Raw genomic sequence first — 121,896 nt, forward strand, 5'->3', positions numbered from 1 at the left:
GGGACAAAAAGTCCTACTGGAGAACCTATAACAGGAGACTGCAACATAAGGAAAGTAGGGATAGGACACATCATAAAGGACAAGCCTAGGGAAAGGAGTCCAATGATGAGAAGTAAGTTTGCACTCTTGTAAGAACTGGCCCCCACCCAGTATACTCTGAAGCAAGCATATGCTGGCACTTGGAGGATCCTTGTGGTGGGGGTTAATAAACACAGAGGCCTCATCCACAGTTCTGCTTGTCCCATGCCTAGAAAACATGGGTCTGAGTGCTTCCCCACTTCTCCCATGTTTTCTAGGCATGGGTGCAAGTAGTTTTGCCTCCCCCCCAGCCCCCCTCCTGTTCTTTAGTGATAAAGCAAAACAAAGGAAAATCCACAGAATACCCGGTTGCCATTCGTTCCAAATCAGCACAAAATCACAGGTTTTCCTGGGCTGGGGTGGGGTAAGTCAGGGGAAAATGGAAGCGTGGATAAGCCCAGAGTGAATGCAACAGGGAGTTTTAGGCTCAAACACCAGCACACCAACAGAAAATCACAAAAAGGCTTTGCAAGGTGGAAGCCATAATGCCACAGTAGCATCTGCATGGCTGCTAGGTTGAAAATCATGTCTACTTAGAACATTGAGTTAAATGGGGCTTCGTCCCCCATAAGTGAATAGCACTGATTTCACTGGGGTTCCACAATTATGAATTATGAATGGTCTCATTCAGCCATTGGCCACAATCCTATATAGCGCTAGGCACACTTAAGCCCCCTGTGCGGTGAATTACTGCTCACAAATTCAGTTCAGAGAAAATTAAGAATCATTAACCGTGCTCTAATATTGTACAGGTTTCAATGAGGCTTAATTGCACTAACCTCTGGTTTATGACTTGTGTGTTTAAAAAAATCAAGTTGCGCAATGTACACTTTGATTGGCTTGCACACAAAGCATGTGATCGAAAAGCTCAGAAAGCCTGTGAATGGAAACAGAATACAGCTATCTGTTTGTGTGCTCTTCTTGTAAGACAATGTAAGTCTTCCTGGCAAGGCACAGTGTCGTCGTCCCCCAAAGGTGAAGAAATTGAGAAGTGTAGGTCAAGGTAAGCTTAAAAAGCCGAGGGCTCAAAAGACTCAATAGATGTGCCACAAAATTTATTTATTTTTAGTGTTGGACAGAAGTATTCAGTCCAGGATTGTTGTTTTTTTCAGCACTTTGGGGGATGAGGTGGCTAAAGCCTCTCCAACGGTTGTACTAGTCTGGGGTGGGGGGCAGAGAGAAGTGGTGGAAGTCACACTACTATAGGGTGATAGTTGGAGCTTAAACTTTGATAAGCTAGCAGATGTTTCTTCCTTCTTGTTTTTAATTTTGAGAAAAGTGACCACTCCAAGCAGTTGACTGGCTGCCATTTGCAAATAAGCCAGAATGCCCAATGGAAATGATTTTGAGCAATTGAGATTAAAACACTCTGTAACCATAGCATAACAAGGCCACTTTATGAAATGTTTTATTTTTTATTTTATTTTTAAGAATCTGATTTCTTGCGGTTAGGAAAGTGATGGAAAAGTGCATTGGTAATTGTGGGTTATCCAATGGCTAACTTGCACACAAATCAAGATGAATGCTGGGTAAATGTGCATTGTCATTTAACTGTCTGGCAAAAAAATCTGAACAGATGCTCAGTAAAGCTCAGATATAATCTAACCTCCTTGTAAGCTTTGTGCAAGCAAACCAGGTTGATCACCCTATAAATAAGTCGTCTAGAAGAGCCTGATGTTGTAAAAAAAGAAAAAGAAATGAATCATTATAACAGAGTTGTTTTCTTACGAAGGAAGGGGGGAAACCTTAGCTACCTCATCAAATGTAAATCTACTCACCATTTGAAAATATTGCCACTTTCACCCATCCTCTGAAAGTTACCAATATTATCTCCCCATCTTCATAGAAGTTAGTAATTCTCACAAGGGTGGGTGTGTGCAACCCAGTCAGATGGGTGGGGTACAAATAATAAAATTATTATTTTAAAATTATTATATGAAGGGGGTTCTGCCATTTTTTATACTGCCATTTAGTTATATTCTCAAGGCTATTCATGCACAAAAATAAAAAATTATAATTTAAATGCAAAAAAAGGTAAAAGCCATAAAAATGTAAAAACAGCATAAAACCATCAACAGGATTTAAAAAGCGTCTGAGGAGATTTTTGGGGAAATAAAACAGCCTTTGTGTGGAACTGAAAGAACAACAAAGTAGGTATCATCCAGGTAAACCAGTCTGGGGACAACTTGTGTTGTTAAATAAATATGGAAATATTTGACATACATATATATCTGCCCTATGAAGAATTATATATAACTTTCCAGGCCCTATATGTTTAGCAACGTAAGATGAATCAACAAAGGCTAACAACTATTGTATTTTGCCCATCATGTAAATGTTTCTTTCTGAAAAGCGCTAAAAGCTCTTAAATACTTAGCTTATATTTTAAACTTTGTTATGTAATACTTTGTCAGGCCAACAATATATAGAGCATGGCTCTTAAGTTGTTACCATGAAGATTTACAAAACATAAAGCAGTTAAAATGTAAATACAAATGAAGGCTCAATGGGCAGCAAAATTATCTTAAGACATGCATATTCTGTAGAGCCAGGAAACATGTTTTTATGTTCTGTAAAATTTTGTTGTAGTGATTGCCTCAACTTTCTGGAATTTGATACTTCTGGAGTTCTATTATGTATGTAAAGACAATTGTCTTGTGGCTCTTGATAAACAGAGATTCTTAATTAGCTATATTCCTTTGTTGTCTGGTGATTATCTTTTATCTTCTCTGCTTGAAATTAGAAGACTAATAAGATTTAATTTTTTAAAAGACTCGTGCTTCTCCTAAAAGGAAACCTCCAGTTGAAGGATTTAAATTACCAGACTGCCCTCTAGTGGTAAACCCTTCTGTTTCTTTCTACTACAAGACGACAAAAAGAGTTTTCTATACCATAATCATCACATGAACTACTGAAAAAGCTAAATCTTTTGAAATGTGTTTTTTCTTTCATAATTGCAGAACATACGGTAACTATTAAGGTGCTATGAAAATACACCATAGCTCAAGTTTCTAGAATGACTTAAAGTCCAAAATTAGTTGCACAGAAAAATATATTTTATAGAATCAAATAATAGCAGAGTTGCAAGGGACCACGAGGGCATCTAGTCCAAACCCCTGCAACGCAGGACCTGAGATTAAGAGTCTCATGCTCTACTGACTGAGCTATCTCAGGTGAAAGCTTAGTTACTAACCTTATGCACTGAGTGTTACATCAGAGCTATCTGCAGCCCTAGATGAAAGACCTTTGTGGGGCAGAGGACAGAAGTAGATAGCAACATGGCAGTCCTTATATTAACAAAACTAGAGACTGCACAGAGTGCACTGCTTAAACTAAGTATATTAAGGCGCTCAAATTCATGGAGGATAGAGCCATCATTTGCTACTAGGCATGAGGGCTATGCTAGACCTTCATGGTCAGAGGCAGTGATGCTTCTGAATACCAGTTGCTGGAAACTCCAGGGGGCAGGGAATGCTTTTGTGCTTGTATCTTGCTTGTGGGTTTCTGACAGGAATCTGGTAGGACACTGTGAAAACATGGTGTTCAACTAGATAGGTCATTGGCTTGAACTAGCAGACTCTTCTTAAGTTCCAAAGCCAACAGAATTCCTGCTTTGTTAGCATTCAGCTCGATGATGAGCTCCAGAGAATTCAGAATAATATTCTCCACCATACTTAGTAGAATTACTCTGTTGAGCAGGCTTCTCCAGTGTGAGAAAGCCCATTCCAAGGTAGATTAGTCAACAGTGCTTAGGTCAGGGCTTGCCAATCTCTGCCCAGAGCAACCCTCCCAGCTAAATACTCTGTGCAACCCTCTAACAAGACCCATCTATTTTCTCTCAGTCTTATGTGGCTATTTTTCAATCTTGGTCATACAAATTTGTAGCCCTGTGCATACAGTGGTACCTCGGGTTACATACGCTTCAGGTTACAGACTCCGCTAACCCAGAAATAGTGCTTCAAGTTAAGAACTTTGCTTCAGGATGAGAACAGAAATCGTGCTCCGGCAGCACGGCGGCAGCAGGAGGCCCCATTAGCTAAAGTGGTGCTTCAGGTTAAGCACAGTTTCAGGTTAAGTACGGATCTCCGGAACGAATTAACTACTTAACCTGAGGTACCATTGTAGTATCAAGTACATTTCCTTTCTTTCAGCCACATCCTCTCTTCCCTCCCAGCCCCAGCCCCTTTTGAATATTATACCTAGTACACAAAATCACATTTGGGCAGGAGAACCACACATACCTTAGACAGAACAGCTAGGCCTATGCAGATTGAAGCGCATGCACTATCCTGCTAATGTGCAGAAGCTTGTATTCAGGCCCTCTTGGGCTCTCAGTAAGATGTATGAGCTGGCTTTGATTTTTCCTTGGTCTGCAAGTAAGGGAAAGCAACTGCAGAAGAAACTCCAAGGATCATGCTATTTTGCTACTGGAAAACAAAAGCTAAAAAGCAGAAACAAGACGAAAGGTCCATGAGTAAAGCCAGGCTCTAGCCTATATTGCTAATGTAAAGCTTTTCCTACCATAGGATAACTTTCCACAATTCTAAGCCCATTGCCACCAAATGTGAAGGTTCATGTGCCCAAAACCAGCAAGAAGCTACAAATGAACTCCCTCCCGGATGAAGGGAAATTCAACCAAAATGTAAAACTGAATCTGACAATAAGGAGGAGCACAGTCTGAAACTCAAACCTTCCAGTCCCGAGTGACCTTTCTGGATGAATTATAAACCACTGATTTAATATGTCATCAACTGCCAAGGCTTTTGGGGGGGGGGAGTGGCGGGATATAAATACCTTCCAGGGGTAATTTGTGTGAAATGGAACAGCTTATTAGGTATTCTTTCGTTGAAAAGACATAAACAAGGGTCTCAGCCACATACAAAAAAAAAAATCCCCAGGCAAACTTTATGGTCTGATTTCTCAGAAATACACTGGAAGACTAACAGAAAAGCAAGAAATAGGGCATCTCACAATGCTTTGTTTGCATCAATGAAATACAATACAGGACCACGCCCAGCAAATATTTAACCAGAATGCCACAAACCAGCCCAAAGAGAACATTCATATTCCAAGTATAAATAGATTAAGCATAACACCAAACAAGAGTACAACTCCTTCACGTATCTATCTCTCAACTTTTTTATTGGTTCCAAACATTTAATCCCATGCTTGAGACTTACTTCCAGGTAACTGTGTGTGATCTATCGTTTGACCTACCTTTCTAGTCATCCCTTCCTCTAAGGCAGTGGTTCTCAACATGCGGGTCCCCAGATGTTGTTGGACTACAACTCCCATCATCCCTGAGCTCTGGCCTTGCTAGCTAGAGGTGATGGGAGTTGTAGTTCAACAACATCTGGGGACCCACAGGTTGAGAAAGGCTGCTCTAAGGAACCCACAGAAGCATATTTTCCTCTACAGTAGTTTAGGTCAGAGGTGACTAACCTGTGGCCCAGCGTTTGCCGTTTGACGTGAAACAGGAAATATCAACCTGCTGCTGCCACCGCCAGCACCACCCACCCTGCCACCTCCATTGCTGTTGGAAAAGCAGCACCAGCATCGGTGCTGATCTGAGGTGAGTTCTCACCAATTTCCATTGGCGGAGGAGGTCAAGGCGGGGGTGCTGCCTCAGTAGCTTCCAGTGTCTTAGAACAGCCTTGGAGAGTGAACACAGGGCAAAGCTTCTTCTTTCTTTGGCGATCACTCATAGCCGAGTAAGATTGTCTTCCATGAACACGATTTTAACAGTGAGTCCATGAGTAACTTGCTCCAAAGAGTCGGAAGTGAATCAAGGCATTTTGAACTTCTGCCTAAGCCCTTCTCTCCTAGGCTTGGCCCCTTTCGGACAACTGCAGTCTCTTAAAGGGTCAACTCTCTGGCCTGAAGATGGTGACTTCTCTTGTGCTCCATGACCTCCCGCCTGATGTATTCCTTGCTCTGTCTGACTGATCTTGCCCTCAAAAGTACAGTCAACCTGATTGCTTATGCCCAAAAAGCATTTGGCTGTGAAACTGCCGCTCACTAGTCCACCATTCCATGTAAGAACCTGTTTTATACTTGACAAGCTTTTATGCTGAAAACACTAGCCTTGACAGGCACTGTGTCCACCAAATGGATCACAGTCTACCAGGGCCGTCTTACCCATAGGCACTAGGGGTGCGGGGCACCCAGGCGCCGGGCTCTCAGGGGCACCAGGTTGAGAGTCCGGGGCCCAAGAGTTGAGTCTAGGGAATAGCCTGTCCATTGGTTGGAGCGCCACAGAGGGCTCTTCTGCTGCGGACGGCTCAGCAACGTGTGTTCGGGGGCGACCGAGCCAGCGAGATGCTGAGGCGGCCTGCCTGCTCTGCCCTCTTGTGCACCTGAGACTGGGCAACCTGGGGGGGTCGCCAGGTGGGTGTTTGCACCCCAGCGCCGCATATGCTTCAGACAGCCCTGCAGTCTACCTTTCAATCCAGTGAAACTGAATGTTGAAAGATTCAGGACACAAAGAATTTCTTCATGCAGTGTGTAGTTAAACTATGGAACTCTCTTCCACAGGAGGAAGTGGTGGCCAAAACTTGGATGGCTTTAAAAGAGAATTAGACAAATTCACAGAGAAGGTTATCAATGGCTGCTAGCCATAATGGCTATGCTCTGCCTCCACAGTTGGATACCAATTGCTGGAAATCACAGGAGAGGAGAGTGTTCTTGTGGTCAAATCCTGCTTGCAGGCTTCCCACTGGCATCTGGTTGGCCACTGTGAGAACAGGATTCTGGACCAGATGGTCCATTAGCCTGACCCACCAGTCTCTTATTATGTTCTTACATTCCACATATCCTCTAACCTTGAATAGAACACAGACAGACAGAGATGTGTTTCATGAATTTCAAAAATAGAAGCAGAAGCAGAAAAGCTTTGAGGTTTTGTTTGTTTACTCCCCTTTTTTCTTGTTTTATGGAAATTAACAAGAGCAATTCTCAGATTTATGTTTTCACCAATAGGTGGAGCTAGCTATTCTTCTATCTCCTGCAAAGTAAAATCAGGAAGTTGTGGAAAACCATCAGTTTTCCATATTGTAGAGACATTTATTAGAGAACTTCAGAGCAATAAAATTTCAGAGCAATAAAATACCAGAGCACTAAGGTGAAACAGGAATAGGTAAGTATATGAGGGTTAAGTTGGACAGTGAGCCCTATTCGGAAACCCTCTTTGCAACCCAAGTATTTAATTAAGACTTGCGTGTCAAAATATATTACATTTTAATGAAATTTCACTCATGAACAGACATTTACTGGTAAGCATCTGTCTTCAGCTTTGTTTTTAAATGGAGGCAGATAACAAATCATCAAGACACATTTGTGTAAAAAGACAATATGAATAATATACTTACCATAATTTATGTGCCAAACAAGTATTCACCATTTATGAAACCCAGGGGGGCCTATTGGTAATGTTTCTTTTGAGTGAAATCCAGGTGGCAGATTTATAACTTTCCTGCTTTATTGAAATAGTTTGGTTAGGAAGGAGAGAAAAATGTGTGGCTTTTGTAGCCGAGGAGGAGAATTAATGAGAGCACGAGATATCTTTATACTGCCTGATTTTGTTTCACACTCCCCAGTGGCGTAGCGTGGGGGGGGCGTCCGCACCGGGCGCAACATCTGGGGGTTAGGGTTGGGCGCAAATCCACGGGTTAGGGGGCGCAAATCCACAGGTTAGGGGGCGCAAATTACTTGCCTTGCCCCGGGTGCTGACAACCCACGCTACGCCACTGACACTCCCTATTTCCAAATGAAGTTCCAGGGGCTGCCTTTCAGGGTTTAGTATCTTTTCATTGAGAGAGCATGGAGAGACGGAAGATTTATTTACAAAGAGGATGTGGCAAAGGTCAAGATAAGGAAGCAGCACTGCACACATCCAATTGCCAAATGGCAACTTGCAGAGCACTCTCAAAATGCTCCAGTTAACTCCCACTATAAATATATATATTTATAGAGTACATGACTGGTGCGTAGAGAGGAGGAAGGACTGCTGCAGCAGGCACCACACTTGACCTCACGCATTTCCAGACTGTCATATTCCAGCCAATTCAGGCTGCACATTTAAAACTCACTTGGAGCTCTTGTGAAACACAAACACATTTTCATCCAAACACTGGACTTTTTGAGATAAGGAAAGTGATGGAGAAATGCGTAGGGTCACTCTTGCTTGACACAACTTCATCTAATCTCCCCACAAACAAATCAGGATGGATGCTCATTAAATAGCAGACATCATCTAATCTCTCTGCAGACCAGTCAGGCTGAATGTTCATTAGGCAGGTTGCCTGGAAGCGACCTTACACAAAGTATTAGTGCTGCCCATCTCTTGCATGCTGAAGGTCCCCGGCTCAGTTCCTTCCATCGACAGCTAAAATAGATTCCAGGTCAGAGGTTTGGGACAAGACTAGACAAAAACACCCATCGAGACAAACCATGACTAATCAAATCAGACTGAAAAACCACAAAGCATATTCCGCAATAAATCACAGGAAAGATTGTCTAAGCGTGTTTAAGGATCCACGACTACTGCTCATCTTCCTTACTGTATATGTGTATTCTATATGTGAAAGAGAAATATGGTTTCAATCTTTACCGTTTGCAGTCAAGACAAGAACCTTATTCATGATACTTATCCATTTAATCAAACAACACATGATGCAGGCTATGGTTTTAATAAATAGTTCTGTGCTGGCTTTCTCAAGTCTGAGCCCCTTCTCCCCAAACCAATCTGCCAAAGGGGCTGATAATTCCCCACTTTCTTTTAACAGTAAAGACTAAGGGCTCATACGTAATTCTACTCATCCCATGCCTAGGAAGCACAAGTCGAAGCAAGTTTTCCACTTGTCCTGTGCTTTCTAGGCACAAGTCCCAGTGGTTTTGCCTTTGCTGCTTCCCCCCAGAAAACTTTCTCTTTATCACTAAATTGGAACAAACGGTAATCCACAGAAAATCCTCTTGCTGTTTGTTCCGATTCAGTACTAAACCATAGGTTTTTTCCAGGGGGAAACAGTTGGGGGAACTGAAGTGCGAATGAGCCCTAAGGTATTCGTTTGGAGTCCTGGAAAGGAGAGAGACTTTTCTTGGAATTGTGGGTTAATTTTGTCATATTTTTAATGTCTTTAAGTTAACTCTGCACCAAAAACATGCAAATTTTAAGTCATAATCATCATACTGAAAGTGAATCCTCTAACTCAGTGTTTTTCAACCACTGTTCCGCGGCACACTAGTGTGCCGCAAGATGTTGCCTGGTGTGCCGTGGGAAAAATTGAAAAATTCAAAAGATTTTTTTTTATTAAAAAAAGTCAAATTTTCGCCCGCTACGCGGGCGCCGGACTGTGTCCACCCTATTTTCCATCCGTCCTGGGTGGAGATCAGATCGGATGGGATCAGATGAGAGCGGACAGGTGGTCCGCTCTCATCCGATTCCCCATAGAGAGCAGCGAGGCTCTGACATCTCCCTCTCCGCACACAGTGGTGGTGTGCCTCGTGATTTTTTTCATAAAACAAGTGTGCCTTTGGCCAAAAAAAGGTTGAAAAACACTGCTCTAACTGGACACTGAAAGCAGTACTGTAGTTAAATGTTTGAGGCCAACACTGAAAGCAGTACTGTAGTTAAATGTTTGAGGCCAAGTCTGTATTGATTTCTTGAGAAATCAAAAATCAATAATTTTAGTTGAAATTGGTGGAGTTCATATGATTGGATTCAATTTGCGGATCAAGGAAAATGTTCAGCTCTTCAGACTGTGATTATTAATGTCCATCTTTATTTGCTCTGTTTTGTTTTACACTGCTTTGTAACTGCATAAAATGTTTTTAAATTGTTTAATGGTTAAATTATTTGATACTTGGAGGCAGTAATTTATTCCTCTTATATATTTCTGGCATCATTCTATCAATGGTTGCCTTACCATTTTTAGTACTACAGTACAATCTCATTTATCAAAATGGCCTATTTGAAGCATCAGTTTAGATAAATTCTTTACATAATACGCACTGGATTATTCAAGACAGTGTTCTTCAGCATTGGGCCTCTAGATGCTGTTGGACTACAACTCTCATCTTCCCTAGCCAACTTACCATTGCTTGAGGACTCAAATTGAAGAACAGTGCTGTAAAATTTTGGAACGATTTCACATGTAGCACATTTGTTATAGAGAAGTACTCAACTTAAAAGCACTGCCTTAGCCTGCACACCTAACTGGCTTCTGTGCCTTCTTCACATCTGACAACCCAAGGCAGCAGTGTATTACAGTTTTGCCTGAATTTAATTTTAGCCACTTTCTCATGATACCTATTTGAGTGGTAGCCATGTCTTCCTTTAGGAGGCAAGGGAGAAGCATGCTAAAATGTCTCATCAGGGCAACATATATTCACTGCCTGAAGAAAAATCTGGAATGTTGAACTGGTTTTTCATTGGTAATAGAATCCAAACTGGAGGAATTTCTTACGCCAATATCTCAATGACTTTTATTTAATAGTAAAATATCAATGTGTCTCAATTCCCATCATGTGCAACACCTCCCCGCCACAACCACAGTATCAAGGAGATGGTAAAACATGGGTTTTACATTTAGATTTGAGATTTCCTCTTTACAACTCACAATAATATTTTTTAAATGGAAACTTGCAAAAGCCAACCTTGCTTTCTAAGATATCGCTTACAGTTAAATATTTACTATATTTAGCTTGCAGATGAAAGACCAAGGGTGCAGGAACTACTGTATTCCTTTGGAGTGCAGTGAATGTTTATTACTGACTCTGCTGTCAGTAATAACAAGTTTCTATACACGTCTTCACAAGGAGTTTACTCTTCCGGTGATTGCATTCAGAGGAGGAGAAATCTGAACCACTAACTGGAAGTCCCTGTAATAGCGATCCCGCTTGGAAGGAAGCCTGAACCCATATATTGCATCTCAGCCGGCTCCAACCACCACCACAGATGTCATAGTGGTTTGTCGGTAGAGACAAGGAAGGAAGGAAGGGTTAGGCTATAAAAAGGAAGAAAGTCTGTGAAAAGAATGTCTGAATAAATATGTATGTGGGTGTAGGCTAATACAAGGCAACTGGGATTGAGTTAAATGTAAAGTAGCTTGCATTTCCCCACAGGCTCTCTGCTTCTAACTACTGCTCACACCACCAGTGACTACATTATACCATCAGTGGTTTTATTACATGCCGGCAAGCAGTGCGCTTTCATCGTAAAGGACAAACACATCTGTTCCAAAAGGGCAAGGGGTCACAGTCAGTACTTTGAGCGGAATTCTCTCTCTCTCAACCTTTTACTTTCTTTCAGCTTCTCAGATCATGCTGTGCCCACGCTATTTTACTCTGCTAAGGAATGTCACCAATGTGGGTCACCTTTACAGGTGTACTTTGCCTGTCATGTCATGCTTCTCTTTTCTACAGCAATGGCTGGTGTCCATTAGGACTCGTAGGGCACAAGGCAGGGAGGCCAACAGTGGATGAGTCAGGGACAACGAAAGGAAAAGCCAACTAATTCCAGTTTTGTATTCCTGTACTTATCGCTGCTCCAATTGGAAGAGAACAAATCTCCTCAAAAGGGAAAATACAGGAAATGCCTCACATTCCTTGGTACCGATTGCTTAGCAACCGTGATTAAGTAGCTAAGTTTCCATAGCAACAACAGCATCTCCAAATCAGCCTAATAAGCCTTGGAACACGGGTTCCCAAACTGTGGCCCGCCAACTTCATTCCAGTGGTCCACAACATTTCTGTAAAAATAAAATTAAAGATCATGCAGAACCCAGCACAGTGCATTACAATTGCTACAACCAGCGAAAAAATCTTTATTTGGTCCACCAATAACCTGTTTGGGGACCATTACCTTAGAATGCTGCCTCCATGCTTTGTTTTCTAACTTTCTTTATAAATGTCAATTTTTTATTTTTTATTTAAAGAAAACTAAGAGTCCAGCCCTTCTGCTGTGGGGGTGGGGTAAGTAGGTAGGAGATGAAAGTGAAGATGAACTACAAAGTGTTCAAAGTTCTACCCCAAAATGAACTTAATTGACCTTTAGTTTTTTGATAATTATGAGGACTACTTTCAGATGCATTTCAGAGATTTTTGAACTAGTTCATTCCAAGCACTCTTTTGAATTCCCATGTTAGTTCCAACTCCTTGACCTGAGAGGATAAACGACTTATTATTATTATTATTATTATTATTATTATTATTATTATTCTCTTATCCCCCAAGTGCATTTAGCAGGGGTGTCAGTGGTCTGGCAATCTTCCCCATAAGGTTCCCATGACTTACAGGTACGTTCAAAGCAGCCATTTTAAACACTACCTTGTCTCACTGAATCAAGTGAGGAAGAAGCCAGTAGCCAATGATGTGTAACAAATCTTTAAAGGACTTAAAAACCAAGCACTTGTAACATTTGTCTTGCTGTTGAGAAAAATGCTCTCTCATTTCACTGGTTATATTGCAGACCTAAATGCAGACAGGAATGACAAATGTGGCAGAGAGTACTGTAATTGTCAAACATAACGCAGGTGTCCTTCATAAATGTCAGCTATGTAACAACGGTTCCTAAGAGATTGGAGTTTTACAAACCTGAACATTCTATAAGCATTCATCATTGAAACAGACGAAGTGTCATCCCTATAGGCCAAAACAATGCCAAGCGTTCTCAACCAGACACGTCCAGCCATCCCCAATTCTAAAATGGAAAACAGAATATTTGTTTTTAAATTATCATGGGAAGTCAAAGCAGAGTCCTACAGACTGGTTTGCAGATTTCAGCCAGAACCTCATTCTTTTTCCTCAGCATTTTCCAAAGGAAAAAGTAATAAAATGAACTATTTCAGAGAAGGGAGAAATGCCATGGTTTTCCCTAAGGAAAATTGCTGTCTCTTAGCAAGTTATATTAGGGTTCCGCAGTTGGTAGATAGACCTATGTAGACAGATATTAAAATAAATTGGCCAGTAAAATAGTAATCATGACACATTTTTCTCTTCAGTATAATCTTTCCACATGGAGCCAATTTCTGTTTAGATGAAGAAACAGTAGGAAGTTTTCGGAACAGCAAAATACACTGTGAATAAATGTATTTAATTATCATGGATAGGATTATTCATCAGACTGTTCATGGACTTTTACAATATTCATCAGAGTGCTCTGAAATCAGACACATTTCTGTATGTGAGTAATTTGGCATATAATGCTAGTGGCTGCTATGAGGATAGAGTAAGGTTTGGAAAATTAATATATTCAATTTACAAACGATAATACCAAAGACAAGGTTTCATCTGGTAACCATTTAGCAAGTGAATTATTCATCAATGGAGCTTGATTTGAACTTTAAATGTTCAAGTTTCAACAAACTATCATGCTGTTCTTGTGATCAATCATAGTGGGAGGTATAGTTAGCAAAGTGTCATCTCTCCAGCCTGCAAAAACTTAGATTCTTCAGTTTCTCCAATCTCTGGAGAAAAAGTAGCAGGAAGGTGCTGTACCTGTGTGAGGTTGTCCAATGAGTTTATCCAACCAAGGCTTCCTTTGCCATGGCTTATTTTGAACCCAGCTCAGTAGAACTTACCTCAGAGCCTGTTTGGAATACCGGGGTTCAGTCCTGAGTTGGAACATTGGAACATGTTCTTGGACTCCAACTCCCATCAGCTCCAGCTAGTATGGGCAATGCTCCCAAATAATGGATGCTATAGTCCAGACATGTTCAACCGGTCGACCGCGATCAACAGATGGATCCCTGGGGTGATCCTGGTTGATTGCGGGATTAAATAAAGTGGGCAAGGAATGTCATGGCCCCCGGCGCTCGTCCCTCCGCTGCAGGTATGGCTGGTGATCGATTTTCTGTATACAGTGGTACCTCAGGTTACAGACGCTTCAGGTTACATACGCTTCAGGTTACAGACTCCGCTAACCCAGAAATAGTGCTTCAGGTTAAGAACTTTGCTTCAGGATGAGAACAGAAATCGTGCTCTGGCGGCACGGTGGCAGCAGGAGGCCCCATTAACTAAAGTGGTGCTTCAGGTTAAGAACAGTTTCAGGTTAAGTATGGACCTTCGGAATGAATTAAGTACTTAACCTGAGGTACCACTGTACTCCCCTAAAAGTAGCTTAAGAACACTGACCCCTCCCCAAAAAAGCTCAACAACTCTGGACAACCCAACCCACCCCCCACTCGTCCTCCTTCCAATGACAATGGGTAGATCACTTCCATTTTTTTTATATACTGGGAGTAGATCGCAGTCTCTTGGGAGTTGGGAGTATAGTCCATCAACATATAGTGAGCATCACGTTGATTATCCCTGACCAATTTTTTTTAATCCAACTCCTTTTCTAGTTGACACAGAACAACTATACTCAGTGTTCCACCCTTCTGCCCTCTTCTTTTCCTTTTTTCTTCTACTATTTTTAGTAACTCCACAGAGGCCCAATGCTGTAACAAGATGCTCATCAAATATGAGAAGCCTCTTTTGTCCACAATGTGGGTTTTCAACCACGCAAATGGATGATGCACCTGTTTTTGAAAACATCGAGTTTTTCTTTTATATTTTTTTCTCTTTCATTTTGATTATACCATTGTTCCAGGTCATCTTAATATATCCCTGGTACAATGTTTTGGGAAACACTTGTATCCGAGTAAGTATTCGCCAGTTAATGGTAACCTTTTCCATATGCCACACTCACCACAACCCAAGGTCTTGTTTCTTTAATCAGGTGGCTTATTTCCAATTTTGCAACCCACTGGGTGTTGGGAAATGCCCAGGGGTGCCTGCAAACCCCCGGAACTCCTAGCGTCCTCCGGTATGCGCAACCCTGGAAAAGGCATCTCCCCCATTCTCCAGTGCGCTCAGCGACATAAATCAGATGATCTATGCACACTAATCTTCTAGCTTAACACAGCAAGAAGCGTGAAACATCATAGTCTAATCTACTGTTTATTTACACACTATGTACAGACAAAGGCATAATGGCGTCTGTTCTCTCCAGCTCTCAGAGAACAAACAAAACAAAGCAAAAGCAAAAGTACAGACAACAAAAGAGAGAAGGCTGTCTTCTGTTCCCACAGTCTTCTCAGACAGGCATGTGAATTATACCAATCACAAAATGCAGCATCGGAGGAGTGAAATTGCTAACACTGGGGTGGCAGGGAGACCTGTTTGAAAGAAGACGTTATATGAGAAATCATTAGGTGAGGAAAAGTTTACCTCCCAACTACCTGTACTCCCCTGCAGATGCCGTCCATCCCTGCTTTAATATTTTTAGATGAACACAAATTTGGCAACCCCCTATTTGCCTCATAATTCCACATCACAATTAGACTAATTTGTTTTATTACTTATTGAAACTGTTATCTCCAAGCAGCGTTATCCAATAGGCATGTGCAGTGCTTAAAAGACTGAGTACACTGCTCCTGCTGACAGAACAGACATCCCAGGTTTGTACATATCATCATGGTCCTAAACCACAGTTTGGCATGTTGCTCTTGTAGAACTCAACAGAGAGGAGGCCGAGGACAAAGCTAGAGTTAGATGGCTCTGACTGTCATTGCCTCTTGCTCCACCTACTGTTTGGGTCCTCCCTGCCCTCTGCCCCACCAGTGGGGATGGGTGGGAGATGTAAGACCCGCTGCAAAAGAGCCAAAATCTCAGCCTCCCCCCTGAACTGCCCCCTAACAACTTCCCTGCCTAAAACTGCAAAAACAAAGGATTGTCCCAAAAAAAAGATAGACCACAATACATCATTGGTAGACTAGTTTTGCTTGTGCAGACCACATATATATGAACAAATACATATTTGGTACTAGTGTGTGGTTTATCTGATATACATAGTAGCGATCTACTTTCTCTGCCCATGAGAGAAATATTACCAGATGTTTTACATTTAAGAAACTGTTTTAGAAAAACTGAACTCTTTTTAGGGCTCGTCAATACTTCCATTCACCCCACTGCTTTCCCCCAGGAAAACCCATGGTTTAGCACCCATGGCAATTGGGTTTTTCACGGATTGCTGTTTGTTCTGATTTAGCACAAAAGAGCGGGTTTTCCATGGGAAAGTTGTGGGACGAAGGCAAAACCACTCAGACCCTTGCCTAGAAAGTATGGGGCAAGTGGAAAATTGCCTGGATGCATGCTTTCTAGCCCTTATAGATTCTGTTTTACCGAAACCTCACCCTATATAGGTTTTGTTGGAAAATCCATCTAAAAATATTGCACAAATTTGGGTTGGTAGGCTCTCCAGTCTTGGGAAATCCAAAATATACCCTTTTCCCAGATTCATACTCACAATTCATACTAGAGAGAGAGAGAGAGAGAGAGAGAGAGAGAGAGAGAGAGAGACGCCTCCCTTTCCCTGGTCTCTGCCACACTGCAGTGCCCTGAAAAAAATTGCACCTGCCATCCATCTTTGAGTTCTGCAGCTATTTAAAGCACAGGAGTTTACTGAGGGTCAGGCGCTGGCAGTGTCAATGTATATAGGTAGCTGCACCAAGTGAAATGCAGAAGGAGGTAGGAGTCTTCTTTGTGTTAACATCCATGAATCTCTCTTCTTCATCATTCAATATCTGACAATGAGGATAAATCCAGAGAGGTATGGGGTAGTGACTTGTGTGTACGAAATATTTTAGAATGTGTGTATACTTGTGTTATTATAATCCATGTTATTGAAAGTTTGATTTGATGAGGAAGAGGAACCTAGTAGAACAGAGGGATGTGGGTACAGGAAGAGGTGGATACAGAAAACTGTTTTATTTTTTCTGTTCATGCAAAAGTTGTCAAGTATCTGCTGAAAGCTTTAATAAGATAACAAACAAACAAAATTGTGCTTGGAAGTATACTACGTGCTGTACATTACTTAAAATTCACATGTCGGCCCACATGATCACAATCCCTCTTATTTCCATGTTCACACAATGGAGGATATACAAGCAATTGGTTCTGTGGAACTGGAGGAAGGCGAGAATTAACATGGGAATGCAACCTTTGGATTGCACCCAGGAGCTGAAGCATCAACGACAGCAGAGGAAGTAGCAGCGGCAGCCACTAATCCTGCTCTAACGCCACAGCAGCTTGTCATTCCAGTGGATCTGCTAATGGAGCTACAAACTGCCTGTGTCTCTCAGGAAACCACACATGGAAATGTCCCAGCGAGTCTGGAGGAGGTAAGATACTGACCCCCAAATACAAAGTAAATTTCATCAGTTATGTTCCTGAAGGTTCAGGTGTTTCGTATTATGATAGGTGAGAATTAAATGGAGGGTGGGGAGAGAATGGTAATGTAAATTTTAAATCAGATGGTTTGTTTTGTTTCATGTACCCATGCATGTTCATGGATACATTATACAAATCAAGTGTCTGGAAATCAAATAGCTTTCTAATTCAGAATTCCCAACGGAAATAGTAACAGAGCCCTGCAAACAGAATAGCTATGTGCCTCATTTGGACTTAAACATTGCTGTTTTTCTTTCTTTACAACCTTTATATCATTTGGTTGCATAATGACATTTTCAAAGCAAATGAATATCACAGTCTATTTTAATCTTATCTGAGTACGTAAAAACACCAAGGGTGGCATAACATTTGCAAAACATTCTATAACATTGGCAAAACATTTCAGCTTTGGGATTCTGAGCAGTTCAGGCAGCCAGAAGTCCAGATTTAAAAAAAAGAAGACAACTGTCTTGGTATTTGGAGTTGTTGTTGTCATCACCCAGAAAAAGCCACTGGCTATTACAACTCAATGAAAGTAAGGTAGTTGTCAAGAATGAAATGACTTGCTGTCAGGATGACTGCTAGGTACTTAAAGGATTCTGGGCAGAGACTCACAACACACATTTGCATTGAAATATAGCATGCCCCTAGGAAAATTAATATGTTTCTCATTAGCACTGCACTTTGCTGCCCACCCAGCCATGTTAAAACAAATTTTAAGGGGGAAAGGGAAGGGGCAGCAGATCAGAGGACCCTGTGCTACCCACTAACGATGTCTTTGTTTGCCCTCATGGTTTGAACAGCTTTGGATATCATACTGCATAGCTTCATTTGAGCCAGGGTTCACCCAGGTTCAAATAATTATTATAGGGCCAGGTGTCATATATAAGTGCCTTTATACATCTGCATGTATAAATGAGGAGCAAGCAGATCTCCAGGAGGCAGGGGCTTATCCAGGTCTTGCTCCCTTGTTGACCTTGCCTGTGGTTGGACAACAACTGGGAATACCCCACTACTGAAGCCTGACCCCTTATAAGAGAACCCAGTTCTTTAGGACAATGTGACAATTTGTAGTAACCTTCCCCATCCTGGGGCCTCCAGGTGTGTTAGGTGCTGCGCTTAGCAGAGGCTGGTGGGAATTGTAGTCCCTAACATCTGGAGAGCACCAGGTTGGGTGAGGCAGAACTGAAGGAGCACAAAGAGAATCAGGATGGAGCAAGCCAGATGCTAGAGAGCTGGAAATAAAGCAAAGCAGGAACTGGGGAGGGGGAAGGAGGGAAGCTGGAGCCTAACAGGCTTGGCTAGAATTTCTCAACTGCTTGTAAACATGTAGCCCAATAGGATGTGTTTCATAAAGCAGATGGCTCTTTGCATTAATATTAAGCCTTAATGTGCTAATTCAAGGTTCTCAGAAACCCTAGACACAAGTCACCTTTCTTTTAACTTCCTCTTGACCCTTTCTCTTGCATGCTTCCTTTAGTTATCCTCTTTTACAAACAAACTTTGTTTTCCCTTGATTCGTGTCCAAAAATATTCTGGTTTTGATCTTTGTCAGCAACAAGCAGTCATCCATGCACTCACACACTCACCCCTGTGTTATCTTTTCCATTTTTCTTGGGTTCCCTTATATCCATTGCACTGTTCTGTGATCAAATAGCTGCACAGAACTCAGGACTCAAAACCACATGTGGTTCCTGCCAAGATGGCATTCAAGCCTGGGTTGGCATTTGCATACCCTCCAACATTTCTCCAATGAAAATAGGACATCCTAAGGAAAAGCAGGACATTCTGGGATCAAATCAGAAACCAGGATGGCTTCTCTAAATGAGGGAAGTCCCTGGAAAATAGGGAGACTTGGGTGGTCTGCATTTGTTGGGGCTCATAGTCATCAGTGCCTAGAACAGCAGGGGGAAAGGAATGTTACTAAACCTAAACACATTTATTTAAAACCAAGCTGTACCAAATTCAGTGGTATTCATTCATTCGCTAGCCTAGACCCAGTTTAAAGTGCATGCATCATGCATAATCTGTGTGAGAAACATTTTCAGAATCTGGCCATAAGATGGGCACTTCCTGCATTTTATGGCCTCCCTCATGGTGAACTCCCTGTCCGGTTAGTATATGGGATTTTTTACAGAGCCTGGTGCCATGCCATCAGGTTCAGTGGGTTCCTGCCTACCAGCCTCAGGTTCAGGGCTCCCCTGATTACCGGCATAAGGCTGAGATCCAGGTACCCAGACTGGTTCCTAAGCAATTGACAAATTGGCTCTGATGGTGTCCTGGTCACTGCTGGACTATGGAATCATAACACTCTGGTTGTTTCGGTTGTAAGTGCTTAGGCTTACTTACAAGCTGAGTTACATTAGGGTGTGGGAAGGAAGGGATTGTGTCAAAGATTCCACAGGAAAAGTGGACTTTATGGAGGTGAGAGAGGTAGCATTCACAGGTGTTTGGGGGTGTGATTCCAACCTATGAGGCAACAAGGTAGAAAGGGTGGAGGCTTTTAAGGGAACAGGGGATCTCCAGATGGCAGAGGGTGGTGGGGCCTTAATTCTTTGAAGGGTAAAAGCAAACCCCCTCCAGCAGTGACCCAGCTCAAATGAGCTACCCCTGCTTCCCTCTGACTAAAAAGATGCTCAGGAGCATATCAAAGAGTCCCTGCAGTGTCCTCCAGCTCCTCAACTGAACAAAAGCTCTGAGCCTCTTCTTATAAACTAAAAAAGCCTGTCTAAACTAGATTATACTCTTCTGGGCACGAAGGGGCCATATATTCCCCTTTCTCATCTCTAAATACAGTGGTACTGACGCTTCAGGTTACAGACTCCGCTAACCCAGAAATAGTACTTCAGGTTAAGAACTTTGCCTCAGGATGAGAACAGCAGGAGGCCCCATTAGCTAAAGTGGTACCTCAGATTAAGAACAGTTTCAGGTTAAGAACGAATTAAGTTCTTAACCCGAGGGACCACTGTACTCATGATGGCCAGTGAAAGCCCACCATCATAATACTTCACACACAAAAACCAAGGATTGACTTTAAAGTGAGTAAATTTGTGGTGGTTTTCACGTTTTTCATCATCACAATCCTCTCCCATCCCACAGAAATACCACAGAAATAGAGGACCTTTCTGTTCTTGCGTTTAGCAAAGACTGCTGTGAAATACATAGAAGGTCAGCTTTAAAACAGGTAGCTCAAGCCACAGCGCTTCATGACAATAGTAGAAAAACAGTCCTTCTGCTTAGAATCCCCTTTATACTTGGAATCATTGTTCTTTGCACACAAAAACAATCAACTGGTTGGGGCTATTAAAAAGTGCTTAGGAATAGGCACTTTCAGCCAAATAGTCTGAAAGCATTACAGCTGTCAGGATTTGGAGGTGGGGGCAGGGGTGTATTTGACAGGAAATAAAGCTTATGTTGATTTTTTTTGGTAAGGTCTAAGAAGAGGCTGAGTGACTGTGCTGAGAATATGAATAGGCAAAGTGGAAGAAAATCCCTCCATTTTCAAAGGAAAAACATAGTGATTATATTTCATTATAATGGCTGTACAAGCATAAACTAAGCCATATATTAGTAACAGAGCTGAGCTGTCTTCTCAAGGACTGGGAGAAAGGAGTGTGCTGTAACAGGGAGATTAATCACTGGCAAATATTAAGAGATTATGAGGAGAGATTAAAAGATTAAAGGGAAAGACGAAAGGAACCTAAATCTATATATTGTGTCCAGATGACAATATAAGGGGGGGAATGGTTTTCTGTGCACATAAATCACCTGGCTGTACAAAGTAAGAAGTATTAACTATACATGATTGTATTAAGGACTGTTAAATGGAAATATAAGGAGTCATCATTCATTTATATGTCTGAATGGAGTTTGAACCATGACTAGCCCATTGAGCTCAATGCTGGAAGGTATCATTAGCACCTCTTCTGTTGACTTTGCAAACTTATTTAAAAGGCAGCATGGTTGAGGGTCCCAACTGCAAATGTGAGCTCACCAGTGGTAAGAACATCTTTTAATCTGGGGAGATTGTCCAGTAGGAGGTCAGAGATAGTCCTTACCTTTCTCCATGTTCAGGAGAAGATCTAGCAGTCTCCTAACATTAGTCTGAGCCACAGAAGCTTTCAGATTCTCCAAAACGACTTCAGACACAAGACTGGATCCCTCCCTAAACTGGGTGAGGGAAAGGATCAGTGTTCAGCACTGATCATGGCTGTCTACTAATGGTGGTCAAAATTTGTATATATTTGGACATGGAAATTAAGAAGGAAAAGCATGTGAGAAACCTTTTCATATAACCATTCATCACATAAAAATGTCAGCCCCAAAAGCAGTCTTTTATATTCACCCTAAGGCAGTCTTTACATGCAATTTCCTATTGGGTTTAACCTTCAGGTTAACATATCATGAACATCACATGTACCTATCTATGTGCAATTAGCATACACATGCCAATTTAGCTGTGTATACACCCATTGGGACACCATAGTTGATCAATAGCTTCCGGACATGTGTTATTGAATAGATATGTGTCAAAATAGCCACATGTTTTCTTATCACACATGGCATAGTGTAGAAATACAGAAGTGTTATCCATGCACCTGTGCAGCTCCTTGCCATTTGGGGGTTGCCCTTCCTAGTGGACTGTGCAATACAGTCCATCCAATTGCTACATTTTCAAATAGTGTTTTTTTGAAAACCTCACAATATTGCAATGCTGCTCATTCCTTGCTGTCATGGAGTCTATGAAAACACATGGGTGGGAGCCTCAGGCTCAGGAGCCAAATGCTGCTGTGAGTACTTCCTTCCCCATCCCCTGCTTGCCCCTGTGTGTCCCAGTCACTCGCTGAGATCCTTTTCCTCCTCCCTGTTGTCCTGCCAGCTCCTGACACTTTTATACATTGACTGAACTGTGGTGCAGTAAGCTCCACCTCCACAGAGAAGCTGGCTTTTAGAGGACCTTGCCTTATACTGCAGTCAGTTTCCTGTAGGGCTGAGGAGACAAAAGTACCCTGGAAGACTCCTCCTCTGACTCAAAGTAAGGTGGCAAGGCTGTGTTCTCAAGTGAGGAGAGCCTTGAAGATGGTCCTGGCAGCTCTTCCCTCACTGAAGGTTATCCTTCTCTGAGTCCATTGCACAGCGCAGGGTCTCTGAGTCATGACAGAAGAGTTTAAACCTCCCCACCTTACCACACCTCACTGTTATGTCATCAGGAGGAAATACTTCATTAGTGCCATTTTTCATTTTTTTTTTTTTTAAGTTTCTAGTTCTTAAGGCATTGACGATATGCATGAAAGTTTGTGCTGCAGTCTCAGGATCCATAAGGATGTCTTACTAAGGTTTTCAGTGATGGGTGTTAAGGTTCCAGGCCCCTTCATGGCTTTATTTATACTAGAGCTTACTGCTTGTGTAACAGCAGCACTGGACACAACACAATTGCTGTGTGATTGAGATACTGTGACCATTATCATATTTGTCATTGTGTTTTATTTTCAGATCATGGAAGTTTAGCTCTCCTGGTGAATCAAAGGTGGCCGTCCTTTTCTTTTACAGCTGCACATTTCTGTGGGGTTACCCAACTTACCTGTTTTGGGTAAGGCAATCATGGTCTTGTTCAAAATACGGCTCTTCCTTGTGCCCGTTGTATAGAATAATAGTGAAAAGGGAAAGAGTTGCTTTCCATGAAAGCCTTGGTCTCATATGGCAATTAGCCCCACATACACCAATGCTCTCTATTTAAGGGACTGCATTTTCCCTACAAGAAAGGTAGTAAAATAAAGACTCTAATCATTATATAGCTATGGATATAGATAAAGATATAGTTGTATAATTTGTTGAATCAGAATTAGAATTCAATCCTGCAAAGGCTTATTCTTATATCTCATGATGGAGCAAACTATTTTGGTAATGCCGTTGACCTCCTGCTTTCAGACTGGAGAAATATATTAGTAGTAGCATGCTAAGAATTGCATTAGGATGGCCACTTACACATAGAGGAAATGCATCACACACATAATGCATCAAGATGAAAGAGGGCACAGATACGCACATCTTATGCAAATGACAGTTTTTATGTATAGATGCAAATTTAGAAATAATTGCTGTAAGTTAAATAGAAATGCATCTCACTATAAATGGGAATATTGTGAATATTGTGATCAGGCGATCTTGATCAGTCTGCTGCCCAGCTTCTAACTGCTGATGGACAACTACAAGCCACCTCCCTTGGCTCTCCTTTTTATGTTTCTTTCTTTAAACTGAACTTGGATTTGGCAGCACCACAAACAGAGGACTAGCCTCTGTAAAATAGGACACCTTGCCAACCTAGATTATATAAAATATCATTGTAATATGGAGTTGGAAGAAGATAAATTGGTACCGATATAATCCAGGGCTACCAGTATTTCTGGAAAATAAAGGTAAGAATTGATATACCAGTACACTCTGATCCTGAAACTGTTATTAAGAACAAATTTCTGTGGAATTACATCCAAGCAACTGCTCTTAACAGTATGATAATGATGCAGTTGATTCATGGTGTGCATCACATCAATGATGAATAATAATGTACAAATGGTTATTTCAAGCCAATATATGTCTATTATTACTTGGCCAAGATCCCAGATACTAGGCAATTCCCCTTGGTTTACAGAGAAGAAAGGAACAGACAAAAAGAAATCCTGAAAAGAGTTTATCTCAACTGACTCCATGAAATGCAGCCAATATTAGAAAGTTTATGGTACTTGTTATCTAGTGTGATATCAAACTGTTGCATTCCATTAATATGCTTTTATTTAAATAAATTATATACATGCCATATCATATGGATATCTGTATTTCACTGACCTGAGAAGGTAGAAGGTTCTGCATTTTCTGGACTTTAATCTATACAATACAGTACAAATATAATACATTATTCTGTTTATATTCCCTGTTGCTCTTTTTATGGGAGGGAGCTGGCTGGAACTTTTCCCAAAGCTTTAGTGTGCAATCCTTGGCTCAGTTTAAGTCAAAGGCACTTCTGTCATTGACTTCATTGGATCATTGGATCAGGATTGCATCTTTAATTCCTTAATCTGAACATAATTCTTCAGTCAGCTGGCGGGCGTATTATGGAACAAATGGTAGTATTTTATCTGTGCAGAGCAAAATTGCCAAGCTAAATTGAAAACAAAGATCAGAAATATATTCTAGAACAGTACTTAGCTGTAATTTATTAGCATCTTTCACTTTATTATATTTCATGAAATGAGAAACGGGAATATCTTTGCATTTAAGTGAATAGATGACTACAGTTGTCACAAGATCAATTTTCAGAGCGGCTTTTACAACCTCTAGGCTTTGATACCTACATTTACAAAATGATCATATTTTCATGAGAAGTGAAGTTTTAAAACATTTTCTATCCAAGGCAAGGGAAAAAAGAAAAGCAGGAATTCAACAGTAACCTCCCCTTTGTTTGCTTCTCCTCCAACAGTGGTTTCTCTGCCTAATGATTCAAAACATCTCTGCAAGATGCCTTTCCCTTCACTGTCATTCACGTTATGCATCTCCATAGCTCATTATTGTGGCTATGTATAATTAAACTGACTTTCTGGCATGGCCATACTTCTGGTCCTTACTGTTTAAAGATCTCCACTTCTCTTCTCAACTAAGCAATTGCCTGATTAACATTATTTGAAATCCCAAGATGCTTTTACACTCAGTTTGTAATGATGCCTAAGCAACGATTCATGTAGAAACATGGGAGCCAGTTCCTTGTGTCTGGACCTCATGTTGCTGTGGCAATATCTGTAGAAGGAATAACGTGGAACAGATGGGTTACTTATCAGTGGACAATACTGTCCTGGCAAGGAAATATATAATTTGCCCAACCCGTATGGTTCTTTCCTAAAGACTTTAATGGAAAATCTACATGTAAACAGCTCACCCATAGAATCATAGAACTGTAGAGTCGGAAGGGACTCTGGGGATCATGTAGTCCAACCCCCTGCAATGCAGGAAAATATGCAATTCCGTAGCATATAAATTGTCACTTTGTCATTTGGAAAACTGATGTGTAGACTAAGCCTTCATTTTGAGGGTGTCTGTATCTCCTATCTACAGGCTCAATGTCAGGAGTTGGCATAGTTGAGCAGCTGCTGGATTCTCTGACCTAGCAAAAGGCCCATTGCAAAGCACCACTCCAAGCACCTCCATCTTTGTTAGGCCATCTGCATATATTTAGACACAAAGCTCCATCATTTAACAACAACAACAACAACAATTTATTAGTTTTCCCCAGAAGCTAACAGACAGCCAATATGAATCAGGTGCAAGTTACCTCATGCCCTCAAACCCTCACACTGCTTATTTCTCAGAAGCCTGGTGACACAGGAAAACCCACAGCAGGTTTCTTGCCTGTGGCCCACAGAAACCTGAAACTTGGTCACGCCAAGTTGGCTTCCCTTCTTACACATCTCCTTGTGTTATCTCTTCTCAATAAGCTTGCCTACTGTTAGCTCCTTCTGCTTCCTCATACTGCTTGCCTATAATATTCTGTGTCTCTTTTACCTCTCATGTTGAGAAATCTCTCAAGAACTGCTCCTCCAGTTCCATCCAATTCTCGTTTCTGTATCCCCAGTTATGGATTTGTCAGTCCCTAACTGTTGAAGGCCACCTTGAGTAGTACATGGACACTAGAAGAGTGGGATAGATAGCATAGATAGCAGAGAGGTTGGGGAAAGAGAGAGAGATTTCATGTAAACAGTATACATACATAGGCAGCCAGAGGTCAAGTATATGACTGGTGCTTTTGTACAATGATTTGCATGATGTTTCAGTTTGTGTGCCAGTGTATCAGATTAGTTTTGTGTATCAAAGTGTTAAGACATTTGTCTATTTTCATTGCACAGATTATGCCGTTATCTTTTAATACCCTGTGGAACGCCCATGCTACCTTCCTCCTTGGGAATGCTCTGATGTGGTTCCTCTTCTTAAAAGCTTCTATGATGAACCCGGGTTTGCTTCCTCAACACACTGATGAATATTACCAGGCCATCAGACAGGTATTTCTCTCGTACACCTTTGCATATGCAACCATCTCTCACACATTAGTAATAATTCTGTTGCTGAATTGAAAGCACCCTTCTTTTGTCATCATTTTTTATACATGCCTAAATGTTGAAGATAAGAAAATTCAATTAATGCAGGCAGCTAGCAAAGAAAGGCTTCAGCACTTCTGCACACATATCTGGAAGAAAGTCCCATTGACTTAACTTCTGAGTAGACAAGTATAGAATTGTGCTGTTTTGATGACTGATTCTGTTTTCCACTAAGAAGTCATGTTTTATAATATGATCATGGGACATCCCGATAGTATAAAACAATGCAACTACATGAGAATATGAACCATTCCCAATATATAATATGGATTGAATCTTCCTGCCACACTTGCCATCCTCGCCTGTCACACCTGTGTGGTGCGCCACACCCTTTGAGAACCACTGTATTACATGCTTCCTGCTTTGGAAGGGAGAAATTGCACTTTTTGCTGATGCATTTACCATGGAGATGGGTAAACTCATGCAAGTCCACCTAAACATAAAGCATGAACAGCAGCTGAATCACCTGGTTGTCTGAAATGATGCTATTGTCCAAAGCACATATACAAAAGCATTAGGTTAGTTGGTGTGACATTACCATATATGAGAGAGTGCTGGAGGGGAAATAGTTAAATAGGTTGCACAGACAGGACCCAGGGGGGTGGAGTCAGTGGGTTTATAAAACCAGTTCTGGGATGAGTTCGTTGGGAGTTGTGGGTGGGTAGTTGGTTGGATTTCGTGGGTTGGCTGGTTGGGAAAGGCAGTTGGTAACAGAGAGACAGTTAGGGCCGTGGGTTCTTGAGTGTGGGGAGGTAGAAGAGAGATAGAGAGAGGAAAATAAGACTAAGAAAGTAAAGAACAACAACGTTTGGAATGCTGTAAAAGTTTTGTTTGTGTCTGAAATAAAATACACTCTTCTTTATTAATTGAAAAGCTGACTGAGACTGAAGTGATTTTACCAGGGAGGACCTGGTTGGTGGCAGCGGATTAGTGGTGTATGGGTCAATAGTCTGTGTGACGACCGGGGGCTCTGTACAAACGCCACAATTGGTTCTTAGATTCTGCCATTGCATTTTAGATTCCATCCTGGATGTCTTCTTCTTTCTATGGTGGATTATCTTAATTATTGGGAAGAGGGCAAAATCCTGTTGCCTATACTATGTCATGTGTGCCACCTTGTGAAACCTCTTCGAGCTAAACATTGTTATATCATCAATCGTTGTGTGTCTGGCTTTGATCATTATTGTCCTTTTATCTACAACAGCGTGGGATACAGGAACAGGTAAGGTAAAGGTAAAGGGACCCCTGACCAGTACAGATGTGCAAAATATGTGCAAAAGAGATTTTTCCTGTAGCATTTAAGATAGCCTTCCACAACCCATTAGCTTTCAGATGTGTCATCAGTTCCAGCCAGCATTGCCAGCAAGGTGATGGGAGTTGTGAGCCACAACAGCTGGAGGGCAAGAGGTTTGGGAAAGATTGTTCAAGATATTTTTGCTCGTCTACTTTATAAGTCTTTAGTAACTAAGCGTTCTCCCCCCCCCTTTTCACAACACCGTCAGATGTTGCACTGTTGATATCTTTCATCAGAAACATTAACATGTGACACAATAAGTCTTTGGATCACCACTGTATCTATCAGCCATCTGTGGCCCTACAATCAGCAGGTGGACCCTGTTGGTGTCACCCCACTTGGGGTATACCCAGCTGGTGGTGACTTGTGTCAGGGCCTTCTCAGTAGTGGCTCCCCATTTGTGAAATGCCCTTTCTAGTGAGCTGCATCAGCCTCCCTCCTTACAAACTTTTTAAGGGAAAAAATAATTTTTAAAAAAATACTTATTGATACCTAGAAAAGTTTTGATGGTTGAAAGTTCTGTCCCTGATACTGTACCACTGAAATTACTGTATTAGTTTAAGGGTAGATTATTACTTTCAGGAGTTTTAAACTGGTTTTTAGAAAGTTGTTCTTAACTGTTTTTTAGAATTTTTAATTGTGTTATTTGGAGCAGGGTGGGAGATATACATTTAATTAATTAATTGATAAATAAGTCATAAACTTATTTATTTGGCAAAGCCAAAAATGTGGTACACAAAACAGATTTAAACTGAGAAAATGGTTGTGGCTCCTTCCTCCACCCCATGAAACAATGGGGGAATTGATTTTCTGTAAAGGGGAAAATGGTCAATGCCATACTTAGAAATCCAAGACCAGGTATTTAGTGCAGAAGACATGACAATTAAGCTCATGTAAAACCCACTGAAGACCAGTTGATGGCCTATATTATCAATTGCTTGCTTTGCTGTTCATTTTTAATCATATACGCATCCAAGTCACACAGGAGACATTTCCTCAGAAATAAGGTGCTCATAGAAGGCACTACCACAGTTATTTCCCCACATCATCTTTTAAGGGCATATTTATGAAAGGTGAGGGACGCGGGTGGCGCTGTGGGTTAAACCACAGAGCCTAGGACTTGCCAATTAGAAAGGTCAGCGGTTCGAATCCCCGTGACGGGGTGAGCTCCCGTTCCTCGGTCCCTGCTCCTGCCCACCTAGCAGTTTGAAAGCACGTCAAAGTGCAAGTAGATAAATAGGTACCGCTCCGGCGGGAAGGTAAATGGCGTTTCCATGTGCTGCTCTGGTTCGCCAGAAGCGGCTTAGTCATGCTGGCCACATGACCCGGAAGCTGTACGCCAGCTCCCTCGGCCAGAAAAGCGAGATGAGCGCCGCAACCCCAGAGTCGGTCACGACTGGACCTAATGGTTAGAGGTCCCTTTACCTTTACCTTTTTATGAAAGGTGACCTTGAGCACACTCTGCTACCATTTGAGGTTCTTTTCTGACAGATTTTGTTTTTAATGTGATCCGACTTCATTTAAAAAAAGTGGTGACACAGCAGGAGCCAAGGACTAAATTCACAGAGTAATCAGTACCTCCAGTAAAGAGTACTATAAAGAGAGTGCAGTTTTGGTTAGCTTCTGCTTCCAGACTGCCCACGGACATCTGGTTGGCCACTGTGAGAATAGGAAGCTGGTTTAGATGGGTCATTGGCTTCATCCTATGGTCTTATGAATTAAATCACCACATCAGCTGCATATGAGAGAGGTTGTTCTAGATACTGACTGAACTTTGCAAAGGCTTTGTTAGCTTTTTACATAGTAGAAGCATTGCTTTGTTTCTGTTTTGCTTCATTCTAGGCCCTATTTTGTAGGATTCCTCACTACTATGTGTCTGAACTCTGTGGTTGGAATATATCTATGCTGGAATTGGTTTAATGTAATGGGACGTAGTATTTTCATCGGGATCGGATTTCTCTTTCTTTCCGTCATTGCCACAACATCAGCAATGATGACTTCACTGTGTGTATGTATTGTCTTGAATGCATATTTTTTATTAGCAGGCTTTGGGGAGATGACAAAAATGCCTTTGGCATTATAGCTAGCTATAAGATCAGTCAATAGTTTTTATTAAAAGGATTTTAAAAAATAAAGTAAAAAACGGCAACATTTTAAGGGGTCACCTTTTGTCATCACGGCATCGAAGTAGAGGACTCATAGGAGCAGAAATGTTTGCTTTTTAATGACAAATTGGGGGGAGGGGTCTTTGGGGGCCAGCTATGAGCTGCTGGCTAGCCACTGCTGCCCTCAGAGATGGCAGGGGTAGGATTTTCCCACATAGTAAAAAATGAAGCAAAGGCACTGACTCTCTGAGACAGCACTCGTTCTTATCCCAGACCGCATATTGACAAGTCAAAGGGAAAAGACTGTGTGAACCTGAAACATGTCACAGACAGCATGGTCAGTAGTCAGGAATGATGAGAGCTGTAGCCCAGGGATATCTGGAGGCCCAAGTGGTCCCGATCTCCTGCTTTCAGGTTTCTGCATTCTGCCTGAGGCAATCATTTTAGTATTTCGTAGTATTTAGATGCTGGAGTTGCATATTAAAGCTCACCAGCTTTGTTACATAAAGGGCAATCTTCTCTCCCTCAGCTATTCACACAGGATGCTGATGTTAGAAAGATTGTTGCCTAAAAGAGGGACGGCAATAAGTTACGAAAAGCCAGATGAGGTTAATGTGTGTTATATATAGTACTGTAGAGTGGGAACAGCAGCTCAGTTTAGATAGAACTGTTAATGCCCTCTAGTGTCTCTTTATTGAAAGCCAGAGAGAAAGAGAAGGTTTACACAAATAGGATGCTAAGTAACTGCACTATTTTCGACTGGCTGATTTCAAGTGGGATCATACTGAAAACAAAACAATAGCATGCTTGATGGGAAATACATTTAATTTGCAAGGGAGTACGTTGTATCCATTCCCTTTGGATATACGGGCTTTTACTGTTCTGGTATCTGCATATAAGCATATATTAACTTTGTAACATGTACTGAAGAATAATTTATGTTTTGATATACCACCTGCATAAATAATACAGCTGGCAACAGAAATGATTAAATTGTATGCTTGTATTATTTCTGTTTGGGAGTTTCTACTACCCAATGACAGGATAGTCTGATATCATGGGATGAACTCTCATAAGAAGAATCATTAACTAAGATTACGGGCAGCAGAATATTTGGTAGTTAACTTACGCTACTATTTGTTCCTTATGGTTCTTGCTTCCTTGAACATGGAAAGCTGCCATATACGAGTCAGACCAGTGACTCTCAGCATCTCCACTAGTTGTGATCCACTTGGCTGGATCTTGAATTCTGGACTTCCACATGCAAAGGACTTATTCTGCCACTGAGCTAGGGCCTTTCCCAGTGGTCCATTAGGGTGAATGGGGCACTGCCCTACCAAGCTCAGTCTGCCCTTGACCAGCCTGCTTTTCTTACTTCCACCCAGCCCAGGTTTGTGGCACTGCCTGACAGTGGCCTCCTCCTTAGTTTCAGTGCTGCTCTTGTATACCCTCCAACATTTCTCTGATGAAAATAGGAATGTCCTATTTCATCACCATAACAACAATAATTTTTATTTATACCCTGTCCATCTGACTGGGCTTCCCCAGACATTCTGGGCATCTTCCAACATTCCCTACACAGGGTTGCCTTGAGATGTATTCTAAATATTGTATAGATAGGTAGCCGTGTTGGTCTGCCATAGTCAAAATAAAAAAATTCCTTCCAGTAGCATCTTAAAGACCAACTAAGTTAGTTCTTGGTATGAGCTTTCGTGTGCATGCACACTTCTTCAGATACACTGAAACAGAAGTTGCCAGATCCTTCTATATAGTGAGAAGGTGTATATAGTGAGAATATTGTATAGTTACTTATCTCCTTGGCTCAGGGGGTCACATAACTCCATCCCCTCCAACATTTCTCTGATGAAAATAGGGACATCCTAAGGAAAAGCGGGACATTCTGAGATCAAGTCAGAAACCAGGATGCCTTCTTTAAATCTGTCCCTGGAACTGTCCCTGGAAAAGAGTCTGCTCTTGTAGAACTGCGGAGGGAGGAGGATGGGGACAAAACTAGAATTAGATGGTTCTGGCTATCATTGGCTCTGGCACCACCTGCTGCTGGTCTTCCTACCAGTCCAAATAGGCACTAATAACCACTGCTGGCCTTTCTCCAAACAGCCGGTCACAAAACTGATGGTAGAGTTAGCAGAGATAAAACCAAGACCTTCTAGATTTGTATCCTGCTGCCCAGTATGATAAGCAACTTTTCTTGGGCTGCTACTATACCAACAGGAAAAGGACAAATACATTTTGTTTATGTTTGAATACATCACCCACAGTCATAAGAACTGAAATGTAGAGATGATTCCAACAGACTAGACTAGGAATGGGGATTCTGTGGCCCTCCAGCTACTGCTGAAATACAACTCCCACCATTCCTGACCATTAACCATGCTGGCTGGAGCTGATGGGATTTGGGAGTCCAACAGCATCTGGAGGGCCACAAGTAGTAGTAGACTGCACAGAGGGAGGGCGGCACCACTTATGTGACCTCCCTCTGCCCAAGTTGCTGCTGTATACCAGGGTGGAGGGGCAACAGAGTGGTGAGGTTGACCAGGTACAAGCACATCAGTAGTAAATCTGGTGGTCCTACCACTATGTTTGCACTGTGTTGGCCTCGCCTTCCCCACCCCCTTCCCTCTTCCCCCTTCTCTGTTCCAGTGTGCAGCCGTGACTCAGCTGGAGGAAAGTCAGGTAAGTGCCATCCACTACCAGCCACAGGTTTCCCACTGCTGGGTTAGACCATAGTTTCCTGTGAACTGAATTTAGAGCTTTGGCTGCTATTGTGATCCTGCCTGACACTCTCACTTGTCTACTTTTGATAGATGATTTACTGTTTTTCTAGTGTCCCAAACTGGCTTCTGCAGAACTTGTCAGACTGTCCCTGTATCTATTGCTGGGACATTTAGCCTAGTCCATATTTAAGTATAGCTTTGCTCTGCTTTCTCAGTTCAGTGACCATTGAAATAATCTATATTGTTTCTTGGTGTATACACAACCTTTCTGCCAAGAACTCTTCTTGAAAGTAAACTAACAACTGTTATATGTGTTGGTAAACTCAAATTCTTCAGCTGCTATCCTTTCTCCATTACACCAAAACACCCAAGAGTCTATTGCCTCTGGTCTCCACAGTTTAATTGCAGGTGTTACATACAAGTCAGACATTTATTATAATGATGAATTATTTCACAAAGTTCAGCTGGTCAGCTTGTAGTGTAATGAATCTTAGTTGCAGTACGGTGTCCTCTGCTGCAACAGCAGCAGTGCAAACAGTTTATATGTAAAGCTGAAAGTCAACTCTATGTGTTTCACTTCTAAAGGTTTATATGGCGGCAGTCAACTTAACTACTGCAGAATGTCTCAAAACAACGAAGTATGCATATCTCCTGGACCATCAAGGGAAGTTCTTCAACCCATTTGATAGAGGAATTATACTAAACTTTATGGAATTCCTTCACATCATCAAGCCTCTAACAGAGGAGGAACTGAAAAAAGCAGATCTGACTTTGGTATAAAGACTATAGAAGAGTCATGTACTCTATAATATACATCACTTTATCAGTAAAACTGGCGGCATGTAGTGCATGGTTTTGAGTATGGCCTCTCCCTAGGGAAAAGAAATGTCTTGACAGAAACCTTTGCACGTGTATGGAATATGACAGACCTTTGAACATGTACAGATTGTGAATATATGTATGGAGTAAACTTTCTCCTTAAGTGCAGGATATGACCTTAAGCACAGCACAGCAACACATTTATTGGTTCATTTTAAAAATTGCATATTTCAGTCATTGTTCCCACCCACCCACAATTCAAGAGAAAGGGCGATAAATTATCATTGTACAATACACATTTCATTTTCAAACACTATTAATCTCTGTGCACATTTCATTCTGCCTTATTCAGTATTAAATATTTGCATAGCCTATTATCCATTCTGAGATGCTGATGGAGTTACAACAAAGCTAACATAGGATATAAAATTTCCCCAGCAGTTCTTAACTCAAAATCTAAATACTGTATTACACTGCAGTTTTGTATTTCTATTCAACACTAGATGGTGCTGGCTTACTTTTTTTTACTATGAAGCTGACTTAGAATGTCTTAATAGAGTAAATGTTCAAACACAACAGAACTGGGTGAATTTCAAGTTCAGATTTTGCACTTTTGCACCCTTCCCCCTTATGCTGGCAGGCATGCTGTTATATCCTGCAGAAATGTAATAAAATAGCACCCCGTTGCGGACTCTGTGACTTAGTGACCCTAAGCCTGCGTGTTCAAGACTCAACAAATATAATTCTTCTCGGTGTCAAAGGTTAAAAGATTTGCAAGAAATATTTGTGAGGGTTCGTTTTCACTTGCTTGAAGCTTTCTTCTATTTCATTCCAATGAACTTTTCTGTAGCTGGGGGATATATAAACATATGCATAAAAAAATAAAAAGCACTTTTCCTCCTTCAGTCTGTTCACCATGTTATTTTAGATTGGTCTTCTTTGTTCTGGATTTTATATTCTGTACATATTTCTCAGACATTTCAGCGATTTCCACCTGGGCACTGCTTCTGACAACCGAATCCCAGCTATGACCAGGAAATTCCAGACCTATGGCAACCCTATTTTAACATGGTATCTTGCGTAAAAACATTTCAAATCATATTCAGTTAACATGCTGGATGTGGGCAGAGGCTTTTCCCTTGGCCTACAAACACATAAAGGTAAAGGTAAAGGTTCCCCTGACCATTAGGTCTAGTTGCAGACAACTCTGGAGTTGCGCGCTCATCTCACTCTATAGGCCGAGGGAGCTGGCGTTTGTCTGCGGACAGCTTCCGGGTCATGTGGCCAGCATGACTAAGCCACTTCTGGCAAAACCAGATCAGCGCACAGAAACACTGTTTACCTTCCCGCCAAAGTGGTACCTATTTATCTACTTGCACTTTGACATGCTTTCGAACTGCTAGGTGGGCAGGAGCCGGGACCAAACCATGGGAGCTCACCCCGTCACGGGGATTCAAACTGCCGACCTTCCAATCAGCAAGCCCTGGGCTCTGTGGTTTAGACCACAGCGCCACCCGCATATACATATACGCCTGTAAAAAGCTATAAACAAAAGAGACAGCTCCCTGCCCCATGGAGCTGACAACCTGGACAGTGGGAGAAGATGAGAGAGAAGGGAAGGAGACACAGGAGCAACAAATAATACAGAGTAGAAGAAGTCAGAAAATCACAGGCCATGAGGGAAGAATGCTTAGCTCCAAGCTTACATGCCTTGGCCACTGTAAAAATAGGGTTTCGCTGAAAAGATACAGTGTGAGGAGGGATTTAAAGGAAGACAGATACATACCATCATATTTGCTCTTGGACAGTGTCCCAGGCCCACTGGGCAACAAAAGAGATTGGACTCATATAACTCTGGGGAAATTGTACAGGCACAGACCCATTTATTTATTTATTTATTTATTTATTTATTTATTTATTTATTTATTTATTTATTTCACTTTTTAAACCACCATTTCTCCAAGCTGGATCCCAGGCTAGTTAACAAAATGCTGTTTAAAACATGACAATTGCAAGATGCCACCAATAAAACATGATTTAAATAAAACCTCCATCAAAATTTGAGGTAAACATTATTGCATACTATGAAATCAGCAGCATTCAGTAATTGTGCTAGGACCCCGAGCAGTCAATTTCCTCCTTTCTTTTATGCTGTCTCCATTATTTTAACATAAACAGCTTTTGGTGAAGCTATTTCTGGTTTTTAATGAAACTGCTCTTGAGCAATATTTAAGTTTGGTCTTTTGTAAGAGAGTACTCAATTTTGGTGTCTACAGGAAACATCTGTGATACAGATCTGTGGGAAAAGGTACTGGCAAACTTCTTCTAATCCTTCTCAACCATAGCAAATCCCTTAAGTTTGTTTTTTATTGTGAGCCCTGAGACGTTGCCAAGTGGAGTGGCAGGCTGAGACACATGAGGTGGGGGAACAAGGGGATGACATGGTGGTGATCAGAGACAGGGAAATAAAGGCTGGAGGAGGCAGGTACTCCCTTCTCCCAGGATACGGCTGCTCTGGATGGGAAAGCAGGTCTCCCATTTCCCCTCTTCCATCCCAGAGAGGGAAGCAATAGAATCCAGGATAGGGGATCATTCAACCGCTAGGGGTGGAGGAAGCAGAATCAGGACAGGAGACACAGCCTGGTCACCCAGGACCCAGCAACACTCCCATTGCTGGGGACAGATTCATCCTCCCTGATGTAGTGAGCATCTACATGCTCAACAATCTTGCAAGGCACAATTGTCTTGCAAGTAAGCTTGCCTTGCCTTTCTTTAAAAGCTTGGTGGACAGGTGGGCAAACCCGTTAGGACAACTCTGTTGCTTCAGCACAGTTCTGAACTCCTTCCCCAAGTCTCCATAAACTTGAACTGCTTGTTCTAGCCCAGATAGTCTTGACTTTCCTGTCATCTAGCCTGAGCCTAAAGGCTGCTGTGACCCACTACCTGTTGCTGAGCTACATTGCCTTAGTAAAAATCTCATGTTGCTCTCAATTAAGAGCCTATTTGGTAATGACTGGAGTCAGATGGGTTTTAGCAGTTGAGAGTTGGTATATGTGGCTCTGCCATTAGGCACAGGGAGGTCGCTGCCCCAAACAGCTGGTTTTGGGTTTCATGGAAGGGCAGCAAATTGTTAGATATTTAATTATGTTGTATTTTTACTGTCAGGGAGGGCAAGAGGTGCTTGTGGGATTTTCTGCCTTAGGTGGCAAAATAATTTGATCAATGTTGGGTCCTATGCACCCAAATTTGTTTTGTTTTGCCATGTTTTATTTTGTTTTGTTGTTTTGTTTTGGAGGGGAAGTACCATTTGCTATTCCAACTCAGGTAGTAAACTATCTTGAGCCAGCCTTGAATATATTTGGGTACCTCCACCTGACCCTGAAAGTATCTTCAAACCTTTCTCATATCACACATCTGCATCTGCAAATAAAAGTCAGCTTCGGATAAGCTTGCTTTTTACCTGGTCTCAACAGAGACATTGGATTCTTATCTCATTATACATGACTAGCCATTTTTCACCTTCTCACCCCTTGCCTTTTCCTGTAAGACCTATTGCAGTCGTTAAGAGTCGTCAACAGGCTCATCTCAGCTATCTGCCAAACACCCATTCCCACCACCCTTCTGAGTAATACCCCTCCCCACCTTCTCACTATATAGAAGGATCTGGCAACTTCTGTTTCAGTGTATCTGAAGAAGTGTGCATGCACACGAAAGCTCATACCAAGAACTAACTTAGTTGGTCTTTAAGGTGCTACTGGAAGGAATTTTTTTATTTTTTCTTCGGATAGAAAACAGACATGACCCTTTTGCAGTCAAATTTACCAGAACAGAATTCACATTCACACTACAGAGACAACAAAGGTTTTAAATGTCATGTGTGAAAACCTCTTAGCAGCAAATGTGATGACCATCAGCCATTCTGGTGGTGGCTGGTGGGAAATGTTGTCCCACAACATCTGGAGGACAGCACACTGACTATTCCTGTCTTAGACCTTATATCATTATAGACGTTCTGGAGAAGATGATGAGGCCATGGCAAAGAAAATGTTATGAGTCATTTCTTCTCAAATATGCATTGGTGTTTTGATAGCAAAATGGTGGCCTGCTGCAAGGTAAATCTACAAAGCAAGAATCTACAAAATTATTCCATTTTCAAGTGGTTGATTGGGGTTTTAAAGCATTTGTAAATGGAATATATTTATGGCTTGCTTTTTAACCAATAATAATAGAGATACAAAGTTAGCATGATCAGATGTGTTGGCTGAATTCTAGCCACGTCTATTCCAAAGTAAGTCTTACTGAGTTAAAAGTATTTCACCTGCTTAAACAGCCAATATTGTGTGACTGTTTTATGAGTGATTCTCTAAATAAAAATGTTTCAGGTTGTAGACTCTCTGGGAGAAATTAAGCAGAGGTCCTGCTGTTTCTTACCGGCTGAGTGCTCTAATTGCAACTTGAGCCAATTTCACATGTTTGAGTATTGCAGTTGCAAGCATTGCAAAGTCAATACTCTTTTCTAAGAAATATGTGTTGATGGGTTAAATTAATTTTATTTCTGTAACTAAAACATAAAAAGAAACATTGTCAGTTAACATTAACAATAAAAACACTCATATGATCTTGATTTAAGCATGTAAATTAATATAGGAAATCCATATGTAATAATCAGTATTCAAACTAGATTGATGATTGTAAGCTATACGTTCAAACATAGAACATATCTTTGTGGGGTTTGTCTAATACATTAATTAAGGAATTTATTAAGGTTAACAGAGCAACTTTACACACACACACACGCACGCACACAAGCAAATTACATTCAATAGAAAGGATGGGTTGTAATTTTACAAAAGAACAGCAACAGTCAAAACAGCAGATGTTGTTATTGTTTAGTCGTTCAGTCGTGTCCGACACTTCGTGACCCCATGGACCAGAGAACACTTCTGTCCTCCACCGCCTCCCGCAGCCTAGTCAAACCCATGCCGGTAGCCTCGAGAACACTATCCAACCATCTCGTCCTCTGTCGTCCCATATTAAAAACAGCAGATAAAGCTGCATAAATCTAATTCCATCCAAATTAAGAAGTTATTAAAAGGCCTGGGACATTAAAAAGGTTTATTATGACACTGAAAACTAAGTAGGTACTAGGTGCTATTTTCTGGAAAGAGTAGTCTACTGCTAAGAAGGCCCTGGCTGTTCTCCCTTCCTACCTGCCTCTCCTCAAATGGTGGGGTCACCTAGAGGAGACAGACTGAATATACAGGTATGTTGATGTGGAGGCAAGACATTATCTAGTGAGTTTATTCCAACCCATTCAAGACTTTAAAAGTGAGCATCAGAACAAGAGATAGTCCACTGCTCAGGGAAGATTGAATCACACACACATGCAAATGGTGGGACAAATTTCAGCACCCCCTGCTGTTGCCATTAGGCTGTCAGTGGCATTACTACAGCTGATGAGGCTTTCTTGGGTAGTGCTGGTGCTGATGGGAGCTCTAGGTCCACATGGTGCGCAAGTCCTGCCTGGTATCATTAACATGAGTGCCAGCCAGCTGATATGCTTGGTTCATGGGCTCTGCTTGGCTGCACTATCACCTGTCTGTCCTTTACTGATCTGATCACAAATATGCTCCACTCTTTCTGTTGTAAAAGTATGCAATGATGAAATATTTGCAGAAGGAATGCCTACCAGATGGGCAGGGTAGAAATAAATTATTATTATTATTATTATTATTATTATTATTATTATTAATTACCTCAGTTGGTCAAAGTGAACGGATGGGGACAGGGTAAGGGGCAGATCCACAGCATGGAGAAAAAGGGAATTAGATAAGGTCAACCTAGAATACACTGCCATTGTATGCAAGTACTTTACCCCTTGAGTTAATTCATACGGCACCATACCCTCAAAAAGAAATACCCTAGCTTGTGGAAACTTTCTACTAATCTCATTATCTCTGGTATGTAAAAACACACCCTCTTACACTTAAGCAAACTCCTCTTATTTCACCTATATGAGGTGAAGTACTGGACGCGGGTGGCGCTGTGGTCTAAACTACAGAGCCTAGGGCTTGCCGATCGGAAGGTTGGCGGTTTGAATCCCCACAGCGGGGTGAGCTCCCGTTGCTCGGTCCCAGCTCCTGCCAACCTAGCAGTTCGAAAGCATGTCAAAGTGCAAGTATATAAATAGGTACCACTCCAGCGGGAAGGTAAACAGCGTTTCCGTGCGCTGCTCTGCTTTCGCCAAAAGTGGCTTAGTCATGCTGGCCACATGACCCGGAAAAACTGTCTGCAGACAAACATCAGCTCCCTTGGCCAGTAAAGCAAGATGAGCACCACAACCCCAGTGTCGTTCATGACTGGACTTAACTGCCAGGGGTCCTTTACCTTTACCTTTTTACTAACTGTACAAAATTTTATGGTGTATTTCCATGTTGCTTCCTGAAATGACCTGCAGTCATTTTTCTCCAGTGGCATTTGCAGCTGTTTCCTGAATCTGAGGTTAACTGGAGTGTGTTTAATAATTGTTGATTTATTATTATTATTTTATTTTGGTGCCTACAAAGACACCTAAGGCTGTGTGCCGGGGGTTTTAATGTGAACAAATTCTCAACAGTCGTATTCCCCCAACCCTGTGTGTATCAAGAGAAGTCCAGTTGTCAGCTGTTTCACAATCAGGCACAAAGGACGGGGTAATGTTAATTTTATATGATATTTCTTACCCTTTTCCTCTCAGAAATCAGATACCCATCTCAACAAATGTACATTTGGTACTGAATAAAAATACAGTAAAGAGTGAAGGCTCCCCCCCCAAAAAAAAAATAATAATAAATATCCTGGGAAATATAGTTTGCTAAGCTATTGTTTGTATCATTTCCCAGGGTGGTTAATCATTCCCTCTTCCCAGGAAACTGGGAATTTTAGCTCCGGAAGAGGAATAGGGATTCTCTTCCTAACAACTCTGAGCACCTTTAACAAACTACAGTTTCCAGGATTCTTTGGAGGAAGTAATGTCTGTTTAAAGTAGTACGATGCTGCTTCAAGTGTATAGCACAGATGGCAGCTATATTTTCACTATGGAGTAAATCAATTTCGCTTAAACCACTTGTAATGCTGTTTTCTGTGTTGCATGAACACCCTTCAGAAACAAAGCACACAAATATCACAAGAGAGCTCATATTTTTGTCATCCTGAGATTAAGCACGTTTATTCAGAACCAAGTGTGTGTCACTGAGCTCTATGGGACTGACGCCCGGCTAAGTTCACATAAAATTGAAGCTTTTTCGTGTCTCGATTTTAAAATGGCACGAGCCCTGCCTAATTTTCAGAGTTTGAGGGGACTCTAAGACCCAGGAGAATAAGAGAGGAGGAGGAGGGAGGGCGGACAGGCGTCCCACCTGCTCTGCTAAAGTAGAGCAGCAAACCGCGAAGTTTCATCTGCAGAAGTAGTTTGCTGTTGCAACGGAGGTTAGGGCTCTCTCCCGCTTGCAGCTGGCCATGGGAAGAAGGTGGGGAAGTGAGATCTTCGAAGGAGGTGGAGATCGCCGGGTGCTACAGACGCCAGAGATTGGGAAGTAAGTTGCTTCCAACTCCCGGACGCAAAGGGCTGCTAGCAGCTTGGTAGGTTTCGACGACCCATCTCTCCTTCTCTGCGCTGTTTACCTTGTCTGGAGTCGAGGAGCGGTTTTGCAAGATTGTGCATGAATCCCGATGGACTCTGCAAACGAGGCTTTGCACCCCGGCAATGAGGAGGAAAAGGCGCCGTCTCTTTCCGCAGCATGTTCCGCGTTAGCAAGCGCAGAATCCCCAGACCTGTCACCAGGAACCTGGAGGATCTGGATTCCGTTCAGAGCATCCTGCTGCACAGGTGAGTGCGAACCATTGTGGACTAAGGGAAAGTGCCGGTATGGGGAGCCAGGAGCCCTCCAGATGTTGCTGAACTCAAGCTCCCATCTGCCCAAGCCAGCATGGCCAATGGTCGCAGGCATGGCCAAACTTGGCCCTCCAGATGTTTTGGGACTACCATCCCTATATCCCTGACCACCGGTCCTGTTAGCTAGGGATGATGGGGGTTGTACAGTAGTCCCAAAACAGCTGGAGGGCCAAGTTTGGCCATGCCTGCCTCAAGGGTGAGGAGAGCTTGGAGTTCAACAACATCTGGAGTGCACACTGATTCCCCATCCTTAGTTAATGCTTCCCTTTGGAATGTGATATGTGTTACAATCTTTTCTCTCCCCTCTGATGATGATAATAATAATTTATACCCTGCCCATCTGGCTGGGTTTCCCTAGCCACTCTGAGTGGCTTCCAACAAAACATTAAAAACATGATCAAACATTACAAACTTCCCTAAATAGGGTTGCCTTCACTTTCTTTCCTACACACAGCTGTTGTTACATGCATCACACACACCCTCATACCCCCCTTTCTAATTATTTTATTTTCTCCCATCGTTTCCATGTGGAAAATGCTCAGTGTCATAATTCTGCATATAGCAGAGGAGTCTGTGATATATTATAAGGTGCATCCTCAGTTCTCATAGGGCACTGGCCAGGTCTGATAGGCCTTAACATTGCCCTTATGCCTGTCAACACATTGCATATTATAATGTGAGACACACAAATACTTGTGACTATGGTAGTGATCTTTATTAAGATACATATAGTACTTAAAATTGTTGCCTTAGATGAAGTCCCCCCCCCCATACACACCCTTTCTGAGAAAGTTGGAGAAAGTGTGATGATTACTCTAAATCAACATTATGGGGTGCTTAATTGCAAGTGAATGATGTAACTATTTTAATGCATGGATTTAGTTTTTATATCCTTTGAGTTTAAATGTTTTGTGTCTATATCAACCTATTTTTCAGCAGCTAGACATCTGTAAGACTGAATGGTCATATATATCTTTATTTTACTTACTGAGAAAGCATCATTTAACAGACTATTAATTCTTCTGAAGGTAAACATAGTTGACTCTTTTTGGAGAGAGAGGAACTGTTTTCTTTTCCTCCATCTACTTCATACACAAAATTAAACATTGTAAAAATAGTTATCCATCCTTCACACTTTATTGGTGTAATGTTGCTGTAGGTCATAGGTAGTCAACATGGTCCCATGTTACTAGACTGCATCTCCCAGAATCTTTGGCCAGTCTGTTCAATGGTCAAGAGTGATTGTAACATCTGGAGGGCACCACGTTGTCTACCTCTTCTGTAGCCTCAGTAAATAAAATTTCTGTGACAAGGATAATTGCTTCTTTCCCACAGTTTAGTTTTTCTGAAGTATAGTACACTATATCAAATGCAGAAACAAAAGATAAGTGGGAGTAGTATTCACTCTGTTGATTAAGGTATGCACATCACTTTGTCTCCCTGACTGAGATGGCAAATGGTAGTGTTGTAATAACCTGCCTTTAATTCCTAGTCTAGACGGAACAGAAAATAACAACAAAAAAGACTTTAAAATACTGCAGGACATCTCCAGTGAGCTTTACTTACAGACTGTGCAATAAAGAAATCATCCCTTGCTGTTTTCATATAACTTAATTTATAGACCCTGGTGCTGGACATACTGCTGAGGAGCAGACGGTAGCCTCTGTGTAACAGGAGACTTAATGTTGCTTATACAAGTAGCAGTTCAGCATGGCTACTGCTATTGCTTAACATAACCACAAGAAATTAAAGCCAAGAATGGCAGTTGTTAAAATTACACGTTGTTTCTCCATTTCTTCACTGATGAGTCACAATCTACATTTACTCCTTTTGAGATTTCTCCAAGAAACTGACGATTGGAACACTCTTTTTAATGTTTAGAAAATAAAGTGTGCTTTCTTCTTAGAAATGTGCTTAGTTCAAAAGAGGGACTTATTTCTAAGTAAGTATAGGTGTAGGCTGTAAGCCCCAACTATAGCACACAGGAGAGGAACGTGATAAATATTTACTAGTCAAAACATTGGCTGTGCATCTCTAGTACAAAAAAAATGAGAATGGCACCTAAAATGAAAAACTGAAATGGCACTCAGTGACTGCTACGTGCTAGCAGTTTTTGGAAGAACTACCTGCATGACAGGCAATTCCTCTATAAATTGCTGACAAATATCATCTGACTGCATATCATATACATCTCTCCTCATTGAAGTTATGCTTGGCTCTTCCTCTGCTTTCAAGCTGGAGAAGAAACATTTCCTACTCCTCATCCAGACCTATGAAGTGCCTCAGATAAGAATGCAACTGAAAGGTTTCCAAGACTTGCAGCCTTAAGAGTTCAGTACTAGGCATGTTTGACCAGAGAGTTAAATGGCACTTACGTTCTAGTGAACACAACCGTGAACTCACTTACTAGGGAGTAAGCCCACTGAACGCATTGGAATTGGCACTTGAATAAACGTGCGTAGGATTGAGCTGTAAGGCAATGATACATAGCACCTTCTACCTAGGAATAAGTCCCACTGAATTTACACGTGAGCAAGGATTTGCACGTGCGCAGGATTGCGCTGCAAGGCTCCCAAACCCAATTTATCTAAGAGGGGGGAAACCCTCTTAGGGTTGAACCCAGTTGAATTAATTTGTCAGTACATTGCGTCGCAAGGCTACAGTCCTCGCACCTTACCTGGGAGCAGGTAAAGTGCGAGGGCTGTAGCCTTGCGACGCAATCTACTGACAAATGACCTGGGAGCAGGTACAGTGGGCTGTACCTGGCCCACTGAACCGAGTGGGCCTTAGATCATTAGGCAGGGCGACGAATGAAAAGGGTATATAAAAGAGAACGTTTCCTGTTAACATCCAGAGCGGAGCAGCTCTTTGCAACGAGGAGAGTTTGAGCTCAGGGAGCTTCCTAGGTTGCCATGGTTTCCGCAGCCTGCGCCAATCGGCGAGCCGCTTGTGGGTCACGTGCTGTGCCACGGGCTTCCGGAGTTCGGTGTCATGGCGGCGGGCTGCTGCAGATCTTCCTGAGGGGAAGCTTCCTCCGGACTCCATGGACAAAGCGTCGCCGTTGCCCTTTGAGGTTCCTCGAGAACCGCAGCAGCCTGAGGAATGCGAAGGCCGACTCTCGCCTGGCAGCGGAAGCTTCTGCTCTGCGTCTCTGTCCAGCGGCTCCGAGTAAGGAAGAGAAGGGGGTGGACGCAGCCTTTCTCAACCTGTGGGTCCCCAGATGTTGAACTACAACTCCCATCACCCCTAGCTAGCAAGGCCAGAGCTCAGGGATGATGGGAGTTGTAGTCCAACAACATCTGGGGGCCCACAAGTTGAGAACCGCTGGAGGGGGCGCTGTGCAACTGGGGCCTCCTGCTGCTGCTATTCCAGCGTTTTCTGTTTCTTACTTCCAAATGTTGGGATTTAGGCGGTTTTTTTATTTTAAAAAATCTGTCCATATGTTATTCTTTTCCACTCCGAAAATATCGAGATTTCTTCCACCCCAACCTCAATCATCGCATCAGATAATAGAATTGTGGAGTTGGAAGGACTCACCATGGTCTTCTAGTCCAACCCCATGCAAGGCAGGAATCTTTGGCCCAGCTTGGGACTTGAACCCACAACCCTAAGATTAAGATCCTCATGCTCTGCTGACTGAGCTTTTCCAAACTGTAGAACTAGGATCTTTGATGATGGATGGATATACCATTTGGACACTCTTCATGCCTCCTAGTGCTATGTACACACTGTACATTTAAAGCATTTTACTTCCCCCAGAGAATCCTGGGAACTGTCTCTATTTCAGTCTCTATATCAAACTTTATTTTGGCCAGCGTAAGATAAAACATACAGATAAACTGAACACATAAGACTTAAAACAGATAAGGGATAAAAACGAAAAACGAATAATTAAAATGTAATTATACCATACATAACTTAAAAAGATAAAAACAAGGACAAACGGTTAAAAGCGACCATAAGGGAAGGAATGTAAAGGAGCAACTGGGAACTGTAGTTTACCCACCACAAAGCCACAATTCCCAGCACCCTTAACAAACTGCAGTTCCCACAAATTGATTTTTGGAAAAAATAAAAATATGGTGTAATATGAACTATATTGGAATGGGAAAGATGGGAATTCCTCACCTTTGTTTATTCTTGGCTAGGCTTACTGAAAAGAGGGCTGCTGATTGTTCAGTTGCCCTGGGCAAGAAATTCAGATATTCCTCCCTTTGGGGTGTAAGAATAAAATGTAAGTCTTCACTCACTAGCCCTGTTTTTGCTTTTGTTCTACCCAGTTGTAGCATCTGTGGTTTACATGCCCTCTCTCTGTTCATCTTCAGCCTCAAGCCCTTCAGCAGCTAGGTAATCGGGGTGCTGTTATTTCATAGAAGTATAGATATTTGTGACTCTTTAAATTTTATATTTCAGAATCTACGGAACTCCTTGCTACTTTAGAATTCTTCAGTATATCCCTTTTTTGCTGCCACCAATTACTTCAGATTGCTTTTAAATCCATCTAATAGCTTGGTATCATAGGCTTAAGCGTGAGATTGATACTGACACTGGAAATAGGATGAACTATTAACTAAGATAATTTATCAAATGAATATTTTGTATGTAAGGGAATACTGATATTTACATTGGGGTCATTCTTGTATTGGACAATTTCTAAGGACTCAAGAGCCACTATTGCTGACACCAGCTTCTAAGTGGTTTTACCACAAGCTAAATTCCCTCAACCTTCACCTCAGCCAAATTTACTCAGTTGGGTCTCGATACTAGGTACAATCTGCTTCTTACTCCAAAGCTTCTCCAGTTGTACTTCTAATTGCTTGGACCGTTTAGCTGGTTTTAAAAACCCACTTGTGCAACCTTATTTTGGTAAAAATATTTGGATAGAACTTCTGATCGAAACCAGAGATGAATACAGCTCTCTGCTGTCCCCTTTAACATTCTCTGTTTTTTACCTAAACCTCCCTCCTCATCTGACTCCCATCACAGACCGTTTCACTGTCAAGAACCTCTAGCCTACTGGAGTCTATTTTTCCAAGACCAATCACAATGAATTTACCTGATCCAGACCCTGTCTATAGATACCTTCTCTCCACTTTCAGAACCTGTTACTAAGCAGCTACCACTGAACAGGTTTGCCAACATAGCAGCACAAGGCCTTGAACTCTGGCATCAACAGAGGTCAAAGAAATATTAAAGCACAAAACACAGACTACCAGACATACACACAGTATTTCTATACACACAGCTATCCTTATGCTGCAAAGCAGTTTTTGCACCTCATCCAGACAAGTACTAGTAATGCTTGCAATGTTAGCAGCCTCTCCTGGGTTAAAGCATGGTGATTTATTTGTATTCAACCTGTAAAGTGTCTGAGACAGGAAGAGTAGGAAAGTGCAACAGGAAACTTTTTTAGCCATTGTGCTCTTCTTTCTTTCTGCACCTTTGGCCCACAAACCATTTTCCCCATCACAATTCATATAAATTCAATCTCCCTTTATTTGCCTTCCCATGTCAAGTCTTAATGCATACAGCTCTTCCAGCAGCAGTGCTAGACCCCAGGGTTTTTAGCATGTAGAGTGTATAACAGAAGTCTGGCTTTCTCAGAAGCAATGTGCACATTTAAATAGTGCTATTACCTTCCAACCTGTTCCTTCTCTCAATCACGTAGAAAAACCCTTTCTTTGTCTTGTGATTTTTTCCATTCAGAGTAGGATTTTAATTGCTGTCAGGTCCCTCTCATCCTTTCCTGGTAATCTGACATGCTCTTGCTCTTAAAAATAGAAAAGCATCCTAATGCATCTGAAGTTTTCTATCTGGTTTTAGTGACAGAACACAGATTATAAGCTCTTAAATTCCAGTACCTCTTTATTGGTAACATTTTAAACCACATAATTTGTACAGATGTTTTATTTGCTGACTCTTAATAAAATCAAACGAGTCGTAGGATAATGCAATAAGTTGTAGGTTGCAAGGAAATATGAAACTTGATTTTGTGCTCAGATCAGTACCATATACCACTAACTATGTCAAAATCAGAAATGTAAGACTTGGAAGGGAGCTGGTAGAATAGGCCTTGGTTTACAGTACGGTTCTAACCATGTCTGCTGAAAATTGGCTTATTGAATTTCCTGGGATTTACTCCCAGTTAAATGGGGTTGGGATTGCAGCCTTAATTTCCTAATTATGTACAAATCATAGAGTTGTATTCAACTAACCCATACTCAGTCATGATTTCAATGGATCTGTGCTGCGTATGAGTTATTTGGATATAACCCTTAATTTGCAAGTCTGCACACACACAAAAAAAATGCAGGACCTAATATGAACTAGAAGCTCTTTTGAGAAGTTTATTCAAATTTGACCATAAAGGCTGCCTCCACCATTTTCTTGAAATCATAGTATAAATCTGTTGGGATCAAACAGACCCCCTGGTCATAGTATGCTATTGTTAGACCTGTCTGAGTAGTGTCTGTCTGACAACAAAATGTTCTTGCCAGATGGCTATATTGTACCCACCAACCTACCCCTGCTCCATCTTGATCACTTTCCATGTTGACAAGTGATCAGTTTCGGTACTTTAGATAGGCACCCATTCAACTTAATTGGGTAAGCCATGAGTAGCAACATTTTAAGAACGGTATGGTAACCCTGCTGTGTCCCATGAAGCAAGCACATAGTAAGAGAGACAGTTCTGTAGTACTGATTGAAGAAAGTGGGAATGGTGTCCAATCATTAGGGAGAAAAAGATCAGTCCATGAAGGAGCACAAGCAGAAAGATCCTGTGTTGGTGTGATGCAGTGTTAGCAAATAGCTGGGCAGGTTAGTGTTTTGCTTCATAGCTATTTTATAGTGGACTGTAGACATAGGGAGACAACTGAAGGTCAGAGTGTCAGTAACATTCTTTCTGAAATAATGGGGTTAAGAGTGATGGAGTTGTATACTCCATCTCACACCCACATATCTGGCCACATCCTGCTAAACCATGGGCTCGTCCACTCCCTTCTCTATTTGCTGGGGAAATGACTTTTGGTTTCCTTTAAACATGGCTGCTTGTTGAGTCTGAAATGAGGGTGATAATTTTAACACTAACATAGTCAGTTTTAAAACAAGCCAATGTCAAACCATCGTTTCTGAAGCTGGCTTGTTGAAAATAAGCATTGGATAAACCACGATCACCAGTTGTATGTATTTAAAGGAAGTCAAAAGTAAAAATTTCCAAGTCTTTGTTCTAGCCACACAGGATATAAGAGGGGGCAATGAACAAGCCCAAGGCTTCCTGCAGTTCATAAATACTGTACTAAACCATTATTTAGCATTACATGCAAACTGTGCCACTGTAATTCAATTGCAGGGAATCTGCATTAGTATTTCTAAATTGCTTAACTAATAAAAAACATGTTTAAAAACGCAAAAGTAGCTTTCTTGGTTTGCTTTTATCAGTCTGAAGTGTCAAATGAGGAACATTTTTAGATGTAACAACAAAAAATTTCTCTAATGTAGGCCAGCAATATAGTTTTAATTTGCATGCTGCTCATAATGCCCAGCAAATACTTTTCTTTCTATGTGCTTAGACTGAACTGGAGATGGGGCAGGTTGCCTTGTCCTTTTAATCAAAATGAGACCTCTCACTTGTAAATGTATGGTTGCTTATTGAGGCATGGGTGTGAAAAGAATGCTTCAATAATGTTGGTTTCTATGATAGATGCTTTCACCGCATCTGAATAGTAGGTCTCTGTTGAATGCAGCTGCTTTAGACTGAGGTCTGTGGTTCATCCCATCCCCCTCCTTGTAAGTACTTTTATGTTACTAGCTCCAGAGGGCTGCAAAATTAAGCACATTGTAAGTCATTCTGTCTTCACTGTCATTCTAATACTGCCCTTGTCTTTCACAGTGACCTTGAACCTGAATGGTTAGATAGCGTACAGAAAAATGGAGAATTATTCTATCTAGAGCTGAGTGAAGATGAGGAAGAAACTCTCCTTCCGGACACCTCTCTGGATATGCCTGTGGTGAACCGTGTCAGGTTTTGTGAAAATGAAGCTGAGGTTATTCGTGAGCGATCTCAAAAAGATAGAAAGAGTGAACGCAGACTGGAAAAGTTCACTAAAATATTGAAATATAAAAGGTTTTTATCAAAACATTCTAGTAAGAAGATGTCAAGTGACAAGTGCGATGTTCGTGCCTCTGGCCCAGCATCCATACTGAAACACCCTTCTGGTCAGAGGGTGGAGGATGTCGCCCAGCAATGGTACAAAGATGTCTGCCTTTATGTAAATCCGAAGAGGCTATCAAATGCTGAGAGAGGAGAGCAGTTCAAGCTTCTGGAATCATTAATAGGGATTATCCATCAATCTCCATGGAGAAAAACTGAAAAACATAATCACAGTATTGAATCTAGAAGTGCCAATGAAGAGAAACTTGTAGTACACGGTTTGATACCAGGAAGCTCAGCAATAAAGTCTGGTCACATCTTGATTGGTAAGTGTCACAATTTATGCATTTCTGGCCATGCAACCCAGTATTGTGGGAGGTGAAAGGGTTACTTATTTCAGTCCAAGTGACAACTTTTTAATTGGTTGGCATGGTCGTAGTCTTGCCATGGATCGAGGAATCTCTGCTCTCTTTTGACAATAGACTTGTCCCTGCAGCATGTGCAGGCAGCAACCATGTTGTGCAAGAGTTCCGTTACTGGCCCCCATGTGCATCGGCAGAGCAGGCATAAGCGCACTCTGAACTGCCCTCTTCCAGGTCTAAAAGGACCTGCGTGTCGGCAATCACGTGTCAACTGGGCACACCTAAAATGGTTGTTGCCTGTATAGTAATACAGTAAGTATGGGGGGCGGGGGCGGTCACAGTTTGAATATTTTTCCTAATTTCAATGTAAAACATCTCCAATAGAATACCTCTCTGGGTTCCAATATTATTTTTCTTCCCTGAGCAAGCATGTTGTGGTAGCTTTAAAGCACACATACTCATCCAGTAAACACTGTTCCTTTAAAAAGAATTACATGCAAACACGCACAATGTTAAGATTTCCTTTTGTGTACGTATCCTTTTAATTCCTTGAATGGCACTTCTGCTTTTGGTTATACTGGTATTATGTAATACCTAATCTCATTAATGTTAGCAGAAATTAAATCCATTATGAATGCTACTGAGTGATTATGAACTTTACATTTATGGAAGGTTCATTTAGGCATATGACAACTTGGGAAAATGGCAATGAAGAATTAAAACTTTTTTCCCCCCAAAAGCATATTAGTATTGAACAAAAGCATATTTGCAGTATCCCAAGCTATCAACTGCTATTTTATATTATGATCTGTTTTTCTTTCTATCATACTTCAGTCCTTTGGCTTTGAAGTGGTAAGTGAGCTGCATCTTCTGCCAACTCATATCCAGATATATAATTTCCTTATAAAGTACTTTAAAATTATAGATGTGCAGTGAACACTGGGTACTTTTAGATCTAAATGTGGCATACAGCAAAATGTGTATGTTACAAATTTTGTTATAGTTGGCTGAAATAACTTGTAATTAAGCACAAATACATTGCTTTTTAGTCAAATATCTTGATCAAATTTTGCTTTTTTGGCAAAAGAAATATGTTAGTGTAGTGGATTTAGAACTAGAAAAGTTTTTAACGAACAGTACATCTTGCTTTTAAAATGAACACTTAGCTTTAATTTTAAGACACTGATGTGATCACAAAGTTTTATAAAAACAAGCAAACATACAAAACCCCCACTTACTTTGAAACTTTAAATTCTCTACCATGTTGTTCCAGGAGTAAGTCAGGATAGGACCTGAGTGGAATCCAAAAACGGAAGTAGGCATGGATACGTAGGAGAAAATCATGCAACCAGATGGTGTTTTGTTTTGTGTGTTTCCACAGCAGTTTTAACTGCCAAAGAAACAAGCTGTTTGTTAAACTGGACAGCAGAGGCTATAGCGGAAATATATGTACATCTTAAAATTAAGGTGATATGATGCTGTATGCCCAGGCTTCCTCAACTTTGGTCCTCCAGGTGTTTTGAGACTACAGTTCCCATCATCCCTAACCACTGGTACTGCTAGCTAGGGATCATGGGAGTTGTAGGCCAAAAACATCTGGAGGCTGAGGTTGAGGAAGCCTGCTGTATGCCTCTGTGCTAAAACTCTTAAAAGAACACCAATCCTGCCTGGCCAGCAGCAGGACAGATACCCTTGTAATGATACAGGGTCCATAATAAAATAGTTATGAACATAATGAAACTTGGTCTGCTATGGGTAAAGAGTTAGCCTGGAGCAGTAATCTAGCATAGTGTTTGTTGGGAAATGGCAACACTTCATTACATTTGCCATCTCGCTAGCTGGGGTTCTGCCAATAAATCCTTTCGTTTTATTTGTAACCTGAATTATTCATTTTCTTTATTCTTGTTTCTTTCCTCCCTTATCTGAACGGTAGGTTAAACTATATTTCCTGGCCTTAATGCAGCTAACATTAGTTGTGGTTGTGTTCTGCTGAAAGCAACGGGACTTACTCAGAACTAACCTTAGCTGGGTCAGGGCCTACATCATCCTCATTTATTGCCTCCGTACAGCTTTCTAAGATGGGCTAGGCAAGGCTTTCTCAAGACTATCCAGTGAACCTCGTGGAAGTCATTCCCTAACCACAATGTGACATTGACTAATTACAACATTGATACATGGAAATCCTTGTATTTGTTTAGCCATCTTTAGTAAGAATATTTGGTAGCTATCATCATAACTGGTAAGATTTGTTAGCATATAAAGTAGCACTGTAGAATTCATGTCAACCAACATCTAAACGGTTTTTTATTATAGAATTGCTTTACCTCAAATGTGCCCACTTGGCTGCTTCAGTCTGTGGGTTGCCACACAGTAGTTCCACACTTACAAGAAATCATTCTTTTAGTGTAGCAGCACCTACAGTGTATTCTTTTTGGTGCTGGCTTAAAACATTTTTGTTTAGGCCAGCATATCCAAACATATTGATGTTGAAATGTTTTCAGTTTCTTTGCTGTTGATTTTAATTGTTTTTGAATGTTTCCAATTACTTGTTTTTATTTATAATTTTAATATTTATCATTAAGCACTTAGAGTTTTTGATACTATCAAGCAGTGTATTCGTTTTGTTAAATAAATACAAATAAATAAATTTTGAGAAGACCGCTATTTAAGACAGCTGTCTGAAATTTGCATGGCATATTTCTGTTGTGCACCTTATATATGAATCTATTTCTGTACCTTATTAAGGTGCCCTTTTACTTAAGTAAGAAAAACAATGGCCTGCAATTATAAGCCTTAAAATTCTTGAGCTTGGCATATATGGGCTACCTGATGAGGTCCATGAAAGTGCCAATTTTCAAACTGATCTGATTTTTTAAAAATGCCACAGGTGCAGCTGATTTTAAAGTACTGAAAATTGATATTTTGTTCTCCCTTTCTCTGATTTTTGAATATGTGTGTCACCCCCCCCCCTGTTTTTAAGAAAACTATTGAGGTTCTTTATTCAGGCTTTATTTGTGATCTAAAAACAGCAGTTTTAAATCATTGCCGATACAGTGTGAAGTGGATAAATATTCTTGCTTGCCCATCTTCCTTTAAATGAGCTTATGCTAGTACAGGCATATACTTTGGCTAACTTCTAAAGCATACCAAGGAATTCTAAACTCATTTTTTCACTTTTTGTTTATTGCCTGCCATCCAACCTTTTCCCCCCCATTAATTTTTCTGTATTCCAAGTAAGACACCTGGCATATTAACCAGGTGGGTAAAGAGGCTTGGAGCTACAAGAGCCTTAACAAGAGGCGAGATTGTGAGTTTTCAGTGAAAATTGGCATCCCTTACAACTTCTGTCATCATGACATTTTTGAGCAGCTTACTCCTGCAATGCATTATTATGAAGGAATTGCCTAAAGAAAAGGTAATAACGGTGATACTCTGGTGGCTAGATTTTAGGTATTCAGTTTCTATCCAGCCACAATGGAAAATTTTAATGTTACAGCTGCAGGAACAAAATAAATAAAAATGGAATCCCACAGCTGAGTACAGGAAACTTTATTTCCGTATTTTTTCCTCTCTAGTTTTTGAGATATTAGTTTGATTGATTAGTGGTAATTTCTCTTCAGGGAATCTTTTTTGGGTGGGGAGGTGCTGTGGGCAGGGATAACAATTTAGGTTAGTGGTAACAAAATTGACATGGTTCACGCTGATGAACCATGGTTTGTCTGGCATAGAAGCCAACCAGAGATGTAAGAGAGGAGATCCCACACAGTCAGAAGGCTTTTTCCAAAAGAAAGTTTAGAAAAGCAAGATGATGTCATATTGGCCACTTGGCACTGATACTCACTATTGAACTCACTATATAAAGCATTTTTATCCTGCTCATCAGCCAAAAATTATTCCTAGAGCGGGTTACAAATTTCATTAATAATAATAATTTATTATTTATACCCCACCATTCTGGCTGGATTTCCCCAGCCACTCTGGGCAGCTCCCAACAGAATTAACGATAATAATAATTTAAAAAATGATAAAACATCAGACATTTAAAAACTTCCCTAAACAGGGCTGATTAGACTCAGATTTATAGTCTAAAAAGACATGGCAGTAAAGGGAAACGGTTTGGAGGAGATGAGTGGGGAAAACAAACTCAAACTTAAAAGTTTTTTTCAGTTGTAATGGCTGACTAAAATGGAAAATTTTCAAGGAAAGGCTCAAGAAGTTGCTGGTCTTTCTACAGATCAGGTGAAGAGATTCTGCAGTCCCAACCCTCTTTCCCTCCTATATTAGCCTTTGGCTAATGAAATAATCTATTGCCTTTTAAACTGTGGGGTGGTGTTCTGTTTATGGTGGTGTAGAAATTTTATCATCATCATCGTCTAATGGAATGGCTGCTGATGAGGGAGATGCCTGACAGAGCTAATCTTCCAGCAAACCCAGGGAGACACTCTACAATCCCATCTCTCTCCCTTCCAGCGTGTTTTTTTGGGAGGGCCAGGCTGTCTGATTTGAATTTAGTAGAAATAGATGTGTGCCAGCTGGGCAAATAGAGAAATGCAAAACTTGCTTGATTCTGAGAAACCTAGAATTGGTACGTTCAAACATGGCAGTGCTCTTCCTTCTCAGTTGTGTTAGCACACATACTATTCTGAAGAATTCCTCTGTTGCTTCCAGTGATGACTGTGTAATTAGATTAGGAATGTGATTGACAGATGAATTCAAGAGTCAGTCAGACTTCTATATAAACTTCTGCTAAGCAGGCAGAATAAGAAAATGTTATTTGAGGGGAACCGGAAGTTGTTGTTTTTTACACTGGGCCTTCCAAGAATTACTTTACATTGGGGTGGGAAACCTTCGGCCTGTGGACCAAATTAACCCTCAGTGTTCAGTAGTAGCTTAACCAATTCTTAACAGAAAAACTTCTGTGCCACACTTTCTTATCAAAAAATATGTTCTTTTCTTGTTCTGCTTGCCTGCTGCTATTTTAATCTTATTTTTTTTTTGTTTCAACTTTCAGGAGATGTTCTTGTCGCAGTAAATGATGTTGATGTAAACTCTGAAAATATAGAAAGGGTTTTGTCTTGCATTCCTGGTCCTATGCAGGTATACTATTCTCAGTTTTTTAATTTAAAAAAATTAATGTTTTAAGAAAAACATACAAACTTGAAGTCTGCGTTTTTACATGTAATTTATACAAGTACATTTCTCTATAAAATGCAGCCTCCCCTCAAAATATATCCCTTTGTTTCGGAGTGTGGGGGAGGGAGAAGCATGTAATTCCACCCCAAGGGCAAAGTCATACTTGGAATAGACCATTGAAATCAATAGACATAAATCCATTGATTTCAATCTGTCTAACTAACATTGAATATCACCCCTTGTCTTTTGACCTTGAATAAGAGATGGTATTGTGCCTGAACTTGTTAGTTAAAACTAATGTTAAACATTGGGTGGTATCCAATGAGAATCTAGTTCACTGGCTGCTTTTAGCTAGACTCAGAGTTGCTGTAGTTACTGCAGTATGCTGGCATTTGAACAGGAATAGGCAATTTTGTTTAGTGAATTCCCTGTCCATTTATTAGTAGAGCATTGATTTGCATGTTACTCAAACATTCCAGATAAAACCTTTCATAGCAGATGGCTGCAATGAATTAAATGCTTCCTGCATTTCTAAAGCTATTGGATAGTATTCAATAGAAAGATTTTATTGCTTCTCACATAAGTTTCCCAAAATGCTGTATTATATTTCACTTGTTCCTCATGTATTGAACAAGCTGAGCCAAAAGAGAAGCAGGATCACTGAAAGCAAACCTCTGGAGAACTTTAACTTGGATGCTTTGCAATTGAAATTAATTCTTATACTGTAGCAGAAATTGACTATTTTTCAGGCTAATGCTAAAAACTTCTGAATAAGCCAAACACTTGTACTGTATTGTGAAACCTGCTCACTGTCACACTTTGGGATTAAGTTCAAAAGCAGTTTAAAGAACGAGTCTTCACCTAGCAGGTACAAGCTGTTAAAATATTTTAACTCTTACAATAGGTGAAGCTTACATTTGAAACAACATTCTTTGAGTCAAAAGATGCATCCCAACAAAGATGTAAGCAGACGCAATCCTCCATGAATAACCTGCTCAAAGTGTTGTGGAGAGACCATTACAATGACCCACAGTTTTCTATCCAAAGTATACCACATATTATTATGTACCTCTCACTCAAACTGGATTCTGATACATCTAAGGATGAGGTATGTATTCTTAACATAAAGAATTTTGAAACCCATTACTAATTCTGAACTACAGTAGTAGCAATAAAGAAATATAATACTCAGAACCGTGTGTGAATTTCTGCTGCGGTTTTTTTTAAAATAGCAACTTTCTAGTCTTTAGTGCTGTGAAAAAATGTTTTAAAATGTTTTAGCAGGGGCAACTGATTCCTTGTACCCAGAAAAACTGCTGAAGGAAATTAATCTGCAAGGAAATCACTGTTGCAGCTAGTTTTAATCTTGTCTTGCACTATTAATATGAATCTTACAGGCCATTGTTTCAGCTTGGTTTACCTGAGCTTGCTTCATCTTTATATGATGTGTGTGCCTTAACAGAGCAAGTGCTGCCCACACCACTAGAATTTTAGTGCTCATCTAAACCAAGGACTCGGGCTTCATAAGCTCTTTCTGGTATGCAAATTCTGAAGTTTTCATAAGATAGCTCCCGATTTAATACCATGAATTTGAATGAGTTCCATAGAGGCTACGGTTTTTTGTTTACCACAGAGCGGCAGACTATTATCTCCTTTCCCTGAGAAAAGACACTCTTCAACAAAGGGTGCTTTTTTAGAGTCCAGTTCTTGGAGGCTCTTTCAGCTGCACAGTTCTGTGTCAAGAATTCCATTCAGTGCTCTCATAATGCCCAAGCTCTCTTGATTGGAGGAAAAGTACATTACATTAGAAACAACCAAAATTAAAATGTAATTTATTTACTGTCAAACTAGTTAATAGAATGCTGCTCTGTTTAGAAAAAAAACACTGCGTTTACAACTACAATTTCTTTTCTTTTATTAAGTCCATTATCCCTGGCTTTTGTACCCATTAAACCCCCAAGACTCCTTTCAGTTTGTTTTGAAGATGCCTAATCTGGTGCAGCAATACGTGATAGACCTTACCAACACTTAATACTTAGAAGCGAAGCTGCTGCTAAGTTCTTTGTTTTGCATTTTCTTTTCTTTCCCTCGGAAAGAGTATAGATATTTCATAGATGAACCTTGTAAAAGTATTTTTGTTCATTAAAAGGGAATAAGGTTTTTCCCTCCGTTTTGTGCATTGCGATAAAAAAAACAAGCCCATCCCCCCCCCCCCTTGTTGAGACAGATTGATGCATAATAATATCCTTGTTAGTTGGGCATTTTAAAGACAGATAATTAAACTCAATGAAAGTGGCACAGACTTGCCAGTTCTCTCAGTTGTTAGATTGAAGGTCCTTTTTAATAGTTTGAAAAGAAAAATTTCCCAACAGGGGTTTTGGTACTGCCTAGAAAGAAAAAGGGAAAGAGCCTCCAGGACACAGTTAAATTAGTTAAGAATTATAATTAAGGTTGCGATTCTAAATGAGCTTACTGGGACACAGTGGGACTAACTTCCAAGGAAATATGCCTAAGATTGACTTTTAAATCTGAAATCTGAATCTTGAGTCTTGTTTTAAAAGGTTTTGATAATTATGCAATGGTATCCTGAAACAGGTGACATCATATTTCAGTTTATTTCAGACTAGCGTTGAATATCACCCACAAAATTAAGCATTACAACTCATAGATACAGAAATTGTAACAAAATAGAACTATCTATTGATAGTATATGCTTTCCACAAATATATTTTAAAAGCAACATTACCTGCAGCTTTTCATGTAGGAGATGGGGGGGGGGAGAGAGACTGCTAAAACCTGCTAAAATATAATTAATCAATAATCCTTTCTTAACTGATACACAAACTGACATTTTTTGGCAGCAAGAAATTCTTTACCAATATCCCATATCAGAAGCTTCCCAAAAAATGAAAAGTGTAAGAGGAATATTTCTTACGCTGTGTGACATACTGGAAAACATGACAGGAACACATATAATCAGGTCAGAGTCCTTTATTTCCTTCCTTTTTCTCTCCTTTGCCTTGTGGGCACAAATTTTATAGATATACTAGTTTTACATCAGTAATGTTTAACTGTCTCATATAAATTATGCTGCTTGTGGAATTTGCAAATAAAGAAATAATAAAACATTGACTGAAAAAATAAATCATATAACTTTGTAGCCAAAAACATCCACATTACCAATCAGGAAAAAGAAATTTGAATTGTTATTGGTGATGATAGAGTTCACCCCCCTCTATTCAACCTTCCCCCTAATTATAAGCTCAAAATCACAGAATTAACCATTTTACTATGTAGCCACTATGGTCAGCTAATCAGAGTTATGGGGCAAGGTATTCTAGCCTATATATTTCTGTATAAGCTGCTTTTATGATAAATTGTTCCCTTGTGTGCTGATGTTTTGTAGTTCATCAATGTTTTTATGTGGAAAACTGATCCATGTCGCTTACTGGAAGGAATCGGATAATCTCCTTGTAATTGGCCTTCCAGCTGAAAGGTAAATTTGTGAGATATTTTTTCTAAGTGACATTTTTAAACGGTGGTGGTGGTGGTAATGTCTAAAATAAGCCACTAGCTCCTCTTATATTGTTGCTGGATAATGTAGATCGTTTCTGACATTATGTAACAGCTGGTAATCCTAAATTCAGAACTAGCATTCAGTTACTTTCAGTGACACTTAGTTTCAACTGATTAACTTTTCCTGGATTGTGCTCATTTTGTCATTCAGCTGTATCTGTATTCATTGTATTATGTTAGCACAATTCTTAGAGGAGTTGTTTTGGTTTTACAGTGTCCCTCTCTCTCAGCTAAGGAACATGATTGCAGATGTTGTCCGGACTTTGAAATTTATGTATGGCTCTCTGGACAGGTAAAATACTCCTAAGTATACTCTGTTTTGTAATTACTAATCCTTTTGCAAATTTGGGATTTGGATATGATGTTGTGTTGCTTGAAACTTGATTTCAGGAGAATTTTCATTTGGATCACAAATCCTTGTCCCTTTATTTGCAAACTTGCAGTTCCAAATTGATTTGCCTTGAAGCAGCATACTGAGAAACTCAATTCCAAAGCTTTATTGTGTACAGAACTAGCTGGGCAGTGTAATTTATGTCTTTCTTTGACATAATTTGCTAAAGGTTATCCTACTTCATTTCTCAGTGACAGAATGAATTTTGTGTTCTGAGCATCATAACTTACTCATATTTCACATTACTTTCCAGATGCCACTTAATAATCATAATCATAATCATAAACTGGAATGAAAGACATTCCATGCTTGTTTAAATTCTTGCATATGCCCTGTGACATTGTACTTTCTTTGAACAGTATGTCCCCATTCCATAGCTCAAACTTCATTTGAATGTTTCACTATGTGGCCTAGGGAGATCCTCTTAGAGAAACACAAGCCCCAAAGTTGTTTGGATACTGTAACCATAGAAAAGGTGCTGCAGGGGGTGAGGCCAAAGGGATGTACATTTTTCATATTTTGGCTAGTAAAAATCACCTGCTTCTGGGCTTGAGGATTATATTTTCAACCAGGAGCTCTTCCAAGCCTAACTCCCTCCTACCCTAGGCAGGTATCATAGTTGCACAAAACTTGTATGGTTCTTTGGATCACAGTCAATGTCTAAAACATTGTAAAGTATGTTCCCCAGTAAAATTTTAGAAAACATTTTATTCATTTCTTATATTTGAACTATTAATATACCTCTTAATTGTCAAACTTCCTTAAGTGGTATTTTTTCCTATTAAACATTATGTGTCATTGTCTTCAAAGATTTAATTTTAGTTGTAATTTAAGTGTTTTACATGAAGGCTAAAATAATGTGTGTGAAATGCTGAAATGTGCAGAACTGAAATTTCCTCCAGTTCCTTTCCTTTTTATACCATTTAAATCTCATGCTCTAAACAGCATAGTTAATGGTTTGCCATTAATGCCCCAATCCCATCCACTTTTCTCCTTGCTGTATATTATATATCTAAGTTAGAGTTTTAACTGTGAATTATCATGAAATGCAAACAACGCTATTGAAGTTCAAATATCATGAAAGGGGAAATTATGGTTTGCTGTCTTGTGCTTCCTTCTGCCTTCCAGAAAGTTAAGTCAAATTGTGGTATCCTGCCATAAAACAATTTCTGCTGTGCACACAGGTTATGGAAGGACATTTCTTGTTCTAAATTTTGCTTTATGTTTGTTCAGTGCTTTTTGTCACGTAGGAAATGTTTCTCGGTTGGATCACTTTTTCAACCTGTTCTTCCAGCAAGCCCTTCACCCTGCCAGACTCAGCTCATGTACCAGTCCTAGTTCTCAACACTATGATAACTGCAGTGCATTGCTTTTGTACAACTTTCCAGGAGTGCGGTGGTTGTGCCTTCCACAAGAAATTAAGGTAACCCTGATCACAGGTTTTAGAGAATTATTAATAGTTGAGAACCCAGGGTTGAAGAACCCAAGGTGCATAGAGAAATCTTCACATATTACACATATTATAAGACACAACTCTTGCCTAAAACGGTGTGTTCTCACTCTCAGGCTCAAATTGAGTGGGGTGTAAGAGGGGGCATGTGCCTTCGACAGATGATTAGGGGAGTGGCAGAACAGCAAACCCACAGCATGGGAGATAAGAGGAGAGAGGCGCAACAGCTGAAGCACAAGCTCATTCATTCCTTATGGTCCAGCCAGGTTCTGCTTATTATAAGATGTGGGTCATTGTCCACCCACCTTCTCTAATAAGCACAACCCAGCCAGAATGTAAGGGATCACTCACTGAGCATGTACACCTTTCTCTTGCACAACTCATCAGCTTAACTCCTCCTCTTTTACATTCCTGCTGCACCAGCAGGAACGTAAAGGAGAAGTCAGGCCCTGATGTGGTGTGCCTGACAGTTTTGCTTATTAGAAGAGGTAGGTGGCCATGGAAAGGCCTGCCCCCTCACCCACCCCAGGAAGAGGAAGGTAAGAATCCGGAACATGAACGTAAGGCTTCCTTTTTGCAGCAGCAGGGGAGGGAGAAAGGCTCCTGCTGCTGCCACTGAGAGAAGGAACCCTGCATAGGACACAAACGGGAGAAATACTTTGTCCCTCTCATGGTGTGCCCCACCCCCAGCAACCAAGAGAAGGAAGTTCATGAAGCCTTGCTTCTCTCAGTGCCAAGCAGGGGGGCACAAACCTGCATAAGAGGGAATGGCAGGGCAGACTTTTGCCCACTTCAGCAAAACTTTTAGATCAGGCACACTTCATTCTCACAACCTAGCGTAGTGTATGTATGAATTTCAGTAGTAAATCCGAGATTTAAAGGGCAGCTCTAAAGAAATGTGTAGCTCAAAAGATATTTGGGCTTGTATTTCTGAATACTTAGCCCTGTGAAGTGAATGCACTAATAATTATTTAAAAGGTCACTATGCGCAACTCAGTTCCCATAATATTGTCTGTTAAAAGCATAACCCTTCTCTAGTTTTTGGAGTGATAAAATTGTAGTGCGAAGTTTTATATTTTTGATAGATTCAGTTAAAAGAGTAATTTTGCCATAAAAGTTACTTATCCCATTATTAAGTGGAAGGCTAACAGCAGTTTCAAAACGAGGAAAAAAAACCCACAGAGAAAAATTGATTGCCTACATGGGACAGGAAGTGTTTTCAGTTGGAGATTAGGAAGAACAGAGAAACTAACTATTTGAACACCAACTGTGTAGCTGGCAATTCTGGCAGCACTGGTTTAAACCTAATTTTTCTCACTAGGATATCTTGTTCGCATACTCTGCAGGAAGTGCTTTCTTACAAATTAAGCTCTTTTCACTGTGGAACATATTTTTGGCTGGTACCTTATGGAATGATTATGAAGATCTATAAATAAAAGGTTTTCTTAATGAAACTTACTGTAACGCACTAGATCCTGAAGTGTGCAAGTTTAACACTTCTTGGGTGAAACAATGGTAATGTGTGAGAATGTTTTGGAAAATTTCCATAGAGACAAAAACTAAATCCTGAGTGAAAAACATTTTTTCTAATAACTCAGCTGGATACTAAAGCTTTGCCAGATTTCAAGGGAACTTCATGCCTTGTTTTAATCCATGAAAATAGTGAGATTGGCATGTCTATTATATTAAACAGTGGGTTTAGGAGACTGAGAGAGAATATTTTTCTTTCATTTCTGAAGGGGGAAGTATGCAACCACTGGGTGCTTTTCTTTTGACCCTGATTATAGCATTCTACAAGAGTTTGGAACCTGATTTTGCTCTGGTTCTGAAATGCCATATGCATCTGTTGGTGACTCTGTGTACTGTGTACTATTGTCTCAGTACTGAGAGATGCCTAGGAGGCTTCGTCATTATTTGGAATAAATTTAATGTTTTCATTTGCTAATGTTTTTCAGGTAGAAATTGATACAGCTCTGAGTGAGTTGGAGGCGGCAGACTTTGCAGAACTAGTAAGGAACCTTTTTTTTTTTTACACACACTCGTTAGCTCTTTCAGGGCCACAGTCAGGGGCACTGCTGGAAGCCCACTGAAACCCCTGTCACAGCAGGAAGACACTGCCTGAGATCTGCAGCCCCATGGCCTAGCTCATGGGTAGGCAAACTAAGGCTCAGGGGCCAGATCCAGCCCAGTCGCCTTCTCAATCCGGCCCGCGGACAGTCCAGGAATCAGCGTGTTTTTAAATAATAATAATAATAATAATAATAATAATAATAATATGTGTAGAATGTGTCCTTTTATTTAAAATGCATCTCTGGGTTATTTGTGGGGCATAGGTATTTGTTCATTCCCCCCCCCCACACAATATAGTCCGGCCCCCCACAAGGTCTGAGGGACAGTGGACTGGCCCCCTGCTGAAAACGTTTGCTGACCCCTGGCCTAGCTGTTCCTTCTTGCGGCTTTCTTTCTCTGACTCAGAAGGGGAGGATCAGCCACCTCCCATTTGTTCCCTTTCCTCTGGGCCCCAACCTGACTTCAAGGTAGAGAGAAAAGCAGGGAAGCAATGGCTTCTGCTTTTCCTTACTGTCATTGCCTTTGAGAGAGCGTGAAATGCAAGGGCAGCCAGAGCCAGTGCTTGCTTGTCTCTCCCTCTGGACATCAATGAGATTTGGTGACAACTAGCCAATATTGGATCCACTGAGGGAAGGTGGGGCAAGGCTCTGTAGTAGGAGGCAGTGAAATATAACTATCTATGTTTACTTATCTGTAAGCCATTATAAACAGGAAAAAAAGAAAATATAATTTTAAAAACTGAGGATTATTACAACTATCTGTTGTACAATGGTTGCTGCAGAATACATTACTAGTAAACAGTATTTGCCTGTGCTACATATACTGTCAGAAGCTGTGTGTACATGCTGTAATCATTGTGATACATTCTTTTGAGCTCTAGACATATTTTATTATTTCTGTCTAATAATAAAGTATTGCAGTTTCTCCAGGAAACTTTAAAACTTGCTTCAGGGAACTTGAATGTGCCAAAAAGTGATCGAGTTATTCTGAAGTAAATGTAATATGCGATTAATACTCATTTTAATTAAAGCAGTTCTGATTTAGTAAACTGTAAATATGTACATCTGAGGCATAAAGAAAACAGTTATTCTAGCTCTTTCACTCACTTTCTCCCCTTGTGGCTTTTATTCTAAACATGATTTCACAAGTTTTCAAGCAATACTACGTATACATATGAAAGGCTATGCTGTTTTGCTGTTTGTGCTGGAAGAAGTCCCTCTGGTGGCAAGAGCTGCAAATTAGAAAGCAAAAGAACTCTGTTCTGACAAAGATAGCTTTTGAAAATGAATCTAAATTGATTGATTATATTGGTTATAATCAGCTTGACAAAATAACTGGTAATTTTGTGACAAATTAGAACTTCTAGAAAGAAGTTTCAAACTTCTTCAGTGTCTATGTATCACTACTGGAAGACATCTGTTGGCCATTTAAAGAAATTATCATGAGGAATTAAAGTACAGTGTTGTATAATGCTCAAATTGCTTACCTTGGATCAGCTGAAATCTGAAATGGTGCCTTAATTGTTTTGTTTTACAGTCGGAAGATTACTATGACATGAGACGACAGTATACAATTTTGGGCTCATGTCTCTTCTACAAGGTAAGACATTGAACCCTTACCAATATAGAGTCCCTGGGATTCTTTGTTGGGAATCATGTGCTTTGAATGTATGGTATGCAATGCAGCCTAAGTCCACGGAAGTGGGAATAATTCGGTATGAAAAGGCAAAACTTTATACTAGACCTCCAAGTCTCAGAGTTTTTATGAATCAATGGCTTCATCTTTTCAAAGTTCACCTTTGCAGCCTTTGAGGTTAGAGGTTTTGTCTTTAAATATATTGAAAGCTGGGTTTCTTGGGAATCCAGTGGATTCATTGCTTGGTTACAGGCAATGTGGCAACATTCCCTGGTTGCTATGATTTCTTTCGCAAATAAAACCAAACCCTTGCAGCCAGAAAACTCTTTGAATAAAGAAACTGGTTATATATTATATCTTGAATCTGTGCTGTCTCTTTGTTTTTAATTCAGGGATATTTAATTAGTAATCACTTGCCAAAGGAGGATTTAATTGATATTGCATTGTATAGCAGGCATTATTGCCTCTTGCCCTTGGCAGCAGAACAGCGCATTGGTCAGTTGGTAATATGGCGAGAAGTGTTTCCACAACATCATCTTCAGGCATGTGAAGCATCTTCTGAAGGGTATGAAGAACCCAGAGCAAGATACTTTTTACTCATAGTTGGTCTGGTAAGTTTTGTGGGGGGGTTGGTACATTTGCAGCTGTTTTTCTGTTAAAATGCATGCTCTAATGAGCATGTGCTAAAGTTCCATATATGTCATTTATGAGCATTTCCTTTCTGCTCAAGTTATTTCAAATATATTTTGTGTCAGGTCAACAAAGGAGGTCCTGCTTCAAGTAACCCACAGCACATGCACACATACTGACATGATGCAATACCCACTCAGTTGCAGTACTATACCACTAGAAAAGTTTGGTTGCCACTATCCCTGTCATTGTAAATCAGGTTATTTTTTTATTTCTGATAGTTGCTTTGCTCTCTGATTTGAGTTCTGAGATTTTGACTCTTGCTTGTTCTGGCTTTTCTGTATTCTTTTGAATGTCACAGGCATTGAAAAATGGCATCCCACTAACAAACATATTCTTCCCTTTTTCTTTCAGAGGCACTTTATGTTGAGTGTCTTGTTGGAAGCAGGAGGTTGTGCTTCCAAGGCCATTGGAAATCCGGGGCCAGATTGCATATATGTGGATCAGGTCAAAGCAACTATCCTTCAGTTGGATGGAATAGATCTCAGCATAGATGAGAGTTTGGAATCACCCTCCACTCCACTGCTATCCTGTGTAGATTGGTTCCTCCCTGCATCGCGGGACAAACTGGAAAGCTTGACCAGCTTGTCTTTTCTCAACAAACTGCAGTACACAGCAGGCACTCCCGCAAGTAAAAAAGTGCCATTTAGTGATTCTTCCTTAAGGACGCGTAAGCCTAGTCCCTTAAGAAATAGTGGGATGCCTGACAATGATAGCAACAGCCCTGAAGCAGGAAGTGGGAACCTTAATACAAATCCTGTGCAACTGAAAGGTCCTGGACGACTTGATGGAAGTAATAGTCTGTTTACGGTAATGCTCTTTCTTTCCCTAAATAATTTCTTAAAATTATGTTTCCCACATAGTAATGTGTTGGCACAAACAGCGAAAGCAAGCTGAAGGAGTACTTCCTGAGTGTAAGGGGAGGATGTGGTTCATGTCCATGATGTAGCTTCTCAGTCTTACTTCCTTTGGGTTAACTCCTAAATTATTTTCCATCCATAAGCACAGCTTGGAGAAGTGAGAGTTGCCAAAAATGAGTTATGTATATGGGTGTGCCATGTATTCTAATGGGAAGGTTTTTGTCATAGTTGTATAACCCTGTTTCAAGGGTGCTTTGCATGCCGTCATTGTGAGATGAAGTTACCAAAGTGTTCCTCTCTCTTGCCAGTATTCAATAAATACTCAGCTGAGTTCCTTTTTCTTTCACATGGCTTCCCCCCAGCACCTATCCTACAAAGGTTTTTCCACACTACTTAACCAAAAGTATGTGTAAAATAATGCACATTTGGTAGTACAGTACTTCTAAATTCCAAACTAAACAACAAGAATCAAGCATGAAATTTTAATTCTGATAGGCATCAAATCAGTTTAGTCTGATCCGCATAATTTATTAAAACTGCATAATACGTATTTGTGCTAAAAGCTCTGAGTTGTATGCAACTAAATTATACTTAGACGCTTTGAAATCTGTGAACACACATTAGTATTGTCCATTATTTCTTTGGGTTTACTCAAAGTATGACTTCATTGGCTACAACCGTCCACCTCTCCAATAAAGAGCACAAAACAGTTTGTAACAGAAGGTTTGTTCAAGTTGGTTTTGAAAAACAATTACAGTTTTGAAAATAACCGTAAATCTTTCAAAAATAATGTAGCATGTCACTTGATAGCTCAGCATAGGATCAGAAAGCATGTGAATTGCTGAACTAGCTTAATATTTTTAATTACAGCCTTGGTACTTGTATGTTAAAATCTGAATCACACACCTACTGTGAGCTTTTAATTCTGCTTGTTTTTCAGATCGCCAAAAAGAAAAATATTCTTCCAAATCCTTTTAATTTAGGAACCCTCAAAAAGAACCTTACAGATAAGGAAGCTGAACTGTATCATGTTATGAAGTAAGGTGTTACTAACTTTTGTTCTTTAGCTTCTGGCTACATTAATATTTTGTGTGTGGATGTATGCAAATAAAAAAATAAGGCTGGTGTGCCAGTTATTAGACTGCCTATTGGAAAGTGGTCAGTTTCTGAAGCTGTGAATGTCCTTGTGTGGCTGGTAGCCCATCTTTATAACTACATTAAGGTGTACAGCTGTTGGCTAGCCAGTGTGCTATGCGAGTGTACACACTTTTCCTTAGAATGAATTGCCACTAACCATGCACCTCCACACAGGAAACTTCCCCATGATTTCTTCACCTTCCCCACTTAAGCTATGTGGGGCAGCAGGAAGAGCTCTTTTTCTAGGCTTTCCTTGGGAATCTGGTATGAAAACACAAGCTTTTCACTAGTGTGCATATTTTTTTTGTGTGCAAACCATTGCAGTATTTCATTACATTTGTTTAGGATTGAATCTGACCAAAAAAAGGGCCACACAAAATGTTTGTTAATTGTTACTAGTACAGGTTTCTTACTGTTGTTGCACATTTCTTATAAACTCTTGCTTTAAATAACTTAACTGTTTGACTAATCCTTTTGAGCTAGGCCCAGTTCCCTGTACTTTTGCTGGGGCAACTTTTTATGCTTGGTGTGGGAGATTGTGAAGAGTGGATCTTGCTGTCATCTCATACTTGGGCATGGGCCATAATGGACTATACTTAGGAGTGGCCTTGCTGAGAAGTAAGAGGGACTTTGAGGGTCTGGACACAAAGGTCGACCCAACATTAATAATGACAAGTAGAATAAACAGCTGATTTCATCTGCTGTCTTAAGCCACTCTTCCTCCACGGACAATCCAACCAAAAAGTTGGTTGTTTCTACTGTCAGCAGGTAGACTATCAGCAAAATTGGAGTTTCCCTGCTTAATTTGACCAAATTCCTTGAAACTGTAAGGAATAAAATTGTGACCCAGCTACAGGTTGGTTCAAATGCCAAATCCTACAAAAAAAATCTAACTTAATTTCAGCTAAACAGAATAGCTTGGAATCTTAAGAGAAGTCACCAGCTTCTTAGGACAGAACATACATGACTATTTCAATAAAGCACTATCTATGTTCACAATTAATATAGAAACAAGCCACGCCCTAGGAAAATTTCTTACTATGTTGCAGCTGATGGGTTTGCTTTGCACAGTAGGATTTGTGTTCTTAATTGTAAAAAGGTGATGGTTGATTAACTATTTTCTTTTGCTTTTGAAGGTTGACATCTGGTCCTGAAAACACTCTCTTCCACTATATTTCTCTAGAAACAATGCATGGAATTTTTATCACTCCAACACATGCTGAAGTCGCACAGCTGAGTGGAACTATCCATCCCCAGCTCATCAAGAATTTCCATCGCTGTTGCCTTTCCATCCGTTCCATTTTTCAACAAACTATGACAAGTGAAGTATGCATCATTATCGTTAATTATGGGGAAACTCTTTTGTTCCTAAGAAGGGACTACCTAGCTACTCACAAGTAAGCCCTACTGAATTCAATGGGACTTTCTCCCAGATAAGTGAGTATAGGATTGCAGCATAACTCTTTTCTCTTAAAATGGGGATAAATTCACTTTTTAAAATAAATTTAACTTTTTAACTGCGTTACTATGACAAAATTAACTGTTTATTAATGAAATATGATCTCAATTTAAATAATGGTAGAGCCAGACTTTGTGGAGTTTATAAAGTCTGTACTTCCAAGTAATTCACTCTGTCTCATTCAGATATGACAACAAACCATGGTTTCTTTTTACAATAATGAGCTGTAGCAAGTATTGGGCTTACACACACCTTTCTACAGTTCATAAGTACAAGGAGAGGATGGAAAGAAGAGAGGGGAGCACTAAGTTTGGAGCATGCTATGGCATGTCCTTTTATCAAAAAAACTATGGTATTTGTGTTAGGTTGAGACACAGAATTTAAGCTCCCTGGAAAGATTGATTCTACCATTCATGAAATCAAGAGAGGATTTGGTTATTGTGGTCTGATGTTACACCTGAACCAGGCTGCTGCATTGTCAACTTTCTTTAATCAGGACTGCTTTAGCACAATGGTCAGTACTATGTATGAAAATTATATCTGTTTTACTATATGTATTTTTAATCTCAAATTTGATGCATGTGATTATGTCAAAAATAGACATGTGCTTACATAATGTTTTAATGTAACACAGATAAAACCTTTTTTGATATAAGCTGAGGGCCGAACAAAGTGGATAAAATGTGATTTAAGTGAATTCTTTCAAATGCTAACTTTAGTAAGAAAATCCAACTGAGAAGTATATTTAATGATCATCTTCTTCAGTATATACATTTCCTTAGCTGTGGCACCATGCCTAGTTTTATTCTTTATGTCTGCAGCAAAGTTGCTTTGGAAGCAAACATTCAACTTCGAAGAGAAATCAGAGTAATGTTATATCTCCTGAGTCTGAAAATTTCTTTTCAATTCTAGCTGTAGCTATTTCTTGGTTCATACATCACATTAAACCAGTTTAAAACAAATTATGATTTAATGTGAAGACACATTGTGCTGATGCATGTTGCTGAAATGTTCTGCACTGCCAGGAAACAAGCCAGAATCTGGATTTTTGTACTGTCTGAATCCAGCATGGTCGGGCTTTTTTTCAGCCAGAACTTGCCAGAACTCAGTTCCGGCACTTCTCAAGTAGGTGCCATTGCCATTATAAGAGAACAGGGAAGTGGTAATGGTGGGTTCTGGCACCTCTTTTTATAGAAAAATAGTGCTGAGTGTGGTTGCTCTCTTCAATCCATGAACAGTAACCAAGGTTTGTTCTTGTCTTACTGCTTATAGTTTGTTTGGAGAGAAATGAACAATGAGCCCATGTTCAGACAGCACAAAAAGCCAGACTCTGGTTTGTTTCCTGACACTGCAAAATTAGCACTTTTCAGGAGTGTGCACCAAGTACACTGTATGGTCACATTAACCCTTAGTTAAAAACAAACTATGGTTGAATTTGATGTGTGACTTCAGCCAGTGTGGACAGCTATTTATCAAAAGGTGTAAAAACGTCCTTAGTCATAACATTTCAGAAAATATTTGATCTATGTTTTATCACAAACAGTGAAAGCAAGGTTCCTATTCCTTGCTCATAATGCTAATTCAAATTTCATTGCCCATTTACTTTCTTGTTTTTCATTACAGACTAAAAAGACTGCAGGTAATAGAAGTTCAGACCGCAAAAAAGCAAATTCTGGCCTACATCAAGTGAAAGAACATGGGGTGTTGTTTGAATGTTCTCCTGACAACTGGACGGACCAAAAGAAACCTCCACCAACTGTAATGTACTGGGTTGTGGGGTGAGTGAGCAATAATACCCTTTTTTCTGTTTTATGGACTGCCCAAATCCTCAAAACTTCTGTTTTCCAAAGTTTGTAATTCAGCATCTTTTACATGGGTGGTCTTAGTCACTTCCCTAATGCAGCTATCTATTTTTAACTTTTGTACCACAAAGGATGAAAACGTAGCAGAGGATCAATTCAGTGTGCATAAATATACCTAGCAAAGAACATTTTGAAAGCTCAGCACGTACTGCTGTATAGTTATTCCATTTTTAGTTCTTTATTAAACCCTTACAAAAGTACGGACTGTTTTTAGAATAGCCTAAAGATCTTGTTCTGACACAAAGTGTTTTTTGTGTTGTTTTTTTTACAGGAGACTCTTCATAGATCCCAAGCCTCGGGAGTTTTATGTCTGTTTTCATGACTCAGTTACAGAGGTTGCTGTTGAACTGGCTTTTAAGCTATCTTTTGGCTTAGCTCTGTAAATTTGTTTAGCTATACATCATAAACCTTCCAACACACTTAAGGCACACAAATAAGAATTAAATTATGGTTTTGTCCTGGATGCTCTTTGAAGTCTTCCTCTAGAATAAACTCGATGAATAACTTTTCAAATGTTTATAATAATACATGGATGTCCTCAACAGTATTCTGAGTTGACTGACTTTTCAAATTACTTGTTTAAAAAAAAACTAAGCAAGTGGTGATTTTCTCTTTACTGCCTTGCAACAAATTTTGCACATAAGCACTGTGATCAAGAAGGGTCTGTATATGTGAACCATATGTAGATCTGTATTCTCAGAGCTGAGTTTCTTTCTTGCAAGGTTTAAAAGCTCAAAGCATGTTATACTTTCCTCAGGTTAAAAATGCAGTTGGGCAGGGGCAGCGATCTGTGGGGCACTTTGTGAAAATGAACAGCCGTATAGAACTGTTTCACACACACACTTCTGGACTTCAACTAAGGGAGTGTAATGTTTAATATATTACATAGGGTACAGAATTCTAAACATGCTATGGAATGTATTAAAGATCAGTGGGGGTGGAAAAAAACCCCTGAACGTTTTCTGATTTTTATCTTACACAGGGGGCGGGGGGGGAGGGTTGAGAGGAAAAAGACTACCTTACATTAAAGGGCTATAATATTTTATACAGTAAATGATGTTATGTATAATTATGTGAATGAATAAGCATTACTTGTTATAAAGTAACATTGCCCTTATTGCAGATGCTCTGCGGCAAACATCAGAAGGAAATAACCATTTTGTTTTCAAAAACTTTGTATAAACTTTTTTATTTTATTTTTTTACAATAAAGACATATTTGCAGAACGTGATCTCATGTATTTTTATATTCTCTCATGGGACTGTATACAACATTTCACAAGCAGCAGGCAGGTCACACAACCAGCATTTCCACTTCCCCATAAGCTCCCTATATGCACAAAAGCCTCTGCAGAGGGTTAAGGGCATCTACTTAATTGTGAGCTGATATTATGGGGCTGGCAGAAGACTCTTGCACCATTCACACAAGATTCCCACTTACTGCATTCATTCTTAATGTTTACTAATTATTGCATAACTTCATTGGAAACATCACTTCTCTTACTGTAGAAATATCTCCTAGGCCAGGGATGGGGAACCTGTGGCCTTTTAAAACATACTGGATTATCATTCCCATTAGCCCCACTCATAACCAACAATTGGGGATGATGGGAACTCTAGGCTGAGGTTCCCCCATCTTTGCCTCAGGTACAGTGGTGCCTCGCAAGACGAAAAGAATCCGTTCTGTGATTCTCTTCGTCTAGCGGTTTTTTCATCTTGCGAAGCAAGCCCATTGACGGATTAGCGCTAATTAGCGCTATTAGCGTCTTTTAGCGGATTATCAGCTTATCGGATCAGCTGATAAGCGCCTTAGCGGCTTAGAAAAGGGGGGGAGGGAAAAAAACCCGCAGGAACTTGCAAGACATTTTTGTCTTGCGAAGCAAGCCCATAGGAGATTCGTTTTGCGAAGCACCTCCAAAACGGAAAACCCTTTCGTCTAGCGAGTTTTCCGTCTTGCGAGGCATTCATCTTGTGGGGCACCACTGTAATCTTAACAGCTTTGTGAGTTGCTTGGTCATAATTCTCCAAAATAATAAAAATAAAGCCCCTATGGCCTCTTAACTTTTGTACCACTAAATTTTGGACATTAAATTATTGTTGCATAACTCCAGAACCCACAACACTGCTGAAAGCCTCTTCTAAGAAATGCAACAAGAAATGCTGGATTAAATGGGAATTGACTGAGTCAGGCCCTAGAGTAACGACGGAGCCGCCTTTAAAAGCCAATCTGAAATATTTTAGTCCTAAAATGCATTCCACGAGCCCTCGTGGGATATCTTGCCAGCCAAACTTTTGTTTTTTTGCTCGGCAGACAGAGCTTGAACACCTGTTAACCTTTGGTTGGAGAAACTGCGTTCGGATGAGCCCATCATTGTGATTCAGGCAATGTCCCTTGCTTTGCTGGTTTCTAGGCCCTTGCTAGCAGAGGTTCCTATTCCTTGCTCATAATGCTAGGCCCTTGCTAACCTCCAAGTCCAGGAGGCCCAGAAGCTTCTTGGAGAAGGGATGCCCAGGAAGAGAGGCTCTCGTGATTGGGCGATGCCGGGTCATGTGGCTTGAGAATGCATGCTTCTGATCCGGTTGGGGGAGGGGGACTCCATTGGCTCTTCCTGAGCAGTGGCAGTTAGAAGTGTTGCCTGGTGCTGGGGGATGCCACTTGGGGCTTCCATTTCCACCCAAACCCCTGTGCCCACCCAGTCGACAACATGCTGGCTGCAGAGGGGCAGCAGTTTTTCGACCCTGTCTCTTTCGGGAAAGACCTCATGATAGGCGGGGTGGCGGCAGCTGTCTCCAAGACGGCAGTAGCGCCCATTGAGCGCGTGAAACTGCTGCTGCAGGTCCAGGCCTCGTCCAAGCAGATCCGGGCTGACCAACAGTACAAAGGCATGGTAGACTGTTTTGTGCGCATCCCTCGGGAGCAAGGTACGTCTTCCCCAACGAATAGGCCCTCCTCGAAGGGTTGGCGTGGTGTGAGAGCCACAAACGTTTGCCCCTTGTTTAAATCGTGCCTCAACTGTGAACAAAATAAGCGGCAATTCTGTTGTGCCAAGCCCCCTCACCAGCTGCAATAAGAGGCTAATAATTCTGGCCTACCTTTTGAGGTGGTTGTAAAGATTGTGGGAAAATGTGCTATTAAGTTCTCTGAATACCTAGCACAAAACAAATACTTATTACTAATACTCTGAATTTTGTGTGTGTGTGTGTGTGTGTGTGTTTCGTTTCTCCAAGGCAATATTGCAGCTTTTACATTTTTCCAATCTTTCCTTAAGGGCTGTGTGCTTCCAATGAGGCCTCACTTCCATATTCCTATATTGTTTTCATTCTGACCAAACAGTTGCACACTCCAGAGTACATAGCGCATAATATCCTTTTAACGTCCTTTCTCCCCATTGTACAACTCCCATCACCTTCCTGGCTGCTTCCACTGTGCCAGGTTTCCCTAATTCATACTGACCTATCTACACATGCAAAATTAATACAACATGCTCACATTTCAGCTAACAGGGAATATATTCACCCAGCAAGCAAGGATTTCTTCTGTAATATATACTCCTACTTCTCTAACCAACAGAAATACAAGACTCCCACTGCACCACACGTGCAGCCTGATCCTAGATATGTCTGCTTGGAGCTAAGCCCCACTGAGTTCAGTGGGACTTACTCCCAGGTCATTGCGTAGGATAGAAACTTAATTTGACTTCCTGGAATAATAGTTGAAGATCTCATAGGTGGTTATCTTTCTCCAAATAATTGTTATAACATTGTACACTAACCTGTGCCATGTATTTTTGTGCAGCTACTCTATTTATGCTGAATTCTAAAGGTGTTTTGTACGAAGGTTTATATTTTTAAATTACGATTGTCAGTGTAAGCAGTTCTTTATGTTTATGGATTCCACTACAGTGCTGATTTGATTAGGAAAGTAGCAAATCTAAAACTACAAGTCCACTAAACAACTAGTTCCAAGTACCTCCATATACCTTTAATTCAATAGGCATGGGATCTGTTTCCTTGCTATGTGTATATAGCGTTAATGTGCACTAAATCTGTAGTTTAGCGTGTCTTCAGTGTCTGTTTTACCAGCAAAATATTTAGCCTGGCTTATTTGGAGCCCACATCATGAAACAAAGATTCTGAGCATTTTAGCTGCAGTTCTAAACCACTTTTATTAAGAAATGTTTTACTGAACTCCGCAGGACATACCAGACCAATCTGTGTAGAACTAGACTGCTAGTGTTTGTGTAGTAAGGTGAAATAGGACAATACAAATGTGTTATCCCTAAATGTGAAGTGAGCTTTTGGACCTAGTAAAGGAATATGTATCTTGAAGATATTTCAAAACAATTGGCAGTTCTTACCATGGCTTGATGACTCTCAAACTGTGATACCTTTGTGCATTTAACTTGAAACATTTGGTTCCCGTTTTAGAGTTATTTTACATGATAGAAGATGTTCTTCTGAGAAGGAATGCCTTCGTTGTCTTCATTTAAACACTACAAATTGAAGGTTGTCATATTAAATGTTGGGCGCAAGCTAAAATTTGTTCTATAAGCTGAATGAAATATGGATTACCAACTGCTCAGACTTTTATTTTCCATGTCATTCAGTTACATAACTTTAATAAAATATGAACACAAAAATGAACATAATTATCTCATAATTATCTACTATTCTTCATCAAATGTTGAAAGTATGCCCTTCATTTATGGTCTGCCAAGCTACTGAATAAAACAGGAAACATGCCCTGCTTGCTCTTATTAGCAAAAACATTAGTTTTCACTTTTTTCATAACTATCTTTTGCACTCCTGTCTTGACAGCCACTGGTCTTGGAAGCAATACAGTACTTTCCTTATCACTTTAAATTTAAATATTTGGTCCTGCAGGTATAAGCCCTCTCCTTACAACTTGTACTCAACTGCAGTGGTCACAACAGTAAAGATCTTTCATCGTACTGAATGTTTACAGAAGCCTTGTATTCCATCAGAATATATAGAGTGCCCATTACTGATTGCCATTATTTACCTTGGTGCCTGCAGATGCAACACTTTTCCATCCTTTGACTACGTTTTGTCTTGAACAGATCTTACTTGCATGTTAAACTCATTTTCCACTGATCTAAACTCATCCTGTAAAATTGCCCTCTTTGACTTAACCAAGATTCTCAGATCTTTCCAATAATTCTTCCTCCCTCCTTCCCCCCTTCCAGTTAACTGGTGCCCACAAGCTTTCGTATTGTTTGGCTTCATGCTCCTTTTCAGCTCTCTTTACATTCCTGCAGTGAGACCTTGGCTTCTGGGGTCCTCAACATTTCCATTTGTCCCTTTGTTCGACTTTTCCTGTTCTCAAATGCTGCTCTTTTTATGTGGTATTTCCTCTTGAAATACATATGTAGTTTAATTCAAGTCTGCCTATCTCCCTTTCTTTTGCCTCTTCAGATCTTCCTCAAAGCCTAGTTTTGCCTTCACTTTCCCCAGCTCTCAGCAAAACTCTTCCTCCAAAATAATTCCTTTTGTTGATCTAGTTTTCACTTAGTAAGGCACTAATACACTGCATCACCTGAGTCTTAGCAAGATCACCTGAGCCTGAAGAGCACAGTGGTCAGAATGTCTAAAATAATTTTGGTTTGGCTAATTCTGGTTATTTAAAATTTATGCATGTATGCCTCCAATGTACTGCAAAACCAAGTCCACCACTCCTTATTAAAATGGGTTTAGCACCCCCTCTGGTGGTGAAAACATAACCTAAAAAACATCAGTACAGTACAGTACTATTTTACTAAGACTAGGTTGTATATTTGATGGCGATAAAACATACAGATTTAGCATGCTTTACCATCACATCTGTGGCGCTGTGGGTTAAACCACAGAGCCTAGGACTTGCCAATCAGAAGGTCAGCGGTTCGAATCCCTGCGACGGGGTGAGCTCCCGTTGCTCGGTCCCAGCTCCTGCCGACCTAGCAGTTCGAAAGCATGTCAAAGTGCAAGTAGATAGATAGGTACCGCTCCAGCAGGAAGGTAAATGGCATTTCCGTGCGCTGCTCTGGCTCGGCAGAAGTGGCTTAGTCATGCTGGCCACATGACCCAGAAACTCTACGCCGGCTCCCTTGGCCAATAAAAGCAAGATGAGCACCGCAACCCCAGAGTCGGCCATGACTGGACCTAATGGTCAGGGGTCCCTTTACCTATACCTTTACCTTACCATCACAGTGTGCTTTCTATTTCCTGCTGTTTATTTGCTAACTCTGGCTCTTTAAAGGATTAATAGCATCCAGCTTACTGCTATCGATGATCTGAGCTTCCGTTTTTTCCAGGGTTTGCATCTCTCTCTGCTTTTTAAAAAATCAGTACTGAGACAGTTGTACATAATTATAGGGGAGCTAGATTTGAGGTGAAAGAATTGGATGACCACTGCACATTGAACTCTTTATGGATTCACTTATATTCACTTATTCCACAAGTACCATTTCAAACATATTAAGTCCAAGTTCAGTACACATAAACATGTAGTTATACAACAGAAACAATTTAAGATCATGTCACCTGTACATTTTTTAATCTTCTGTCTGTAGGATTTGCCAGCTTCTGGCGTGGCAATCTTGCCAATGTTATCCGGTACTTCCCAACTCAAGCCCTAAACTTCGCTTTTAAGGACAAATACAAGCAGATTTTCATGGCTGGAGTGGATAAAGATAAACAGGTAAATGTGGTCTAACATTTTGTTTATTGCTGATGTGTCCAAAACCATTTTGCTTGGTCCAAACATGAAGAAATTGGGATATCCTTTTGAATTATTAATAGTATACAGTACATTTCAATAGGTGGCGTATAAAAGAGGCATTGGGATTTGTATTTAAGAAAAAAAGCTAACGAATATGAGTAATTGCATGAACAATATTCATGCCCACCATATGTGACAAGTGGGACTTGTAATAAAATGTTCAGGGTTACTGCCAACTCTTTTCCAGGATACTTCATTCCTGCTCTCCTCCCTACAAGTAGGCCAGTGCCCCAAAGTTACTGTGCATGCTCAGTCCTCACTGGGATATTTTGGGGCTACATCTTAGAGTTTTTACTGTGATTTTTGCTGTTGTACTTCTGCAAACCTTGGAGTTCACTGAAGCCTGCTGATACCTCCTCTTGTTTGTGAATGGTGCTATTTGAGCAATGCAAGTCTGTACTCTGAAGAATGAGCTTATTGGTGTAGGATGTTCCTACTTGAAGCTCAGTATCATGCTATTTACAAAGACATTCTTTATCTGAATTAGGCCTTAAAAAAAAAAAAGTCCAGCTGGTACTTTAAGCCAAAATGAAAAAAGCAATTGCTCTTAGTAAGTGGAGCAAGCAACCCTCTCACTTCTTCCTGGAGCTCTCCAAACCTGTTCGACTTGACCAGTTGCATGGTATGCAGAGGCGTAAATCAGCAGTTTGGAAATGGTTTTTTGTTAATAGCACTGATGGTACTGACTGTTCCCCAGCTATGCTTTTTTGATCTGTAAAGGTAGATACATGTATTTTCAAAGGACACCATCAGAGTGCAGAGCTGCTTCCTTCGAAAGGAATACTGAAAAGGCAGTCTTTAAGGGCAGGTTTACACATCACTGTGGTTCATCACTCTGTGACTGCAGCACAACATGAAAATTTGTGCATGTGAAAGTGCCATTGCAAATCAAGCTCTATAAGTATATATTCGGGGGGAAAGAAAAACCAGTGGAAACAGTTCACACATTCAGCAACAGGACTAGTTCAGATATTTGTTTGGGCTGCTGTCCCCTCCCCCCAAAAAACCTACTCATGCACAGTAATGTGTGAGGCCGTGATTTCAACATCAAAGTAAAGTGTGAGGTGACATTGTACTTTACACAGAATTTTTAGGCACTGTTGCAGCTGTGGAAATTACCGCTGTCTGTTTCTGATTCATATCGTTCCCATGTGCGTGGGAGTATTTCTTATGGAGCAAAATAAATGTGTGAATTGATCCCAAGTGACGGGGATTTTGTGAATCAGCTTAAAGAAGGGACCCAACCCCACTTGATCCGCTTCCCTGGCTATGCCTCCCCATTTGCGATAGATACTTTAAACTGAGGTTTGGTAGGAACCTCAAGGTTTGCGACTTGGAGAGGCAGTCCAGGAGTGCTCTGCCGGGAGTTACGTAGGATCAAGGGGGGTTCACACAGGCACCCTAAGGGCGCCCTCCATTTGATGTGGAGAGCGGTCATTGTGAATCAGTTTGAGAAGGGGGATCGAACAACATACAATCACCTCAGCAACACAAAAAGGCTGTTATAGGCCATATAATATACTATACAGTGGTACCTCGGGTTACATACGCTTCAGGTTACATACGCTTCAGGTTACAGACTCTGCTAACCCAGAAATAGTGCTTCAGGTGAAGAACTTTGCTTCAGGATGAGAACAGAAATCGTGCTCCGGCGGCGCGGCAGCAGCAGGAGACCCCATTAGCTAAAGTGGTGCTTCAGATTAAGAACAGTTTCAGGTTAAGTATGGACCTCTGGAACGAATTAAGTACTTAACCCGAGGTACCACTGTATATGTATTTTGGGGACATCTTTTATTGCTATGTAATCTTTGTTTGATATTGTCATGGGATTTTTAAGGGCTTTTTTCTAACAAGCTGGTTCATTTTCTTTCCTCCCAGTGCCTTCTGCATTGCCAGAAACTTACTGTCTAAAGCACCTGGTACTATTTCATGCTTAATGACCATTTACAAATACTCTGCATTTGGATTTAATACCTTGCATTGCATGCTCATTTTCTGTCAGTATTCATATGTAAGCCATTTCAGTTTTAAAGCTCTTACTCTGAAAGAACATGAAATACATCTTGACATACTTTGTGATATAAATGCTCCAAAGAGTAAAAGTCTTTTTGATTTTTTTATATTATCACACTGATATTTTCAAATAAATAGTTTCAACAATGTGTGTCTTGAATATTGAAGTTCCCATCTAGCTTAAGTTAGTTGTGTAATAACTCCTATTGAAACTGTAAAGTTCTAAATGCCAGTACCAAAAGATTCTGGGTCATATTTAACTAAGTTAAGGGTAAAGGTAAAGGTACCCCTGCCTGTACGGGCCAGTCTTGACAGACTCTAGGGTTGTGCGCCCATCTCACTTAAGAGGCCGGGGGCCAGCGCTGTCCGGAGACACTTCCAGGTCACGTGGCCAGCGTGACTAAGCGGCATCTGGTGAGCCAGCGCAGCACACGGAACGCTGTTTACCTTCCCGCTGGTAAGCGGTCCCTATTTATCTACTTGCACCCGAGGGTGCTTTCGAACTGCTAGGTGGGCAGGAGCTGGGACCGAATGACGGGAGCTCACCCCACCGCGGGGATTCGAACCGCCGACCTTTCGATCGGCAAGCCCTAGGCGCTGAGGCTTTTACCCACAGCGCCACCCGCGTCCCCCCAAGTTAAGGGTAGACCTGTTTAAATTAGGCCCATTAATTTTAATAGGTCTACTCTGATAAAACTCAGTTGACTACCACTCAACCTTCCCCCAGAATGTAAACAAAAAAAATCTTCTACTTCAAAACACAGCCTTAACCTAGTTATTAAAAAATAACTTGTGGCACCATAAATACTAAATATTCTATTATGGCAGAAGCCTTTATGGACCACAGTCTACTTCATCAGATGAATGAAGTGTTATCCTGAGTTATGTATGTGTGTATAAATAGATACACACACACATGGGGAAGGGGAGAAGGTAAACAATGTGGTCACAGGTAAATGAAATGCAGTAAATACAGTGACAGTGATAATTGCATAATTTAATCTGGTCATTCATACAACAGTTGAGGGTAACACAGACATCCTGGCTTTGGTAAGCCAATTATCATGAGTGTAATAATTAAAAAACAACAACTTTGTCCTGCTTCAAACTACAGGTTTGAGACTACACTGAACCTCTTGATGAATTATAATTCACTGGTTTCATCTTTCTGCCTCCCTTTGAAGTTCCTTGGTTACTCAATTTTCATGGCACAATTTGTGTTGGGATGGATTTTGGGAAAGAGCCTCAGGTTGTCTAAAATTTGTTTTACACACAAGCCAAGTTTTGCTACCAAGTCTTGAGTTTGGTGCGCCCTTTGCAACGCAAGTTGTGGATTTTTCTCATGGGAATTTGCAAGAGGAAACTCCATCTTGAATTCCCTCAACTAAAATATTGCCGTCAAATCTAAGTTCCATAGAACACTGTTGATTTATTCAAGCGTCGCCATTGGGAATGCAAAAAACCCCAGTTATTTCAGGCTTGTGTCATCGCACCATTGCTTCAGGTATTTGTAATAAAATAAAATAAAATGGAGGATTGTTACAAGCCCTGTTTTTGAACTCAGCAGTTTTTCCTTTTCAGTTCGGGAGGTGGTTTGTTTCTAATCTGGCTTCTGGTGGAGCAGCTGGAGCAACTTCATTGTGTGTGGTATATCCATTAGACTTTGCACGGACCCGGTTAGGTGCTGACATTGGAAAAGGTAAGAGCTTCATCTTCATATTTTAAGGGTTGTGTGCTGAGACTGGCAGTTTGTGTTTCTGCCTTCTTTGTGGTGGTGCCCCAGTTTATGGAGCTTCCTTCCTAGAAATAGGCATTTGTTCCCTCCATTAACATCATTTTGATGTAACCTGGGGGGGGGGGGGGTTCAACCCAACTGTTTAGTATGTGATGGGTAGTAGATTTTCAGCAGCTGTATTTATTTTGAAAAATATGTTTTCCATGATGTTTTACCTGTTGTTATGGCTCCTTATATGGCTCCCTAGGCTCCTTTGGGAAGAAGGACAGGATAAATAAAAGAATTAATAGTAATAGTTCCCCTGTTCATTGTGGGTAATTCTTAGAGCTAAAGTGCTCCCCTAGTTATGTTATTTCCTCTTTCATTTTAGGTATGGAAGAGCGACAGTTCAAAGGCCTTGCTGACTGTATTGGTAAAATTGCAAAAAAAGATGGCATTACCGGCCTATATCAAGGATTTGGTGTTTCAGTACAGGGGATCATTGTATATCGGGCATCCTATTTTGGATGTTATGACACCATAAAAGTAAGTTTTCTGATCAAACTCACCCTTTCCCATTAAAAAAAAGGATTATTTGTCACCTTTATTATGGATGCATTTTACAGTATTTATCCTATCAGCTAAGATATTATTAATCCTATTGCAGAAACAGCTAAGACTTAAAAATAAAAAGACATGCCCAATTTGGTTTGTATTCCTTTAGTTTGTTATTATTTTATAAATTTAATAAATCTACTGCATGATCCGGAGGAGCTCTGTGGTTACCTAATGGTTGATGATAACACTTGTTTTAAAGCTAATTATTTCTACACATTTATTCGTCCCAATTTACTAATTGGTTCCTGAAGCCCAAAGGTCTGATGCAATATGATGCTCCTTTGCGCACAATGGCTGCCCTGTTGATTTAAAATGAGAAAGCAAGTTGACTGTTAAATTGGGCAGCCCTTACAATCAAGATCTCGGTGTATTCATTGGACGTGGGGATGCTCATATGTATAGCTAAAACATTTATACTATTTAGTTAATTAATGTGCCTCACAGATGAATCCTGTGCATTTTTATTTAGAAGTAAATCTCTTGTGATTTCCTGCTACAGAAACTGCTTTTAAGCTCTAAGGGATGATAACCAGGCTCCTGGACAGTCTCGTTCGGACTGCGAGAGATCTTGCAGGAGCCTCCCAGAGCCCACTTGAGACTTTCCCAAAGCCCAGTAAGCAAGCCTGAGAGCTTACTTTAACTTTTAATTTGTGTGATATCAGCTGGCCAGCTGCGAAGCGTGTAAAGCTGCAATCGCACAAGTTAAATGTGCTTAAGTTGCAATCTTAATATATGTTATTTGCCCCCTCCCCCCCCAAAAAAAAATCATTTGGCTTGTTTGCCATGTGTAAAGTGTAAAACAAAAGGAGAAAAGAATATGTTTCCAACTACACTGACCATGTAAAATAATCCATTCAAAATACAATGCACTTAGGGAATTCTGAAGCAATATAATGATTTGACAGCATCTGTTTTTTCCATTTAGATTCTCAAGATACCCCAGTGAATTCTTATTTCTCTTTTCTCTTCTTAGGGAATGTTGCCAAATCCAAAAGAAACACCATTTCTCGTATCTTTTGCAATAGCTCAAGCTGTGACTGTATTTTCTGGCATACTGTCATACCCCTTTGACACTGTCAGAAGACGCATGATGATGCAGGTAAACAACATATACTTGCTAGTGTCTATGCACAGGAGGCCTATCTAGAAGGGTAGAGTCCTGGGGGGAATTCTAGGAGGGGAAATATACGGTAAAAAAATTTCAAAGCTACACTCTTCTCCTGTCCCCCACTGACATCCTTCAATTTGCATTTGCAGAGGCTCCTGCAGCCATTTTTATCAATCAGCTAATTGCACAGCATAGCATATCACATATAACAAGTGCTATCACCAGGTCCCTCTCAGGTGGGGGGGGGAGAATTTCCCTGGGTATGTGGACCCTACATTCGGACCCTACATTTTGACCACAGATTTGTGTGGTTGCCCAGCTGGCTAGTCAGAAACACGTATTTGGCTGTTGATGTGCTGAGCAAACCAGGTGATTATGCTTTTTCATGGTTTAATTTCGAAGCAGCAGTGTGTGTCTCTGTGTTTATTTTTATTCTTCTCCTGTTGCTGGTAAGGGGGCAGTAACCATCTTGTTGTCACCCTGTGGTGCAAAGAATGCAAGCTCTGTCGTGTGCTTTCTTGAAGGTCTGTGTATTTCAGCAATGTGGGTCTGCCTGACAGCTGTTTTATTTGCAAAAAGAGAAACAACTTATGTAATTTTATGTAATCTTCCTTCTGGATTTTTTCCCCCAACATTAGAGACTTTTGAAAAGGATGTATGCCAATTTGGAAGCAAGAGAAATTAATTTTTTATATCTTACAGATTTATATGGAATACTATTTGACTGTCTCAATATAAATATCTATCTTAAAAAATAGATTAAGAAAATTAGATTCTCCAGTGTAAACATTTTGACGCAAACACATTTTTTTAAATATCTATTAAAAAAAACCATACTACCAACTTTGGGGAAATCTAAACACTTCTAGATTGGTACTTGTTGATGTTGGTGATGGGGGTGGGGAACCATGTGAAGTTCAGCGAAAAGGCAGTGAAGAACAATGTTCCAAAAATATGCTTCAGACATTATCCAAGAATCAGCATGCTTCAAAACACCCTGAGGAATGACATGACCTTGTTTAACTCTGAAGCTTAAAAGAAACATCACAAGAAGATCACAGACTTGCTAAATTTAGCTGCAGAGAACTACATCAGAGAAGCATTTACTCATTAAGGTTCTTATATTGAAACAGAGATAAAATTAGTGAGAGGTGTTTCTAGACTTATAATTACAAAAATGCCTAATACTATATATCAGACCCTAGACTGAAAATTATAAAAATACCAAATGCCAGATTAGACCCTTGCCACATAGTAAGCATGTACATTTTCCAATCATCTGTCTTTGTTTAAAATTATTTTAACACAGAGTGGAGAGGCTGAACGTCAGTACAAAGGAACCATTGACTGCTTTTTCAAGATATACAACCAGGAAGGATTAAATGCCTTTTTTCGGGGAGCCTTTTCAAATGTACTTCGTGGGACAGGCGGTGCCTTGGTGTTGGTCCTTTATGACAAAATTAAGGAGTTTCTTAATATTGATCCATCAATAGGCCGATCATCTGACTAAAGTCACTGATAATAGTCACCTGTCCCTACTGTTAAAAATGTCATTCATTATTATATGATGAGTACTGTAAGAACAATCAAAAGTTTTGCATGGGTCTGCTAATCATTTACACTAATGATTTGAAGGCAGCTAAAGCATGATTTGTTTCCTGTCATAAAGAGTTGCATTTACTTGTTTTTGTGTGTGTGCATTCCTTCCAAATGCCTAGCTTTCGTTTTTTCACTTGTATTTGTTGTGTCACTCATTTTCACTACCAAGTCAAAACCAAGGTTGCTGCTATTTTCATCTGACAATTGGGCAACTTATAGTGACAAAACCCTGTTGAGTTCATGAATGAGCTGAGGTTGGAACCCAGATTTCCATGAGGAAAGGGCAGCACCAGTCACTAGAGAGCATTGGGGAACATGCAGCCCTCCAGATGTCCAAATTTTCTTCAGCCCAAACCAGCATGGCCAATGATCAGAGATAATAGGAGTTGTAGTCCCACAACATCTGGAGGGCCACAGATTCCCTATCCATGCACCAGATTTTAGATTTTTTTAAATTAGTGCAGTCAGAAATGAGGTGCTTTTCCTGACAAGACACACATCCGTCTGTTTTTATGAGGCAGTTTAATATCCACAGCCATCAAGGTAGCAGAGCTCTTGCAAAAGTTCTAATTTTCAAATCTTTAACTCCACACTAATCCTTTCCAAGTTAATAGAATTGCTCTGGTGTAAATTACAGAAATGTGGAGGAAAGCAAATGGCTATGAATAGATGTAGCTTATGGTACTTACTAGACAGCTTGCTTGCATACGTATTTATAGCACTTCTATCCGGCCTTTTGCCAAATAGCCTTAAGGCGGCTAACAATGTGAAGTAGTAAAATGCAATAAACATAACAACAAGAGATAGCTAACTAAAACAGCAGATAAAACAATAGAGAGGGTAATTAGAAACTCAGATAAAGACAACATAAACAGAAGTGAGAATAAACTATGAGTCATTAAAGGCACAAAGAACATGACAAACTTCATCTGACACTTAAAAGATTACAAAGAAGGTGCCAGGAAGATATGCCTGAGAAGGGAGTTGCCACATGCCAACTGTGGTTGGGCCCCCAAAAGAAGGGCCTTAGAAAAAGATCTGTCTGGTTCATGTGGAAGAAGACCGTCCTTTAGATATCCCTGCCATGGAGTATAAAGAGCAAAAACAGCACTTTGAATTGAGCCCATAAACAAGCAAAGTGGGAGCCAGTGAAAAATATATTTACTGAAGTGATGTATCCTTAGCAGTTAGCTTCGGTAAATAGTCTAGAGATGGCATTCTGCACCAGTTGAAGCTTCCATGGTGCTTTTCAGAGGCAGCTTTAAAAGTGGTGCGGTACAGTATTGTGACCCGGGTGTTACCAGTCTGAGAAGGACAGGCCAGAGAATACCTTAGAGAACATGCCTTGAAGAATTTGAGAAAAAGTTGAAAGCTACTATCACTTAGTCATGCCCAAGAAAACGACATTGATTTGCCCAGCTTGACATGTAACCCTCACAGACCTTGGGGATATACAAAACAACATTTGACCATTAAGTCAATGTGAAATCAAGGCTGGTTAGGTTCCCACTCCTTCACCAAATCAAATGTAAAAAAGCACTCAGGGTTGCCAGCTGAATGGCTGACTTCCACCACCTTGAAATAGAAAATTAAGGCAGAAAAAAAATCTGCGTCTCATTCAACAGATGGTGGGAGTGTGTTAATTCTTATACTACTAGCCAACAAGCTTGCAGGAGAATCCTTTCCCCTGGTATATTCCTTTCACGCTTGCAGAATAAACCTGTGGCGATAACAGATGCTCAGTTGGCAGCACCCTGAAAGCGTGTTTCAGAGAGGACAAAACTACAGTTGTTTCAGTATGCCACATTTCCATATGCCTACTTTCAGAGGAAGCCCAAAAGAGGTCTTGGAAGATGGGGTTTAGGTGATGGCACTCTCATTCCTCCTGGAAATAATGGGTCATTATTTCCTGTTCCATCGTTTAGAAAACCACAAGGTTCTTTGACATGGAAGGTGGTAGAACTGCAGAAGAATCTAGCAGAGCAGAGGTTCTCAAAGTTTCTACCCTCCAGGACACACTTGAGAGGCGTGGAAATTGCTGGAACCCACTAAGTCACAAAATGGCAAGGAAAGGGTGGAGCCAAATACTGTTGGGTAGAGGAGGAGTTTGGCATAAGCAGCAGTTATGGACATCAAATTCTGTTGATAATTAATCCCTTTTTGTAAATTGCTAATTTTGGCAAAGTTTCATAACTAATTTTTCCTGAGGCCAAAAATGGGCATTAGCCCTGACTGTAGTGTGACATGCTCATTTTAGGGACACCTTACTCATCTAATGGCTCTATCTGGACAGAGTTTTTTATTCTGCATCCCCTATGCCTTTCAAAAGTATTTTTACTCATCTATAATTTCTTTCCCCCTTTTCTTTTCACTCTCAGTTTGTACCTTATTTCTCCACACCCAGACTGTCAATTCCTTTAATCTCTCTGTCCTTCCTCCTATAGCAGCTTTACATTATTAACAATTGTATGCACTCATTATTTCCTTTAGCACATCCTATGGCCCTTTCCCTTCAGAGGAAGGAAGCACCTGCCTTCACCCCTCCCAAATTCACCAACAACCTTTGCTCAGCGTGTGGGGAGTTGCTGGTGCTGGCTTCAGTTCAACCCAAAACTATGGCATGGCCAGAGGGCTGGTTGAGTGTGTGAGGAGGCACTGGGTAGGCTATGGAATGAGGATCTGTTGTGGGCCCTGGTCCACCATTTAAGAATCTGGACGCCCAGATTCCCTTTCCCTCCATCTCCTCTGAAAACGCCCCCCCCCCTCAACCTTTGTGAACCTTGGAAAGTATTTCTTACATTTTTTTAAATCTCATGTAAACCATAACAGTTCAACCTTTATAGGACGTTGGAGGAGAGAAGGAACCACAAAATATGAAAGCAGCGGTAATACGTTGATGCAATAGCATGACCACCATTAAGGGCAAAAGGTCCAGAAATTCTACAGGATGGTTACCATGGCAACACTCCCAAAGCCTACTTGTTTTGCTTGGGAATGAATTGTATATGAGCGTACAAGGTGTTATGTTCAGTGGTTTGTTTTTCATAAGCACTGCTACTCAGTTGTGACTCTTAAGGGAGGCATAATGTTTGGAACTGAATATGCTGGTAAAATGATTTACAGCCTGCTGCACAGGGATGAGGTTGCAAGGCACATTATATCTATAGTCTTCCCTAGTGAAGCCCTCAGAAAGGCAGCTTTTCTCACAGAATAGGCTGTATTTGTCAAGAGATGAGAACATTTGCTTTTCTATGCAGTTCTAGGGCAGCCTTTAAAGGCGCTTTCTCATTAACAGTGTAGATTTTCCTACTTTAGAAGAGGAGAACGCAATTTCATTTGCTTGTGCATGTATAACATTGTATTGGTAACTTTTTAAAAAGTGTATGTATAAATGTAAATGTTGTTGGCATCCGTATGTCTCGAGAGACAATGGAGTGCACCTCCAGCCGTGAAATCAAACCTCTGTGTTAGCAGTACCAAAGTAACCTTGAGGTGCAAGCCTGGGCAGTGTGTATGGAGGCCCTGGGATGCCAAGACAATAAGACCCCCATCTTGGCCTCACTGATGTGGTTTAAAGGAAAGCAGAGCAATACATTTGGCACCAGCTGGGCTGCAGGAGTTGCCAGAAGATGACATAGAAGGCGCCATCCAACAGTCTTAGGGACTTCACTCCAATTTAGCGTTTTCTTCTCCTGGAAATATTCTGCAAGGCAGCAGAGGTTTAGGATCAGAGTTTTCCTTCTCTTAGATGGGCTACCCTGCCAGGTTAATGAACCCCATCTGTCCCTCACTTCTCTCTGCAGCACAGGCAGAAACTGTCTTTATTGGACCCACTGTTGGTCTCATCTGCTCAATCTGCTGGAGATTGCCGCATGCAAAGGGAAGCTCCTAATTTTTCCAGGGTTTAAGACCCATCGTCTACCCTCCATTGGTTTAGCCAGCCAATCTAAGCCATTCTCAGGGTGTGGCGACTGTCGCACACTGACGGCTTCTAGGAGCCACTGCTGAGAGCTGAATGCAGGGTGGAGACCAAAGGTGGACAAATTATCCCAGATGTGTCTCCCACCAGAGGTACTACCCCTCCTTTAACATCCCATGTACCCCATGTGTAAATACACAATTACAGTAGTGCCCCGGGTTACAGACGCTTCAGGTTACAGACTCTGCTAACCCAGGAATAGTACCTCGGGTTAAGAACTTTGCTTCAGGATGAGAACAGAAATTGCACGGTGGCAGCGGGAGGCCCCATTAGCTAAAGTGGTACCTCAGGTTAAGAACAGTTTCAGGTTAAGAACGGACTTCCAGAACGAATTAAATTCTTAATCCGAGGTACCACTGTAGTATATATGACCAAGCAATCTGTATTTCCAGGACTGTCCTGGGAAAATCGGGACACTTGGAGGGTATGTGACCAGCCTGCACAGTTCATGGGCAGGAAGTGCCTGATGGAGCTGGGATGAAATTAACTCTGCTTCACAGCTCTCCCACTGAGGAAGTTTGATGGAATGGCTGCCCTAGATAACAGCTGAAGGGGAAGAAGCCTGATGGTGCTGGCCTATGTCTATAGTGAAACAGTGGTATTTCACTATAGACTATAAAAAGAGGGGGTTGGATCAAGGAAACCAATAGGAAGAAAAACTGATACTTGGATAATTCTTCATGACTCCTCCCATTGAGATTAACTAGAAACTCTCAAGCAGGCAGGACCTGCTTACCAGTACACTTCCAGTTAGGACTGGAAAGGACATTTGCTAAAATGAGACTTGTGACTAAACATGACAGAAATACCTTTGTCATGGATAAGAGCATTAAGTGCTGCATTGAACCTCCATTTTCATTCAGTTTCCACCTGATTATGAAGAAGCAATGCCTCAACTGTTGTAAAAAGAGTTCTGGTCTGTGAGCAACCTGGTGCAACAATTATTATCACCAAAAATGTATCCAGAAACTGACAAATACAAGTTAGATACCCAGCTACCTATGATGGTCCCTAAAGCAATGCTTTTGGGGAAACTATCAGCATCATGTAGCTGCCCCTCCCAACATGACATTTTGTGGTGAGCTTAGCCTCCTTATTCCCTTCCTGGCACTTCTCATACACATCTACAAATCTGTAAACACTGCATTTTAATTTTATTCAGTGCAACAACACTTAGAGGCCACTTTAGTTCACTGACATATGTATCAGAAAAGGGAAAATAATGATTTAATGATGAAAATATAGTGACTACTCCTTTAATCGCCTCTTGATTTCAGGCCTGATCATTCAGTATTCGGTTTGCAATGCAGTGCAGGTAACTGCTACAAGATAGTACTGGAAGTAAAACCTGTTCCTTTGATGCAGAGGGCATGTTTTACAGAAATCCCTCTGACACATGCCCTGACTAGTAATCTCTGCTTTGCTAGATCACCGGGTGTGGAAATTTCTTTTCTCTCTCTCTCTCTCTAGTTTACATTTTTAATTGTTTTCTTCACAATAGATTTCTATGACATAGTTACTTGTGACATACTCTGGATGACACAAGAGCATTTGAGTAATGCAGATTGTTCTGAGACCACATTGGATTCTGGGTCTTCAAGACTCTTCAAGTGCTCTAGAGTGTCACTACCCTAGGCACTCTTTGAGCATAATAGTAAATTAAAATGGCAGCTCCACTTCCAGGTCCCTCTTTGAGTGTTGCTGCACCACCACTGCCAGGTGCACCACCCTGCCCCCATGACAAAGGGTGCCTGGGGTGTGCTGATGTCACACACGGCACACCCCATGGCATGCATGTGCTGCTGAGTAGAAGTTGGGGGGCAGCCCCTTCACTGAAAATTTGTGGGTGCCTGGGCCCCAACAGCCCCGCATAGATGGCGCCTATGACCATTCCCAAGTGAGCCTGAGATGGCCCACCAGCGTAAGAGAGGGCCCAGCAGAGTGCATTTGCCCAGACCTCCAAAAAATGCCGTTATTTTTAGTCAGAGTTGGCAGAGCTGGGCTAGATTGCCCAATAGTCTGACTCAATAGAATGCAGCTTCATTACATTCACATACTGTAATTGTCGGCACTGTGCGAAGGGCAGGTATTTTTTTTAATAAAGTAAATTAAATACATAGTCCATCAGTTACAAAAGGGAGTAGGGTTTGTGTGTGCATAGAGCAATTTCCAGAAACATACTTTTTTGTGATTCTGGCCTGAATAGCTGTAAAAGGGGCAAGAGCTTGTCTGGTCCTGCTGTCAGGAAAAGACCATGCTGTGATTAATCAAGGCATGTGAGGGGAACCTTTGGCCCTCCAGATGGTGTTGAACTACAACCCCCATATGTCCCCAATGGCCAGGGATGATGGAAGTTGTGGTTCAGTAACATCTGGAGGGCCAAAGGTTCCCCATACCTGAATTAGGGAAACCATAATAAGCAAATACTTCTGCTGCTATGACAGCAGTGAACCTTGAACATTCCTTATTCCGATTCCTTTGGCTGCTTACCTAACAGTGTGGAAGATTCTAAAGGGTGTGGAATCAATAGAACAAAACTGCCCTCAACCTCTAAGTGATGTGGGATTCAGGTCTCCTTGATCAGAAGAGTGCTATGCAAAGTCCTGAAGTAATAACATATAGACAAGGAAGGTGATGACTGAAATAAAACTACAGCTGAAATACCTTTCTGGTTTGCCCATTGTAAAGGTTATTTCCCCCCACCTGCAAAGGGAGTCTAGTTCATGAGGCAGTGATACACTGTGTGTGTCAGAATGTTACCATGTTTCATGTCACAATGGTATGACATCTTCCCCAAAACACAACACAGAAGTTTTTGATAAGATCTATAAGATTTCTGTGCGATCTCTGCTGCTAATGTATTGAGGATGGGGGTTGAGTGTGAACAAACAAGACATGAATTGATTGGATAATCTTCTATTGATTTTTATTATTGTCCAATTAATTTTTACTATCAGCCAGGTGTCTTTTTATAACAAAACATTTGTATAGCCTCTTATCATTGGAATTTAGTTTTCATTAATATCTAGCAGTGCTGGTGCATGTAGTGAGTTCAGGTTACATGTATAAATGAACTCATCACTGAGAATCAGGGCATTGTGCTTTTTCTGTAGTGCGAAGATGTTCGTTTTTATTCCGTTCTTCTTAAAATACATTGTTGGCCCTTTTTTTAAAAAGTGATTTTATTGTAAATATGCAGCAAAATACATAACAATAAAAAACAGTAATAAAAACGTATTTCCCCTTCCCCCTTTCTTGTATTACCTTTTTATTGAAATACAGATACTTCCTTCCATTGCCTTGCAACATATCTATGCTGTTTAATAATGGGAAAACCCTTTCATGTCTTCAGATTTGAAACATGAAGAATAATAGTTAACACCCACATGAAATAAGATCTGCTTAGCTATGTCAATCTGTGTAATTACAGAAAATGATAAGTTAATAAGCAATCATGGTTTAATCAAATAATGACTCATTGAGCTTCAAATCCTCAAGTTGTCCTGTTGAAATTTCCAGGACTACTCTGGGGTGGAGACTTACAATCATAGGGTGTGACCACATTCCCATTTACTGTGGCTCCAGTGCACTCACAACACCGGATTTTTAAGCTGGGTTCACATGATGTTGGACCCAATCCATCTGTATCCTGTAGCTTTTGGAGAAATGCTCCTATTCCATACGCGTTTTCCTCAAACGAGCTTCAGTGTGATTTGAAAATGGAAGCCACAATTGGTGTGAACAGTTCAGGATACGTGCACACAAATAATGGCACATGCTCAAACGAAAGCTTCACTGACGGGTGTTCAGAGCAGGAAAAGCAATAATTGGGTGAAGACACACCCAGCCAGCTGTGGTGTGAACAGAAGAAGAAGGAAGTAAATTGAAAGCGCAGCAGTGGGAAACAACCTCATACTGTTTCAAGCAGAACTGAATATAAAAAAGAAGTCCAGGAAGCTGGATTGGATATAAGGGCAATAGTGGGGCAGCATCCCACCCAACCTAACAAACCAACCTCCACTGTCATCCCCTGACAAGGGAGAGTGGGGGGGGGGGACCAGCTCCCCCCCATCCACAAAAAATATTGAAAAGCATTGAAAGTACAGTGGTACCTCAGGTTAAGTACTTACTTCATTCTGGAGTTCCGTACTTAACCTGAAACTGTTCTTAACCTGAATCACCACTTTAGCTAATGGGGCCTCCCACTGCTGCTGCGTCGTAGAAGCACAATTTCTGTTCTCATCCTGAAGCAAAGTTCTTAACTTGAAGCACTATTTCTGGGTTAGCAGAGTCTGTAACTTGAAGCGTATGTAACCTGAAGCGTATGTAACCCAAGGTACCACTGTATTCAATTAACTGAGGTTCTACCCCCCAACCAAAGCCTGCCCCCCCATAATGTCCTATTTTGGGGGGTATATTTACCCATGATTTCTCAAAAAAAGCTCAATAACCTTGGAATCCTAGCTCTGCCCATGTTCTCTGAAGTGAACTTTTTTCACTAGAAACCTCATCCGTGCCACTCCATAAATGTTTCTGGTCAGAGTAAATTGTACGCCAAAGGCTTCACACCATAATGTATACTTTGCATAGCAACTGCCACCTCCACCCCGTCGTCCCACTAACAACCATATTTTCCCAAGATGCAAAACTTAATTATTACTATTGTATAAGTAATATATATATTGGACAATAGGAACACTTAATATCTGTTTGCTTATGCAATACGATTGAGTTATAGTGTTTCTCTTAATTTTTTCCCCCTTTTACTATTATTTGCTCATCAGGCGCCTGGGAGCCCCATTTCAATAATTAACCAATCTCTCTCTGTGGATTTTCAATTCGTTGCTTAATTTATTTCTGAATAAGAATATCTAGGCTGCTGGGCCGGCCTCTGTCATGTTAGGCCACTCCCAGAAATACTTTTTCCAAAGTCACATGTTCCTGCCGCGCGACCAAACCACCTTAGCAGCAGCAGCAGTACTGACATCTGGCCGCAAGATGGCGACCGAGGCCACCGCCCCCCCCTCCCCGCGCGCGCTCTCTCTCTCTGCTGCTCACCTTGCCCCCTTTCCAGATCTTTCTCGAACTCGGGGAGGCTTGTCGGAGAGCCTGTGCGGAAAGAGCCGAATGCCGCAGCCGGAGTTTCGCGGCGTCCCCGCTTGGCGGCCTCTGGCGCGCGTGGGCGCGCGTGCGCAGAGGCGAGGAAGTGCCGGTTGGTGGCTGTTGCTCCGCAGTGAGTGAGCGAGCGAGCGAGGAACCGCGTCGCAGCAACAGCCGCAGCCGACAGCAGCGCCCGCCCGACGAGGCACCGCCGCCACAGCAGCGGGCAAGCGGGGGGAGGAAGAAAGGGGACCACACCCGGCGCAGCCATGTCTGTGGTGGGCATCGACCTGGGCTTCCAGAACTGCTACATCGCGGTGGCGAGGAGCGGCGGCATCGAGACCATCGCCAACGAATACAGCGACCGCTGCACCCCGTGAGTAACCGGCCTTCTCGCCGCCGCCGCCGGCCTCCCAACCGTCATTTGGTCTTAGGCCCCGAGAAGGAAAGCGGCCCCCCTCCAACTACCGCTCCCGGCACGCTCTCCCCCCCCCCCCCGCCGCAAATAACTACCGGCTTCCTCACCTTACGCAGCAACTACCGGCCGTCTCTACACCGCATAATGAGCTTCGAATGAGAAACGGCCGGGCGCCGGTGTCTCTCCTCTCTCTCCTTCAGCCGCTGCCGGGCGCCTCCATTTTCATTCATGTACCCCTTGCTCTCTTCGCCGCACCCCCGTCCTTTTAATTTTTCCCCTCTCCTCCCACCTCCCAAGGATTGATTGCATTCATCTCGCTTAAATGGGTGACGCTCCGCACCCCCCGATTCTCCGCAAGAGAACGGTCTGGGGGTTGTTGCTTCTTTTAACCTCCCTCGGAAATTAATCACTATGATGACAGGTCTGGATCTCCTTCAGCCTTTAAGGGCTTGGAACCCACTTTTAGCCTCAACCCATAAGGGGGGCTGTGGACCCTCTTCCTACTTACTGTTTTAGAAACCGTGCTTATATCTTTTCTTGGAGGGGGGGGGGTGTCTTTTGCCACCTCATCGTCCTTATGAATTTTACTTCTCTTTGAAAATAAACCCCCCTCTCCATTTTTTTTAATGGTAGAAGTATTGGTGTGCAACTCGAGTCTTAGATCACAACCCTGTGTCTTGCAGGTTACAGCATCAAATAATCCCGAGGGAATTATTTCGTGCATTACTCAGTGTTCTGTTCTTTTCGTGAGCTCTTCACTATACGACTTAATTAAGTTTGCAGGGGGGGGGGGATAAAGCATTTTCCAACTTGGTAAATAACCCCAGATGGTTGGACAGTGTTCTCGAAGCTACCAGCATGAGTTTGACCAAGCTGCGGGAGGCAGTGGAAGACAGGAGTGCCTGGCATGCTCTGGTCCATGGGGCCGCAAAGAGTCAGACACGACTAAACGACAACAAAAATAACCCCAAGGTTTCAATGTTGACACAATCTTTCCAGAAGCTTGAAAGGTGGCTTTAAAGTTTACATGAACAAAATAAAATACTCAGTTTAGGGGTAATTCTGATTGCAGCAATGTGCAACATTTACAGTCCACCCTCTGAATTCACCATATTGGAGTTGTGTGGATAAAAAGGAAAGGCAGGATAGAAGGGATAAAAGTTGACGCAGCTCTTCTTCTCTTTTTACACCCCACACCCTTCTGTCTGACCTGTTACTACTTGTTCAGTTGCCTCACCTGGATGTAGGGCATGGAAGGTGATGTCAGTGAATAGTTGGTGTGCTGTACGTATAATAACAGAGTATGCAAGAGTAGGTGGAGATTCCTCATTCTCCCTTGTTTCCATGGGTTACAGCGAGAAGTGGTAAATGAGCAGTATCTCTGTTATTCTAGCACAAACTAGGGATTCACATAACAAAAAGCAGGGGATCTGTAATTGCTGGCTTTCTGTCTCTTTGAAAAGCAAGCTTATTGCTAGGAAAGCTTATAACTATTCATTAATCACTTAAATATAGCATAAATGTAGTGAGGATGTGAAAACATGATTATAGGAAAGGTTAGAATGTTCATGCAAGAACTTTTTTGTTGGATCAGACCATAAGTTCAGTATTTGAACGCTCACAGCCAGGTCACAAAGATATTTCTTTTCAGCATTTTGCTTCTTTGAGATACTGCCTCTGAAACAGATGGGATGGGATTGGAAGAATGGGAAAGCAAAAGTAATAAGGGATGGACATGAGTAAAAGCAGTTATATTAGGGTCCTGTTTGCAAACAGTGCTAAATTATAGTTTAGCAATTACTGGGGAGAACCTTGGCTTGCAGGCCCTGGGTTTATGCACCCCAAACCCTTCTCGCTCTTCCTTCACGGCTGTTGTTGAAGCATACTAGGACCATAAATCATTGTTTGCTCCTGAATTGTTAAAAAAACTAAAATTTAACTGAATCCGTTTGTTTTAAAATGCCCGTCAATTCCAGTCTCTTGGTGGTGTCTGTTCTGGAGAAGTAGGGAGCATGTGAGCCCAGCGTTTGCTCAGGCTTGTTTTCATAGTGCTAAACTATTGTTTAGCATTGCATCTATACCTAGACCTCATTGCTGTTGAGGATAAAAGCTAAAGGTTAAGGAATAGCTTTACTTTTTAATAAGTGTATTACATGGCTACTACAAAGGTTTCACAGAAAATTTACCATAATTTTTTAATGACGATTACAAGAAATAATGTATGTGGACAAATGCTGAAGAGTCTTCTGTCCCTCATCCCATCGAATACTTTTCTGTGAACTGCCCTGAGACCTCTGAGTATAGGGTGGTATATAAATTCAATAAATAATAATAATGAGGTAGCTTAGTTATCAGATGAAAAACAAAAGAACCTGTGGCAAGTCTAGTCCAGCATTCCATTCTTGCAGTGATTCCCATCAACTGGTATTCAGGGGTATACTGCTTCTGGCAGTGAAAGTAGAAAACCATCATGGCTAGCAGCCATTGATAGCCATATCTTCCATGAATTTGTCTGGTTTTCTTTTAAAGCCATCCAACTTGGTGGTCATCACTACTTCTTGGAGGAGCATATTCCATACTTTAGTTATGAGTTCTGTGAATAATTTATTCTTCCTTTAGTCTGTCTTAAATCCTTCAACATTCACCTTCATTGGATTACCCATCGCTTCTGATGTTAATGAAAGAGGGAGAAAAACCTTTCTTTCTCCACTTCCTCCACACCATGCATAATTTTATAAACTTCTATCATGTCTCCTCTTAGCTTTTCTCTAAACTTGGTGTTGTTTAGTCATGTCCGACTCTTCGTGATCCCATGGACCTGAGCACGCCAGGCACTCCTGTCTTCCACTGCCTCTTGCAGTTTGGTTCTCTAAACTAAAAAGCCCCAAATATTGTAATATTTCCTCACTGGGAAGTTGATGTATTCCCTTGATCAATTTGGTTGCCCTTTTCTGACCCTTTTCCATTTCCACAGTAGCTTTGGTAGCTCTCCTACCACCCTAAGGGTCAGTTGCTGCCAGTTCAGACCCCATGAATGCATATGTGAAATTCATTTATTTTTGCCCCAGTGTGCATCACTTTACAATTGTGTACATTGGCCTGCATTTGCTGTTTTACTGCCCATTAATTCAGTTTGGAGAGATCCTTTTGGAGCTCTTCTCAGTCCTTTTTTGTTTTAATCTCCCTGAACAATTTAGTCAGCAAACCTGACTACCACACTACTCTATCTCTAAATAATTCATGAACAAGTTAAAAAAACACAGGTCTCAATACAGATTCTTGGGGAATGACACTTTCTACATTCCTTCATTGGCAGAGCTGTCCATTTATTCCCATTCTTTGCTTCCTTCTTAACCAATACCCACTCTTCAAACTTTTGTATGTAAAGGACTTGCTAGATGCAGCTATTCAAGGCTGTTGGAATTCTAGCCAAGGAAAGCACCAAAATAAGTTTTACTGTTGGAACCATTAAAGGAACAGATCTCTCATGCTATGAAGTTTCCAAGCTCTCCTAAATAGCTCTTGTAAAATCATAATTTAAACTTAACAGTGTAAGTACCATGGTAGGAAGCTCATGATCTGGGTTGCCCTAGTAGAATGGGAGAACCCAGCTCCTGGAGGTAAAATTTAGCCAATCTCTGTTTATATCCTAAGAATCCTAGTCCACTAAATTGATAATACAAAATGAGCTTCCATAATCTTGGGAAACATGCCTGATCAAAAGATAATTGAAGTGGGATATTCCTAAGCTAACTCAAAATGCCATGTTTTCTATTTCGAGCCTTATACAGTTCATTGAGGTTAAAGAAGCCCAAAATTTTCTGATTTGTATTAGACCTGATGATGTAGTCTAGCTCCTGGAGAACATACAGATATCGGTATTCTGCATCTCGACCTTAGGTTTCCTAAAATTTAGCACTTTGGCCTTTTCATAGTTATACAAACATTCAAGGAGCTACTCTAAAGAAGAAAGTCCCGAATGATGTATCGGATCTTTTTAGTATAAGGCTGGTTTTGGATGTTTAGGTTTTATGGCTTCATTCTTGTTGTGACACTTGGAATTACAGAAGTAAGGTACTGTTTGCAATTGCTGTTTTGAAGCTGCATTGGAAGGCTTGGTAGTGCTGAAAACTGGGAATGCTCTTCACAAGAAAGTAACCCTGTAAAAATCTGCTCCTAAAACTCCCTATCATTTGAGGATTTGAAAATTGTGAAGGAGGATGATTACCTGCACAAATAATCAATGCATGTAAAATGAAGTTGCTGTGGATTGATGCAATGCATCCCATGGTGCAGTAAATCCAGTGAACAAAAAAAACTGTAATAAACAAGATATTTGTAATTTCCGAGTCATTTGAATGCTTTGGGAGGAAGGGTGGGATAGAAATATAATAAATGAAAATAATAAACAATGATTTCAGGACCTCATTTGCACCAACTTTAAAGTGGTCAAGGGTTTTAAAAACCCTTATTATGAATCTTACAATGATCATACATGTAGGATAAGAATAATGACTTCTGCTCTTTAGGCTGATAAGGAGCTGTAAATTAACTAGGCATGAATTGATTAGGAAGTGCTTAAAAGGCAGTACTGGGGCATATATATCTGAGACTATAATTATTCTTAGTAATGGGCAGCAACTCTATGATTCTATGATTCTATGATTCTAAGAAAACAATAACTGGAAAATAATATGTACAAGTTATTTATTTATTTTAATTTAAATCATGCCATGCAATATGCAAGCAAAATGTACTGTGGGCAAAGACTGTCTCTAATTTCCTATCCCACATTGCTGAAAAATTACTGTCTGCAATTAAAACAAGAATTAGCTTTGGGTCGCACACCAGGGGGTATCCATGTTCTTGCCTATGAAGTGCAACTGTGCCTCTTTGAAAAAATGGAGGGTGGTGCATCACTCCATGTGGAAAAAATGAAAAAAGGCTAAGGCTGGCATTAGTCAGTCTTGGACATATACTTACTTTTCTGGCTGAAGAAAGTCAATATATACAACAGAACTGAGGCAGTCGTTAACTAACATTATACTATCAGGCAAATGTGTACTTTAAACTAACAGTATTACCCAGTTCCTTTGTTTGTGACATCTCCAAAGGAGCTGTGTTTTTTTTAGAAAAATATGTAAATTTGACAATCTTACTAGAATGCATTACATAGAATTCTCCATATGTTAGCTCACCAATTTCTGAGATAGATTCTTGAGATTAAGACCATCTGTCCTTTTAAGGATGGATGAATAAAGCAAGTTGGCTGAATTTGAATACATGTGGAGAGTGTCAAGATGATAGTTCAAGGTTCTGCTTTGCAAATTATGCTAATGGTTGAGTTTTTGAGATGCAGGTGTGAGTTCAGTCTGTTTGTGTGATTGCTATTTTTTCTAGTACCACAGTGGTTTACTTGCATGGTTTTGCTACTAAGATAACTAATGACACAACTTTAATCGTGTGTGATGGAAAGAAAGTCCGCTTGTTTCAGAAATAAGTCTCCCCAACTGCCTGTTTATTCTTTTCTGGACTCATTTGAAAATTGAATATCTTTTATATTTCAGAGCTTGTATATCACTAGGAGCTAAAGCCCGGACTATTGGAAATGCAGCAAAGAGCCAGGTAAACGTTAAATTATTAGTACTTTAGTGAAAGCTGTTGTCATTCCAAGCAGCAGTTCTTGATTCTTATGAGAATTTATAAACATTAGAAATTAGTAATGGCAATGTTATACTTCAACAGATTATCACAAATATTAAGAATACATTGCATGGGTTCAAAAAACTGCATGGGAGAGCATTTGATGATCCATTTATAAAAGCTGAAAGAGCCAAACTGCCCTATGAGCTTCAGAAGTTGCCTAATGGGAGTGTTGGAGTAAAGGTGAGTGTTCCAGCCCGTCTTGCAATATTTAAACTGTTAATATTTATGGTGCTTTGTGCATCCTATCAAATGATCCCTTCAGTTTGACTTGCCAGATTGTTTAATGCCAAAACAGGGCAGTGTTGATGATTTGATGAGATAGATCTGAATAATTGCAGAAGGTATAACGGAGATACTGAATCTGCTCACATAAACCTGTCTGTGCATCTTTGGAGGCACTCCTCAAATGGGAGATGAGGCAGATGGCAACTGGAAGAGGGCCTTTCTGATGGTTGTGTGGCAGCAAAGAAAGACCATTTTTTTGCCCTTTTCCCTTTTCCATATCATTATTCTAAAGTAATCTTATCTGTGGTTTTTGTTCTTTTGTTTTATTTATTTAAAATGTTCTCTGTGTGTGTGAACACTAAGTGAATATATCTGTAACACTGTAAGTCAGAATTCCCATATTGTGATTGGTTGTAGATTCCTGTTCAGTGTACATTTAGTCTCATCTGCCTAATGAATGTAACTTCATGACATGTTAGTTGCATGCATGATTTACCTTTGGTATGCATACAAAATATCTTGAGTGGATATCTGATACATCCATGGGGCATTTTATATTGTAGTTCAGAGGTCTATTAAATGTTATGGCAATATTTTGGAAGATTGTGTTAAACATTTATTGGAAACACATTATGATAAAATGTAACACTTCTGGGGCACTGTGTGCTTTAATGGATACTGTTTTCCTTTTGTTGCAGGTACGATACTTGGATGAGGAGAGACCGTTTGCAATCGAACAGGTTACAGGCATGCTCTTGGTTAAGCTTAAAGATACGTCAGAAAGTGCACTTAAGAAACCTGTAGCAGATTGTGTAATTTCAGTAAGTTGGCATTTTATGACTTTAATATGCTTAACATCAGTTGTGTGGTATTCTATTGGGGAATATCAAAATGAAACCTGTTGCTTAAAAAGAAACATAAATATGCTAAGATGGTTATGCTTTGCAGAATATTTACCATAATTTCTCTTGAGTTTTTCCAGCTTGGTAACACTTATAGAAATGTGAGCAACAGAAGTCCTTTCATTTACTGTTGTACCCAGTGCTGTAAAATCTTTTCAAAGACAGGCTTCAGGTAAAGTTGAAGGTTGACCTACTTAGTTTTACTGTGTTCTCTATGAATAAGGATGCAAGAGGGAGAGACTAGCTCGGTGGTAAGTCACATGTTGCAGTCTTGGAAACCTTGGGCAGCCTGAGTAGCTAATACTTAGCTTGGTAGACAGACAGGTCTGGTTCACACACAATGATAAGCCATGGTTTGGTTAACCAGTGTGATTTGTTTGAATATGTGAGCCCAGCCCAGCAGACTAACTATGGTTTCTTTTCTGTCAACAAACCATACTGTGAAGCCATTGGGTTTTTTCCCTCTTAGTTTTAGAACCATGGCTTGTTTTGAGAATGATGAACCCAGCAGCCTTGCTTAAACTTTGGGGTTTTTTAACCATTCCACACCAGATGCTCTCTGATAAAAGGGCTCAAGGCAAGAACAGCTAGAAAACAAGTCAAGCTTTGGAGAAACAAGCTGTTGCTTGTTTGCTCATCTGCAAGATGATTCCTGGGTAAATAAATTGTGGCTTAGCATTAAGTGTAAATGAAGCCAATATCTGACATGGTGCAAGGCTGCTTCCTCTTTTCATTGGGAAAGGAGTCCAGGTTCAGGGAGTCAAGTTAACCAGCCTTTGATATAGAAGAAGCATCAAAATGCATGGACAAGAAGTAGTTTTAGTGGGACAGATTGATAGAAGCTGTACTTTTTTGTTTAGTAAATTGGTAACCACTAGAATCAAGTATTTCGTGCAGCTTTGGATAAAAAGTAAGAAATCTGAATTCAACCAGAAACCAAGCTTTTAGAATCTGACTGGAAGCATGCATTTTGGTATGTGTACATGATATTACCTACCATAATATACCACTTCTGCAAATATCACTATTAGATTACAACACTCTTGCCACTTTGTGTTATATTTCACTAGAAAGAACGTAAAGGAATGTATAGGCTAACATTAAAGGCTTGATTTTGTTGTTGTTGTCAAATGAGCCTCACCAACTGGGAAAACAACCAACAACACTCCTGTAGATGTTCTCAGTGATCAAGCTGGGATGTAAGGGTTCAGGCAGTCCCTGAGCTACTCTGGACCTAATTTGTAAATTAATACAATAACCTTGAACTTGGCTTGGTAGTAATTTTTATTTTGAATCTAGATTCCGTTTGAACAGAAATATTAAAGAAACAAACTTGAATCCTTTAATAAATTTCCATGCATAGTCATAACATAACACCAGTATGAGACCATCAAAAAGACTTCTATCCAGCACTTTGCTGCCATTACTCTCTTCTCTTGTCACTCCTTCTGTGACTCTCTTTCTTAAGTCCTTACTTTTTCTGCCCATTCCATGTCCCTTCTATCAAAGCCCTTCACATCCTTGTCCATCCCCCTATATTTCTCCATTCTAATATCCTGATGCACCTCTGACTGTCTTCTTTACTCTTTAAGCTCCATTGCCCTCTGTGGTCCAAAGGACTCTTCCTTCCTCAGCTCTTTATACCTTGAACTGCTTCCCAAACACCTCAGTTAAGCTACCTTGAAATTCAAAATCCATATTTCATTAGGCTTTTGGCACACACCAAATGTCCCTATAACCTAAACCTGAGTATATGCAACTGAAATAAATGGATATTCTTTCCCTATGTACACCTATTGTCTTGTCCTTCTTTTGTCTCCCTTGTGCTGGACTATGGATAAGTTTTTCAGGATAAGGACCAGTCTTCCTGTACTTACTAATGCTGAAAACCTAAAAACTGTAGTGATTTCAGCATTTCTACTTAATTGGAATGTGAATTGAACTATTTAAGTACTATGCATTAATAGACTTACGGTATATCTTATTAAATGGAGTATTTTTGAGTTTTACAGTGCAATAAGATGTTTGGAATATGCCTTGTGTGAAATTCATTAGCAAAAAAGGAATGCAGTGAAACTAATAAAACATTTTTTCAACAGATCCCAAGTTTCTTTACTGATGCTGAAAGAAGGTCAGTAATGGCAGCTGCGCAAGTAGCAGGTTTAAACTGCCTGAGGTTAATGAATGAAACTACAGCAGGTAAACATGTGGCTTTGATTATTACTATATAGTATATAGCTTAGTTTAGAATCAAATTTACATTGAGTGTCAAGATGTAAACCAGAGCAATTGCTGAAATGGTGCACTATATCATGACCCCCTAGGGCAGCCTGTTTACAAGTAAACTACTCTATAGTAGAGGTGGGAGATTAAGGCAATGTATATGCAAATCCATCATAGTTTTTAATCTTACTCTCAGATGTCTCATTTAACTCCTTTCGCGTTTTTAATCAAAACATTTTGAAGATGAATGCAGTGGTGCCCCGCAAGACGAAATTAATTCGTTCCGCAATTTTTGTCGTCTAACGAATTTTTCGTCTTGCGAAGCACGAAATCCCATAGGAATGCATTGAAAATCAATTAATGCGTTCCTATGGTCAAAAAAAGTCCAAACAAAGCCAAATTTGGTACAATAACAGTTTATTAACTGCTCTTTAAAGTCACACATACTGTAAAGAGCAGTTCGAAAATTTAAGGGAAAATAAATTAACTTTATAAACAAAACATGTCTTTGTTTTTAGTCAAAGAAAAAAAGTCGCGAGACGTTTTCGTCTTGCGAAGCAAGCCCATAGGGGAAATTCGTCTTGCGAGGCAAATCGCGAACGGAAAAACCTTTCGTCTAGCGAGTTTTTTTTCTTGCGAGGCATTCGTCTTGCGGGGCACCACTGTGTTTAAAAAGTCACTTCTTCATGATGGCTTTTAATTTGGCAGTATCCAAAATGCCACTTAAATACATGTACTTTTGGATAGATCTTGATACACAAAACTTTCTAAGTTGTTACAGTTCCCATCATAAAGCTATTGATGACACATTCAGTCTGTTTTAATAATAATAGCTAGACAAAATTGCTTATCATGTGTGGATTCTGGCTTCAGTGGTTACCTAGCCTTTTGATTCCAGCAGGACATTGGAATATAGGAGCATACACTGAATTGTTTGCTCTTTCTGCCTTTGCATGTTTTAAATCAAGTGCAAAACACCATAATTGCATAATTCAGACACTGATTGTATTTAGATATAAAATGGTTTGGATCTTATCCATTGCTGTTGTTCTGCTAGCACAACAGATACCTGCTTGCACAATGAAGCTTTCCCCTCCTCTGTCCAGAGGCTTGGTGGACCCTCCAGATAAGATTTTGAGGGTATGCTGGGAGCAGGAAACAGAACTCCACACAAATAACACTGAATATAGTCCCTTTTTCTGTTAGAGAAGATAATAGATTCTAATGCAAGTAAAGCAGACTTCTTGGAAGAGCCTGAAAATATATAATGCCTTTTTAGTTTTTTCATGATTCTATAATGTATTTCATAATAGTATTCTAATGCTACTTAAGTTTCACAAAAATTATTCTTTATTATCTGGCAGTTGCACTGGCCTATGGAATTTATAAACAGGATCTACCAACCCCAGAGGAGAGACCAAGGAATGTGGTTTTTGTTGATATGGGACACTCTGCATACCAAATTTCTGTTTGTGCTTTTAACAAAGGAAAATTAAAGGTAAAATATTGAACTGACATGTGATTCAGAAAAGTAAAGAAGCGTAGGAAATTATCATAGTTACCAGTAATTCATATTCTATAATGGGCTGCTGTAAATCAGTGTCTGGTACTATGACCATTCTTTTAGATCAGGCAATCCTTTCTGAAATGCATATAAAGAAACATGATTTTGCCTACTACTTCATCCTCACCTAGTTTTTTTTGTTATTGTAGCATGACAATAACAAAAACTTCTTTTCTGAAGGAGGCTGTATAACATTTTTTCCAAAATCCTGTCCTTAGTACCAGTGCATCAGGATATAAACCATCTACCCATCCTCATATTACTTTGTGGTAGTCAAAACATGTCCATCCCCCCTTATTCAGGTGCAAATGTTGGTTTTGAATCCTATCATACCACATTGGCAGGGGCAGGGAGGGAAAGGAAAGCCATAAACTTTGCCAACACTTGCTCAGACTCCGAACACTGCTGACATGTGACTCCCAACAGATTACCCACATAGGAATGCAGCCCTAGATTAAAATACTATTACCACCCTGCTTTAGAGGGTTGGCATTTCACTCTTTATGTAGCTAAATAAGTTGTCCCTAGCTTATAAATAGTTAAGTGTATTAGTAAACATTTTAGACATTAAAATGCTTGTATTTCCCATTAGAGTAACAAGCATCTTCAAAACGTCTTAGAAAATAAGTGAGCCAAAGGCAGTTTGAAATGTCAATATATTGGGCAAAATCCAGCATAATGCAAGTCAACTTTCACTTATGTGACAGGACTTCTTTCCTGTTCCCTCACACCCTCCTTAAATTTTAGGAATGCACAGGAGGCTACAGGGACAGGGAAAAGGTGAAGTCCCATTGCACAAACCATAAGTCTATTCCATAACCACACAGAGACACCATTTATCTCTTATTACTGCAGCATTTTGGCAGAGGATGGTGAAGCCACAAAGAGATTCATACATGTTTGATCCAACTTTCATGAAGGCAGCAGAAGCTGAAATATCAGCTATCTGTTTCTTTATCCATGGAGACCAACTGTTTGGTTTAAGAGGTTTAGAAGCAAATGGGTGAGCTCCCATTGCTCGGTCCCAGATCCTTTAATCTCTGCCATCTTTGCAAAACAGTTAACATTTTTTGGATTGCTACTAAAAGATGTTTATAGTAAGCATTGCATTAAACTTACTGCACGATATTAACTTCCTGGGAGGCATAAACTTAACATGTTTGGCACCTCCTAAAATATTTATTCAACTGGGTCTTTGCTGGTCATTGAGCCCAAGCCTTTGAGAATTGTCTGGCTACTGTGGTTCTTGCTGTTTTTACTGTATGTATTAGCTTTTAATGGACTGTTTTTATTGTATTGGTATTTACGATCTGTATCCAATGCTGCAGCTCCAGTTGTGCAACAGACTGCTCTGTAACAGAACTTCCTCTCCTGTACTTTCCATCCCTACCCTACAATCAGAACCAGCTCCAGAGGGTTGGGGGACCCTTTGGAGCAGATTTGGGGTTGCACAGAGGGAATAGAAGTCACATGGTGCAAGAAGAACTTCACTCACACAGCATTTGATGCAACTCATGTGTTTTAAACTGCCCTAAAGGGTGGTGGACAGTATTAAAAAGTGTTAAATAACTTCCTTTCCTTACTGCCATTATGCTGCATCTTTAACTTCACAGGTACTGGCTGCTACATTTGACCCATTTTTGGGTGGTAGAAACTTTGATGAGGCTTTGGTAGATTACTTCTGCGAAGAGTTCAGATCAAAGTATAAACTAAATGTGAAGGACAATCCTCGAGCACTGCTGCGTCTGTATCAGGAATGTGAAAAACTGAAGAAGCTTATGAGTGCCAATGCCTCTGATCTTCCCATGAACATAGAATGCTTCATGAATGACATTGATGTCTCTAGTAAGATGAACAGGTATTGTGTTCAGTTTTCTATAAGGCTTAAATAAAATTAGTCATTTTCGTCCATAATACTTAATGGATTCCTCCCTTTTAAACAGGGCTCAGTTTGAACAGTTGTGTGCATCACTTCTGGCCAGAGTAGAACCTCCTTTGAGAGCAGTGATGGAACAAGCAAGTAAGTGAAAATTGCTTCAGCTTATTATGAATACCTGTCTTCTGCTTATCTTCAAGCTAAAGTTCTTGTTTGCTAGTCTGACCAGTATTTATTATTACATTATTTTTAAAATTTATATACCACTAGAATGTTCCTGGCATTGGACAATCAGAACAGATTAGGGATTCTGCTGAATTACCTCCCACCTCGCTGCCCAGCAGTCTCCCTGCCTAAGCTGACAGCTGATTTCGGAGGTGATGTTGAAGACCCCCAGATTTCTGATTTTGGGGGACTTCAACATCCATGCCAAGCTGACTGACTGGGGTGGCTCAGGACTTCATGGCTGCCATGATGACAATGGGGCTGTCCCAACATGTCACTGGCCCAACACATGTGAGGTGATGGGAGAGTTAGGGGCAAACATTGTGGGACAAGGTTTGTCAAAGGGATGGGAGGTTGAAGGGGTTTGGATTAGATGTAAAGGGAGGGGATGGCAGTGTGGGGTAGGTAGACTGGGTTGGCAAGCAATGTGAGCAGCAGTGGCAATCCCTAATAAAGAAATATTTGCCACAGTCATGGCGTGGAATCCCAGTTATAACAGCAAAAGGGACACATCGTTCCTCTCCCTAAGTACTTTCCCCCCAGGCACAGAGTTCCAGTATAAAAACTGCAGTATCTTCTCCTCTAACTATGGAAGCAAGTTGTCTGCTTATGTGTCTACTAGAACTGCAGCGTGAAGATATTTACAGTATAGAAATAGTAGGTGGAGCAACTCGAATTCCAGCAGTGAAGGAGCAGATTAGTAAATTTTTCTGCAAGGAGATAAGTACCACACTTAATGCTGATGAAGCTGTTGCAAGAGGCTGTGCGTTGCAGGTATGTTTACTTAACAATATTTCATTAGCAATAATACTTAATATTTCTGGGATTGGTAATTTGACCTCAATGAGACATGCTATAATTATAGTGGGATTTGGACCAGGCCATCATAGTGAAAATTGCAAGGCACTGGTATAATGCCATATTTTAATTGTTCACACTATTTTTTTGTAGTAATTTCCATTTTGAGTATACTTTTTATTGGGGAAGAGAGTTGCCATTCTTTCTCTTGTTCTTTTCATATCCTTTTTGTGCTGGTGGCTAGTGTAACAGGTCTTCATGAAAATCATTACTTTATGAAATTAAATGTATGTGGCTGGTCATAAAGCCAGACACAAAGCAAATATGTAATAATCACAAGACTTAGTGATATTTTATCTTTTTTCCTAGTGTGCAATTCTTTCTCCAGCATTTAAAGTCCGTGAGTTTTCCATCACAGATGTTGTTCCGTACTCAATTACTCTGAGGTGGCAGTCATCTTATGAGGAGGGGACAGGGTAAGAATTTGAACAACGTTCCAAATCGATAGTGTGTCAAAGGGTCAGTAAATAGATGAGTTAGATTTGCTATTTGTAATACAGTGAAATGTCTAAAAATGTGCATTGGATGTAAGCAAAGCAGAGATACACAATCACTTTGACATAGACATTCCCATGAAGAGCTTTTCTTTCTTCCTGTTTTGCTTGATAACATGGTCTTGTGTCCTTTCATAGTAAGCTAGATAATTAACACATGGTGGAAAACATATGTGTGACCTATGCTATACAGATAACTAGGGATCTTTTTAACCTCCAGCTCTCTAGGGAAGGAAACTAGGACAGGAGCACATCATGCAGATTCATTTGCGATGTTCACCTTGGCAAGCATTCCTCTCTCATGTAGGGTGAGCACCTCTGAAACTCATGATGACATAAAGAGCCATCCCCTGCCTTTATTCTTATGAGATGTACTCATAGTGGGGAACAGGAGTGCAAGGAAATACAGCCATGCTGGGCATCAGAGGTGCTTGGAGCACCCCTGAAGCTTAGCATCACTGGGAAGAGAGCACCCAAGACTTTGGAGATGTACCACAAGCATCTCCAATTCTCAGTATGATACCTGAGATGAGATCCTGCACCTCCTAGGTAAAGTTAGTAGTGACAACAAATTTTGGGCAGCTACCAAGGATTTTCTTATAACATCTGCTCCTCTTTCTTTCCACAAACTCTCTTAATATTACAGGAGAACTGGGAAAAGGATATAGTTGAATTATAGATTCTTTAAGTTTGAGTCAACACATGCAAATAAAAATGCCTGCAAATAAAAATACCTGCACCTCTGAAACTCATGAATGAAACTCTGAAATGCCTGGTGTTTTATTGTTGTTGTAACTTGTATGGTGTACAAACTTTCGTATGGTGTATAAAGATTATTTTATTTTTTGTAGTGAATGTGAAGTGTTCTGCAAAAACCACGCTGCTCCATTCTCAAAAGTTATTACTTTCCACAAGAAGGAGCCTTTTGAGCTGGAAGCATTTTACACCCATCCACATGACATTCCTTATCCTGATACAAGAATAGGTAACATTTTCTTTACTTCTTGAGCATGGCATTACAGTATGTTCTAACTTTGGCATTACAGTATGTTCTAACCATTGTTTCAAAAACTCAAATACTGGTGTAACAAAATTAAGAAATGGTTAGTCTCAGAATCAGTCTTTGAATCCGCTCACGTCACGTACAACTTTGTCCTTGAATATATTTAATGTTTAGCTTTTCTGCTTCATTTACTTAAGACTGTATTTCTCTCCCTTTGAATCCAGACCTCTGTATTTAAAGAACTACGTAACAATCCTCATTCCCAGGGGAGCTTTGGATTTCAGGTTTTTGAACAGTGTCTCGCCTGTAGTGTTTTTTGAACAGTGTCTTGCCAGGCTTGCATTGCAAGTCTGTTGGATAAATTTTCAAAACCAGTTTGATACGGCAAGAAGTACCTGCCATTTAAAAGTTAAAAGTAAAAGATTCCATGGGTTGGCTCTGAGTGAACCCAAAGTTGCTCTTTGGATTCCAAGCTCAGTAGTGTTTCAATAGATAATTTAAACAACTTGTACTGCAAAATTTTAGCAATACTTAGCTGAGGAATGATAGCTGCGAGTTTACAGTGGGCAGAGGGAAATAACATGAATATAGTAGTTGTTAAAAGGGACGCAGGTGGCGCTGTGATCTAAACCACTGAGCCTCTTGGGCTTGTCAATCAGAAGGTCGGCGGTTCGAATCCCCACGACAGGGTGAGCTCCCATTGCTCGGTCCCAGCTCCTGCCAACCTAGCAGTTCGAAAGCACACCAAAAAGTGCAAGTAGATAAATAGGTACCGCTCTGGCGGGAAGGTAAACGGCGTTTCCATGCGCTGCTCTGGTTTTGGTGTTCCATTGCGCCAAAAGCAGCTTAGTCATGCTGGCCACATGACCCGGAAAAACTGTCTGCGGAAAACGCCGGCTCTTTCGGCCTGTAAAGCGAGATGAGCACCGCAACCCCAGAGTCGTCTGCGACTGGACTTAACTGTCAGGGGTCCTTTACCTTTTTTTAGTAGTTGTCAAAGTATAGGCACAACACTGTCAATTGCAAGGCAGAAGCCACTTAAAGTACAGTTTGGCCTCCATTGACTGCTTCCATTCAGTATTAATATGTTCTGGCTTGGCTGTGTAAGACAGTGGAGTGGCACATCCTTACGGCCATCATGCCAGACAGCTGTTTCCCTCCTTTCTTGTAATTTTGCTGGTAGAGGTTCTAATTTGCTTCTGGGCCATTTTGACTTCTCCCTGTATCTGTAGGTGTTCTGTTTCTCTGGCATATCTTCCTTGCTTTATTTCCTTTTTCCTAGCAACCATTGGGTATTCCATCTGGGATGAAGCTACAATTGGGAGCTGAAACAATTTTTCTTACCTACATGGGTTCATTGCTTTTAGATTAAACAATCATAGTGGTACCTTGATATTATTTTAAATTAAAGCTTTTCTTTTCTACAATATAGTTGCATAAGTTTAGAAGGTCAGTTCCTGTCAGGAGTATGTGATGACTGACTCATTTGTCTCAGGGCACAGTAACAGACAGTACTTCGTGGTCTTTTTGTATGCCTAGGCAGATCAACATTTGAGATCTTAGGAGCTTACCAGGAAGGCAGGGACTTATGCAGCTCTGTGCATGTGCCCTGAAGGCTAGGACAGGCCTCTGCATAGCTCAGGAAGTTTCCAAATGTTGATATGTGCAGAAACAGAACCAATACATACAGAGCCAGAACCCATTTCAAGAGCAAAAGTCCTCTAGCTTGAGTCAGATGTCACTCGGTGTGTTTATAATCCCACAGTAATTTAATTAGATAGTGAGCGCTGGCAAAATAGATCTTCTGGTTCGAGTTTGTAGAATATTGGAATGTTAAATAGCGTACATCACATTACAATGCACATTGTTGGTGAGTCCACTCTGTCTACTGTGCCATCTTCTTTTCAGCTGTAGATTTGTTTCAAAAGTTTATCTTGTCCTTGTTGGGGACAGAAGCAATATAGGTGCCTCTGATCAGAGGCAGCCTTCATAAAACATCTTTATGAATAAGTTGTAATCTAGGAGTTGCTAGTTGCTAACATTTACTTTTTAAAAATGTGTAAATAAATCTAAGTAATCATGAGGTAACTAAATGAATTTGGGCTTAGCACAAAAAAACCAAGTCTACAAGCCAATGTCCAATGTCTGCTTTGTATTGTTCAGGTCATTTTGTTATTCAGAACGTTGGACCCCAACATGATGGTGACAATTCAAAAGTGAAAGTGAAAGTTCGAGTTAATGTCCATGGAATCTTCAGTGTGGCTAATGCATCTGTGATAGAGAAGCAACATGCAGAAGGTGATCCAAGCGATGTTGCTATGGACACAGAATTGCCTTGCAAGAATCCAAGCAAAGAGGAGCTGGTATGTTAAACTATGAAATCCTCTCACAACTACAAGTAGAACATAATTTTTACTAAAACTTTATTTTTTAATGATCTACTGAAAAATCTACTAGCTTAAGTATCCCCTTATTCTGGAAGTTTTTAAACATTTTCCTAAAACAAATTATTACTGAAGGTGAGCAGTTGATGCTTGTGTTTGTCTGTCTTTGAGGCATACAAGTAACCTGAATATCTGCTAAACCTGGTTTTTAAAATTTAAAATGTCCTGAATACTAAGTAGAAAAATGCTTTTCTCAATAAAAAGTAGCCATTTTTAATGTCTAAGTCTTGTTTTCTGTGGTGTACCAACTAATTATCTTCTGTTTCTACTATGATGCATATCAGCAATTAGCTTTCATAATTGAGGATGACTTCCTTGACTCTGAGGATGAGGTTTGTTTATATATGTAGCATTCAGTTTGCTTTAAGATAGCAAAGATATTTTTCCCTCAGTTTGTTCCTTTTCTGAGAAAAGTGGGACATAAATGAAAGAAATCTTTTCAGAAAAGGAAGTTCTTAAGTACTTGGCAATAGCTATGCATTTTGGAATTAAAATACTACCAGTCTTGGTTTTAATATTGTGATATTTACATCTTAATACTCTATAAGATAATTCAATGTCTTTAGCAAAAATTACTTCTCATCTAGTGGTTGGTTAACTGCTTCAAAACTAATTATTAAATGAAGCATGCTATTGATGCCAGTGTAGACACTCAAAACTAGTAAACGGTATAAAAATACGTGTCTAAATTTCTTATTTACCGAAATCTCATATACAGGATGAATGCTCTGCTATCCCTGAGTTCTTATGCTTCTGTATCCCTCTGTGATTCCTTGTTGTATTAGTTTGCTAGGTTTGGGGCCTATACCGTAGGTTCTTTCCACCATCTGTTTCTTGCTGTACTCCTGCTTACCACTATAGCTGAGTTTAAATCTTCCCATTTTTCTACTCATCTTTTTATTTTTGTAAGCTAGAGGAAGTCCCCAGTTGCAATGCTGTTTTTTCCTATATTATATTTTTGGGCTTTGATATATTGTGACAGTGTATGTCAAAAAAATCAGATTACTGTCACTAATGTTGTATTTATAAGATAGATAGGCATTTGGCAGAGCAGTTTAAACCTTTACACTGGCGTTGGAGAGGAGAAAGAGGTTGGATTGGGTGAAGGTGCCAAATGGCCAGGCAGAAACCAGCAGAAAGCCCTGAAATGGGAGGGGACTGAGTTGGCCTGGGATTCATTGGTTTCCAGGCTGGTTCCACTCCTGTCATGTGGCTGCATCAGGCTCAATCCAGACCAGATTGCCTCATCATCTCAAGGTTTATACAGAGATCTACCTGTCCCCTTCTTCTGTCACATCCAGCAATGTGGATGCAGTGGTGGCCCTTCTAGTTGGTATGTTAAACCCCACTGAGCAGCGAGCAAAATCTAATAGAATATGGAAGGATTCAGGACCCATGGTTCTGAAAAGTTTTGTCTTCATTTGGGGTTAATCAACTCCATCCTCTTGTCTTCTTTCATTTGTTTTCCAGTATTGTGGGAGTAATCTAACTGCCACCATTTGGAATTTCATGATCTAGAATATGTTTTCCTTGCCTTTATCATGTTGAAGCAAACAAGGCTTGAGAAGCCTTAAACATTATGCTAAGAGTAATAGTTACGTACTTCAAGTAAACAAGCACTAGTTAAGTAAAGTGCTTTTTTTACTGATACATCTTGTCCGATTGCACAAAGCTGCTATGTAGATGACTAGAGTACACCTTCCTGTAAAGTTTAGTGTGGAGGTAAAACTTTTCTTTTTTATAGGCTAAAATGCAGGTTGATCAAGATGATGGCAATCACAAGAACCAACATGAGCAGCATAATCAAGGCGACGAGGAAGTTGATCATATAAGCTGTGAAGGAAAGGTCAGTATGAAATAGCAAAGATAAGTTTGAGGACCTCAAATCTTAGAATAGGAATGGCTCTTGTCCGAAACTGCTAAGAAGTTGATGGGGAAATACCCTTGTACTATTGTGTGATCAGTCTCCAATAACCTACTTAAATATAGCCATGAGTTTTGCTATCTAGGCATTAAACACTCATTCAAGTGCTAATGGGCTTCAAGTGCATCCTGTGACACAGAGAATTAAGATAGCCTTACACACCCTCAATAGAAACTGATGCACTAGCTCTTCTTTGGTTGTTAATCTAAAGCGCTTCTAAGAGGATTTTCTATTTAAGCATTGCTTGAACTAGCTTCCTTACTTGACTTAAGTGTCATCCAAAAAATCCTGCAGCATCTGCAGATGCTAAACAGTAATATTATCCTTCTGTGGATCTTTCATCTTAAAATTGTATTGCCTCAAATCTTTATATGACATGTTTTTCTACACTGGGTTCAAATATTCTGAATGTTGACATATATTTCAATGTGTGATTCTGCAGACTGCTTCAGGAGACAAGATTGACACAGCTCAGTCTGGCAAAAGTAAAGCAAAGATCAAGAGTATTGATCTCCCTATCCAGGTTAACCTATACAGACAGGTGGGACAGGACGTTATTAACTGCTACATTGAAAATGAGGTAAGGATACAGAGTTATTCCATGTCTGTAAAGCAGATGTCTCAATTCTAGATTAAATAAAAGAATTAGAAGAAACTGAGTTATAATAGTAAATCTATTACAGTTAAGTGATGGAATGTTGTATTTTTTCTTATTCATAAGTTTACCCAGTTTAGAGTACATGATAGTGTGGTTGGTTCAGTTCAACAGATTCCAGAGTCTGAAGAGGTTTGTTGTGGAAGATTCCCAAAATCATATTTGAAAAAAATAACATCTCTATACTTGGCAAGATTTTAAATGATTTAAAATTTTCTTACAGGGGAAGATGTTAATGCAAGACAAGCTGGAGAAGGAGAAAAATGATGCCAAAAATGCTGTTGAGGAGTATGTGTATGATCTAAGAGACAAGCTCTGTGGTGTCTATGAGAAATTCATCACTGAAGATGTAAGAATCATTGTGTATTTATAACATGAGGAATCTGTTTAATTGGCAAATCATACTGAAAGAAAGGGACGCAGGTGGCGCTGTGGGTTAAACCACAGAGCCTAGGACTTGCTGATCAGAAGGTCGGCGGTTCGAATCCCTGCGACGGGGTGAGCTCCCGTTGCTCAGTCCCAGCTCCTGCCAACCTAGCAGTTCGAAAGCACGTCATAGTGCAAGTAGATAAATAGGTACCGCTCTGGCGGGAAGGTAAACGGCATTTCCGTGCACTGCTCTGGTTCGCCAGAAGTGGCTTAGTCATGCTGGCCACATGACCCGGAAGCTGTACGCCGGCTCCCTCAACTGATAAAGCGAGATGTGCGCCGCAACCCCAGAGTCGGACACGACTGGACCTAATGGTCAGGGGTCCCTTTACCTTTACTAAAAGAAAAGGAGGGTGGCTGGTGTCAGAAAAGTGGTGTGCCTTAAATCGCAGCTGCACTATAGCATTGAATTCACCCTACAGTATTTTCATTAAACAGCACAGATAACAAAGTGAAAAGTTTTTGAAGGCATAAGTCTTTGTCACATTGGAGAGTTCTGGCGATTAGTCTGGCATAGGTCATGCAGAGCTGCCTTCACCTCTTTAAATCAGCATTTTACTTGCATTTTTGAAGTTCCAATACAGGATTGTAATGTTTAAACTGGTCCCATAAGTTAATTCTTAAAATTGATTTTGGAGTTATATTATATTAGAATATTTAAAATTCCCACTATAACAAGACTTTATGTTTTGAGAAATCCATTTTGCATAAAAGTAGTAACATAATGAATGTACACAATGCTAATCAAACAGGGCAACTTGAATGAATAAAATAGCAGGCAAATGAAATTTGTAATTTTAACAGGAATCGTACCCAGATTCCTATGCATGCTGAAGCATATATGTTTATTGTTTTCACTGCTTTCAGTTTTTTCTTATATTCTAAGTAATGTAAGGGAAGTTCCTATTATCACATCATGTCATAAAATATATACAAATATTAATATATACAAATATTCTAATAATCATTTCCAGGTAAAACATTGAATTTGAATATAACATTTAAGTCATACGAAGTATGCTTTAGGAAGAAAAGTCAATCAAATATTTCAGATCAAGTACTTTGTGGACTATTGGAGAAAAACTTTCAATATCTGTACAGCATATTCTAAAGTTAACATGGCATACTTTAGGGTAGCAGAAACTGATTTTTTAGTTGACTACAGTAATTAGTTAAAAGAAAGATAATTTGATGTATTGATTCAGTGTAAATACATTTGCATATTATCTAAAACATAAATGTTCCTTTTTGAAATATGAGGGAAAGTGTGAAGTAATAAAGAATCAATAAAGGTATCTTTCATTTTTAGAGAAAAGCCACATGTCATATTTGCTTCCAGTTCTTTTATAATAACATACTGAAGCCAAAACAAGCTCAAAATATATGGGTGTGCTTTTAACTTTCAATCCTATCAATTTAAAATTGTTTCTGACCTATATGCATTTCAGCTACAGTTTCAGAATTTCATCCCCCCCCATTTTGTTGACTTTCCTTCATTTCCTATTGCTACTTTTGTCACAAATTACTTGATGAATATATATTGGAATGGGAAAAAATAAATTAGTGTGGCTTTTTGCATGACTATAGATTTAAGTGTACTACATTTTAACTACAGCAACACTAAAATAAATTAGCAGGGTATTTCAGAGAGAATCTTAAATGGAATTATAGCCTTCATGCATTGCTTGACAAATTAACTGTTAGACTTCATTTACTTAGCTTTACCTTGTCCTGTCATTCAGGCTGTGGCTGAGTCACACAGATTGTTGATGTTTATGCAGAAATTATGAGGGGTAAAGCAAGAACACGATACCCTTGGAATAATTGTAACAAAACTCAATTTCTACTAGCTGTTTCTATACCTTAGCATAATGCATGGGACCCAGTTAGCATTCCAGTTTAATTTTTAATGCCATTATAGCTGAAGTGCTGAAACTATTTCCCCCTTTTATGTAAACTTCTGTAAAACTCAATTTCCTATAACACATTATTGTTACAGTGTCAGTATTGGATATCAGTTTTTGTAGCTGAATGCATTCTTACACAGACAGCTTCTGTTTTCACTCATTCAAAATGGCAAGGCTTTTTGTACTGCTTTTTCTAGGATTCAAGAAAGATAACTTTAATGTTGGAGGACACAGAAAACTGGCTTTATGAAGATGGAGAAGACCAACCAAAACATGTATATGTGGAAAAACTTCAGGAAATGAAAGTAAGACCTGTATTTTAAGAAGTGTAATAATTGAATGTCGTAGACATGTGGACTAGTAGCTTTGCTTTCTTAAAGCCACTGAAATTTGACCAGAGACAGCAAGAGATTCAAGATGTCACAAGAGCATTAATTAAAGTGGATTAAATGGAGTAGTTGCAAGTACTATAGCTTCAGACTGACTTTGAGTACTGATATCAGCATTTTCTTTAGTATACCTCCCAGTAAAAAAACTAAGCCTTCAACCTGTACACTTGTAGAAAAATATTATACCTTCCTGCCAACCCAAGTACCTTATGGTGACTGACTATAAAATTAAAATTAATAAAAAAACAATCAGGTAGTTAGTCCTTCATGGGCTGAGGCTTACACCCAGCCTGTTGTTTGTTGTGACTCCTGGTAGAGATACAAAAAGAACCAGGGGACCAGAGGCACAAAGTTATTTGCAAGTCTCCCTACCAGCCCCCAAAAAACCTTGGCTAGAGATCATGATTTGCTTGAATTGAAACAAGCCTTGATTCCCAGTGTGGACATAATGCTAAGCCAGTGGTTGTTTCTCCTGCACCAGGAAAGGAGCAGAGAGGCTCTGATAAGGTGGCTTATGGTTTACCATGACATTGAAACTGAGTTTTCATTTGCCTCCTAAAACAATAGCCTTCCAAAATAAAATTATCTTCAAGGACCAGTGAAAAATATTGAGAGAGGAGACCAGCTGCACTTTACAATGCAAGATGTTCCATAATCTCAGTGCAGCAATAGAAAATGCCCCCTTTCAAGTTCTGTCCAGCCTATACCTTCACCTAGGCAGGACTTGTATTACTCTCTCACTGAGCAAGACTTTGTGGTGCTGATAATGTGTGTCACAGCTACTTGTTGATGATTAATTTCATTTTCCTTGCATTTGTCTCCTACACTTCCAAACCAAGGTTGGTAAGAGGAAATTATAGTTGGGGGTGTACTAGCTCTGGATTTCTTGTATCAAGCGTTAATTGGAATTTGATGGTCTCCAACTTCATGAATTGGTTCCAGACCTGCTGTTCTAGGAATAGAATGCCGCCTCCTATTCACAGAAGTGAGTCTGATCCAGCAGAGGCTCCCACTCTACTAGGCACGCCTGTAAGCAGTAGGGAGGGGTTTGCACCTCCTGTGCTGTTTGAGAGGGCCTTGAACTCTGGAGCAGATTGTGGAGGGAAATAGCATATCCCCTTCCACCCACAAGAGCAGTCAGGTTGTAGAGCTTGGCTCTGCAACTCTGGATTCAACCCTTTGATTCTAAATACAGTAGAGAAGAGAGGCTTGCTAATGCTGGTATGTGAGCCACTTTTCTGTTTCCTCAGCAAAGTAACTAGTTCATTTGCTTCCCCAGATTGCCATTCTTTTTTCCTGTAGGTTTACAAGGAATTCTGCTTAATAGTTCCAAAAATAAACCTTTATTCATGCTTTCTCCAGTTTTTAGGGAATAATTTTAAAATATCTCAACTTCTGCTTCCTCTGTTGTAGAAATTTGGCGGTCCTATTCATGATAGATACATGGAACATGAAGAGAGGCCTAGAGCATTAAATGATTTGGGAAAGAAACTCCAGCTGCTTATGAAAGCTGTAGAAGGATACAAAAATAAGGTAGGTCCATAAGATTTACAGGATAGTTTTAATAGTACTGTATTGAACTCCTGTATAATTTACCTATTCTACAAATTACTTGTCAACAAAATCTTTTGAAAGAGGGTAAAATGTGTCTCCTTTAAACAGAAACAAATATGTCTTCTTTTTCATATTGTAGTGTCTTGATTTTTTTTCTTTCATATCCTTAACATACTATATTCACAATTAAACATTTCTTCTGTGGTATGTAACAATTGATAATATATTTTATGTCTAAGCTTTGTTTATCCATCAGTAAATGGAGTGACTTTTCACAAATTGTATTTCCAAACCTAGAGTTCCTTTTAATATATAATTATTCAAGTTTGCAAAATTGTGCTGTTTGGAAAAGACCGTAGCATAGAGAAGAGATGCGGAACTCCTGGCTCATAGATTGGATGTGGCCCATGAATATGGTATTCTGATTTTTTCTGATTTGCTTGCTGATAGCAAATCATGATTTATCAGTTGACACATCATACTTAACCATACTCATGCTTCCTTAATAATAGTCTGGAATGACTTCAGAAATGAGCATATGTATTCATTACCTTTCTGAATTCTGAATTTAAATAACTTATTAATAATTACAATATTTTTTTTCTCCTCTAGGATGAAAAATACGATCACATTGATCCTGTTGATATGGAAAAAGTTGAAAAGTATACCAGTGAAGCAATGAATTGGTTGAACTCAAAAATGAATGCACAGAACAGGCTGAGTCTCACCCAGGATCCTGTTGTGAAAGTGGCAGAAATAACAGCAAAATCTAAGGTAAATGTGAAATTTCTGTGAATGAAATGGGATTAATATAAATATGGATAGACCAAGAAATAAATGAATATTCCAAGTATGGTAATAGAAGGGGATAACAAACATTTCTATTACAGTTAATAAAAAGGATATCAGTAGGACAGTTACTCTTTAGCATCTATACACGGTGAGCTCCATCTACCATAACCGTTAAGGTGACCCATCTGTAGACACAGGGCTTTGAATCACAGTGTCTGAGTATGGTGACACCAAAAATCAGCTAAAGCTCTGATTGATGCAGAAGACTTTGGCCTGGATCTTAAAGTTTCACTCCATCAATGGAAGGAGCATCTGTTGTTTTTCTTACACTAAATGTGCATAAAGGGTATATAGGTGTTTTTGTGTATGTGTGCATGCCTGCATATATTGCAGGTAAAACCATATATCTGTTTTGAAAACCCTGTGTTCTCATATTTGGCAACAATTTAGATGGATTGAAAATGTGCAAAGCAGTAAACAGATTTTGACTAGCAATGGATAATTTCTGTCTCTGGATAAGCAAGAAGCAATTTCCTATGTGTGCCATTTAGCATACTTTGCAGAAAGCTTGATGATTCAACAATTGGAGCAGATAATAATGTAGCTAACAAGATTTGTAGCAGTTTCCATTATTTGAAGGCTCTTCAAGCTGATTTGTAAACAGTTGCTTAATACCAGAATCTTTCAGTCATGGGCAGATCTTTAGTGAAATAATTACCCCCAGGTATACCTCCCAAATACCACATCATAATCCATTACATTCGTGTTTTTTGCCAACTTACCGTATTTTCCCCCTCTTCATTTTAATAACAGGAACTGGACAGTTTATGTAACCCTATTATTTACAAGCCTAAGCCCAAGGCAGAGCCACTGTCTGAAGATCAGTCAAAATCTAGTGAACACAATGGACCAATGAATGGACAGAGTGGTGCTGACACAAAATCAGAGGACAGTTGCCAGCAGCCGAAATCATCTGAAGAAATGGATGTGGACTAAGTTTTGCATTTCTTTCAGTCCATTAAAAGCAGTGCAAGTAATCAGAGGGTCCATCTTTCTTTTATGTCTGATTCACACTACAGATGTTCAGTTAGTCAACTTTCTGTCCTTTGTTCTTTGCAGTAGGTTTGAAAGTGTTTTTCTATTTGAGTGCATTCCCATTGTTCATTCCATGATACCGCTTATGTGGAGCGTTAGTTGAATGTAGATTGTAAAAGTCAGTTTAAGCTTTCCCGATATATTTTATATCAAATAGGCAGAATTGCTATATAAATGACAACAATCTACCTTATTTAAAGCTTTTATTGTGGGTAAGCCTCTGCTCCTTTATTCAGGAAAGGCCACTGTATTGCACTACTGATGCTGAAGTCTAGATCTCTGCATCTTTATTTTGGAAGATATTGGATTTGATGTGGCTTAAATATTGCCACTTGAAGCACTGACCTTTTTCTAGTTGTTGTACTGTTCTAATTTAAATATTAAAATAGAGGTTAGCTGGCAAATTAGTTAATCTTGTTGATGTACCATGAAAACTGTAAGAACCTTGTAGACAAAACATCCAAGGCTTGAAAGGAGCTCATAGCAGCAGCATTCTTTGTCATAAGCCTTAGCAACATGACTCAAAATAAAGCTCATGGTCTCCGTGTACACACAGTCCTATATATCATATTCTGTGTTGATGCTGAAGACACTGTTTAAAGTTGTAATAGTATGAAACGTTAGTGAAAGTTTGAAGGCCATAACTGGGGACTCACTCATGTTTTCATTTCTCTTAATTACCTCCAGACTTGCTAATTTAGCTTAATTTTGAATGCTGCCTATGCATGTTCTTTAAATATGTCCTCCTCAGAATTAAAAGTGGAAAATATACACACATTAACTGGTAATTGATCTCTGTCAGTGTTCCTTACTGAAATACTTCTACCATTTCTCTTGGCCAAATTATCTTCTATTTTTGTTTCTGTGTTTAGAAAAGGAACACAACAAAAGTCACAAAATCTGTCAGCAATGGTCCCAAGCATCCTTTGGCATCCATAAAAAACTCAGCCCAAAGATACATTCATGCAACCAATGTTCCAAATTTGCATTGCTTTTAACTTGATTCTACTATTACAGTTTTAAGCCTAAAAATTAATCAAAGGAGATAATAAATCAACTACCTTGAAATATGAGCAAATTGGGGTCAAAAGAACTCATAATGAACAGACATCCTTCATGAGTAACCCAGTTTTTGGCTTAAATGTTGCCTTTGTTACATTAGCAGAGTTTTGCTTCTCTTTTTCCACAACTACTATGCAAGTTCTATTACAGTTTGTTTCAAGTTACTCGGTCATTTCTTACAGTTTTTTGTGCACCAGGTTCCATGCAGAAAGGTTCTCCACTCTGTTTTGTATTTTCCCCCAAATCTCAGATTTTAACAGATTAGTGAGTATTGTAGGCAGAATTTCTTTTGGTTGTGCAATGTACAATATCTCCATAATGTTAGTAAATGTTTTACCATTCTCTAGGGTTTCTGTGGTACTAATCCAAAGTGATTGCAGGGTGATAGGCAGACTTCACAAAAAAGAGGCCCTTTTGAAATGCTATCAAAGTTCTCTGTCCAGAATTTGACAGGTTTTTTCTGAGGCTTTGACTTCGGTTGACTTTACCAGACATTCCTGTACTGGACTTCATTTTTCAGGCTTTTAACTAGCTTTCTTCAGGGCAGAAAGAAGGATATGTTGCTGAGCTTCCCTTGGGACTATGAGGTTGGACGTGTGGAATCCTAGCTTTCTTGCACACTCCTTTCTGCAACTTTCACACCAATAGGTTGATTTTGGGATGGCTGTGAAACAGGACGCTGAATAACAGAGATCTTCATCTGGTCTGTTTAGAAGTACCAGAACAATGCAAGAAAAGGGGGTTTTGTTTGCTTGTTTTAAACACTCTTAAGATTTACTGAGTACAGTGAGGAGGCTTAGCACCCAAGTGTACCACACCCCTTTCAGATGCCTCAGCAAACTAATCCACCTACTGCCATCTTAATAATGAGTGGTGCAGATGTTTTCTCTTTGTCCCCCAAAACAAGAGCTCATGCAAGTGGAATTCCTTGTCAACTGGAAGAAGCCAGTTGAAATTACTCAACATTTAGGGGCAATTGTGGATTCTATCTTTCAAGACATTGTTACTGAATAATATACGGGGTTGGGTGGGAGAAGAAGCCTGGGGTCATTCAGTATTCAGTCTTCCATGGATCAGGATCCTTTCTTGAGCTTGGGTCTTTAGTGGATTTCCTACCTCCTTGCCAAGAGATGCTTGCAGAAAACTTAGTG

At 40.3% G+C, this 121,896-nt stretch overlaps 4 protein-coding genes and 2 long non-coding RNA genes across 8 annotated transcripts; 4 read left to right on the forward strand and 2 right to left on the reverse strand.

The window, feature by feature from the left end:
- Nucleotides 1-16,964: 16,964 nt before the first annotated feature.
- Nucleotides 16,965-34,285, forward strand: LOC310686504 (palmitoyltransferase ZDHHC12-like). Its single transcript, XM_083460246.1, has 6 exons — nt 16,965-17,240; nt 22,783-22,879; nt 26,181-26,332; nt 27,478-27,651; nt 29,566-29,731; nt 33,149-34,285. Exons 1-6 carry the CDS (start codon nt 17,212-17,214, stop codon nt 33,341-33,343), a joined length of 813 nt encoding a protein of 270 aa, XP_083316372.1. The 5' UTR covers nt 16,965-17,211; the 3' UTR covers nt 33,344-34,285.
- A 6,532-nt stretch (nt 34,286-40,817) lies between these two features.
- Nucleotides 40,818-71,318, forward strand: INTU (inturned planar cell polarity protein). Of its 3 annotated transcripts, none has more exons than XM_083459417.1 (16): nt 40,818-41,249; nt 49,207-49,793; nt 54,841-54,926; nt 55,867-56,070; nt 57,824-57,942; nt 58,369-58,458; nt 58,753-58,830; nt 60,163-60,352; nt 62,335-62,388; nt 63,986-64,048; nt 64,477-64,695; nt 65,129-65,584; nt 66,575-66,672; nt 67,908-68,097; nt 69,854-70,008; nt 70,364-71,318. In XM_083459417.1, exons 1-16 carry the CDS (start codon nt 41,161-41,163, stop codon nt 70,473-70,475), a joined length of 2,790 nt encoding a protein of 929 aa, XP_083315543.1. In that variant the 5' UTR covers nt 40,818-41,160; the 3' UTR covers nt 70,476-71,318. The 3 variants fall into 3 exon arrangements, 2 of the variants coding, with proteins under 2 accessions (XP_083315543.1, XP_083315542.1); XM_083459416.1 differs by lacking the exon at nt 40,818-41,249 and adding an exon at nt 44,278-44,483; XR_014515779.1 differs by lacking the exons at nt 40,818-41,249; nt 70,364-71,318 and adding an exon at nt 44,277-44,483 and having other exon boundaries at nt 67,955-68,097; nt 69,854-69,992.
- LOC310686230 lies at nt 49,569-57,816 on the reverse strand. The gene is made up of 3 exons (XR_014515780.1): nt 56,591-57,816; nt 51,068-51,219; nt 49,569-49,682 (listed from the first exon to the last, which is right to left on the reverse strand). It is a non-coding gene; the product is annotated as an uncharacterized lncRNA (long non-coding RNA).
- Nucleotides 71,319-72,669: 1,351 nt separating the features above from the next.
- On the forward strand, nt 72,670-84,002 carry SLC25A31 (solute carrier family 25 member 31). The gene is made up of 6 exons (XM_083460358.1): nt 72,670-73,013; nt 76,661-76,788; nt 80,464-80,581; nt 80,988-81,142; nt 82,188-82,313; nt 83,632-84,002. Exons 1-6 carry the CDS (start codon nt 72,797-72,799, stop codon nt 83,830-83,832), a joined length of 945 nt encoding a protein of 314 aa, XP_083316484.1. The 5' UTR covers nt 72,670-72,796; the 3' UTR covers nt 83,833-84,002.
- A 7,198-nt stretch (nt 84,003-91,200) lies between these two features.
- On the reverse strand, nt 91,201-93,091 carry LOC310714660. The gene is made up of 2 exons (XR_014529936.1): nt 92,959-93,091; nt 91,201-91,751 (listed from the first exon to the last, which is right to left on the reverse strand). It is a non-coding gene; the product is annotated as an uncharacterized lncRNA (long non-coding RNA).
- Nucleotides 92,901-120,471, forward strand: HSPA4L (heat shock protein family A (Hsp70) member 4 like). The gene is made up of 19 exons (XM_083519978.1): nt 92,901-93,376; nt 98,986-99,043; nt 99,164-99,304; nt 100,048-100,170; nt 102,351-102,450; nt 103,839-103,972; nt 105,652-105,896; nt 105,982-106,058; nt 106,762-106,913; nt 107,307-107,413; nt 108,343-108,476; nt 110,658-110,857; nt 112,683-112,784; nt 113,305-113,442; nt 113,741-113,866; nt 116,051-116,158; nt 117,656-117,775; nt 118,409-118,570; nt 119,402-120,471. Exons 1-19 carry the CDS (start codon nt 93,270-93,272, stop codon nt 119,582-119,584), a joined length of 2,517 nt encoding a protein of 838 aa, XP_083376104.1. The 5' UTR covers nt 92,901-93,269; the 3' UTR covers nt 119,585-120,471.
- Nucleotides 120,472-121,896: the final 1,425 nt, after the last annotated feature.

This window comes from Podarcis liolepis, assembly GCF_965112155.1.
Source record: "Podarcis liolepis genome assembly, chromosome: 9".
NCBI classification, from domain to species: Eukaryota; Metazoa; Chordata; class Lepidosauria; order Squamata; family Lacertidae; genus Podarcis; species Podarcis liolepis.

Coding starts and splice junctions, on each gene's coding strand:
- INTU (XM_083459416.1), top strand. CDS start 44,359: ATGGACAAAGCGTCGCCGTTGCCCTTTGAGGTTCCTCGAGAACCGCAG. Junction 58,459..58,752: donor ATTGGCCTTCCAGCTGAAAG/GTAAATTTGTGA, acceptor TTGGTTTTACAG/TGTCCCTCTCTCTCAGCTAA. Junction 66,673..67,907: donor GAACTGTATCATGTTATGAA/GTAAGGTGTTAC, acceptor TTGCTTTTGAAG/GTTGACATCTGGTCCTGAAA.
- SLC25A31 (XM_083460358.1), top strand. CDS start 72,797: ATGCTGGCTGCAGAGGGGCAGCAGTTTTTCGACCCTGTCTCTTTCGGG. Junction 73,014..76,660: donor GCGCATCCCTCGGGAGCAAG/GTACGTCTTCCC, acceptor TTCTGTCTGTAG/GATTTGCCAGCTTCTGGCGT. Junction 80,582..80,987: donor AGGTGCTGACATTGGAAAAG/GTAAGAGCTTCA, acceptor CTTTCATTTTAG/GTATGGAAGAGCGACAGTTC.
- HSPA4L (XM_083519978.1), top strand. CDS start 93,270: ATGTCTGTGGTGGGCATCGACCTGGGCTTCCAGAACTGCTACATCGCG. Junction 93,377..98,985: donor TACAGCGACCGCTGCACCCC/GTGAGTAACCGG, acceptor TTTATATTTCAG/AGCTTGTATATCACTAGGAG. Junction 113,443..113,740: donor ACTGCTACATTGAAAATGAG/GTAAGGATACAG, acceptor ATTTTCTTACAG/GGGAAGATGTTAATGCAAGA.
- LOC310686504 (XM_083460246.1), top strand. CDS start 17,212: ATGGAAATGTCCCAGCGAGTCTGGAGGAG. Junction 17,241..22,782: donor TCCCAGCGAGTCTGGAGGAG/GTAAGATACTGA, acceptor TTTTATTTTCAG/ATCATGGAAGTTTAGCTCTC. Junction 29,732..33,148: donor CAATGATGACTTCACTGTGT/GTATGTATTGTC, acceptor TCACTTCTAAAG/GTTTATATGGCGGCAGTCAA.